Source organism: Eucalyptus grandis, chromosome 10, assembly GCF_016545825.1.
Source record: "Eucalyptus grandis isolate ANBG69807.140 chromosome 10, ASM1654582v1, whole genome shotgun sequence".
Classification (NCBI taxonomy): Eukaryota; Viridiplantae; Streptophyta; class Magnoliopsida; order Myrtales; family Myrtaceae; genus Eucalyptus; species Eucalyptus grandis.
The window spans coordinates 26743045-26867218 of record NC_052621.1 but is presented as its reverse complement, the minus strand read 5'-3'; the positions used below and the strand labels follow the sequence as shown (position 1 = coordinate 26867218).

The 124174-nt window shown below is 40.3% G+C and overlaps 10 protein-coding genes and 2 long non-coding RNA genes across 17 annotated transcripts in view; 7 read left to right on the top strand and 5 right to left on the bottom strand.

Annotated features, from left to right (window-relative positions):
- Positions 1-15949: 15949 nt before the first annotated feature.
- Positions 15950-17881, bottom strand: LOC104422524 (glutelin type-D 1). Its single transcript, XM_010034867.3, has 3 exons — positions 17591-17881; positions 16366-17086; positions 15950-16282 (listed from the first exon to the last, which is right to left on the bottom strand). The coding sequence occupies exons 1-3, from the start codon at positions 17784-17786 to the stop codon at positions 16132-16134; spliced, it is 1068 nt and encodes a 355-aa protein (XP_010033169.2). The 5' UTR covers positions 17787-17881; the 3' UTR covers positions 15950-16131.
- Positions 17882-29885: 12004 nt separating this feature from the next.
- LOC104422522 (UDP-galactose/UDP-glucose transporter 5) lies at positions 29886-35787 on the bottom strand. Its single transcript, XM_010034866.3, has 11 exons — positions 35307-35787; positions 34290-34409; positions 33939-34031; positions 33709-33774; positions 32951-33049; positions 31458-31537; positions 31124-31236; positions 30719-30807; positions 30534-30620; positions 30380-30448; positions 29886-30298 (listed from the first exon to the last, which is right to left on the bottom strand). The coding sequence occupies exons 1-11, from the start codon at positions 35424-35426 to the stop codon at positions 30188-30190; spliced, it is 1047 nt and encodes a 348-aa protein (XP_010033168.1). The 5' UTR covers positions 35427-35787; the 3' UTR covers positions 29886-30187.
- A 9138-nt stretch (positions 35788-44925) lies between these two features.
- Positions 44926-48176, top strand: LOC104422521 (monofunctional riboflavin biosynthesis protein RIBA 3, chloroplastic). The gene is given in 8 exon segments (XM_010034864.3): positions 44926-45112; positions 45193-45508; positions 45824-46045; positions 46176-46501; positions 46872-47001; positions 47085-47136; positions 47139-47380; positions 47669-48176. Coding segments are annotated over 8 exon segments (1599 nt in total). The 5' UTR covers positions 44926-45056; the 3' UTR covers positions 47924-48176.
- Positions 48177-48850: 674 nt separating this feature from the next.
- LOC104422518 (60S ribosomal protein L23a-like) lies at positions 48851-51087 on the top strand. Of its 2 annotated transcripts, none has more exons than XM_010034863.3 (4): positions 48851-48909; positions 49001-49064; positions 49763-50126; positions 50816-51087. In XM_010034863.3, exons 2-4 carry the CDS (start codon positions 49049-49051, stop codon positions 50898-50900), a joined length of 465 nt encoding a protein of 154 aa, XP_010033165.2. In that variant the 5' UTR covers positions 48851-48909; positions 49001-49048; the 3' UTR covers positions 50901-51087. The 2 variants fall into 2 exon arrangements, with proteins under 2 accessions (XP_010033165.2, XP_039159610.1); XM_039303676.1 differs by having other exon boundaries at positions 48866-48905.
- Positions 51088-51113: 26 nt separating this feature from the next.
- Positions 51114-53649, bottom strand: LOC104422517. Its single transcript, XM_010034862.3, has 2 exons — positions 53580-53649; positions 51114-52535 (listed from the first exon to the last, which is right to left on the bottom strand). The coding sequence occupies exons 1-2, from the start codon at positions 53613-53615 to the stop codon at positions 51657-51659; spliced, it is 915 nt and encodes a 304-aa protein (XP_010033164.2). The 5' UTR covers positions 53616-53649; the 3' UTR covers positions 51114-51656.
- An 8489-nt stretch (positions 53650-62138) lies between these two features.
- LOC104422516 (probable aquaporin TIP1-2) lies at positions 62139-63747 on the top strand. Its single transcript, XM_010034861.3, has 3 exons — positions 62139-62382; positions 62695-62945; positions 63183-63747. Exons 1-3 carry the CDS (start codon positions 62250-62252, stop codon positions 63552-63554), a joined length of 756 nt encoding a protein of 251 aa, XP_010033163.2. The 5' UTR covers positions 62139-62249; the 3' UTR covers positions 63555-63747.
- Positions 63748-76412: 12665 nt separating this feature from the next.
- Positions 76413-83409, top strand: LOC104422515. The gene is made up of 2 exons (XR_721213.3): positions 76413-76783; positions 82994-83409. It is a non-coding gene; the product is annotated as an uncharacterized LOC104422515 (long non-coding RNA).
- On the bottom strand, positions 79276-80661 carry LOC104422514 (transcription factor MYB48). Of its 2 annotated transcripts, none has more exons than XM_010034860.3 (3): positions 80447-80661; positions 80222-80351; positions 79276-80082 (listed from the first exon to the last, which is right to left on the bottom strand). In XM_010034860.3, the coding sequence occupies exons 1-3, from the start codon at positions 80559-80561 to the stop codon at positions 79578-79580; spliced, it is 750 nt and encodes a 249-aa protein (XP_010033162.2). In that variant the 5' UTR covers positions 80562-80661; the 3' UTR covers positions 79276-79577. The 2 variants fall into 2 exon arrangements, with proteins under 2 accessions (XP_010033162.2, XP_010033161.2); XM_010034859.3 differs by having other exon boundaries at positions 80418-80655.
- Positions 83410-95742: 12333 nt separating the features above from the next.
- On the top strand, positions 95743-100317 carry LOC104422513 (protein ALP1-like). Its single transcript, XM_010034858.3, has 3 exons — positions 95743-96030; positions 96178-96322; positions 99086-100317. Exons 2-3 carry the CDS (start codon positions 96181-96183, stop codon positions 100132-100134), a joined length of 1191 nt encoding a protein of 396 aa, XP_010033160.2. The 5' UTR covers positions 95743-96030; positions 96178-96180; the 3' UTR covers positions 100135-100317.
- Positions 100318-102220: 1903 nt separating this feature from the next.
- On the top strand, positions 102221-106363 carry LOC104422511. 3 transcript variants are annotated; one of them, XM_010034856.3, is made up of 6 exons: positions 102221-102384; positions 102713-102870; positions 103597-104637; positions 104722-104784; positions 104870-105068; positions 105989-106363. In XM_010034856.3, the coding sequence occupies exons 2-6, from the start codon at positions 102868-102870 to the stop codon at positions 106069-106071; spliced, it is 1389 nt and encodes a 462-aa protein (XP_010033158.2). In that variant the 5' UTR covers positions 102221-102384; positions 102713-102867; the 3' UTR covers positions 106072-106363. The 3 variants fall into 3 exon arrangements, with proteins under 3 accessions (XP_010033158.2, XP_039159873.1, XP_018720015.2); XM_039303939.1 differs by having other exon boundaries at positions 102222-102384; positions 104719-104784; XM_018864470.2 differs by lacking the exon at positions 102221-102384 and adding an exon at positions 102397-102544 and having other exon boundaries at positions 104719-104784.
- A 15673-nt stretch (positions 106364-122036) lies between these two features.
- On the top strand, positions 122037-123359 carry LOC120289190. The gene is made up of 3 exons (XR_005547104.1): positions 122037-122272; positions 122386-122513; positions 122607-123359. It is a non-coding gene; the product is annotated as an uncharacterized LOC120289190 (long non-coding RNA).
- Positions 123338-124174, bottom strand: part of LOC104422510 (ras-related protein RABE1c) — a 3934-nt gene continuing 3097 nt past the window's right edge. For both annotated transcript variants that reach the window (XM_039303800.1, XM_010034853.3), the window contains exons 7-9: positions 123903-123965; positions 123737-123829; positions 123338-123642 (exon numbers count right to left, since the gene is read on the bottom strand). In XM_039303800.1, coding sequence (XP_039159734.1) covers positions 123556-123642; positions 123737-123829; positions 123903-123965 — 243 coding nt within the window. In that variant the 3' untranslated portion in view covers positions 123338-123555. The remainder of the gene's footprint in view (positions 123643-123736; positions 123830-123902; positions 123966-124174) is intronic.

Genomic DNA, 124174 nt, shown 5'->3' with positions numbered 1-124174 from the left:
ATGTGGACTCTCCAAGGATTGGAATCACATAAAGACTTCGATAAGAGACGCAGAGAATTATGCCACTATCTCGTTGATGAGCCGATTGGAACTCTTCAGTCCTATGAAGTGAAAAGGATCAATGAAGATGAAGATCCAAGAGGTAAGAAATCCATTGCATTAAAATCAAATGATGATTCGATGTTACGTATTCTCAAGAAGATATGGACGATGAGGAGCTTGCTCTCATGATAAGAAGATTCAGAAAACTAAACGAAAAGGAAGAAGGTTCAACTCAAAGAAACAAGGCTTTCAAAGACAGCGCACCAAGTCCGTTGATGATGAGGAGCCAAACAAAGATGTAGTCTGCTTTGAATGCAAGAAAATGGACACATCGACCCAACTGTCCTCTTTTGAAGAAAAAGAAAGGAAAAGCTGAAAAATTTCGAAAAGCTCTCAAAGCTGAAACCCGGAGTGATACCGAGTGTGAAGAAAGTGATAATGAATATGCCAATCTATGTCCGATGGCACACCGACTCGACTGGGATCGACTCAGGGATCGACTCGCACGGTGAATTTGAGGCAAGTAATTTTAAAATTCCTGTCAAAGTTTCTAAATATATTGAGGAACTATGCTTTAGTCTTAAGACTTCTCTCAAAAGTATTTCCAAACTAAAAAGGAAAACTCAGCTCTAAAACAAAAGGAAAATGTTTTAGCAGAAAAAGTTAAAAGTCTAGACTTGTCTGTTTCCAATCTTAAAGAAAATGAAGAAAATCTTTTAAAAGAAAATGTTTTTTTAAAAACAGACTTATCTAATATATCAAAGAAATTTTCTATGGGATCTGAAAAACTTGAGAAAATTCTTTCAAAGACAAAGACCTTACTTCAATAAGTCTGGTCTAGGTATGACAGAAGAAACAATTCCCTTGATTGATTTTCCTAAAGTAAAAGAAAGAATTAAGAAAAGGCTTTCGAGTGAGGTTTACAAAAATCACTTCAAGAAAGTCTTTGTAAAACCCGTAGGTAGAAATGCTCTCGGATGTTCTAAGTGCAACAACCGGATCACTTTGAAAAGAGTGTCCTATGGTATGGAAACCTATTAAGAAAGTATGGGCTAATACTTGTTTATCTTACTAACACCAAAGGACCCAAGAAAATTTGGGTACCAAAGAAAGCTTGAGACTCTTTGTTAAATGCGAGTCTCCATCAAGAAACAGTAAAGTGGTATCTTGACAATGGGATGCTCAAGACACATGACAGAGACTCAAATTGCTTTATAAAGCTTGCTCAAGTAAATGGTGGAAAAGTTTCATTTGGAGGAAACAACAAAGGAAGTATTGTGGGATTTGGAACCGTGAAAATTGGAACTCTCACAATAAGTAATGTTTCCTTAGTTGAAGGACTCAATTACAATCTTCTCAGCATTAGTCAATTGTGTGATACTGGTTTCAAGATCTCCTTTCAAGAAGGAACATGTTCCGAATCAAAAGACTCTACTCAATCTTTTCTCGGGTCGAAGACATGGAAACATCTATCTTCCGGATGTGAAACCAAATGAATCGCAATGTCGATCTCAATTCAAGACGAAGCAAGCTTATGGCACAAAAAGCTTGGTCATGTCAACATGAAGCAATTAGCCAAAATCTCATCAAAGCAGCTTGTTCGAGGTCTACCAAAATTACCATACCAAAAGACTGATTCATGCACTCCATGTATTCTGGGAAAGTAGATCGAGTTGGTAAGTTTGAAGAAAGATCAGATGAAGGTATCTTCCTTGGATATTCTACATCAAGCAAAGCTTACGAGTCTATAACAAGAAGAGCCGTACCAGAGGAGTCAATGAATGTCAAATTTCAAGACTCAATGCAAGATGAATCAAGTCGACTCATCAAGAAGAATCCGAACCTACCTCGCACCTCCAAAGTCTACAACTCAAGAAGCATCTCAGACTCTTGAAAACCAGCATCAGGTTGTTAGTGAAGATCCAAATAAAGAAAGAGATCATCAACCAAACAAATCAACAAGTAACTGGAAGCATAAGTCCAAATCATCCCAAAGATCTTATAATCGGCGAAATGAATGAAGGAATTCGCACTGATCCAAAAGGCGAGAAGAGTCTAGTGCTTTGTGGCACTCAAGCTTCGAAATTGAACCAAAGAGTATAGAAGAAGCTTTATCGATGAAAGCTAGATTGAAGCTATGTAAGAAGAGCTTAGACAGTTCAGCATAAATGATGTCTGGGAATTAACATCCCATCCAAAAGGTAAAACTGTTATTGGAGCGAAATGGGTGTTCAGAAACAAGATGAACGAGAAAGGGAAAGTTCTACGAAATAAAGCAAGACTCGTGGCCAAGGGATATACGCAAGAAGAAGGAATAGACTATGATGAGACTTACGCTCCAAAGGGCAAGGTTAGAAGCTATTCGACTATTACTTGCGTTTGCTTGTTATAAGAATTTCGAGTTATTCCAAATGGACGTCAAAAGCGCCTTCCTAAATGGATTTATCCATGAGGAAGTTTATGTGGAACAACCGCCGGGTTTGAAGACCCAAAGAAGCAAGACTCGGTCTTGGACCGAAAAGGCTTTGTATGGTTTAAAGCAAGCACCTCGGGCTTGGTACGACAGTTAAGTAATTTCCTATTACAAAATGGTTTTGTCAAAGGTAAAGTAGATACGACTTTATTTATCAAGAAGGAAAATAAAAGTTTCTTACTTGTTCAAATATATGTGGATGATATTATTTTTGGATCCTCCAATGAAAGTCTCAGGCAAGAAATTTTCAAAGTCTATGCGATGAGTTTGAAATGAGTATGATGGGAGAATTAACATTCTTTCTTGGTCTTCAAATAAAACAATTGAAGGAAGGAACTTTCATTTTTCAAGAAAAATATGTTAATGATCTTGTCAAAAGGTTTGGACTGGAGAATTGCAAAAAGACCGACATACCAATGTCAAGTTCTTTAAAGATAGACAAAGATAAAGAAGGGAAGAAAGTTGATCAAAAGCCGTACAGAGCATTATTGGATCACTTCTTTATCTTACCGCCTCTAGACCTGATATTTTGTTGAGTGTTTGCATCTGTGCTAGGTTTCAATCGGATCCTAGAGAATCCCATCTCAAAGTCTGCAAAACGCATCAAAAATACGTTGCTTCATCATCAAGCATCGGTCTTTGGTATCCTAAGAAGGGAGACTTTAACTTCGGGATATTCGGACGCGAATCTAGCCGGTTGCGCAGTTGATAGAAAGAGCACTTCAGAACTTGCCGCTGCTTGGAAGCGAAACAGTGTCTTGGTTTTCAAGGAAACAAAGTACATCGTGTCTCTTTCAACAACGTATGTAAGCAGTATGTAGCTCTTGGAAGCTGTTGTTCACAAATTCTATGGATAAAACAACAGCTAAGAGATTTTGAAATCGAAGACTCATGCACAGAGATTAATTGCGACAACACCAGCGCTATCAACCTCACCAAAAATCCAATTCTCCACTCAAGAGCGAAGCATATAGAAATTCGACATCACTTTATTAGAGATCATGTTCAAAATGGAGATGTTTCAATTCAATTTGTTGACTCAAAGAATCAGCCTGGCTGATATACTCACAAAGCCTTTGGAGAAAAATCAAATTGAGTCTATACGGACTGACTCAATATTTTGAGGTATGAGGATATCAAAGTCTAAAGACTTTCAGACTCAGGCTTACAAGACTTTATCAATAGTCTTGTCTCGACCTTCAGACTGTAAGTCTTTCTCTATCCAATCTTATCTTGAAAAGGTACGATCATCAGTCTGTGTTTAAATTGTTGCCGTAAAGATTACATCGATTCATTTTCAAAAGGGAAGTTATTTTTGAAATAGCTATTTTTACGGATAAAATCAATTATTTTGAAAAGGCATATTTTTATTTCCTTTGTGACGATTCGTTTACTCTTCTTTTTAACCGAACGAGCACTATCGATTACTCTTCACTTTTCTATTTACTCTCTCTCACAAAAACCCTAGAAAGCATCGATCTTCCATTCCCGTTTGTCTACTTCTCTAAATCTTCAAAAAGTTATCATCTTTTCTGGGAAAGTCAAGCTAGGAAACTTCCAAACACTGTTAAAGATGTCTTCTTCACGAAAGTCGTCAAGAATCGCAAGCAGGGGACCACAGAGAATGAGTGAGGGGCCTACGCACTTCGATCTTACCAAGATGAAGTTACTCCGATCAGAACCGAGCCCACAACATTCTCAGCGCGTCATTCTCCATCATCTAGTCCTCAAGGCGATGTTCATCAGAAGAAATCATCGAGGAAGCGCACCGTAAGAGTTCAAAAGCCTCGCTTTTTATCTACAAGCTATATCGTGCTTTAAAAGGAATTCGTACTCCTTTGAACTATGTTGATAGTTTTGTTAAAGAAAAAGGATATAGGAACGAATATATCTTTCTGAAAAGAATGGAAAGTTTGGGAATCGCTCGTAAAGGGGTGGTTGAGGAAACCCTTGCGAATATCCCAAGTGATCCTCGTGATCGGGGCCAAATCCTGTAGATGGGAATGATGATGACAACTGCTCAGTCTATTTCAACCGAAAATGGGTATTGCGGCTGAAATTCAAGGAAAAAGGGGAGATTTGTTCGATCAAAGGAACAAAAGGATTCAGTACTCGAAATTGCAAGCGTGGAGTAATAAACCCTAGGAGTGTGGACTTTGATTTTCTGGATGCTTTGTGAAAGTGAACTTGAGGGAAAAGTTCAGCTTATCTTCAACTTGAAAAGTTCTGCTTACGACTCAACCGAGGCTTATGCTTTGAATTGATTTGCTTACTTCTATTCAAATCTTAGCTTTTTAGATGCGAATAGATTTTCCTTCAAAGTGTCAAAGAACAAGACTATGTTGTGGATATGGATATGCTGGCAGATGTGTTAGAAGTTGAGAGAGGCAGATATCAACCGATTAAAGTTTCCATTGCTCGGGCCACACTTGAATTGGTGAAGGACAAGAGAACAGAAGAGAAGATCACCTACTCAAGGATGAATGCATTCAACATCTTGCTTCACAAGACTGTGATTAATTGCCTTCGGCCGAAATCAACTTCCAAAACTGATGTTTCAAGCTCTGAGGCAAAGTTGATGTATGCCATCCTCTGTGGAAAGAAGTTTTCTCCCTCTCATACCGTCATGTTTCATGTATAGAGCAGTGATGAAGGACAGAGGTCAACTCCTTACCCAAGCCTTGTTACGAAGTTATTCGGACATCCGAATATTCAGCCTCCGCAAATCTTTTGTGTTCGATCATGCGATCATATGGTGGTAGGACTGAAAATGGTGACCAAAATGCGTCTGAAGGAACCGAGCAAGGAATTGGAGAAATTCAAAGAGAAGACGCCGCCAAGTCTCATCAACTCTCTTCTCGCCGCTAAGAGAAAAGGGAAGGAGCCCATGGCTGCTCCATCAAAGAAAAGAAGAGCTCTCCTCGTTGAGGATTAAGATGATGACGATGACATCACCATCTCGCAATGGCTTTGAAGAACTTAAGTCGTCCCTGTCCACGAAAGAATCGGAACAAAAGACGAAAGAAGCAGAGGAGAAGGAAGAAGAAGAAAGAGAAGCAAAGGAGAAGGATGAAGAAGAAAGAGAAACAGAGCAAGAAGCAAGAGCAAGAAAGACTCAAGAAGAAAGAAGAGAAGGAGAACCCGAGGAAATCTCTTCTCCACCGTAGGCATGAAAATAGGGGAGTTCGGAGAAAGGAGTGACATCTTCATTTCCGATGAAAGTGAAGGAGCCGCCGCTCGCCCGCGCACCCGAAGATGTTTATGCATCTCAAATTCCGAGGAAGGTCATGAAGCTTCATCGCCCAACCTGCGAGATTATGCCGATCCACCATCGTCGCTTTTACTCCATCGAACGAGCGAAAGCAAGTACTCGGGGCGATAATGGAGCAGATTTTCGCGAATCATGGATATTCTTTTGGAGATGAAAGGTCAGATTTATGCCTTGGGATGCGAAGTTCAAAGCTTGAAGAATGAAGGTCAAGCTTCTTCATGTTCATTAAATGAAAAGATGCAAGCCCTCTCTATTCGAATCAGGCCAATGCCAAGAGTGAGGAGGTTGTACATGGAAAGGAAGACTTTAAGAGGCCGGAAGGCATTGTTCGATCTATGGAAGATTTCCAGCTTGTCCGCGTTCCCAAGCAATCTTGATTTCATCTCATCCTTTTTAAATGATGACAAAAAGGGGGAGAGATGCATGATTTGAAAACTTTCAATCTTTTTAACTGTTTGTTGGTTTGTGTTTAACCTGCCTGTTTGTTTTTGACAGACTTTGACTTTGTTTTGTGTCTGGATAAGAACTCCTAGACTTGGATTGGATTTGACTTCTATTTATCAATATTGATATCTTATGAATGGCTTAATCATATATTGGACTAACCTATTTTCTGTGGTTGCAGATTCTAGTGTTATTCTATTAGCCATTTATTTCCATAAGATATGCATATGTGTTTGAGAAATGTTTGCGGTCAAAGTTATCCAAATCTGCAGGGGAAGGTTTTGTCACCATCAAAAAGGGGGAAATTGTTGGAGAAATCCTCGTGAAGAGTTTTGAAAGTGACAAAATGTTTCCGTCGCCTCTAGTCCGAAGGTCTGCGGACTCGTTAGTTAAAGTCTCAAGACTTCCTGACAGCCGGACTCAAGACTCAAAGTCTATCCTCATTGACAAGCCTCTCGATCCGTTGAAGAAAGGTTATCCCGAACCGGATGTTTTGTTCGGATTTAACCTTATCATCTCGGAGAAGATCTCGTGGCTGGAGAAGACGTATCGTAATCCTTTGATTGATCAAGATTGATTCAATGACTGAAGATTCGATGATTGTCTAAATATTATTGGAATGTTCTCGCTTATGGAAACCGAGATCCTGATTGTATGGGCGAAGAGGATTGATGGGCTATCAACATGTTCCTTTAATAGCTCGAACGATCTTCCTAATTGATTCCGTCCAACGGGTAGATTGGAGGAATTCCTTTGGAAAGTGCCAACGGGTATGATGGCATAAAGGAGTATATAAGGAAGACGTTCTTAGTTGTTTAAGAGAGAGTGCGCGATAGAAAAATTCCAAAGTCTCGAAGCTCCTATTTGTTTAGATAAATCTCTTGAGCGAATACTTGTATACAAAAGAGAGTCTATATTTGTGAGAGACCTTGAGGAGGTGTGATAGAACATCTACACTGTGGAATCAAGGCAAAGCCGTGTCTTTGTAACTTCTTTTTGATCATAGTGAAATCCAGCCGGTGGGGCTGTCGGTGCGGAAGAGTGGACGTAGGCTTGGAATAAGCCGAACCACTATAAATCCCGTGTTTGATTTTCTCTTCCTTACTCTCTCTACATCGATCGTATTTCAATCTTGCTTCCGTATTTGAGAAAAATTGTTTGTGCGCCTATTCACCCCCCCTCTAGGTGTTTATACTAGCAATATCACAAACTACCCAACAAATTGAGACGTCAATAAGATCTCATCCATAAAATCACATCAGATTGACGGAGAAGTGAACACGAGAGGTCTTGGCTAGCAAGCAAGCGACAATCCTACTAGTGCTAGACGTGATTTTTCAGGTGGTTTTCCATTCTAAAGCTCGTGCCAAGAGGTGTTCATCCATAATCAAGACATTACTTCAATAATCTCATCACATCCTATCCATTACATGTTTCCAGAAAGAAAGACGAGAATTTAATTGGAGGATCAATCCTTCGCTATGGCAACTATTTCACGTCAAAATGATTACAAGGCCCCAGTTTCAGGTGTCAAGTACAATACAAGTTACCTAGCCTTTTACAGGAAATCCTCGACTATCTTGGCAACAGAATTTAAGAATCCACAATTTCCCAATGCAGACCTAAGTGTCCGTTTGTATGTTTCACGAAAAATGTGGCGATTCTAGAAAATAATTTTTAGAAAGTTATTTTTTCAAGAAAATATAATTATTTTTCGATATTCAACTAAAACATAAAAACAAAATGGAAAATATTTTCCATTATTCCTTTAGAAAAAAATCTTTTCTCCGTACCCTCTTTTTCAATAATTTTTTTATTATTTTAATTTTTAAAATTAATTTTTAATTATTCTTTTCTTTCTTTTTATCTTGTTCTTCCCGAGATGGCTAGAGCCTCCCAACCTTTGGCCACCTCGGATCGGAGCTCGAGCTTTGGCCAATTCGCCAGATTTGGCAAGACCTAAGCTCGCATGACAGCCTTGAGCGAGGCAGCGCAGGCCGCCGGCCGTCGCTAGCTTTTTTTTTCCCTTGGGTAGAAAATGTTTCCCCAACCACTAAAAATGGACAACGGGAAAAAATTTCTGCGAAACGCCTGAGACAGAAGAATCGGCAAAAATAATCTCAACAAACACTCAAGAATCGAAACTCCACAAAAGATCACGAGGGCGAAATTCAGAGACCAAATGACAACACGCACCTCGTCATAGTATTCCTTGGGAAGCTCATTAATAATAGTCTCCTCTTTGCTGAGAAGCCCATCATTACGAGTTTCCTCTTTGCTCCTCGAGCACTTCTTTGAAACTGCGCATGAAAATTCAGAATGAGCGAAAGTTTTCTTAGCACTGAACCGAAGAACGGGACATGACTGACCTAAGTATGACCGGAAAATACTCCATCGTCCGATATCCAATCGATCAAAGTTTTGTTGTGTCGGGATGCGTGCGACCCCTTGTTCCAAGATGGGGCGATCGAAATCGGTACATCGCAGGCCTCACAACACCGTGAAATGACGCCCGCCCATCCCGAAGGAAGGTCTGCTCGCAGAAGGTCGAGAACGAGTGAAGCGACAGGAGATGAGGCGTTAATTTCGTCATTCTCGAACTTGCCTAAGGAAGAGAGAGAGGCTTTACTATGGTTAAGACGGTAACAGGCAATATCTCGAATACGAGGGTGCGGACAGACGAGAGTGGCTTAACTTTGGTTAAGAGGGTGGGCTATATATAGGCCGAATGGTCTGGTGTCAATAAGAGTGCGCATGATAAAATTTTTGGAATAGAAATTGTGAAGTTAAAAATTTTAGCTTCTAATTTATTATTTAAATCTATTTATGGAATAGAAATCTGTTTCAGAAATAGAAAAATTAAATTACGTTACCAAATAGATTTATGTTCCAAACCTGTTTCAAAAACAGAAAAATAAAGAAATAGAGAAGTAAAATTTTATCACGCGCGTCCTAGAAGTCATTTGCTCTAACTTCTGTCCATTGGCGCACTGGAGGATGGGGAAGGAGTAAGTGATGCTCATCGAAGACCAAAAAAGTGTTCAGTCGTAAGACCTCAACCCTGTCCCTACCGACCAAAAAAACAAAACCCTGTCCCTATCCTATCAAATTCATCATACCGATTTTCCTGATTTTCCTGGTAGTTTCTTGACTGTACCTTCTTTATCCTAGTAAAGTCTCTCCGTTACTTACACACCCTTGCATTCGAGAAATGATGATGAGGAAAATTGTGTTTCATGCGAAGGAAAATTTGAAGAATGGATTAAACGGGTTAGTAACAGGGAGCTGAGCCTTTATGAAAATGATTTAAATGGGTTGCAAATGAGTTCATAATCTAACCCGTTTGCGAAATTTTAAGAAGCCCATTTATAAACAAGTTTAGGACCGTTTAGGCACTTCTTGGTTCTACGTGACCTAATCGATTCCTGATCAAAAGAAAGCTACTCTTAGTTTTCGAAATTGGGGGCCGAGCCATTTCCCAAGCAGTCTTGTGGAATTGATCCTGAAGCATCGCCACTGATATTTGAAGCCATTGATGAGCAACAAAGACGTAAAGAGACGAGGGGCTGAGGGAGATCAGGGGCAGCGTAGCGACATTGGAGGTGAGACAACAGTTGGGAGAAGGCATTGAAGAGGAGGGCGAGGAAGATGAAGAAGATGAGGAAGAGGTGGTGCAGCACTGGAGCTCCTTCTTCTGCTGGTCAATGGCGTGCTTTCTTCTCGGCCGCCTTCTCAAAGTGGAGCTGGATTTTGTGTTCAAGGGGTGAGGAAGGGCTCACATCTCTAGGTAATGAAGAGGAGTGAAATCAGATGAGAAAAAAAGTAAAAAAAATGAGGTGAAGGGACTGGACGATGACCTTTGAGGACAATACAATTACTTTCCGCTGACAATCTCAGGGAATGAGGTTTATTGCTAGCTTGGCTTAGATTAGAATTATTAGATTTAATTTAAAAAAATTAAAAAGTGAAAAGTAATGAGCCCGATTTTTCCTTTAAAATTGAGAATCGAACCATCTAGACAATTTCATTTTTAGGAATTAGGTCTCTTGGGAACTGGATGAACCGGCAGGTTTCATCCGTCCGAGTGATCTCGGTTCCAGTGATTCCCATTGCACTTAGTTTAGGGTCAATTTTGATGGCATTTCGCAATTTAAGAGAATAATTTGAACAAGAAAGCCTTAACGTCAATTGTAATGAAAGAGAATTGTTTATTCGAGTAGGGTTTGCAGATTGGGCTGCGTCATTGTCTTGTTCCTTTCATCTTCGAGGATTGGGTTTTCTTTTCCACTCTTTTCCAGTTGTTTTCTTGCTGTTTATCTTATCATGTCCTCGTTCAATGGAAGTAAGTAACCATGCTATTTATAATTTGCTTACTTGGTTGATTTGGACACAAGTTTCAAAACATAATAAATACATTTCATTAATAACTCTCCCTTACTAACTCGACTCCCGAGCTCTCTTACTAACTTGATGAGTTGGTTCATAGAGCCATCTGTTCTTCAAAGACAACATTATAAAGAGAAAAACGTTCAAAATAAATCTCAAGACAGATTGGATATGGATCGATTCAAATGTGGGTCAAGATATTTGCATTTCAATAAATCAATCATAAACAAATTAAATTGGTCAAGTTAGGTCAAACTATTTATAATCCACTCAAATCAAAACTGACCCAACTTATCTGTTTAACAAGCCTAAGTGTAGGTGTTAAAATGGGTTGTGGATCCATTTTTTGACTCATATAGTTGAGATGGAGTTATAAATAAGCTGTTAGACATTCGAAGGGTTGGGTGAAAATGAGTTTAAAATATTGAAATTCAACTATAGTGGTTCAAATTGGCAAAAACTAAAATGGGCCATAAATGGGGTTTCTAGGAGCCGATTTCGAGCGTGCTCTAGTTTATGTGTGGGGATCGTGAAGTGGCTAGAAGAAGAGAGAGACTCTTCTGTTATGGGGCGTCCGCATCCTTGTGATCTCAGTCGTCGTCGATTCTGCTTCGCTACCCTTCCATCCTCGCTTGCGCGCGTTGAAGCTAAGACTTGTGACTGGGCCCTCTTTCTACAACAATTTTATAGGCTATTTAAAAAAAGGGGATTGGCCTCATGAAGTTCTATTGGTGTGCTCTCTCTCCTTCGGCCCCTCTTCAGATTTTCTTTAAATGGGCTCCTTAAGCTTTATGGATTACATTCCCTCATCCGATCCGAGCGTGGACTGACATCACGAATTTGGGCTGCGGGCTCCCATCTTGAAGAAGGAGCCCAAGACTTTATTATTCTCATTTTCTATTTTTTAAAATACGAAAAGAAAAATTACATATCAACAAAAACCCAATTGCAAAAACCTCACGACTCGACAAATGGGCGAGTCTGGGGAAAATTTGATTACCGGAATTCGTTGACCCAAAGATATGTATATTACACCACTCAAGCGTGTCTTCTCAAAACCTGAAATCCATGAGAAAATATTAGGTATGACTTGGATTCCAGCATGGCAAAATCCTATCCCATTCACTAAGTGACACATGTTGCTCGAGCCCTATCATGGTCAGAAGCCTTATCCCTCTCTTAATTTCCCTTGAAAAATCATGACACTCTCTCCTCCCCTCTCCCTCCCTCCCACTCGAGAAAACTTCCGATCCTCTTCGTTTCCTCAAAATTTTCAAAGAAGGAAGGCTTCTTGCTCTTCCCTTCCATTACTACGAGGGCTTTTCTCTATTTGGGGATGGACCATGCTGCTGCCATCGACCCTCAGAGCCCCATCAATGGCTCCAACGAGCTCGAGTTGAACCTTCCATGTGCTTTGCTCCTTTCTCTAACCTAAGTTTTGGGAAATCAAGCGCCGAAGAAGAAGCTTTTCCATTTTTTCTACTATTTCTTGACAACATTTCTTCTTGTTTTCACCCAACCCGTATCCCTATTTTGACCCCGCGATTTGAAAAGCTCCTTTACTATTGGTAAGCTCAAAAGGCTCTTATTCTTTTATTACCACATTCTTTGTTAAAGAAGTTCGTTTCTTTTGAAATTATATAGAAGCACTCTTGAAAGACATTATTTTGAAAACTACACTAGTTGAATTGCACAGAACTTTGGCACTGAAAGAGTATGTCCTGTGGATGCCAGCATGAAGTGGCTTGGAGCTTGAGCTATCCTACACTCTCCATCATAATCTAGTTGGATACATTGTACCCATACATCTTCCCGTGATCAATCAAGTGTTTAGCAGCAATTGTGCGGTGAAGATATCACCAAATTCACCTGTTGCAAGAATATGTCCTATTGCTTGAAAAAATCCATTCCCGGTGAGGTTATTGTTGGAGTTTACAGAACATGCATAGGTAAATAAACATAAACACAGTATAAAAAGATGAAATTTTACTGTACATGTATCTCCAAAGGCATTGTTCGTGCTATTTAATCAAAAATCAGAATGTCAAAGGAGGTTAAATGGATTACCTCTTGTAGCATGCCTTAAATGACTTAATTCGGATGTTCTTTAGTTCGAGCCCCACAAACATTAGACCTCTAGTTCCAATCGCACGTTGAATGTAAGAAAGAACTCTCGGGTAATAACCACTAAAATTGTGCTAACAATCTCGTGGAGATTACTCGCCGTACTCTTGATATTTAAGTCACGGCACATTAAAATATGTCTACTTTGGGCGTGCATGTGCACCATATGCATGTACGCTCATGACCAAAATAAAAATTAAATAAAATCTCATTTAATTTAATTTCAGCTCTACTCAATTCAATTGCTATGATTGCAAATATATTTGCAATATTATCCCTTTCATTCAACATTATCTTGAATTGGTTTTGGTGTGTGACATCCCTAGATTCATCATTGAACGAATAGTAAGACTTGCACTGACACATTAGTATTCCCAAGAGACTTGATTGTCATGGTTAATTTCCAAGTTCTACAAGTCATGATTGACATCTAGCAATATGTAGTAGCTACCTAAACAGTGTGAATATTTTAAGAACATAATAAACATGTCAGCTTTAACTACAATGTAATTCAATCATTCTGTCTTACTATGTCTCGTTCAAATAAAGATCATAGAATATTTGTCAAGACATCAATTCGATCATATGCACAAACTTAATTGACATGCATTTTATATGAAACAAAAATAATTCATTCTCTATTACAACCTCGGTTGAGGATTTTAATGCAGTGTCACAATTAGATCGCATAGGACATCATTATTGTAATTTACATGTAATAAGGAGATAGATTCTATATTGCGCACTCATGTAACTTTGTATGTGAATGAACTATGACCCAAACTATGAACCTCAAGCATATAGATGGATCAATGACCCGGCAATATGCATGCCCGTAAACCATAGCCGTCCTACATACAAGTCAATACTGTGCCTTAGGTCTAAGGATTATTTACATAAGACCAAGGCATGAACAATTAGATATTGACCACATTTAAAGCTTCCATGTCATTGATCATTTTATAAATGTTATGTTTAGTGAACTTGTCTATTACAAGGACTTGTGTTTTAACTCATGTATCATAATACCCAATGACTAATGACTCGTCATTCCCTTAAGCATCCAATACCTAATGGTGAAGCTAAGAACACACCAACCTCAACAAGATTATTAATATCTATTTAATGATCTATCGACTCGGAACAGTTTAAAGATTCAGTCTAACTGTGAACTTATTACACATGTTCTTAACGTCTCAAGAATAGATTAGTCACAATTGATCTTATGGAATCATTCATATATATATATATGGGTAAATGAATGAATACATCTTTTTCATTAAATAATAAAATTGATAGAACTATTGAAATCCCTAACATATAACAACTACATGGTAACTTTAGAGCATACATCCAACGGTTGTCACTGTGCAAGTTCCTCTATTGCATCTCTATAATTAGGCTATTAATGTAGAGGCAGTCACTTAGCCAGGTCGAGTCAAAATGCAATTTTAAGAGCTAAACTATCTAAAGTTCTATGGGATAGAGTACTTACGGAGTTAAAGTTCCGTGTAAAAACTACAGGCAAGATTACTCATTTATTTTTTCACCTACATAATATGGTGATGTCTCGCTGTTTGATGATAACAACTTGTCCTTGCCATTTGACTCACTCGATCTCTTTCTTCAAATCCATGCAGTTGGACGGGTCTATCCAGTGATGTTGTAGCGTGAAAGTACTTATTCATGCCATGCTTACTGTTGTCCATTTATTTATTTATTATATGATGCTCCGGTGCTAGTGGGGCAGTGACCAAGGGACTTCTCCTACATCTAGGATGTGATGTGACAACCGTAAGCTCAGGAGATGAGTTGTTGCATGCTGTCTCTCAGGAACACAAGGTAGTTCTTATGGATATTTGCACGCCTGGTATAGACAGTTACGAAGTTACCGTCCGGATACATTGGCTGTATTCAAAACATCATGAGAGGCCCCTCTTGGTGGCACTTAGCGGAAGCACTGACAAGGTAACCAAAGAGAATTGCATGAGGGTTGGGATGGATGGTGTTATCCAGAAACCTGTGTCGCTTGATAAAATGAGAAACGTACTGTCTGAGCTACTGGAACGTGGACACTAAATGTCTTGTTTGGCCCGTCTTTGAGAAGAATAGATAAAATAAGACCGTACGATAAAGCTTCTTGCGGCAAATGATGTGTAAATGCCGCATGCAGTGGAACATTGGAGGGTTATCGAGCAATACTACAGATACCCCACGTAATGCGAGACTCATACCGATCATTTTTATCCAAGAATGACCAAGGTCATCAAATGATTGGACAACCCGCAGCACCATAGTGAAGCTGCTATTAACTTCACGGGATGATGACAAGTCTCACGCGTGGTCGACAAAGTTGTGATGACGTTGCAATTGTAAGATACTATGGTCCCACCAATGATTTCTCTTTGTTTGAATCATCTGCTTTTGGATTGGTAGCAGCCTCTGTAGGCTATAGGCAACGTAGTTTGACCAGCGTGTTAAGTTTTATACTGTGTAGTGTATTGGGGCGTGGATGTGGGACTTAGCCTGTCCATTGGAAACACAAGTCATCATTCATAAGAAGCATACCTGGTACATGTGTTGCTTGATATCAAGGCAAACAACTAATGGTTATCTCAAGAAGTATACTCATGTAGCAGCAATTTGGTTTGAATGTAAATGCAGGAGACACGAAGATAATCCTTAGTTCAGAGAATCTTAGGTAATAAATTGGCCCGTTCGTACCATACAATGTAGTTGGCAGTAGTGTCGACGCTTCAAGTTCTTGGTTTGATCTTTTGCAATAGGTTCTTCCCACGAATTAAAGCTTTGCCCTGCTGTTGTTTTCTCACGCACGATTTTGGGAAGTGAAATTTCAAACCTATGTTGTGCCGTGAGGTTGATCTTGCTTGGCGTATTTGTATCCCTTGGAAATGAATCTAACAATCACGTTTTCCTCGGATTAGCACGCTAATCATCTCCGATGGCGATGAGGTACAGTTTCTAATTCTAAAGGGACAGCAATTGATTGCAGTGAGTTTTTATTTCGTCTTTCCTATTTTTCCGTCCGGCAGGTAGAAAAGCCTTATTCGCACGGTGCGACTGGTTCCATGTAGTTAACATGTTTTAGGAAACAATATCTCAACTTCTTCTTGCGGGAGAGTCCGACTTCATTGGATGGTCCATCCTCCTTTCACTATCATCAAGCAAGTCGACAAAACCCGAGAACGAAATATTCAAACCATGGTGATATATTAAAAACAGAGAGGCCATTGGCAAATTAGCAATACATCAGTAGTTACCGCATGAAGACCTTAACGAAAGGAGACATCCTCGAACCGGGCGGGGGTGTGGGTTTTTATTATTAGACCTTTAAAAACCAAAACAAACGTTTATGTATTCTTCGCCTGACTCAGTTGGGAGGGAAGAAGATCTCCGAATCCATCCTTTTGGAGCTGAAGGCCTCCTCCACGTCCGGGGGAACGTTGAAAGATGCTTGGAGCACTTCAGGCGATAAGGCCTTATAAACCGAGGTTCTCCCGGCAAGTTGAGTGAATATAGGACTACAATACACAACCACATAGAAAGCATTTTAGAGTTTGTTGTGTATACAGAGGTGACGAGATTTATCAGGACAAACGCTTACTTGGGAGTTGTAATGATAGAGAACCAGGACATCCCATCTGGATCGGCAATCTTCGAGACAACAAAGAACCTCGGCACGATGAACAGGTTCCCAGCTTTCACGGTGGTCTCCAGGACCCTCTTGCCGTCGACGCCAATGACCTGGGCGCGGCCACTGCCACTGACAATGTAGGTCACCTGCAGCGCGGAATCGCAAGAAAAGCCCGGCGAGCACATAGCGCTTCCATCCAGCCTGACAAGATCGGCCCCAAGACCAACCTTACTGATCAGAGGGAGGTTTTTGGTGTTCAGAACGACGACTCGCCCGCCATGCTTAATGTCGACGTTCAACGGAGCCTCCTCGCAGTTCAGGACCATGCCATCCCGGTCCCCCTCATTCGGCTCCGGCATCTCGAACCCGTCATCGAGCTTCACAATGCCGCTGTCCGGTTGACTGCCGATGAGCATCTTGACGAAGTTTTTGCTCAAGTCCCACGCTCGGCTCACGAACTCGGTGGTGAAGCCGGTGAAGATGCCGTTGGAACCGGCCAGGAAGAAATCGGTGAACTGCCCGGCCTTGTGCGCCTTCGACGTGTCGCCCAGGAAGAGGACGACTAAACCCGTGTCCTCCTTGTTGTACCACCAGGTGACGACGCCAAAAGGGAGGGCGATGGCGTCGCCCTTCTTGATCGCTATGACCTTCTCCTCGGATTCAGGGAGGACGATTCCAGCAACTCCGGACCCTAAGGGATCACACCACCAAAAAAAAACAAAGAAAGAAAGGAAAAAAAGCAACTTTCACCATAGACTCAAATCACGATGACAAAAGAGAGTAATCAAGCGCGTCATATTAACATTTCCATGATAAAAAAAGGATCGCTGCGAAATAGAGTCCGATTTCGATTACTGTTAGAACCCCAGCCCAGCGAGCGATCCCTCTACGCACAGTACCATCAACCTCGCGTGAAAAAGCGGACAACGAGAACACGACAAGCAGTACAAAGCATCGCAAAACGGTGATCAAAGTAAAAAAACATCATCCGAAATGGAATTTTAAGCACGTCGTAACGACTTCGAGGAATCGACAGGGGGCAGAGGACCTCGGTCACACGATCAAGTCTAAGAAAAACGGAATCGAACCTCGCGTGCGAAAGCAGGCGAACGGAGTAACCGCGTCGAACGAAAGCGGGATAAAAGCACGGACGAGAGAAACGAGAGGAGGAGGGGAACCGATCGATGGGGCGCACCTTGGAGGACGTAGGCGACCTTGGCGGAGTCGGAGTAGCAGGGGAGGGCGAGGCCGTCCTTCTCGAGGGCGAGCTTGGCGGCGCCGATGTTGCCCTTGCGGAGCATCGGGAGCTCGGACGGGCACCACGCGAGGTACGACCCGCCGTCCCCGCCGTACATCTTCTTCGCGAGCTTCGGGGAGAGGTCGAGATTCATGGCGGCTGGCCGGACGGAAGAGGAGGAGGAGGAGCCAAGCGCGACGGAGAGAGAGAGAGAGAGTGAGAGAAGGAAGAAGGAAAGCGGAAGGAGAGCGGAAGCGAGTTGACTCAGCGAATTGTGGTGGACGATGTGAATTTATAGGGTTGGGGGAGGCTTCACTTAGAGTGCGGGAGAGAGATGGAGGGAATCTTTTTGCATGAGAGAGAGACGTCAGTGTCGGCGTGCGTGGGACCCACCCATCTTTTGCATGAGAGACAGGTTGGCATGTGTGGGACCAACTACGTCCTTCTTTCCCTCCCCTAGAGTTAATCAGATTCGATTATTTCGAATGTAATTGGTTTTGTCTTTACTTAATTTGCGTGGAGAAAGTGGGGAATTGGGCACTCTATTTTCAAAATCTAATCTATGAAATTAATGGATTTCATCCGTGCCTCGAAAAGCAGATGATTACTAATTCAGCTTAAAGAAATCACTAACGAGAAAATGAATTTTGTTGCCTTTAAAAATAGCCTTTATATATCCAGAGTATATTTCTTATTTGTAACGACTCATAGAGATATCATTTGATTAAATAAGGGTCGAACTCCTCTTAGAGATGAAGAGATGAGAGACGGGTCAGCATGTGTGGGACCCAGCTACATCCTTCTTTCCCTCCCCTAGAGTTACTCAGATTCGATTGTTTCGAATGTAGTTTATTTTATCTTTACTTAATTTGCATGGAAAAAGTGGGGAATTTTGCATTCTATTTTCAAAATCTGTCTATAAAATTAATGGATCTCATCCATGCCTCGAAAAGTAGATAATTACTAATTCGGTTTAAAGAAATCGTTAACGAGAAAATGAATTTTGTCGCCTTTAAAAATAGTCTTTGATATATCTTGAATAGTTTCCAAATCATTTGATTATGAAAGGTTTCTTATTTGTAACGATTCATGGAGATATCATTTAACTAAATAAGGGTTGAACTCCACTAAGAGATGAAGACAAGCATCTTTTGCATGAGATAGGTCGGCATGTGTGGGACCTAGCTACGTCCTTCTTTCCCTCCCCTAGAGTTAACCAGATTCGATTGTTTCGGATAGAATCGGTTTTATCTTTACTTAACTTGCATGGAAAAAGTAGAAAACTCTCCATCCTATTTTCAAAATTGTCCATCAAATTAATGGATCTGATCCACACCTTAGAAAGCAAATAATTGCTAATCCGGCTTAAATAATTCTTTGGCGAGAAAATGAATTTTGTCGCCTTTGATATATCCTAAGTAGTTTTTCAAGAAAGGAACAAGTTATGGCCATATCATTTGACTAAATAAGAGTCAAACTCCACTAAACAAAAATTCACAGAGCAATGAGTTGATTGACTTGATAATTTACAAATTAAGCGCCCCTTTCCTATCCAACTTGCCGCAATAATCACATCCAATCTCGATAGCATTTGAATGTAGTTCGAGTTCTAACTACGAGTCATCACACACAAATCATCGATCGATCGATTGTGCTCAGTTTATCTCATGTATCGAGAATATGAAGCATATCAACTCGCTAACTTCTCTATTTTCACCTAATTTGTCCAGTTAAGTTTCAGTGCCTAAGTCTAACCAAATGATCTTGAAATGGAATATTTCTCACATGAATTTAAAGCTTATGAAGCACACTTTAAGTGCTCAATTAACCATAAGAAATCCAATCTACTTATTTGCCCAAACCGGTTTAAAGTTTGATCAAATCGGTTTTTTTAGAATGTTCGAGATGCCTTCTTTAATTTTCTATTTATGACTATTCCAAATTTCGACATTAAGATTTTTTATTCTTCAGATTACGAAATAAGTTTGTTTAGGGATTTACAAATAGATTTTAGTTTTTCAGATTCTCACCGAAGTTTTGAGGTGGATTTTGATCCAAAAAACGATACTCAAATTTTTACCACGACCTATCGAATTGAAGCTGAGAATGTTAGGATCATTTCATTAGTTGACCATTTTTCGAAATTTTGATATTTATTAGGTTTAATCACCTGATTATTAAGACTACCTCGATGAACTCAAAATATAAACCTTACACAAACATACAGTCAACTATCCCTCAAATGTTGTATGTAGGATGCACAATTGCGCAATCCAAGATCTTCATAACCAGAACAAGAACCGTAGAATGATTATCACACCTGTTTTAGGATCTATTGTTTTTGAAGCGGAAGCAAAAAACTAATATTCCACGCGTAAGTTCTTCTCCTCTATTGCCCTTTGTATTACTGACTCAATGAGATGGCCCCTCACCCTTTAGCGTTAGGTTAACGTTCCTTATGTGATGAAATATGTGAGAATTAGGGTTAAAAAAGAGACTTTAGCACTATTTACAGAGTTTCCAACCAAGTCTTCACATTACGGGTTAGGCTCAACTCAACCCAAGCTAGTCAACCACATATTAGACTAATTAAGAAACCTTATATCTCACCTTAGACCAACCCCGTTTTACAATAACCGTAAAATGGTAAATTATAATATCAATTAATGTAGCCTACATCAAGAAAATTCTTACATTCTACCACTTGGGCTATATTAATTGAAATTGTATTGTATGTCCGTACCTTGGTCTAAAGATAATTCTTAATAATCAATCATATCTCATAAAGTCTCAAACACCGGATCATGGCAGTAACTACATATATACACACAGAGCATTCCATAATCACGAATGTTCTCAACTTTATTGATATGGATTCAATATGATAGTGTGTCAAATAGATAACTTCTTTCATAGAGAGATCCCATTTTTTTAGTCACCATTTTCTCACCTTAAGCGTTACAAAAAACTTGTGCCACTAGAAAATGTCTTTATGGTTCCAATTACGCACATATGCATTGTCCTTACGGTTAACATTTCTTTATATATAACAAGGCATATGCACAAAGCTAATAACCGGATGCCCTTAGCCTTCATTCAAGATTTATACAATACCTTGAGACTTTATCAATATATATTCAACATAATAACAACACATTCAAAAATATTTTATTGAATGCAAGAGTTAATACATATCAAACCGTTACTAAATGTAACGAACACAGATTTGAACTTTATTAGAGTAAAACCAAAATAACTTTCATTAAACAACAGTATCCCAAGATATTCTTAGGCCCATACTAATGACATATTGTTCATATACACATAGGTGTAAGCTTTTAAATTAGTGAATCTGCAACCATATTATTTGTGAAAATATGTTATATTATTACGTCACATTTCTGTATCGTTTTCTTTTGGTCAAAAATTTTGACCGTCATATTTAGACATTTTGAGACCTTTATAGTTAATAAATAATACTACAAATTTGTTATCTCAATACAACTGTATGAGTCTATCCATAAAATTAAAATGGTCAACTCATTCATGAGGTTATGAAGCCTAATCGCCCAAGTAACAACCTAAAAGAATGTTACTAACACTGCTTATATAGTATAAGATAACAGAACTTTATTTACTGCACTTCCTGCTAACATAAATATATTTCGTTATTAATCTTATGTCATTCTAACAGTTAGCAAATTTTACATATAAATACCTTACTAGTTATAAGAATTGAACATGTTTATAAAACATCATATAATCTCTTGTTTTGTTTTAGTACCTTAAAACCTTTTTGACAGCAACCTAGTGATTACGTTCTAAATTTGACTAATATTTGCCTAAAAGTCCCGTCGTAAAGATGATATTTAGTCTAGTGCAAATTTGAGCATACATTATAATTTTAAGTGTACTGACACAAGATACACCATTTAACTAGATTATCTCAATATCTAATTAATGACAATGTAATGGATTTGATCCATCACCCTTAATGACAGGAGCAATTCCTGACTTGAATATTTCTAGTAAATGTCTTCTGAATAAATTAGAACAATTTTTATAAACCTCAATGCAAAAGACAAAAGATATCTCAAGAGCACTATATAGATTTTGTATCTATTTGACGTAACTCCATATCAAAAAAAGTTATTAATGCCACGTTTACTTTGAAAGAATTTTTAAAAATACTAGAAAAAAATAATTATTTCTTTACTTTAAACCATCCACCCATCTTTCGAGTGAAAATTTTCATTATCAATTTGGCTTTAAATTCCACAATTTTTATAAAAAAATCATTTTAGTTTTGTACGCCAATTTGTAACCAATGAACTTGTGATCTTTAGAGAAGACAGTAAGTTTCAAAACACTATGATGTTTCATAGATTTGATATTGTCTTTTATGGTATCTAATCACATACCTAATAAGAATAAGAAACAACATTCATATATATCGCTAAATCAACAATGTAGTAGATATTGTAATCATGCTCTCACAAATAGATTATGTAGTCTGATAATATAACTAATCGTCTTTTCCTAACAAATCTTATGATTAAAGTTACAACTACTTCATTTTGCACTTGAGAGGCTTGCGAAATTTCATCATAACTATATCAAGAATAATATGTTGAACCTTAACAAGTATAGTCTATGGTACATGAGATTCCAAAATTGTCAATATAAGTAAAGACAAAGACACAAAAACCTCTATCATACTATTATCCTTAATAGTCTGAGAGCAGCTATCTTCTACAACTATGTTGAACTCTAGAAATTTTATTGTATTTGATTTCATAATTCTTGTACTTATTTTAGGGTCATAAAATCAATACCCCTTTGAACAATCTATGTAAGATACAAAATAATTTCGAATGGATCTGAATTGCAACGCACTTAAAATTGGATTAGATAATCTCACTTCTACATGACACTTCTATATTTTAATATGATTCAAGTTAAAATTATGTCCAATCCATAATTCAAAAGAAATTTAGGGAACAACTTTTGTAGGAAATACCTTTTGTATATGAAAATGTTACTTTCAAAATATCAACCTACAGTAGACCGATAAATTAGTCTTACTCATCACCATGTTAATTAAGGATGCAATTATGCCCTTTTTTTTTTTTTGGTAAGGGTAATTATGCCTTTTAGCAAAATCATTTTGTCAGGATTTTCAAGTATAGTAAATTAAGTTAATATTCCTGAATTTACCAAGTATTTGACAAATGACCCTTTAAGTTATTCCTTATTGCCATACTTGCCAAAATACTCACTACCACTATTAAGCTCAACAACTTTTAAGACTAATTCTAATCGATTTATTTTTTATCTCGGTCATTTTACTTAATTATTCCTTAAACAAAAAATTTGTGGAAACAACATTTTCAATCTTATATGAGACATATATATCATTAGGAATTAACCACAATTCTTGCAGATGTATTAAATAAAACATAATTTCAAGCCACTAAAGCTTCCATTATCTTCCTACTGCAGCCCGCAAACAAATAACTTTTTAAGTGTTTTTGAATGAAACGCTTCATGGACAGTAAGCAAATTTTATTGCTATTATCCCAAATAGCCAAATCATATGTTCACTACTTAAAATTTGAAGCAGTAAAAACCTCAATAAAAATGGGGTTATTAATTATAGAAAATGTGACTGAAAAAACAAGTAATGTATATAATTAGCATCATGTAAGCACTGTAGAACTTGACGTACAAGTACACATCTAGAGAGTTACACGCATAATCATATAATCACCTTTGGAAAATACATGACATGCAGTTATACACTCCCCACATGATAATAGTTATGATAATATATTCCAATCTTTGTGAATACATCACCTTTGGGCATATGAACCACTAGGATCAGTCACTCCTTCACAACACCATCATGTATCCCTCCATGAACTAATACGCAATCACCTCATTTGAGAGTATGACCATGCATTAGACTAGGAGACATCTCAATCATTATACGAGACTAGTATTTCTCAAATCCAATCAAGCGTGCCACTTTGGCGGTCACTACTTAATTGAATCCTTGAAACTCTCTCATACCAAGGATATAAACTTTACTTCTCAATACACCATATACATGTGATTTTAACTTTAATGATATGGGTAATAAATCACTAAAATCACATATCATGCTAATTACATTGTTTTATTCATTAATAAAAATCAATCATCTGTATATATATATATAACCTGAAAGACAGATTCTAATGAGATCACCAATAATAGTAACACAAAAAAAATTTCATAACAAAGAAAATAGCATCTCTTATGCACCCCGATTAATGAACACCCGTCACCAACCATGATATGAATGACGTATTGTACAACTTTGTTACAAGATTCACACGGGAAGCCCAAACACCGGTGGCAATCCTTTCGTAACAAGACCGGCTTCATTTCTGATGTCACCCACTTTCAGCCATGCTATCATACTCATTTATATCATGTCTTCGTGGGAAAACCCTTGGATCTCATAGAGATAAAAAGAGAGAATTTTTTCGAAGGCGATCTCTTTTGCTCCCTCCAGAGGAAACATCTTGATAAGCATTTTAAGGTAATGCTTCAAACCTTTTACCCGGTAGGAGCGGGACCAAATCAAGCATGTTTTCCTTACTTCCATCCCAAAAGAACTATCCCGGATGGTTGAAAGATCATTACCGAAAACAAGCGGATCTGAGAATATTTAATGTTCCCTTGGGAGAAATACAACAAGAGATCCACATATGTCTAGAAGAATTATGCTTGAAGCGCGAATGGTGCAAACATACATCACGGACTGACAAACATCTAAAAGAAGCCTGCTCCCGACAAGAGTTGAAGATCAAATGCTCCAAAAAAGACCGTGATGGAACATGTGGCAAGTCCTCCGCAAAAAGAAACACTACAAGAAGTTTTGGATAAAGAAATCAAACACGGCTCCAAGCACTTCCGAAAGAAGAAGAAATGGCGATACCTACGCAAAAGAAAGGATCGCACAAGCCACAAAAATCGAATCGTTGCTACATTTGCAACTGAAAGGACATTTTGCCAAAAGTTGTCCTCAAGCGAGAAAAGGTCAATCATCTTATCCATCATATTGAAAACGAAATAGGTATTTCTCTTGAGAATGATGATATTGAATCCTTATTCTCTGCTGATGAAGAACCATTCGAACAAACTCTTTGTGCCATTCCTCTTACCAAAACTTCCAGTGGCAAGTGGACTCGAGTCCGAAGATATTTTCATATATCACCATCATCCTCGAACCAAACTTTGACATATTTTCAAGCCAAACTCATTGTCCACACTTCCCGGTCAAAAATCCTCACCTCAAAGTTTGCCCGAACCTATCACCGGTCATTGCTCTCATTGACACAGGGAGCAAGTTGTTCAATTCTTGACACCAAAATTCTGCCCGAATTTTGGACTCCCGTCACGTCCGATACTTCAATTTCCGCATCGTAGAGACACTTCTCCACAAATGTCGGAACTACTCCTCGCATGTATCAGGTTCTTCAGCGATTAACCATAACTGCAAAAGTTTTTGGATCTAACCTTCCCCGATAAAGACCTAATAATTGGGTGGGACATTATGACCAAATCTCCCGGCTTCGTATTATTCCCGAAAAGGTCTTAGGCATAAAGATCAATTCTCTGAATTTGTCAATATCGAGAGACTCTTTTCTATCCAAATGAGTCTACTAGATCCGATTATGCAGAAGTTATTGGGAATCTTGCTCGAATCCCATGCAGAATTTGCTCAAAAGTGCCCTCATCCTTTATGGCAAAAACCCGGAGTTCTTTGTTCGTCTTCCTTTTAGAAGAATGAAGACATAAACCCGACCAAGGCAAGCCATATGGGAATGAAGCCGGAACATTTAGTTCTAGCTCAAGGGAATGCTCGGAACTCTTTGCAACAAGGCCTTATTGAAGTTTCCGACTCCAATGGCTTGTGAAGCCTTTTATGTCAATAAACGTGCCGAGCAAAACGGAGAGGAAAATGAGACGTAATTAATTACCAACCTCTCAATCTTTTTCCTCCAAGATGATAAATTCCTTTACCATCTAGAGACTCTCTTCAGTGGTTTAACCAAGGCCCACATCTATTCCAAATTGACCTCAAAGCCGGATTTTGGCAAGTTGGGCATCCATCCTCGAAGACAAGATCCAAAACGATTCTGTATCCCGAACCAAACATTTCCATGGAAAGTTCTTCCTTTTGGCTAAAAGTAGCACCATCCCTTTTCCAAAAGGCCATGTGTCTCATTTTCCAACCAATTCCTAGCAAGCGCGCCGTATACATCGATGATATCCTCGTTTCTGATCCACGATGAGCTTGATCCACATTGTCAACTCCTGAGCCGGTTGCGAAATATAAAAAGCATGGTATTATGCTTTCCCAAAGGAAAGATGAATATTGCCCCGGACAGAGATTGAATTTCTTGGTATGCACCTTAGCAAAGGTACATACTACCCGAGTCGCATATAGCTCAAGAACTATTGAAGTTTCCTCGGACAATTTCACAACAAAGCAAGTTCAGCAATTTCTTGGGATAATCAATTATCTCAGTATTCGATCCCTTTACACCATGCTGAATTATCTCGGCAAGTCTTTGTCCCCGAATTCTTCAAATGACGCCAAAGGATGAATACCGGCAAATTCCTCTTTGGAAGAACTCGATGGTAAGAGACTCTAAAAGTGGAAAGTTTTCCCAAGCCGAAATGCATTACCATTATACTTTCAAAGAAATCTTAGCAACCAAAAATGGAATCAAAAAATTCCGAGTTCCACCTCATTGGCCACCATTTTCTCGGTAGAATTAGACATAATGAACCAAGAAACAAAAACATTCCAAACTCCCAACCGATGGGCTGAATGGTTTTCCCTTCGAAACTAAGCATATTCCTCGGGAAGAAGAATGTGCTTGCCGATTTCTTATCAAGACCAAAAGGCACCACCCGAGAACTTAAGGAATTGAAAATCTCTGAAACTCTTTGAAGAAAACTTTCCCACTATGGTTCTTCAAAGAGGACGCTAATCAGACTCTCACATATCATGTAATTTGATTATCATTGTTTTATTGTCATTAAGGATATAAACAAATAGATGTGGGCAAAGAAAATTCTCATATGGCCACCATTTGTTGCAAGAGTTCCGAGCATTCCCTTGAGCTAGAACAATACATGACCATATCCGGGGTTTTGCCACATGTGGTTTTTTCCATTCCTAATCGGAACTTTAATGATATCTTTTATGGACCTTTCCAGAATAATACGAAGCGAGATTTGAGTCATAATATTAAACATTAATAGCAATACAAGGTATCACAGATCAACAAGCTTAACGGTTGATCCACTATAGCTCATGAGTTTCATAAGGTAAAACAATGCTCCAAGGCCAACAGCTGATTTTTTAGCCAATTTTAAGTAACAAATATCATTGCATCAACCAGTGGCCTATAAATTGAGTCAAACCACAGAACCAAATATCTAAATTATAACAATAGATATTATTGTTTTGCGTAAATGTTGTCATACTCTTTAACCATAAAAAATGTTCAACTTGATGAACATTAACAAGTGACCAAATGACTTTAAGTACAATATGCAATAACTTAACTGACATGCATTACTCACATTCAGCAGATGTGTTAATCAGTACAATCAGTTTGGTCATGAGTTTTTAAGACATCCATTATTCAAAAGTTACCAGTGTATAAAGGAGTATGCTTGAGCAACAAAAGTTTCATAACATTTACCGTTTCTTATCACGTCAATACATAGCTCAAATATTATCCCATACTGGTTGTATCTCATTAAGCTAGCTTTAATTTATAATAAAGTTTAATTTTACTAATGAATCATACATTTATAATGTTTACGTAATAATATACCAGTAACTCAATACATGTATTTCATAAATCATAGAAAAATACAAAAAAATACGTGAAAGTATACTAAAAATACACGTATTTAGGATTCCGTATGTATTTTCACATCCATAAAATCATTAAACATGTAAAATAAATACACCACAAGATAGAGGATCGGCATACAAATCCAACGCTGCCAACCACATGCCGATTTGATGCTCCACACGCCCACACGCGCAAACGAATATGACTAGTCAAAACCGGTTCGACTGGGACCGGTTCCTAGCTCGACTGTCTGGTCTAGCCGTCCGGTTGAACGAGTCAAGTCGGATCCTTGGTTGGTCGGGTCGTGTAGGTCAATGGTCACGGGTCAGTCAATGATGTCATCATGACGCCAGCTTCGTCCGTGCAACGCATGTGCGAGCTGCACCCCGCGCGTGGGGGTGCGTGCGATGTTCCTCAGCGACGTGCCACCCATGGTTCTGCTCGTCTCAACGAGCCCGGTCCGAATATATAATTTTATTTTATTTTTATTATACGAAAAATCACGAAAATCTCAAATTATGACAAAATCCTATGCGTTCGAGTTCTAGGGTTATGGAAGCTCTGATACCACATGTAGGATGCACAATGGCACAATCCCAAGATCTCCATAACTATAATAAAAACATGTATAATTGAATAGAAAGATTAATGTATCTGTTTTAAGATCCATCGTTTTTTAAGTAGAAACGAAAACTAATGTTCAATGCGTAAATCATTTTCCTCTATTACCTTCCGTATCACTGGTTCAATGAGACGGCCCCCTCACCCTTTAGCGTTAGGTTAACGCTCCTCATGTGAGAATACATGAGAGAATTAGGGTTAGAGGACAAACTTGAGCACTATTCATAGAGTTTCCAACCAAACCCCCTCATTACGGGCTAAGCTCAACTCGGCCCACACTAACCAGCCCCATATTAGATTAATTAAGAAATTTTATATCTCACCTTAGACCAACCCCGTTTTACAATAATCATAAAACGGTAAATTATAATATAAATTAATGTAACCCATATTAGGAAAACTCTTACATTATAATCATCAAAATAAGTTCATACAAGCTCAAAACACTCTTAGTTAGCATTCTATAACATCATGAACAAGCTTGATCAAACATGAACCAATTTTCTTCGAATATGCATTGGAATTGAATAAATTCAAACTACTCAACAAATTGAGACGTCAATAAGATCTCATCCATAAAATCACATCAGATTGATGGAGAAGTGAACACGAGAGGTCTCGGCCAGCCAGCCACAATCCTACGAGTGCTAGACGTGATTTTTCAGGAGGTTTTCCATTCTAAAGCTCATGCCAAGAGGTGTTCATCCATAATCAAGACATTACTTCAATAATCTCATCACATCCTATCCATTACATGTTTCCATAGGTCTAAGGTTAATCTTCAAATTTATACTATAAATCAAATAGGAATCCTCGAATCATCCTATGAGATTCAATCAATCGAATCCCTTGGCGAATGAAAGGAAGCGAAATCGGCAGTCAAAATGAAAAGAACCATCCTTACTAGAACCCTTTTGAGCCTCAAGTGTGTTCTCAAAACCTAAAAATCCATAGCAAGACGTGTTATATCATAAATCGTATCTAACTTTCGCTAAAATGTCTTTTGAGGGGGGCTTGTGGCTCATTTTATGAGTTCCAGTGAGGGGGATTAGATCTAGCAAAGAGAGATTACTTGGTGCGTGGGTGGGACTTGTCTTCTCTTCTCTCTCTCTCTCTCTCTCTCTCTCTCTGTTGAGCTTATGATAACGAGATTTCCAAGTGACAGATCGATCATTCATCAAGCTAGAAACTGATGGCAGCAGATGCAAAGTCAGTCAAACAGGGACGAGACTTCACAACTGAATCCGCAGGAATTTTTAAGGAGAAAACCCAACTGGAACATGATCCCACGCAGCCACGAATTCTCTTGGGAAATGAGGGAAAAGAAAATCTGAAACACGAGGGTACTTTCGTCTGTACCTTCGTCTTTCAAATTAAATCGCCGTGAATCTGGCCATTTTGGCTGTGGAACTAGAGACACCAGAAGTATTATCATAGGTAGTCAGGGTGTTACAAAATAAACTTGTCAGGCCCATCTTATTCTCCACGGCGTGCACGAAGTGCCGATGAACATCGCATTAGTTATGTCAGGAAACTCCATAGCAACGATCATTTGATTACGATGGTCAACATGAGTGCCTCATGCACCGTTTGGACCCCGCGTATATCGGTCAGGATACGGTAGCTTCTAGGACAACAGCGCAATACCCAAAGTGATTCACTTGCCCGCCTTTTAAGACGAAGCTGAGCTCAAGGAGATAAGATTCGGCTCTAAAATGACTATCTATAAAACGAAGAAGTATTTGATGACTGAGTTATACAAAATTCCAGACAAGCAAATGCTCTCAAAACTGAAAATTAGTTCGTAAGATCAGAAAAATGGGATACATATCTACTTGCTTTGGTTAATGTGTAACTCATTGTCCTGTAAATTTATGCTTCTTGTAGTGTTGATTAGGCAGACTAAACTCAAACAGAATTAGACTTACAGCAGCTCTAGACTAACAGCTGCTGCTCCATACCTCGTTAACCGAAGACTAATCCCTGATAGCAGTGACCGATATTCTCAAGACTTCCCAGCACCAGCAGCTCCATTTGGCATTTGCTCGGGGAGCGATGCCTCTTGAGGTGCTTTTCGCAGGAAGGTTTTTGTATAAAGGGAGCCAAAGACAATAACCTGTTCAACGCAACAGAAGTGAGTCAGCTAGGTCAAAGGCGATTTAGTGAAATGCTTGGAAAGAATCAGGTAGACGCTTACCGCTCCAATACACTGTTCCCAGCTAAGAGGATGGGTAAACCATACACATGACAGCAAAATGCTGACCAACTACAACCAAAAAAAAAAAAAAAAAAAAATGAAGTCAAAAGAATCCTTTATGAACCTATGACTTCAGGGGTCAGAGATATAATACCTGTCTTGTGGTCATTATTGTCGCAAATGTAAGAGCTCCAAAGTTCCGAATAGTGTAGGAAATAAAAAATTGACTGGTTGTTGCTACCTGATAAGTAAAGCAGGATGTTGCACAAAGTATAAGATAAGAGGAAAACACTGAAGTCAACTAGACAAGTTACAGCAGGAATGGAAAAAATCACTTACAGTAGAAAGCAAGGCAATGTCTAAGAAACAATCATTATGCCGATAAACAAAATCCACGGCTGGAAGAAGGTGTCCTTGTAATATAATACCTGATTGAATTAGAAAAGTTCAACGACTGCATGCAATCAATAAATATTAAGGGTAGAGAATTTGCAGTTTGTCATGACACATCATTCTAAAGACCATCTCTTTCAAAAATGTTTGGAAGACCTAGATTAAAACCGTCAAGGAACTTTTTTTCAGTATGAGATCATATGATTTTGTTATTCATACTTGAACATCACTAATCATTAATCAATGTCACGGAAAGCACATATATGAATCGAATAAACATCAACACTAGAGATACAGAATGCAAAACACCACCAGAAGAAGATGTTAAACTCAATAAAAATAGGAACTTGCCTGTCAAACTGAGAATACAGGAACATATTGTTGTATAGAAAATTTGGTTGTGTATCTCCATATTGTAGCCCTTAAATAACTTGTCCTGGAATGTGCTAGTAAAGCCATCAAACCTAGTAAACGACAGATAATTGTCCAAGTCACAAACACAAAAAATCGAGAATAAAGAAAGAGCTACTTCTCCAAGCTAGTATGTGCCCAATAAGCATAAAATCTCACTTAGTAGGCATGAAATATAATACACACCTCTCAGAAAAAAGTGTATGAGGAAAAAAAACCATAAATGAAATTGTTAAAGTTATGTGAGAAATGCTGGAAGGGAATGGTTAAATACCCAAGATAACCAACCATGAGGGAAACACCCCAAACAGTATTTTCCCTTCCTCTGCTGTATGGGCTAATGTCAGGACCTGCCTACAAAGAGAAGGAAAAAGCAACTGGATCAGAAGACATCTAAGTAAACAATATATTCAAACAAGGCACCGAGGGGGGTATCCAGCACTTATCCAAATCATTCTCTCAATCAACTGAAAAAATGCATATATATTCATGAATATTTCATCCAGTATTTTATAGAAATTGAGAGTTTGGAGCCATCTATCCTCTATGAAATAGAAATCTAATCTAAACTTGGAATTATTCTATTTCTCCTCCACACCAACTAAAGAATGTTCAGAACAATGCATATTAGTACTTCACCTTCTATCTGCTTCTTCCTTTCCAAATCTAAAGCTAATGGTACATCTACTTCAATCCGGCAAAGAAAGTATAAGATTTGAAAAAATTTGCATAATTGAACTACCAAATAACCATACAAGAACAGCGCTGAGTATCTTTCGACATTAGTGACTAGCAAAAAGAAAAACCATCAGCCGAAGTAGAGAAATAGTTCTTTGAAGTTATCCCATCACAGGCAACATGGATTTAAGTTCTTAAGCTTAACATTCATAGGTTTATATCACTCCCTCAGATGTTATGAGCTTTCAGATGCCAAATAACAAGTATTTCCCATAATATGAAGCAAGAATTTCAAAAAGGTTAGTAAAAAGGAGAAATTGAGGGGTTACTACAATGGTCACAGAATTGTAGAACAATGGACACGATAAACCTAACTTGGAAAACTGTTATTAGAATGTTTTGCTAAATTGAGGTGGATGCTGGTGCCCTATGGAGCAACACCTTAGAAAATGAGCTTAGATTGGATGAGAACACTGCGGCATGTCCAAGAAGATCTGAAATAAATACTGAGAGAGGAATTACTAACAACATGAAATTTTATTTATTTATTTTTTTTGCTAGGCAAGTGATAACAATAGTCATTTAAGCCTGAGGTACTTTGTGTATTTTAGTGATCTTTTTATGGCTAAGCCACCTAACACAACGCATAAAAATGAGTACCAATAGAAGGAGAAAAGATGATATCTTGGATGTGATAACATATACGCATAGAAACTAATTTAACGCTTAACTAATGTATAGCAGAAGTTCAATAGGTAAAGTAGACACTACCTATTAAAACTTCTAGAACACATTAGCAACTATAAGCAGGTTGATAAAGAAGTTGAAAAGTACAAATCTAGAGCTCAAATCAATTAATGCAGAGAATACTACTTTTCTTTTCAAAAAAAGATGCTTCTAAACTATGCTGCAATACTTAGTGTAGATGGTATGAAAACTCCCAGCAAACTAGTTATATCTTAAGTCAAAATGGAAGCTCACATATTCCATCCGTTTAAATTGTACAGAAATTCAAAGGAACATAGAGGTAGTGAGTTCAAAACACAACTGAGAAAGGTCAAAAAAATAGGTTGGGACCATGTTGCTCACTGGATATAAAATAAATATCGAGCACCCCAGTGTCACAAGAAAAGCTATCGAATAGTCCGGACCCTTGTATCTCTTTTGCATGATTACAGTCCCCCAAACCTGCAGAGAATCAACAGAAATGCACAGTTTACAAATAACCACTCAAGATAAAGCATGTATCATGCATATATAACACTAAGGTTTCTAGCTCTAGAAGAAATGTGGACAAAGCTTGTAATAATTCACAAATTAAGTAAAAATCATTATATTTTCCACCCCAAAACAACTTGTTGATTATTAACTTTAGTGGACCTACCGGATTAACTGGAAACAGCATAGGAAAATAGCCAATGTTTCATTTGGTGATGAATAAAAACAGCTCATATTGATCATCAATGATAGAGGTCATGGACAATCTGCATTCATGACTAATTCTTGATCGTATCTTCTCCAAAGACAAAGCTTTGTGTCTTTAAAATGCGGCAATAAACTGTCCAATTAGCAAAGTTTCAAAATCCTCCATTCCCCTAAGTAAAAATAGGAGTAAGGTGCTAATTATACTGTTAGGTGGATGCACTTAAGCACCATGCACCTAGGCAGATCTATACAACTGAAGTCATAAGGACATTGCACTTTAAAACCATATTAATCAGACATATTTTGTCTCCCGCCTATTACATAAATGATTTACAGAAACGCAAACTTCCACAGCAAATGCTTGTTGTGAAAAGCAAAATTTATAACCAATTTTCTTAAGGTGTTGATAACATTAAGCTCACCATGACGGGTATCATCTTTGCACATTTTGCCAGAGTCTGAACAGGAAAACTGACATACTTCAGTGCCTACAGAAAGCATGTGCCGTCAGATATGTCCACATATATGTATATCTCTTTATGTATGTGATCTAATGCATTCATATTGCATAGAAAATTTGGGATAAAGCTAATACGCTAATTGTTATAAGTTATGGGATCTTAACATAATTAAGCAAAAAGGCACATCTTACCTCATACTGACATGTCGTTGTCAGGATATTTGATATTGATACGAGGCCGTATTTATAAATCGGAGCAACAGGATCCAAGGCCTTCTTACTTGCCTAAAAATAATGAAAAATATATCGTAAATGGCAGCAAAGATGAAAAATTGATCAAATTTGATTTGTTAAATGCCTAAGGAACAATTTTGACCAACCAGCCTAGACATCCGGCTGCTTACTCTTGTATTATCACGTGTTAAGTAACATCCATCTTGATAAAGGTTTATGCACCAACTACTATCCGTATCCTCTCAACAGGAATTTATTCCCCATAGACAGATTATATAAGGTAGCAGCATGCAGATAATATCAACTTACAAGCAAAACACCCGCAGAAACAGCAGATGTAGTGATACGGTTGCAGAACACGAGAAACAGAGAATACTTAAAGTATTCCTTGTCTGGCCCATCACCATAAGGCACTCTCATGATCTTTTCCTGCATGAAAGGACTTTAAACAAATCAAAAGACAATAAGCAACTACAGATGACAAAGGAAAAGGATAAAGGGGTACAGAAGCAGTGAGGATAACATTAATAAAACAGAGAAAATAGTTTGGAACTTCCGGAAAGGAAGGCAGCCTTTCAATTCCAAAAGGTGCAAATTTCAGCATAATCACTTGCAGATTGCATTTATTATCAGTGGCTAGATAAGTATAGCCATTAAAAAATAACAGATTAAACAAAATAATTTAAGGACCCCTGAAGCAAACTGTGCTAGTTCTGGAATATGCAAAAAAGCCAGTTTACGAGTATCACCCATGTAGAATTGGTTAGATATATATATGCATTCCATACACTTGCAACTGCTCTCAGAGCTCTCTGAGCAGAATCCCTGCATAAAATTGCTCTACATAAGCAGTTATATGCAAATTTATTCGAGCTAGATAATGCCATATCATGGCCATTCGCCATCAAAGGATGCTACCGCAAACCCACCTTCCAGAGCAAAACCCACATTAGCCAGTTCAAAGTGGTCGGCTCAAAGACCCAACAAAAAAGGAGAAAAAAAAGAAATTTTCAACACTTGCAATAAAATATCAGACACTCAGCATTTCCTAACACAACTAGGTCAGAGTACTGAGTATCGACACAATCCACATAGCGAGTCTCCAACAATCGAGCCAGCGAATCTCCAGCTCCACTTCTAATCTAAAATCGCTAGCCAACTAGCTAAAATTTCATTGATAAAACCAAAAGAACCGCCAAAAGAATTTCGTTCACGAGAAATGCCCGATCTGTTCTCCCTACCGACGCCGAAAATCCAGCTCCACCCATGAAAAAAGGAGTGAACAAGTCAAGATGCATGCATTGAGAAGACGCGATGTTAAGAGACCTGCAGAACTCCGTAGATGACGAGAGTCGTCATGATGCCGGCGACGGCGAAAACGCCCTTCCATAGCTTGCTCTTGCCCTCGCTCGCCCTCTCCGCCGGTGCAGCCGATTCTTCGGCCATAAACCATCCAAAAAATCCTCTCCCTCCCCGACGATTCAGCAGCTCTCAATGCCGCATCCGGCCGGCGAACGAAAACCTCGAAGCCCGACGCCTCTCGCGGCTGCCCGGCAGCCGAGAAGTCGAAGCCTCGACGAACGACCGATCGATGGATCTCCGATTGGGGCGCGCGCGCGCGCGCGTGGAGGGAGGGAGAGGAGCTCGAGCGAAGTCCGATTCGATTCGAAGGAGGAGGTAACCTGCGACGACGGCGATGATCGTCTTCTTCGCTGTCGCTCTGCTTTTGTATTTATTTATTTATTTTTGACCTTTTTTTCTGGTTCTGGGAGTCGCTCTGCTTCGTACGCCTGTTATATTTCTCTTCCGTTCGGTTTCGCCTTCCAACTCCTTTTTCTCATTTTTGTGTGTGTTTTTCCGTTTCTCGGGAACAAATTCAAACGGGTGGTGGCGGGTCCCGTACGCGAACGAGCGGCCTGAGATTGGTCAAACCCTAGACCTCGAACGGTGCGATCCTCTAGGGCGGGGGTTAAAGTCAAACTCTTTTTTTGTGTACGAACCCCGTTATCACGTGATGACGATACGATAACGGTATGCATGGTAACATTGTTTCATGTTTCTCTTTTTATTTCTCAAAGTAGAAAAAAATAAAAATCTATTTAGTAACGTCAATAAATTTTTCTATTTCTCGAAATATAAAAGTGACCATAAAATAAATTTTGAACATAAATAAGAAATAGAAAAAAATAATTTATTGTTCCGCGGAAGAATTCCTAAAAATAAATCTATTCTTTCTTCTTCTTTTTATCGGCTAGTGGAAACTCGCTACCCACCATCAGTCATCAGCCCTCGCTCCCCCCCCCCAACTTGCCCCCAAGCCACTAGTCGCCATTGCCGCCTAGAGAGGAAAAAAAGAAGAAAATAGAAAAGAAATAAGAAAATTCTAAAAAATTAAAAGAAATTCTACGGCACAAAAAAATTTGCAAGTCGTATCAAATGCATTCTTGTTCATTTTCTATTTATAAAATGAAAATTTTGTGTAATTACCATACGTAATGTTTTACTGAGAAATTGGTCCAAGAAATGTTATGAAAAGAAATTGTTCATTAGAATAGAAATATTATCAAATGTACCATAAACGACATAGAGTGTCATTAATTCCTTAAGGCTATGTTTGCTGGTCTAAATTTCTAACTAAGATAGGATTAAATAAGATTTGATTTAAAATTGAGGGATTTTGTTATATCCTATCAACTATTTGGTAATTGCAGTAATAAAGTCGAATATATTTATATCATGTACATTGTTTGATATAAATGATATATTAATATAAATGAACTAAAAACTTTTCACATAGAAATAGTAAAAAACTTACGATACTCTTGCATACTTTATTTTTATTTATTTTTTATTTTATTTTCCTCTCTTTTTATTTAATTTCTTTTTTTATTTATTTCTTTCCCTTCTATCATGTCAGAAAAGGAAGAAGAAGAAGGTATTCGGAAGACAGAGCAAAGGCGAAGAAGCAATTATCTTCTTTTCATTGAATGATTCTGTACATGTAACTCTGTATTTAATTACAATGAAGGAAAGTAATAAAGGTAATTCTATATTTGCCTATCTTCTTCTATCCTAAAGTATATTTGAGTATATTTGATTTCCTATTACAAGAGATTACAAAATCATATCTTCATATCTTCCAACACTCCCCTCAAGCTTGTGGTCTGTATATGTCCAAGACTCCTAGCTTGTGTAGAAGATATGTATGTTGTCTTTGACAAAGAGGTTTAGTGAATATATCAGCAGAACATTTCAAGTCCTTATTCCTCTTGTCTCGACAATTCCTTCTTGAATATTTTCCCGAGTAAAATGACAATCAACTTTTATATGCTTTGTCCTCTCATGTAGTACATGATTTGCTGCAAGCTTGAGTGCCGAATCATTATCACAAAAGAGTAAAGTTGGCCCATTTAACAGGAGCTCCGAGATCCAGAAGTAGACCCCTTAACCGGACTATTTCACATACGCTTGGCCATAGACCGGTATTTAGCTTCAGTCGATGATAAAGATACATAGATTGTTTCTTTGTCTTCCATGAGAGTAATGATTCCCCAAATTTAATGCAGAAACCAGTAATAGACCTTCTACTCATGGGGCATGTGGCATAATCTGCATCGCAATAAGCTATCATTTCCATGTTACACTTTCGGGATAGAAGTATTCCCAAACCTGGACAAGTCTTCAAGTATCTCACAATCTTCAGGGTTGCATTCATGTGAGACTATTTCGGATTGTGCATAAACTGACTAAGAGTCTGTACTGCATAACAAATATCCGGCCTAGTCATGGTGAGATATATCAATTTCCCTACTAGTCTCTGATATCCTGAGGGATCTTGCAACAAAGGATCATCAGAAGAAGAGGATATGCCAGTGTCATAGCTGACAGAGGTCAATTTAGCATTTTGCTCAATAGGAATGATTGATGGTCTACAACCTGATAAACCTGCTTCTGATATAATTTCCATCACAAATTTCCGCTGACTTAATGAGATGCCTTGATCTGAGCGAGCTATTTCAATTCCAAGAAAATACTTAGGCGACCCTAAGTCTTTGATATGAAAGGTCGAATGCAGATACTCTTTAAGTTTTTTAACAGCAGAATCATCATTCCCCATGATAAGAATATCATCAATATAGATCATCAAGTAAATGGATGACATACCTTTTGTCCAGGTGAATAAGGCATAGTCATACTTGGATTGCTTGAACCCAGCAGCCAAGAGTGCACTTGTGAATTTAGCATACCACTGTCGGGAGGCTTGTTTCAAGCCATAAAGAGATTTACGGAGACGACATACCTTCGACTCCCCCTGTCTCCGTAATCCGGGCGAAAGCTCCATATATATTTCTTCATCCAGATCACCATGTAAGAAAGCATTATGGACATCCATTTGGTGTAATGGCCAATCACGAAGAGCAGCAATAGACAAAAAAGTACGAACCGTGACATCCTTTGCTACAGGAGAAAAGGTTTCGTGATAATCAAAACCTTCTCGCTAGGTGAAGCCTTTTGCCACCAACCGTGCTTTGTATCTTTCCACAGAACCATTTGCTCTATATTTTATTTTATATACCCATTTACATCCAATAGGTTTGCGATGAGCAAGAATGGAGACAACATCCCAAGTGTGATTTTCCATCAATGCATGCAATTCAGATTCCATGGCCTTTTGCCAACGAGGATCATCTTTGGCTTCATTATAACTAGAAGGTTCTTGACCTTCGGAAATACGACTTATGCAACATAGATGGTCTGCCAACAATCTATCAAAGGAGACATAAGAAGAGATGGGGTATCGAGTACCTGATGAATGTGAAGAACCGCATATATAATCCTTCGTCCAAGTTAGTGGTCGAGTGATTCGATGAGAATGCCTCTGCGGCTCCTCTGGTGTGGTGGATACTGCTTCAGTAGTGGTTGTTTCTGAAGTATCCTCCAACTGTGCTGGTTCTTCATGCATCGATTCTTCTATATATGGCTGCTCAATGAAATTTTCAGCAAGACTTACAAGAGGTGTTATAAGCAAGACATCAACTTCTCTTGGAGCATGAGGAATAATAAATGTTCCTCCAGTTGAGGAATCTTCCTCTGATAGGAATTGGCAATTTGTCTTTTCTTCTTCTGGTAAAGATGTGAATGAAAAGGGAAAAACATCTTCATGAAAAACAACATCCTTGCTGATAAAGAAATTTCCTGTAGATGGTGCATAAAGCCTATATCCCTTTTGCAAAGTTGGATAGCCCATGAAAATGCATTGAGTAGCTCGTGGCGCCATTTTATCTCTATGGCCCACTGTAGTGACATAGCACAGACACCCAAAAACTCTGAGATGAGATAAATCCGGCTTTCTCCCATATAATAATTCAAAAGGTGTCTTTCCCTTTAAGATGCGTGATGGCATACGATTGATCAGGTATGCTACAGTAATTACACAATCTCCCCAAAACTTTCCGGGAATAGATGCTTGAAATTTAAGTGCACATGCCACTTCTAAAAGATGGCGATGTTTTCTCTCAACAACTCCATTCTGCTGGGGTGTGTAAACACAAGAGCTCTCATGCAATATCCCATGTAAAGTGAATAAGGAAGTACATTCAGCATTAAAAAATTCTTTTCCATTATCAGTAAGTATCCTACGGATTGGTTTTTGAAATTGAGTTTTGGATAAGGAAATGAATGTCTTTAAATGAGAAAAGACCTGGTTTTTTGATTGCATAAGGAAAATCCATGTGGCACGAGAATAGTCATCCACAATAGTGAGGAAGAACCTAGAGCCATCATGATTTAAAGTATGATAAGGCCCCCAAACATTAGCGTGAATAAGAGAAAAAATATCTGCTGCTCGAGAATTGCTATTCTAAAAAGAAGCACGTGTTTGCTTTGCCATGAGACAAATGGGACATTTGGGATAGGGAAATAATGCACTATGGCCCAAACGTTTATGATTAAGGAAATTAATGCCATTGGAAGTAGCATTACATAGAGATTTATTGAATTCAATAGGAGATGACTTAAAAGAGTGTGGAAAATCCAACCAAAAATATAATCTATGGCTGACTCTACCCAAACCCATCAGTGTGCCAATCGAACGGGCCTAAAGAAAACATTTATCATAATGGAAAAGAATATGGCATGAATTTTCTTCACAAGCTCGGGCAACTGAGATCATATTGAAATGGAAATCGGGTATGTAAAGCACGTTTTTAATAGTAACAAGAGAGCTAAGCTTTACAGTCCCAGTCATTGTGACTTTGGTGGTATTTCCATTTGGGAGTTGTACTAATATAGGAAAAGATAATTTTGTAATATCTGAAAGTAAATTCCTATCACAGACTATGTGATCACTAGTACCTGAATCGATAATCCATGCATCCTTTGAAATCGAATTCATCAAACAATAGGATGTACCTGTGAAGCTGCCTCCTTTATCCGAGGGATCCAATTTCTTCAAAGTTTCCATTAGCTCGTGATATTGTTCATGGGTAATTGATTTTCCCATGTGCTGGCTTATCACCTAAAAAACTGAGGAAAATTTCCCTTTTTCTTTTTCCCTTGGCTTTCCATGCAATTTCCAGCAATTCTCAATTGTATGGTGCGGACGCTTACAATAATCACAGTACATCTTACCTCTTCCTTTCGGCCCATTATTTTTTGCATTTGGATTGTGCCTAAAAGTTTGGGCCGAAATAGGCCCATATGGGCCGTCAGATCCTCCAAGAAGTGGGCCGGGCGTGCCATCTAGCCCATTGGTGCCAGTTGATCGGTAGCCGTCCGATCCGATTAGATAAGCGCTACGGGGAGCCATCGGATGAAGCGGAACGTGAGCCGTCGGATGAAGCGGAGATGATCCCACGCGGATCGTCCGATCCTGTCGCCCCCTGGATCGAGCGCGAACCGTCCGATTGGTAGTGGAATTGATCTCCACCGTCCGCGCTTCTATTTATAAGGGCCCTAGGGTTTTTGCTTTCGAAAACGAACCCTAGATCCGTCTCTCTCCTCCCCGAACCTCTCTGTGTCGAACAAAAATGGGTCTTCGAGGCCAGAGTAATTCCATCTCCTCCTTTGCCGTGGTCCGCCGATCTCTGTTGGCTCTCCTCCTGTATGGCGAGTTAATAGATCCGGCCGAGACTTGGTAGAGGCTCCATGGTGAGTATATGAGATCGAAAAGACATGTAAGTTTCGTTGAGGATGAGAAGAAATCTCGTTGCTTTCTCCCTTTCTCACATCTGCTTGTATTGTTGTTGGATGTTATCGGGCCAGTCGAATTTTTCCTCGGCTGCCTCCAACTCATTCCACAGACTTGAGAGCTTGTTGTATACTGTTGCGATGCTCATGTTCCCCTGTTTCAGATATGAAATTTGCTGTGTTAGGTAAAAAAATTTCACTTGATCGAGTTTTCCATACATCTCCCTAATGTTTTCCCACATTTTTTTCGGATCCTCCGTCGGGGGAAGCCTGGCCGCGATCTCGGTTGCGATGCAGTTCCCAATCCAGGTTCTTACCAGTTGACTGCATCGCCTCCCGGATCCGTGCCATTCTCTCGTCGGACGGAATCGGAAACGATCCGTCAATGAAAACCTCCTTGTCTTTTGTCATGAGTGCCCGCCGGAACTCGCACGACCAACTTGAATAATTATCCGCACTTTGTCAATTGTTGACTTATAATCTTCGCCCGGGCCATCGCCGTTTGTTGTGTATAATGGATCGCCAGGTTCCGGCCGGCCACTAGTAGTGAGGAACTGATACGGGGAGAAACCCGGTGCAAGAGTCGGGTAGGGATTCGTTCCCTGACCCGAACCCCTGAGGCCAAATCCATAGTCCGCATTCTGAAATCCCTGACCTGGTATAGGTGATCCACCCGTCTGCTCCGGGCTGATGCTAGGGTTTGCCCCGTCACTGGTTGGTGGACTTGCTTCAGCCGGCGCGCTGCTGTGGTAGCCAGGCAATGATGCGTTGGGGATAGGCCTAGGATACCATGGATATGGCATCCATTGGTAAGGGTGACTTGCGAATGGTTGCCCTGTAATTGCCTGAGCCTATTGTTGCCATGGCACTTGCGGAGGTTGGCCCTGAATTTGTTGTTGCCGTTCTGATGCAGGGACTATAGCGGCTGGATCTTGGTCTCCCAAGGCTCGCATTGAAGCTTCTTATGAAGATTCATCAACGGGAGTAAAGGTGCGATCTAGTGGTATAGACATGTTGAAAAAGAATTTTGATTCCTCTATTATCTCCTCTTTGCAAATGCAGTTCCTTCAGGCAATCAAGGACTTTGATTCCTTGGCAACGCTTTTTTTGAAAATTCGAGATTGGAGTATGAGGCAATCGGAATCGGAAGCAAATCAATTCAGAACCAGAGAGGCTCTGATACCATGTCAGAAAAGGAAGAAGAAGAAGGTATTCGGAAGACAGAGCAAAGGCGAAGAAGCAATTATCTTCTTTTCATTGAATGATTCTGTACATGTAACTCTGTATTTAATTACAATGAAGGAAAGTAATAAAGGTAATTCTATATTTGCCTATCTTCTTCTATCCTAAAGTATATTTGAGTATATTTGATTTCCTATTACAAGAGATTACAAAATCATATCTTCATATCTTCCAACATATCATCCTATAATAAAATTTTATTAAATAGTAAACCTGTACCAATATACCTAGAAACTGAAATATTTAAAATATGTAAAAATATAAATATATTTTTATATTTATATATTGACTTTATATTATAAAATATAATTAAATTTGAGTATATAAATAAAAATAAGACTAAATTAAAATAACTAAATCGATATTTTTGTTATTTTGAATTTATTGTATTAGAATTCAAATATCATCTATATTGAAATATAATTTTAATTTTGTTAATAAAAAAATAACTTTCCTATTATGAATATTAAAAATGCTATACATCTTTATCTCACCTCACCTATGAAATAATTTTATCCGGTCTATATTTCTTTTATATCAAACTTTATTTTATCTTAAGTAGGTAACAAGAGAAGGATATGATATTTGAATTTTATTCTGAATGCCAAACGTAACTATTTATATCAGAACGAGCACTTAGAGATTGTGGGTAGCCTTGAATGGCTATTGCAGGCGCTTTTGGATTCTCCCAACCAGATTATTTCGTGGTGACTGGTGAGTATGATTCGGACAGAGTAGGGACTGTGTTTGTTTTTTTTTGGGTGATTCACCTCGATTCTGGAAAGAATCAGATTCACCTCCATCTCCGATGCAATAAGGGCATTGCCGAGCGTGCGTTGGACCTCTATGTTGTGGCCCGTAACCCGTACCTTGTTCGAGTCATTATTATGAAAAGGAAAACATACTATTGAGAAGCCTAAATGTAACGGCCTAACTTGTTGACGCATGGATTAAGGTCTTCAAAAGTACTCAAGATGATGGTACTTAGTAGTACGTCTTACTTATAAACCACCTTATAAGACGATCGATATGGGACTCAAAGCATTACAGAACTCCATGATATTACGAGGTTGGGATGATAATTTTGAGATTGTCATGATGTAATCGAAAATCAATTTTGATAACAAATATATTTACGTTCGTGGCATTAAATTTGTTTTTTAAAATAGCAAATGACGTCAAATGCACATGCACGGCACGATCTTATTAGTGCTTGGAAATGTTGGGGCTTACTTTTCTTGGATAGGATGGCGCGAGGGTCTGGAGCTACCCTGGCTAAGTCGCAGCAGCAATGCCTTGTGACGCCAGAGGTTTTTATAATTTAAATTTATATTTTATTCGTAGTTTGGATTTGAATCCATGAATATCTACTATATATATATATTCTCTTTTCTCTTATAAATTGAGAAATATAATATAGAGTTTTTTTTTTGGTAATAAAAAATATAATATAGAGTTTCAAGATACTAATTCTAATGGAATCTTTAGTTGCATATAATCCTAATTTAAGAGTGAATAATGATTAAATCTTGCATCTCAAATTTTTGCTTTTTATTTTCTTTGTGATTATATGACGAATCCTAATAAGAAATTAACCCACAACAACATGGACCGGGCCACTTAGGGGTGTGCATGATCCGGGTGGGCGGTTCCCGACCTAGAACCGAGAACCACCCGCTAAGGACCGGTTCGAAAATTGGAACCGGGCTCCACCCGTTTGCTGCATGGATCCACCCGAGAACCGGACCGTCGGTCTGATCCGGTTCCTGGGTGGATCCATGAAACCGATCTTGATGCGAAACAATTTTGGTTTTCAACATAGAACGATTACATGACATCAAAGCAAGCCAAAGAAAGAAAAACCAAATTTAAGTACATGGAGATGCGGACGGCGGGAGAAGTAAACGCAACGAAATGGTGATAGGATTAGGAGCCGAAGACGAAGGGAGTGAGATGAGATATATGATTTCTTTTAGTAATTTTTTTTTTAATATTAAAAAGGTTCCGGTCCGGTCTAGGTGGGCGGGCGGGCGGATCCGCCCATGGAACCGGAACCGGACCGGTACCCACCGGTTCCCATAAATGGAACCGAACGGACCGGTTCCCTCAAGAACCGCCAGTTCCGGCGGTTCCGGTCCGGTTCCGACCGGTCCGGGCGGTTCCCGGGTATTTTGCACACCCCTAGGGCCACTTGAGCATACATGGCAATGATGTCAAGAAAAACCGCACGAAATTGGAAATGCATTTGACGAAAGGACTACGTTGAATTAATTTGGAAGATTTAAGAGGCTAGATCAAATTAAAATTAATGTTTAGGAGTACATTCAACATTGAAAAAAAAATTCAGCGCCGTCATCATCCTTTAGGAAAAAAACACGAAGCATCGGAAAAGAGAAAAGAAGTACAACTTGAGAAGCTAGTTAAACCTTGTACTGCATTGGTGATTCTATCCGTACAGTTCTAGTTAAAACTTCCGGATAACGGTCTCGGCGACGTCCACGAGCATATATCCACAACCAAAGGCCGTACTTTTCTGCGTTAAATGCACGCAACACGCGAAATTATGAAGGCAAGTTCATCGAGAGACCGGACAGAACAGCAAGATCCAATCTTCAAGGCACGTCTTCTGAGCTTCTGTTGCGGCTCATGGAATGCATTCTGTTCCCGCCTCCTTTCTCCCCTCACGTCGCGGTCAAGTCGAGGTCGAACTTGCTCAAACAACGGCTTGTTTCGCTCACCCTTTTGTGACGATAATGTCGGGGTTCTTGTTCTGTTGTTGCAGTGTTCGTGTGCTTCTCGCAGCTCATCAGAGCACGAGGATCCGAGGGTACCAGCGGCAGGGGTTGAGCTCCGCTTGTTGGGCTGTCCGAAGCGATTCGGGAGACCTATTAGGCAAGAGCTCGCTGAAGGGAAGTGAAAATGGTTCTTTGTTGAGCGCCCTCGACGGCTCGGCCTCAGTGCCATTCGGGACTGTGGAGGCCGAGATCACACAGGAGACCATTGATTTCTTCGTCAGTGATGCCGAGGGTGACCCCGATAGCCCGTCAGAAGGGTATTCTTCGATCGAGCAGGCGATTAATTCTTTGCGCGAAGGAAAGGTCAGTAAACACGCTAGTTGCTTCGCTTTGCTTCCACAGATTCCGTTTCAGTACTCTACCACTAGAGAGTTTATGCAGAAGAAAGTTAACTATTCGTATCCCTGAGCCTGCAACTGATGCATGATGCTTGTTGTCAATGAAGAAGACAGACATTAGATGAACAATATTAGTAAATCTTACAAAATTTTGTAATGGATTCCACAATTATGAAGAGATATCTGTTAAATTCCAAACTCGATGCACCTTTTCTTCTTCCTTTTTGTACTTGGCCTGAGCAAGATGAACATACTGTTGACCATCATTGCCCGTTCTTAGATTGTGATGGTGGTAGATGATGAAAGTGGGAATATTGAAGGAAACCTTGTCATGGCAGCCACTCTTACGAGTCCTCGCGATGTAGCCTTCATGGTGAGGCACGGTTCTGGAATAATCTCTGTCGGCATGAAAGAGGAGGATCTGCAGAGACTGAAGCTTCCTCTTATGTCGCCTGAGACCGAGGAAGAGGACTCGTCTGCTCCCACCTTCACGATCACTGTGGTATCGCCTTAAAGCATGCAGCATTCTTGAGTTTCTATGCATGCATTGACTGTATCTGCCACTTTAGAAAGCTGTTGAAGGTAGTTAACGACGATAAAGACAATGCCAGTTACGTCTTGTGCCTGTGCAGGATGCGAAATCGGGCTCGTCAACAGGGGTTTCTGCTTTCGATAGGGCGAGGACAGTTCTCGCTCTTTCATCTCCCGAGTCCAAGCCAGAAGACTTCAGAAAGCCGGGCCATGTGTTTCCCCTCAAGTACCGGAACGGGGGTGTCCTGAGAAGGGCCGGTCATACCGAGGCTTCAGTGGACTTAGTTATGCTTGCCGGCCTGCGACCAGTTTCTCTTCTTACGGCCGTAATGGATGCAGAAGATGGTTCCATGGCTTCGCTTCCCAGCTTGAGAAAGCTGGCATTGCAGTACAGCCTTCCAGTTGTTTCGATAACAGATTTGATCAGGTGACAGCATCATTCCTTACAATAGTCTGTCCCTTCAATTTACCCAAAGTTCTCTTTTCTACCATATCCACAATCTTCCTTTGCTGAGACAAAATTGCCCGAAAGAGATTGAACGGCGGAATTCGCCATATAGAAAGGTTAACATTTTACACAAAAACATTGACTCGGCCTGAAAATTTTTATTTAGGAGCTCATCTTACTTACCGGATGATGCTTGGAATTCGCTATCATTCAAACTGTCAAAATTTCATGACATTAATCTACTGCATATGCAGTAACTTGGAGACAACGTAATTTGATCTGTTTTCCGGTAATGAGAGATCATCCTTTTCCTTAATACTCGTGATTGGTGGTGGGGTTCTTCTCTCAGGTACCGAAGAAAGAGGGAAAAACTGGTCGAAAGAACTGCCATATCGCGTTTGCCCACTAAGTGGGGATTATTCCAAGCTTACTGCTACCGCTCCAAGCTCGACGGGACAGAACACATTGCTGTCGTAAAGGTAGCATGCGAGTTATAAGTTCGCTTCCTCTGTTTTCCCTAGTCCGTTGATTGGTTTAATGCTTTTGCTCGATGGATAATCAGGGGAACATTGGTAATGGGGAAGACGTCCTAGTGAGGGTTCACTCTGAGTGTTTAACGGGGATATATTCGGGTCGGCCCGGTGTGACTGTGGGAACCAGCTGGAGTTGGCAATGCAGCTGATAGAGAAGGCCGGGAGGGGAGCCGTAGTCTATCTCCGAGGTCACGAAGGAAGGGGGATCGGCCTGGGACATAAGCTGCAGGCATACAACTTGCAGGACCAAGGCCATGATACGGTTCAGGCCAATCTAGAACTCGGGTTAGCCATCGATGCTAGAGAATACGGCATCGGTGCCCAGGTCCGTATATTTTACCTCCTCCTCTTAGCTCAGTCACATCATTAGCAAGGTTAGATTGATGCATGTGATACGAAATGATATAACCTGAGAAGGAAGATGATACTGAAGCATCTGCAATTTCTGCTGATCTTCTAACTAAGAACCATACTGCGAAAGATAACTTTCTACAGATCACCTACGAAAGGAATAGCTTTGATTTGCAAGTCAATTGATTATATACTTTTGCCATGCCATGTACTGTCTGTTCACCGTGCTTCTCTAAATTCTGCAACGTTGAAAATGGATCAGATCCTGAGAGATGTTGGAGTCCGGACCATGCGGCTGATGACCAACAACCCGGCCAAGTTCACCGGCCTGAAGGGCTATGGATTAGCTGTCATCGGCCGGGTTCCGGTGCTGACATCCATCACGGCGGAAAACAAGAGATACCTGGAGACGAAGCGCATGAAAATGGGCCATATCTACGGGTCCGACATTCAGGAACCGCTTTCCGGATTCGTCGATCCGAATATGGGCGACGACAACTCGACGGGGTCTTCATGAATGGTACACGGCCTGGATAATGCCGACAGGTGCTCGTCCATATCTTAAAGAGCTGGAACTTTTGAGTCGGCGACGAAATTCATCGACCGCTTGTTCCTGCTTAGGCATTCAATGAAACTACGGACGATGGAGGATGGATAGGGGTGATCAATCAAAGCACACTTTGATGTATGAACATAGAAAACGCAAGTTTCTATATTTACGTACATATCTGTAATTATACTCTCATTTATCAAAATCCCATTTTTCCTTCCGTCTTTTCTTTTATGTTTCGTGTCTCTGATCAGCAAATGCCAACATTTGAACATGTTCTAACTTCAAAGATATCTTTGAAACGTATGCCTTGGTCAATATCCAATGCTCAATGTTGCTCATTTGATGTGAATTTCACATCAAGATCTCCCTTGAAGGCCTCAATCAGAGAACATACCAGTTTGCATAAGTTTCTGAGCCACGACATACTAACAAGAAGTCATAGATCTTAGATGCCATTTCTCTTCTAGCTTCACTCTAGATTGGTCGACAAATTTTTGTGATGCAATTCCTGAATGTTTCAATTCAAATCATGAAGTTTTATAGCGAATTTGAGTACAAGAAAATTCATGTTCACATAGAAATAGTAAGGAAAACCAAAATGTCTGATGGATTTCCTATCTTTTTCAAATCATATGAGTGCTGAACATATCTACGATACACAGATTGTTTGGAGGCGGTAATCAATTTTTTTTTTTTTTTTTTATTTTTGTTATTTTATGACTATATTTTTACCGCGGAATTCAATTTCATGTTTTTCCCAACTGTCAAGGGAGAGCAGCATGGATCTCTAACGTGCACGAACCGAAGCTCCCAATATGTGGGCCGAATAGAATGGGCCGAAAAGCTCAAGCGGCCCAATAAGTGGGTGGCCCCTTCTTATATAATCCCCATCTTCTTCTCCCTCCAAGAAAAACCCTAGGCGACCTCTCTGAACAGTCCACCGGCCGTAGGTCTCTCTCTCTCTTTCTTTCTCTCGCAAGCAATGTCTTTAACGCCGATGGAAGTTGTACTGATGGTTTCTTGTCTTGCATTTGTCGTTAGGGTTTTCGCAGGATCCAGAGGGTTTCAGAAGGACCTTATCCAGCCGCCATGGCCCCTCCTAAAGGTACCTCGAATTCCCCCATTCGTACTCCCCGTCTATCCGCGTGTATGCGCGCGGCGTCGCTCGATATCTAGTGAACGAGCTTCGTTACTGTCGTGACCGGCGACGATGGTTTAGCGGCACGGATCGACATTTCGCCTCGTGCCGCGTTTTAGCTCGGCTCCGTAGTAGTGCCGATTTAGCTCGGCAGAGGGCGTTGGGTTTGGGAACATTCGCCGGCGTCGCAGCTTAGAAATACTGCCACGATGGTTTGTGGTTCCTTCGCTGCCTCGGCCAATCGCAAGATGCCGTCGCCCGGTGTCTGTGAAGTGCACCTGACCCGGTCGCTTTACCCTATGGTCACGCTCGTTTTGGTTTTTGCCTTTTACCATGATTGTGGATTTCTGGGCTTCTGTCGTTTGGTAGATATTGGCGGTTCTTGGTATTTGAAATTATCGGGTAGATTGATTTGGATATGTGGCGGATGTGGGAGCTATAATTCCTGCTGTTCTTGAGGCTAAAAGCTCCCCTCTGCAACTTGTGACTGTGTCATTGCTACATGAACTGAAAGTGACCATGTCTGTCATGTAATTTTGTCTGGGGATAGTTGGTTTGTTGTTGGAGGGTTTCGCTGCCAAACATGCTCTCTATCAGACTATTTGAGGGTTTCTGATTGTGATTTCAACCTTGGGAACCCATCTTATGTGTCTTGTCACCTGCAGGTGACAATGTGAAGAAGTCCGATCCGAAGGCTCAGGCCTTGAAGGCTGCAAAGGCAGTCAAGTCGGGACCAACCTTTAAGAAGAAGGCAAAGAAGATCCGGACTTCAGTTACCTTTCACAGGCCAAGGACCCTGAAGAAGGACAGAAACCCCAAGTATCCTCGCATCAGCGCTCCACCAAGGAACAAGCTTGACCATTATCAGATCCTCAAGTATCCCCTCACTACGGAGTCTGCGATGAAGAAGATTGAGGATAACAATACTTTGGTATTCATTGTAGACATCCGAGCTGATAAGAAGAAGATCAAGGATGCAGTCAAGAAAATGTATGATATTCAGGCCAAGAAAGTCAACACCTTGATCAGGTAATTCCTCCGTAGTTGCTTATGTATGTACGACCATTTCAGCATGGCAACCTACCTAGTATCGTGAAGTTTATCTAGATAATTGATAGGTGCATAAATTGGTTTATGTTAGTTTGTTGCCAATGAATAAAAGCATTCCTCCTTGGGTAGTTGTTAATGTGAATAAGAGCTGGCTACATGGGTTCACATAAACACATATTCATGTTGTCTATCTCTTTGTTAATTTTAAGTTCTTGCTATATGGTTTTGTGTGAACTTTAATGCGGCATGGTTGTTGTGATTGTTTATATTTCTGTTAACTTTGATTTTATGGATAAATATCTCTGAATCTTATAGAATGTGGACATGCATTTCACTGAAGGGGGTAAAAATACCCACTAGACTAGCAGTAGACCATTTTGGTTCACCTATGGATTTTATGTGCTTGTGTCAAAGCCTATTGTTTTGTGTCCGTCTTTGATGTGTTGAACTGTGTTCATATGCCATTCTATGAGTGTTCGTTTTGCCTTGAGGCAGTTTTCTTGTATGAACTGCTTTAATCCATCAAAGTAAGAATCTGTTTACCTCTTCTATCTTCCAAACCAGTTTTTGGTTGTCTTTCAATTTGCTTTTTGGTAGTGCAACTTGTTCTCTGTTCCTTTTTAATTTTGAAAATAACGGGACTAATGTGAATCATTATTGTGATGCAGGCCTGATGGTACGAAGAAGGCATATGTTAGGCTTACTCCGGACTTTGATGCTCTGGATGTGGCAAACAAAATCGGCATTATCTAAGTTGGAATTGTTTTTTCAGTCTGATCACCATTCTTCTCTTAGTGTTAAGACAATTTTGTTGAGGAGTTGAGAATGGACTCATTTGTAATTTGATGCTACTGTCAGTTAAAATATTTTTGGCGCTCTGAAAATTCAGATTTGAAGTGGAGTGATTAGATTTGCATTGAGCAAATCAGTCGTAAGTGCATATGTTTCTTCTACACTCTACGAATGCCGCTTTCTGATGGTGTCCAGCCATCCTTCCTCCTGTCAAGTGTTTAGTGTTTGATTGCTTTGAAGTGAACCGATTAATTTTGTCATGCCTGGAGCATTTCAACCTAGTCATAGTTAAGCAAACTATACTCAGACAAAAGCTGTTCCATCACTAACCAAGGGGTAATGTTTGTTCTCCTAGTTGGCCCCTTTAGAAAGGTTACTCATTTTATCATTTCATTAATGTGCCTAGGCCTTTCTAGTTTGTGTGTCAGGATCCTGCTATCGCTATTCCTGATTTACTTACTACCACATAATTGGGGAATTAACATATGGTTTGAAACAAAAGAAACGAAACAGCCGGTGCTAAACATGTTTGCTTTTTGTATGAAGCAGGAAGCACAACGAATCCAGCACTATCTTTAAAACTGGCTATAACAATTGATTAGTGCATTTACAGTTCTAAACCTCAAGGCACGAAGGGGGGCCTTTTTAGGTTTATCTAATGAAAAATAACTACCAAATTTCGGTAATATTTCCTATCAAGAAAAAAGTTCAGCGACTTCATTGAAGTTTCCGACGTTTATGGCTAGTGCGTAAGTGGCTGTTGGTCGTAATGCTAACACCCGCTGACAACTGGCTGTTCCCTTGGGGCGAACCAGAATAACTACCAATAAAATTAAGCATTGACCCCGAGCGCGTCACAGGAGCCACTTCTGGTGCTTCAAAATTTGGCGACGGGCTCGTGAATCTCTGAATCGCGCGACTAGAGTCCGAAATGTGAGCCTGCACGCTCGAAAAAGGGTCATAACCAGTGATGTTAACTGGTGGAATGCTGAAGGGTTTCAGGGGAGGAGGATTCCTCCACCTAGGCAGAGTCCCGGACCAAATAAGCGTCTGCAGGAGTGGACCTGCTTCCATCACGGCCTGCAAGAGCTTGCCTTTCTCAGGAAGTGCTTTTCCCACAACAAGATCATCAATCACATCCGAAGCTCGATTGACAGTATTGGCTTTTCCTGAATTTAAAAAACCCGGAGGGCAAGAGACGCTGCACGGATCATTACTGGAACTGGCCATGTCGGCATTCAAGAAATCCGACAGAGGAGTCGCCTCGAGTGGAAAATGAGAGGCAGAAGAGTGGTGTCGTAGATAGTAACCATTTGATTCAGGGGTGTGATGGGTTCGGCTTGTCACTGCGTTCGCTTTTAGTGGTGCTAGGAAGCTCCATTGGAGTCCTGAAGGACAAGGACTAGGAGTGACGTTTCTGAGGAGTTTCTGCAACTGATTTCTTGCTTCATCTCTTTCCTGGTAAGCTGTTTTCAGGAGTCGAAGCAGATGCATCAGATTCTCCTTGTTCTTTCTCATTTCCTCAAAAGCTTTCGTTTTCTCAGACTCGAGTTCAGTGGTGTTATACAAGATCATCTGCTTCAGTTCATCCATGCTCTGTCAAATTGAAAAATATGAAAGACGGAAACAATGCGTTAGCTTCTGTGCGTAATTGAATAAAGGATCATAAGAAGATTGATTCATCACGAAGAATCTGCCTCCTGATTTACTCTATTCACTGCATTATCGGAAACAGGATTTCGACAGATAAAGAACAATAAAAGATAGACATGCAGAGAAATAGAAAGAAAAAAAACTACTTAATTATTGCAACAAAAAAGAAATATCAAACTAAAAGTCAATGCTTTCAACCAATGAAAGAAAAAAACATGCAGACAAGATAGGGACCCCGACCGACCCCTTTGAAATGCTTAAGATTCTGCAACGAGGATCGAGAGTTCCCTAAATATCTACTCTTGCGACTACAATTTCAAACTCGGATTGAGTAGTATGTTGCAACGGCCAATCGATGCATTCAGATCCTCACTTTTGTGGTCAATTGAGACTCCATTTCGGAGAAACTGGTTGACTCGACAGGCAGATCGAGTCGCGATGAGCAGACTACATTGCATTTGGCAATTTTCTTTCATACTTAATGTAGGTTTCAGTACAGACTCGACTGTCTAAATCCAACTCTCTTATGGCTAATTTTGCAGTGGTTGCTCACCTCAATAAACGGAGACAAAAATGAACGCGTCCTACCTTGCCAACTAATGCCACAGAAAAATATGAAGCAAAAACTGATGCCACAGGACGACGACGCCATAAGAAACTGAGGTATGCATGAGAAATTGTATGAATGAGATGCTTCGGCTGAAGCTAGAAGAAGCAAATTCACTCTAAATATCCTCTTCCTCTTCCCTTTTGTTGAAATCCTAGTCCTATGTAACTACTGTCGAAAGTCCGCCATTTTTCCTTAACATTCTTCCTTAACATTCGAGTTTCCAACAAAACAAGGCATTGCGTCCTAATAGTCGGCCGGAAAACAGAAGCATGTAAACAAGAGACGAACAGTTCTAGCAGAAGTTAATGGTATTCGCACATCGAAAGACACATCGAAGCAAGGAAGATCGGCGATGATGAGAATGCAACGGGACTTACATGTGGGTGACTCCAAAGAGAGCCCAGCTCCTCCATGGGAGAGAAATGACGATGAAACTAGGAAGAGGAGAGAGCGCTCAGGAAATGTGAGCGCTTGACTTTTTTATAGACGACGAGGCAAAACAAAGACAACAGTAGAGCGCGATGGCTTTGGAGCCCGCGATAAGGTCCATATCTAAAAGGAAAGTCCGCGTCAAGTGATATAAAAATCCATTTATTCAAGACATTCCAATTGCAGAAATTCCAGATATTCCATATTCTACCTTGCTTATTACCATCCAAGGTATATGTGGGGTTGCACTGGCGACAAGTTTTTGCTCATCCGCCCTGGTTCCGGTTAGATTTTACCTTGTACATGCCAAATCTAGGTTGCTGTAGGTTTGGAAAAATAGCAACCATTAAAGGTCAGAGAATCTAGCCATTATCTGCACGGCCTTTCCCACCCATTTTCTCTTTCTTTTGGATTCCATTTCAACAGGCACGCGGCTAGCAGGTCGTAAAATTTGGTGGGGAGATATGATAATCTCGGGTTCATTATGATTTCTCCAGGAAAGAAGAATGAACTGAATATGCCCTTACCGGAAGAAATTCAAAGATTAGAGTATTTGGGTCGACTCGCCATTAACTACAGACCTCTTCTATGCTCATAAAGAGCATAGTGTATAATGACATTATATATCGCATCATAGTGTTTTTCCATGTGATGTAGGGTTTGCACGTTTTACAACTCGTTACTTTGTCGTCATAATTTTCGCTGCAACATATACTTGTTTTCTATAGCAGAAAGCCATCAACCCTCTTTGGCTTTCGATACCGTCCCTGAATCAAGAGAAGTCATTCGAGACCACAACGACACCATCCAATCCAGGGAGGGAAAGAAACCTAAGGAACAAATCTTTATTCGCCAGCGGATCGAAGATGGTGGCAAAAGCAGAAGGCTAAGATGGAAGATCCATTGGATTCTCTTTGGCCACAAAGCGAGCTTTCCCTTTGCAATAAAGGGGTAAATGGACAGTTGACAAAGCTTCCATCTCAATGAGCTTTCTCCCCTCTTTCTCTCTCTCTCTCTCTTCTGTGTCTAGTTTTGACTGAGTCGACGGAAAGAGGAGCTTTTTGGCTTTTGGGTCCATTCGGAAACAGGTAAGCTAGAGTTTGAACGAAGACTTGGCGATATCCGTCTCCTTCCGCCTTTCAAGATCACAACTGCCGACGCCGATCTCCCCCACGCGGAAGAGAGAGAGAATCTAGTCAAGGGCAAAAGTCAATACCGAGTTCCTTTCAACGACATAATCGCCATCATCATGATTAGTGCAGGTGCCTAACCAGAGACCCCTCGACCGATGATGGCGATTGTAGGAGATTGTCGCGGCTAGGCGGACCGGCAAGGGCTGAACCTATCTTGGGGGACCCATGGGAATGGGTTAATCAGCTGGGTTAAGGAACCTGATTGAGACTGGAATTTAAGAATTGCTAAACTAAATTGAAATTTGGTTTTCCTTTTCGTTCCATAAATTTTTACATATATCTTTTTGCATTAAAGATCATATGTTTACACAAGTTAATCAGTTGGAACTCGAATTACCCTTGACGATCACGAGGACGTCCGTGTTATGTTGCACAACTCAAGGCCTTCCCGTCATGAAAATTTTATGGTGTTTAGATTAAGACTAATATCGGGGATGTTAAAACTTGCAAACCAAATCAGTTCAAATAGTTTATAAGTGATTATTGAAGTTAGTGAACGCATTGAAGTCTCTGAGTTTTGCCACATTATTTATTAAATAAATTATTTAAAGACGGGTCACACCATTACTCTAAAATTATTATGTTGCCAAATAATGGATGCTTTTTTTTTTGTTGGGTAGATGTTAAGGGTGCATATACATGTATGTTGGCTGTGTCTCGTGGATTTTTTTTCAACGTTCAATTTATTTTAAAAAATGAATTATTTAAAATAATATTTTCCTAAAAACAATCATTTATATAATTTAAAATAATCACTCAAATGAAAAATATTTTTATTATCAACGATAATTTACATCTAAACATTTTCATAAACAATAAAAATGAAAGTATTTTTTGTTCATTCATTTTTGTAAGTGATATAAATAATCTTTTTAAAAATATTAAAAATTATTCGGTTTTCATGAAATAAACGGAATCTAAAACCAAAAAAAAAAAGTACACCATTACCATGCACGGGGATCACGCGAGCCTTCAGTGCACTCTTAAGATTTTTTCTGTCTGGATGACGTGGCGCCACATGATTCGTCCATAGCGTCGCACTGGTTATTGGGCACAGGGAGCGACGAGAGGCGTCGGTGGGAGGGACTTGATTGTGAAATTCGGATCGACCATGGACTTAACGGAACTTTTTCAAGAGTAGCAATGGCTAAGCTAGGCCTGCCCCACGTAACCCTTCAACATTCAGGTCCTAGCAAGCCCAATAGGCCAAATTTGGCCCACACACTTCCTGAGAGGATAAGTGAGCCTAATCGATTTTATTGGGCTGGAGCTCGACATTCGGGTGTGGTTCCTGTAAATTTATGTTTCATTAGATTGGATTGAGTTTGAATCTTACCGGATGATTGATATAATAGAAGCATTCGGTTGGCAGATATGTCACCCGAAAATGATATACATTTATGCTGCGGGTGGGTTCTAATTGGTACATACCCTCCATCGACACCAGAGCAAGTTTAAAACTAATCCTAGTAAAGAAATAACATTAGTGAAATGATGTTCTGAATTGTGAAAGTTTGATAATACTAGTATGGAAGTCGATGAAAAGATCATAGATACTACTGATTCAGGGTTACCTCGGTTCGGTACAATTCTTCAATTCTATATTTCTCTGCCTAGTTCAGTTTGGTTCAACCCAAGAAGCAAGAATTAGACCGCATGACATCGATTCCAAATTCTTTAGAATCGAGAACCAAACCAATTTTTAAGGTCAGTCTAGTATGATTCCTGATTCTACCCAAGACCCATGCTCATTCTTCTTATCAAATACTGGGTGCTCCGATAAGAGAATATCTCTAAGTACCACAAATCTAGCGCTCAAGTTAGACACATGCGTGATAATGATGAGATCATAATAAAGGTGCTTAATGTAAACAAGCATAACAACGATAAAGTGACAGGGTTTAGGCATGCCTTGACCTCAGGTTGAGATTCCCTTTATCCGAGGGAGCCGACTCCTTTAGTCCTTATACGATGTAAGGGACTCGCGCAGTTTCCGGACCTGCTTCCCATTTCATCACTGACATTTACAAATATTCACTATTTCTTTCCTATCAAAAGAAATCTCCATTCATTATCAAAATGATACGTCATAGAAAATTTCAAAACTCACAACAACAAAATGAGACCATAGACTTCCAAAACAAACTAAAAACCAGATATCAAGGCGTAACCATCAGAGTATGGTTGGCCGAAAGAATTAGAGGCCCGTCCTTCAATGACAAATATGCGACTACATCTAAGCGAAAGAATCAATGGCCTCACACAGCATCATTAGCGATACGCACGCATTGGGATCTCCATTTGTAGTTACGTCTTTGCTTTTTGACAATGTGCACCTAGATTCAATGTCCCCAACATCATCAATTGTACAGAGACACATGAATATTTTGAAAAATTTCAGATCTAACATTTGTAAGAGCAAGCCATGTAGCCAATGCGAAGCACCAAAACTTATGACTAAAACACATTGAATGAGTATAGATTTGACATCGAAACTACCGTGAACACCATTGAAACTAGCGAAGTATTTATTCATTAAAACTCCAAAATCAAAAATTAGTTCAAAAAGAAAATGCAAAGCTTACAAATCTAAAACTAGATCGAAAGAGTAAGAAGAAAATAAAAGGAAAAGCAACTAGGAGGGGAGGGAGAGAGCTAAGTCAAATGACTCAAAGCCTTCCCCCAGAAGTGGAAGCGATGAAGAAAGGTTAAGAGAAGAAGAGAGAGGAAGGGAGAGCCACTATTGAGAAGCTGAGTATTTGCAAACTTTTTGAAATATTTCGTGATGATCTAAGGCCAAGTGTAATCAAAACTCACCCATCAAAATTTGTTTGCCCAACCAGTGCATACGATAACAGATTATCATTGGATCGCCTTACCCTTGACTCGAGATTGTCAAATGAACACGATTGTTCTCTCCTCGGAATATCATGAGATGCTTCTTTCGTGAGGAAAAATAAGATTTGGTGATACATCTACTTCGTAACGCGTTGAATTGCGGCATTGTGTTAAGTAGGATAGACAGTATATAAAATAATGACATGAGAGACACTCATTAAATATTTGAATATGGCCCATCGTTTATAGTTTACCGCGCTGCTTATCAAAATTATTCATAAGTTACGCACCCTATCATTACTCTTTTGACTTATGCTGATTTAAAGTTAAAATAACATGCTTCCATAAATTTAGCTTGTCGGTCGAAAAACTTTAAATTAGTGTCGTTGATGTCAGCAAACCCCAATGCCTTGTTTTTTAGACATGAGATGCCCATCACCTGTTCGACCATATGTCAAAAAGTTAATGGGAAAAGGAGATGAAAATGACATGATGGTTTCGTGGTGGAGGGGGCAAAATCGAGGAATAAATAGTCTCTTTTTGAGCCCCCCGAAAAGCATTGATAGCTTGACATAGCAATTTATTGACTCGCAAACAAGAGAGATGAAGTCGACTGTCGATAAATATTTTTTTTAACCTCATACTTTTGACGGACTCATGGCGAATGCTTGGCCACTTTCGGTAACGCCATCAATATTTAGCGCATGCTAGTGTAGTTTTGTGCCAAATATGCACCTACAAATAATGATGCCTCTAGTATTTAGGCTTGAGTAAAAGATGTATGTAAATAGCAATCCAATATCTTTTGCAGTGGTTATTTACATTCCTCAACTTTCAAAAATACCGGATATAAACTTGAGTTTTATCTTTTAGAAGCCACTTTACATCTTTGCCTCAATTAGTTATGTCTACTATTTACAAAAGCACCTTTTTTTTCAACAAAAAAAATTCACATCCCCAAACCTTAAATTCTTACACTTACTCAAAACATTCAAAGACAAACCACCCAAATCTTAATCAAGATAACGAGGAGTTTGTGAAGAGAAGGAATTTGATATTTTCAATGTGAGTTTTGTATAGAGGTGTGCCAATGGTATTTATAAAAATAAATGTGCTAAAGTGGTTTGTTGGGGGAGATGTGAATAATGTTTTTGGTATCTTCCCTTGTTTGATCTTACGTCAAGATCTAATCAAATATTTAATATATTTTGACTATGTATCTAAACCCTTGAAAATGACAATTATCTAAGATAATATCATAACATAAATTTATTATTCATCATTTTCATTTTGCTTGTCGTTTTCCATGATTATGTTTACTTTGGGTCCTCATATTAAATTGGTCCAATCGCATGTGTGATCATATATTACTCTTACAGGTGAAAACGATTTATGTCACCGAAGGTGAATAGGATGTGAATGAAAATACAAATGAAAATAACATCCGTCTAATCTAGACTCTAATCTATATGGATCGGATTCATTACAGTCATCCACCATATGGGTCTTGCTTGGGACCCCATGGGGGCCTACATGCACGGTCAACGACTATGATGGGCCCGTCGACTAACAAACCGGGTCCATACTAAGCATTTTCCATTAAATAAAAAAAAAATTGTTTTCCTTGCTGGTTACTAGATCGCACAGCTCTTACGATGTAGAGCTACAAGAGGGTATATTATCTTGGCATCATTATTAGATCCGTTTAACATGCAATACGCGAAAAAAGCTATTATTGTAAGACCTCAAAGAACGTCATTAACTACTAATTAAACAGGAAGCGGATAGGCATCCCATAATCTTTTCATTTCTTTTTCAAATTCCATCTATTTTGCCAGAAAACCACTGAGCCGTCCATAATAAACAAATGCAACGCGAGATAAGCTAAAAAATTTGCCAAAACATTAAGATTTAGGGAAGAGATGTGCCGGGAAATGTTAATTTAATTAAAGAAGACGGCACCCGCTCGTTCAATATTCCCTAGACAAGACGAATACAAATGATGGCTACTGTTAATTAAAAGCGCAACTTGAGATCAGATCCCGTTTTGTCAATTTTTTATTTTTTATTTTTGGGTCTGGACATTATGTTATATGTTCGATTGTGGGAAAAAAATTGGTATGTTTTTTCTGGTCGGTGAGATGGCCACGTAAGCCAAATTATTCAATTTCCAGATGCACCCAAAAGTCCACCGTGACCGGGACTGTCCTTAATCAACTACTCCCTCAGTTTTTAATCCGTATTAGCACAGCTCACTTTGCTTTTCTGGCACCACGTAATTTTGATTAATTAAACTAAGTTAGAGGCCACTAAAACTAAAATGTCATGTGGCCAAGTCTCGTTAACTATCCAATGGATAATGACACAAATTATCTCTGAAGTTTGACTCGACATGCAATGTGGTTTTTGAACTTTAACTCGATGTGCAATATCACTCTAAAGTTTTAATTTATTCAATGTAATCCATATACTTTTGATCCATGTTTAATTTAGTCTATAGATTATATGAAATATTCAATGTTTTCTTTTCATTATTTCAAGTTTATGAGCATATAGTTCATGGACTAAATTGAACATATATCTAAAGTTTAGAAACTACATTGAATAAATTAAAAATTTATGAATAACAACACATATCACATTTTGAACAAATTTAAAGTTTAGAAACAACAATTGCATTGCACATCTAATCAAGATGAAGAGACCATTTGAATCATTTACCTATCATCAAACCCTGGTTGTTTTTCCTTATGTCATTAGCTAGTCACTCTAGTAGGGTCCTAGCATAATTTTGGCATCATCATTTATTTTATTGCTTGCGAATTTCGCATTATATGGACGTGACGAGGCGAAGGTGGGGTTTTGTTGACTTGACCCCCCTCGTGAATGATTGGATGGTTATATCTGAATTTGGTCCTTTAGTATTACAGTCATTTGCATCATACGATGATGTATGTCCTGGGAATGTGACAGTGAAGAGGGTGACGTTTAAGGAGGTGCAATTTTTTTGAACTTGATCTTACTTAATCGAACGTTGATTAGCATCGAAGGGATTTGATCATGCGACAAGCGCTTCTTAACGAACTTTCAGTTCTTATTCTACTCGATTCCCGGTGTAACATACTTAGGGTTAAAAGTGATCGTAATGTTTATACCCAGCATTATACGATGAGGAAAAGAAGAAGAAGAAAATATCCGATTAGCATATGATCTGTTAACTGGCGTTGCACGCAGAGGAATTAGCAGATCTTGCCTTATTTAGATTATCCCGAAGAAGTGATGATCTTGCATGTTGCTCTAGAAAGGTGCAGAAGCTCCCTAGAACATGCGGTTACCGAGAGCGCAATTTATTACTTAAAGAAGAAAAAGAGCATGTGCATTGGATCCAAATGGAGCCAGGAACGCACATGCCCAACAGTGCTGCTGGCTAGAAAAGACAGAGTAGGCTACTGCCACGTCAAAAGCCTACATCTCACCCTACAAAAGTGGTGCTATGTACTTGGGTCTAATTCCCTTTTGATCCCCCTTACTAATTGCACATGAAACCCATTTTAATCAAGTGGGCATATTAACCTTCTTGTTTTGCAATAAGGCTCTCCTCGAGAGACGGGTTAAGTTTTCCAAAGAAAAAGTCACATCAAGGCACTCTCATCTTTAATTTCGAAAGGGGCAATTCGAGAGTTTCTTCAAGTGGGTATGAATCCCCACATGCATAAATGTGAAAAGCTTTATATCTATAGAAAAAAACGTGCTGTGCCGACCTTATTTCAACAGCACCCTCCATCCGGACTTCACAAAATCGACTCGTCTATCGCATGAATTCATTCCACAATGAATATTGCAAGCAAATCCCCATCCATATATCTTAAGAGATTTTCATTCTGCGGACGTGAACAGCATTCAGTCGTACCCCATCGGACTCCGAAACGACGGGCGAGAGAGTTCATGCAGCTCCACATACCAAATCACGGGTTCAAGATCTCGAACCCCGCGCCCGTGTCCTTGGCGCGGTCCACGACCGCGCACGATGTCCCGTTGCAGGACTTAAACAATGGCCGAAATTGCAGCTGATTTTGATTTTTCGCATCAATTGATTTGATTATATTAGATTAGAGCGGCCGAGGGATAAGGAGAGACCAACGCCAGCTAACCACCCCGCGCCGTGGTCCACGTCAGCCCGCCATAAACAAATCCCGTGGTCGGTCTGAGGTAAATGAAAACAACGCCATCATTGGCGCAGGGCCCCACCCCCCACCGCAAAGCCCATTGTCACTGGGCGGTGATGCTCCCTACTAGTCGGTCAGCGTCACATCATCGCCCTACACGTGTCGCGAGGGGAACGAACTGGAGGCCCGTCGCTGAGAAGAGAGGAGGGGCCCATCCCGGTCCCCACGTTTGAACATTCGTTGTGACCGGATGGAGACCGGCTATTCCGGTTGCGATGGGGGGGCGTTTGGGCGCGCTATATATGGGAAAGGCTTCGCTCGCTTTTGAGGCAAGCAGTGAGTGAGCGAGCAAGTGAACGAGCAGATTTGGTTTTTCTAAGCACTCTAGCGAAGCGCTAAGCGAAAACCGAATCTTCCGAGAATGCCGATTTCCAGGATCGCCGTCGGGTCTCCGGCCGAGGTTGGCCAGGCCGATACCCTCAAAGCAGCTCTGGCTGAGTTCATTTCGATGCTCATTTTCGTCTTCGCCGGCGAAGGCGCGGGCATGGCCTTCAGTGAGTCTGCTCCGTCCCTCTAAACATTGTTGTCACGATAGCCTTGCTCATGCTAGCATCTTTGCCATTTCATTAGCTTTAAATCCAAGATTTCTCTCTTAATAAATTTCAATGAAACGAATTCTGAATTGTGTGTTAGTTTTAGACTCATTGTTCCATCAATTTAATCGTGATATATTAGAGAGACCATAAAATGTCGACTATTTTTTTTACGAGGAGTCGTTCAATAATACATGAGCATTGCCAAAAGAGCAACCATGTGTTCCACTAGTATATCCTTAAGAACCTAACGTGTGACTCATTTTTGTACAGACAAGGTCACTGATGATGGGTCGACGACCCCCGCCGGCCTTGTGCAAGCATCGCTGGCTCACGCCTTTGCGCTGTTCGTGGCCGTTTCAGTCGGTGCAAACATCTCCGGTGGCCACGTGAACCCGGCCGTCACCTTCGGCGCCTTCGTGGGCGGCCACATCACCTTGGCCAGGAGTGTCATGTACTGGATCGCCCAATGTGCCGGATCGGTGGTTGCTTGCTTGCTCCTCAAGTTCGCCACCGGTGGACTGGTAAGATGATTTCGCCAATGAATGGTCCTAATTCAAATCAAAATATCAAGAAAGGGGGAAAATGAAATATCATAAGGTCAAATCGCCAAAGGAAATAGTAAAGTTTGAGGAAAAATGGAAAGATGCGGTCTGGTCCAATGCGGGAAAAGTCAACTGTCGACTTATCAATATTGTTGCTTTAAAAAAATAAACAAGAAAAGCAAATTAACAATTTTGCATTCATGTAAATTATTACAGGAAACCTCCGCATTCTCCCTGTCCTCCGGCGTGACCGTGTGGAACGCGCTGGTGTTCGAGATCGTGATGACCTTCGGCCTGGTCTACACCGTCTACGCCACCGCCGTCGACCCGAAGAAGGGCAACATCGGGATCATCGCCCCCCTCGCCATCGGCTTCATCGTCGGCGCCAACATCTTGGCCGGCGGGGCCTTCGACGGCGCTTCCATGAACCCGGCCGTCTCCTTCGGCCCCGCCGTCGTGAGCTGGTCGTGGAGCAGCCACTGGGTGTACTGGCTCGGCCCGTTCCTCGGCGCCGGGATCGCCGCCGTCATCTACGAGCTGTTCTTCATCAACCAGACCCACGAGCAGCTCCCCACCACTGAATTCTAAGGTCGCGAGCCGTTGACGTGGAAGTTGTGTTTTTTTGGGTTTCTGAATTGGGGTGGGTTTCACGACCCAAAAAAAAAAAAAAAAAAAAAAAAAATTGGGGTGGGTTTGTCGTGAGTCTTGTTTCTGTACCTCTGGCTGTTTTTGTCAATTCCCGTTGCAAGTGAATCGATTTATTTTGCTTTCTCGTTGAAAATTTTTGGAATCTTGATCGCATGTTTCGATTTCGAGAATAAGAGCAAAGCCTGTCTAAAACCTCTGCGTCGAATATAACAATTTAAACCCCTGAAAATGAAAAGAAGTAGGTGAGTATGTAATAACAAAGAGAGTATTGTCTAGCTCAGAAATAATTGGATATGAATAAGAAGTAAAATTGATAGTCAGTTCTAAACTTATTGGACAAATGTCGAATAACAATTTAATCATAAATTTTTTAACTTTTTGCGAAAGTTAAATATAAAAATTTTCGGTAAATTTCATTGAAAATCACTGACCATTCCAATCATTACCTGTTGTTTTACGTGGCATATTGCCACATTAGCGATTTTCGACGAAACTTGACCAAAAATGATTAGATGGAAATTTATGTAAAGGGTTAGGATTAAATTAAAAATATTGAAAATTTTAAAACTCAATTGTCACTTATATAATAGATTTAGGACTAATTGGACAAGTTCCTCTTTGTTATACAGATATCGATGTCAATTCAATTATAAATTTAACTCATAAAACTTTTCACCAAATTTAAATATAATTTTTTTGGTCAACTTATATTTACAAAGAATGCTTGGGATTTACAAAGGACAAATTGCATAAACCGAGGGGTAATGTTCACCTCTATATTTCTTAATAGTAACTTCTTCTCAATAAATTCAAGTTGCTCTTAGTAAATACAAGTTGACCTTGATGGACTCAAGTTTTCGTTAACGCAAGCTATTCTTTGTAAATATAAGTTGTTTGTGGTAAAAATAACTTGTTCCTCACAAGTCTAAATCCTCTTCTATTTTCTTCTTTTTTTTAATCGGAAGATAGTGATTTTCATTATTAACCCACAAAAGGGACACCAATAGTTTCAAAGTCCAGATAAAAAATTAAACATAGAGAACGAGAAGGATTAGAAATCCAATTCAATGGGAGGGAGTTGGCTCGGTGGGACTTGACGACCCAATCCGTGGTCTGGTTTGATTCTCTCAACTCATAGCTCATGAAAACTCCACTAAGTTGGGCCAAAACTTTTTACAATCTTTGACAATGGACTAGGCTGCCCATGGAAGATCCGCTTGGCTTAATAAGCACTCGGTCACTAATAAGTTGTCTGATAATAATTGCACTCGTAGATTAGTTCCACACTTTAGTTTTTGTTCCAAATCAGTTCATGACTCTCTTTTATTCTTCAACCACAGCAATGCTTCTCGCACGGCTAAGGTTTCGACCACCAAAACTGAAGGAGCGTGGATCTGCTTGGTAAAGCCGTTGATGATGAGCCCTTCATTGTTTCTACACAACCAAGCAATTGATCCGGCCAGGTAACATGTGATTTATTGTTTGTGCTACTTCCCAATATAGTCAGCATGTTGGATCAAGTAATTGTGACGCCCAAATTTTTCATTTCTCGTTAGTTAGATTAAGCATATTAGAGACTAAGGTCGTTTCTTAGGTGTAAAAAAAAAAAAAGAGTTGGGGGAGAAATAAAATTAAGAGAAACATTCTGCCCTTCCCCCACGTGGTCACCAGGTGGAGTGCAGAAGAGGGGGGTGGCTGCAGCCCTTCCTTTTGGACGACACCCACCGCTTTCTCCTTCTATTTCTCTTATTACGCCCAAATTCCAAACCAATCCCTACCCTCGTAGCCCAGTGCCTCTGACTAGCAGCGAGATCGCCGTCATTTAGTTCCATTCGGAGCTCCCGTCGCCGGCCGCAATGCCCAACTCGCCCGATGCTTCCTCTTCCTTCTGCCGGTGAAAAAATCTAGGCAAGTAGGGTTGCAATTAAGGTCTTGAGTTCATGGATTAGCTTTGTCTAGCTGTGCATGTCGATTTTGGACTTGGTATTGCGATTTAGGTGCAGAAGTTGGGCACTAAAGCTCTGTCCAGAGCTGGGTTAGGAACGTATGGGTTTGCTACTGTCCGGATGCTGAGTGTAGAGCTGTCCTTGGGGTCTAAGGTGTTCAAATGAACTCTTCGTAGCTCGGCATGTGCGATTTATGGACTGTGGTTGCTGTTTAAGTCCAAGATTGGGTACCAGAATGCAAGTTTTTGCATTGGGTAGGCCTTTGATGTAACCACTTAACTTCAGCGAGTCGCGGGTGTCGAGAATCGTTTAGTTGACCGCTCAAAGGCTCCCGTTTGGTTAGTTGGTTCCGTTAGATTCAATCTAGGTTTGTAGATTGTGAAGTTTTAGGTACTAGAACATACTCTTAATTGTGCATGCTGATGCTGGAAAACAGTTCAGCTTGTGAGTCTTACTTGTGCGATTTGCTGCTCCCTGTACAGAAATAATTAGGTTCAGCATCCTCCGTGAAAAATGTTTGTTAATGTCTTATTTATAATATACTAAAATTTTAGGATCTTTCAAGCCCATTTCATATGGTTTTCAAATTAATTCCCGAAACTATGCATTCTAGTTGAGGTGGCCCTTATTCCGAGTTTGTTAGAATTCATGAGGAAGGTGATCGAATCCCAAGTTATGGTCTTCTGATGGTTTTGCATATGACATATTGTCTGATGTTATGATTTTGATCTCAATAAGACATTGTTTACTTAAGAATTTAATGAGATGACTTGTGATACTCAAGTTTGTTTAAGTCTAGGACTCATACTCGACTTTAGGAAAGTGAGAGCTGTTTTGTGCATTGGAGTTGTTGGTGCTGCAACAAGGCGGAACTATGAATGTGTGATTGGCTAATGAGTCAATGTGAGACTTCGGGTGTCAGGATGCCTAGAGAGGGATGAAAAGAAGTAATGTTGTTCTCTTCAGAGGTCTAAGAAGGGTTGAACAGCTTCTCAGGGGACCTCGTGATGCCGGGTTGGGTGCGAGGGGGGCGGAGTGTCGTCTCCCTTGGGTGATTGTTGCAGCTAGACTCCTATAGATTTTGCAAATTAATAGTTTGTTTACCTATTTGTCTTGCTATTGGCTAACTCCAAGTTAGGATTAACCGCCCACTTGCTGAATATTTAATTTAAAAAACTCACAATTGTTCATTGTGTCTTTTCTTCATATTAGAAAGTGACCGAGGAGCGCTCGACGTGTGGGAGAGTTTTGTTTCTTTTTTGTTTTGACAGATTGTACATACTCGACAGGAGGTGGGATATTTAGTGTTTGTAGAAATCTCCCTCCTTAGCCTCATCTCCCGATGTGTATGAAAACAAAGTTTTTTTTTTTTTTTTTTTTGTAAATATAGTCAAGTGCGCTCGCCCGCTTTCTTATGACTCAGCTTAGAATGAAATTTACTTTTATGATCTGAAATTAATATCTCCCATAAATTATAAAGAAAGTCATATAATATGGTTTGAGATCCAAGTGTCACGGTAATATTCTCCTATTATGAACATTTTCCTTAGTAGGAAGTGCATTGATGCATATACTCCATAATAGGAATTGGATTTTGGGAACGTGAGCTTCCATGTCTCGTTCCATAGTGACTTAGGAGTCTAGTAGAATATTGATGGATTATTTTCTATTGGGAAGTCTCCCATCTTATGGATTATGTTATAGCCGCTCTTCACTTTAGAGGAATCCGAACTGTTTACTATCCACAAAAGCATATCTAGATAAGGATTTAGGTTGAGAGGAGTAGCTAATATCTCTTTCATTACACTTTCCCCAAACAAGTCATTTAGTTGTCAAGTATCGCATTCCTTAGATCCTTGATCAATTAATTTGGCAACAAAGTATGAATCGACTCGATTTGTTGGGCCAATTATCTCACCTGAGGGTGGCTACTTATCTTCTATGATTCTCATCCTTTTTTCATCTCCAACTTCCTATCTAGTTTCAGGTTCAATTACATCTCTTCCCATCAACAAACTTTGCCACCCCCACGAAGGTCGGGAGCTTTTGTTTGCATTCCAAAAATAACCTCTAGGGAAGTAAATACTTTTAGGACTCTATTGCATAAGGCATCTGGTATTTGGACAAGTCTCCAGGCTCGCTTGCTTAGAATTGTTTTATTAAGATCTTAAGATCCACTAAGCTTTTCAAACCTATCCCCCCCCCCCCCAATATTTTATAGTTTTCAGATCTTCCCATTCTTCCAATGAATGCCCCTCCTTACTAATTTTGTTTTGGGATATGTTCAGTAGAAGTCCTAAAACTTGTGCGAAAAGTGCAATGAGTCCTAAAACTTACAAAGAGTTCAATCAAGTCCTAAAACTTGTCCGTAAAGTGCAATTGAGTCCTAAAACTTACAAAGAGTTCAATCAAGTCCTAAAACTTGTCCAGAAAGTGCAATTAAGTCCTAAAGTTAACACCGTTAAGAAAGTTAACGGAAATTGCTGACGTGGCGCTGACGTCATATTTGAAATGATTTTTTTTATTTTTCAAATGGCTTTTTAAAATCATTTTTATTCAAAATCTTTAAAAATTAGATTAAAAACTAAAAAGGAAAATCTAAATTTATTTAGAAAAACAAAATTGTTCAAAAAAAAAAAAAGGGGCGGTGGACTTCCGCCGCCGCCCATCGCCGGAGGGGCCGGCGACCGTCGCCGCCCCGGGCGGGGTGGCCACCACCGGGGCCGGCGACCGTCGGCCCCCGGCGAGGCCTCGTCGGCCCTCGCCGGCCCCGAGCGAGGGCCGACGAGGCCCGCCTGTGGCGGGCGACGGTCGCCGTCCTCGCCGGGGCCGAGCGACCGTCGCCCGCCCCGGGCGAGGCCTCGTCGGCCCTCGCTCGGGCCGGCGAGGCTCGCAAGATCTGGGGGAGCCTCGCCGAGATCTGGCGAGGGACGGCGATCGTCGCCCGCCCCGGGCGAGGCCTCGTCGGCCCTCGCTCGGGCCGGCGAGGCTCGCCATCCGGGGAGCCTCGCCGAGATCCGGCGAGCCTCGCCGCCCCCGAGCGAGGGCCGACGAGGCCTCGCCTGTGGCGGGCGACGGCCGCCGTCCTCGCCCGGGGCCGAGCGACCGTCGCCCGCCCCGGGCGAGGCTCGTCGCCCTCGCTCGGGCCTCCAGCGAGGCTCGCGATCCGGGCGAGGTTCGCCGCCCCGAGCGAGGGCCGACGAGGCCTCGCCTGTGGGGGCCGACGGCCGCCGCCCCCGGTGAGGGCTGGCCACCCCGCCTGGGCCGGCGACGGTCCGCCGGCCCTCCGGGCGATGGGCGGCGGCGGAAGTCTACCGCCCTTTTTTTTTTTTTTTTTTTTGAACAATTTTGTTTTTCTAAATAAATTTAGATTTTCCTTTTTAGTTTTTAATCTAATTTTTAAAGATTTTGAATAAAAATGATTTTAAAAAGCCATTTGAAAAATAAAAAAATCATTTCAAATATGACGTCGCGCGACGTCGCAATTTCCGTTAATTTTCTTAACGGTGTTAATTTTAGGACTTAATTGCATTTTCCTCGGACAAGTTTTAGGACTTGATTGAACTCTTTGTAAGTTTTAGGACTCAATTGCACTTTATGGACAAGTTTTAGGACTTGATTGAACTCTTTGTAAGTTTTAGGACTCAATTGCACTTTCGTACAAGTTTTAGGACTTCTACTAAACATATCCCTTTTGTTTTCATCGAAACAAAGCTATTCTCTTCTCAATGGTACGGCAAATGGATATCAGAATTTTGAAAATAGACATAACATATTGAGGTAAAACTTGAATAACTATCCTAATTAGGACTTCATTTTCCGCCTTTGAAATCAACTTCTTCTTCCATCCTTCGAGTTTCCTTTCAACTTTAGCAAGAGTCCAAGCAAATATTTGCTTTTTTCTTTGACCTCAGTCAAAGGGTATTCCAAGATAATTCCCTATTTTCTCTATAATTGAAACTCTTAATTCAGCAGTTGAATTCGGTTTGAGACCCTAAGGGCAGTCTCCCCCTATGAAGAGGCTTAACACGTTATGATTTGTAACTTGTCCCGACACATAACAGTATTGATTCAATATATTAGCTAGGTTCTAAGCATCTCTTATTGTACTGTCTAGGAAAAAGATTGCATCATTAGTAAATAGAAGGTGTGAGAGTGTTGGACAAGTAGGATTTAGCCAAATACCCTTAATGCTTCTCTCCTCTACTACTTGGTCATGAGGGAAGAGAGGACATTAGCTATAATGATAAATAGATAAGGGAAAGAGAATCACCTTGCTTGATTCCTTTAGTTGGCTGAAACACAGCCGAAGGTTCTCCATTTACTTGGATACTGAAGGAAACCGATGAGATGCATTATTTGATCCATTTGACTTATTTCCCATTAAAGTTCAATCTCGACATATCTAATTTCAAAATGACTTAGAATTTATGTTCTGCTTCATACTCTTAATTGATGAAGCACCTCCTAAACTAAAAAGATATTATCCTGTATCTAGCGGTCACTTATGAAAGCACTTTGCTCCATAGAGATAATCTTCAGAAGCCATGGTTTCAGCCTATTTGCTATCACCTTCGTAATAATCTTGTAATTAAAATTGCATAAACTAGTAGGTCTGAATTGGGTGGTATTCTCATCATTTGTTACTTTAGGAATGAGAGTAATATACATTTTGTTAGTCTCTGGATTGAACGTACCTTGGCTAAACAAAGACTCGACCATGCTAAAGATGTCTTCATATATTATCGGCTAATGACTTTGGTAGAATAGTCCATTAAATCCATTTGGACCTAGCGCTTTTGTAGCCCTTACTAGAAAATAGCAGTTTTATCTTCCTCTTTAGAGACTTGTTTAGTCAAAGTTTCATTCATCTCTTCATTGACCACTAGTTAATACTGGCCTAATACAATTTGATAGTTTCTACTCCCCACTGAGGTAAATTGAGATTAGTACAAGTTTTGGATATGTTGCTTGATGGTTGAAGGGTCCTGGCTCCAAGTCTGGTCGTTGATTTATAGCATAGATATTTTGTTCCATTGTCTTATTTAAACTGTTGCAGCATGAAAGTACTCAATATTTTTGTCTCCTCATTTCATTTAGTTAATTGTAGACCACATACACCAATACATTTATTCTTGTCTCCATAATTCTTCTATTATTGTTACAATGTTGCTAAATTTCTCCTTATTTTCCTCCCCTTCAGCACCATTAGTCAACTCTATGAGCCTTAATTTGAGCGGAATGATCTATTTTTGGGCATTCTAAAATTTTTCCCTGCTCTATTTACTTAATTCAGTAGCTACTTTCCTTGCTTTTCTTGCAAAGTTGGTCTAGTTGGCTTTATTCTCATTCCAAGCTCACTTGACCACCTTTTCATACTCAGGATCCTCCAGCTAATATGCTTCAAATCAGAATGTCTTCTTGCTTCATTTGGATCCAGAGAAAGTAGAATCGAGTTATGATGCAATCCTATTGTCAGTAGTGTAAAGGCCTCCGCATTTGGAAAAAAAACTTGCCATTCTAGATTGTAAATTGCCCTATCCAATCTCTTATTAACTAATATATTTCATTCCCTATTGTTTGACCATGTATAAGCACAACCTTTGTTTTCAATGTCCATCACTAAACAAGCATTCAGAAACTCTTGGAAAGCTACAATATTATAACGGTTCACCTCTCGACACCCAATCTCTTTCAAATGATATAACAATTAATTAAAGTCTCTTATGCATAACCAAGGAAATGAATCGGCTAAATTGCTAAGTTTCAAGGACTGCAGCTACATTTGTTTCAGCATTTGCAAAGGGCTTTGAGTCTAATGCAAATGCTGAAACCCAAAGCTATTTGGGGAAATGCAATTGTATTTGGTAAATTTTTTTTGTAAACGGACTTTGAGTTGAATGTGCATTTGGTAAAAAAAACTTTCATAATGGGTTTTGATGGGTATAATATATATATATCTTATTTTTCTTTTTTTGAAAATTGAACTAAACCCTTCGTTGGACTGGCAAACGACTATGGCCGCTGGTTGAGGTTGCCCGAGGTCAGGCAACCTCTGACGAGGGTCACGCGACCTAGCCGAGGGTCACCCGACCCAAAGGCCGCATGACCCAGGCGACAATTGCCTGGGTTAGGTGACCACAAGCGAGCGTCACGCAACCCGCCCGAGGGCCGCCGGAGGTCGCCCGAGGGTTGCTCGACCCAAGGGCCGCGCCACTTCAGCCGCCATCGCGCAACCCTCGCGAGACCTAGGTGAGGGCCGCATGCGACCGCGAGACCCAGGTGGCGGTCGCCTGGGTCGTGAGGCCCCTAGGTCAAACGACCCTCACTAAGGGTCGCTCGAGGTCAAGCGACCTCCGACGACCCTCGGCTGGGTCGCGCAACCCTCGTCGGAGGTTGCCCAACCTCGGGCAACCTCAGTCGACAGCCACCGGCGCCAAATCTGGCTCGCCGATGGTCGTAGCCCTCCGCCAGTTCGGCAAAGGGTTGCCTACTTTTTCAATTAAAAAATAATAATAATCAGGGCAAAGTCGGAAATATGAAGAATTAATGAGGATAGTTTTGGAATGGAAAAAATAATTTCAGCATTCGGCGAAATGCTGAAAGCGGAAAGCCGGCTACAAGGTTGAACCAAACGGTCTAGCATTTCCCCAAAGGGCTTTCAGGCCTAAATATCCATTGGAAATGCTGAACCAAACGCAGTTTGCCATAGCCTTAATCTATCAGGAAAATTGGTTGATTCATTTAGGAAAGATACATGCATTAAGTTGCCACTCTTTAGGTCATTGCATTAAATATCAATAAGCTTCCTGGAACTAAACTCCACTTCCACTTTAACCTCCCCATTCCACATAAGTGCTATGCCTCCCGCGATACCGACTAGACTGATGATAAAAAAATAATCAAGTTAAGGATGTCTCCTTACTCTCTCAACTACATTAGTTTTATTCTTGGTTTCCAAAAGAAAAACCAAATTGAGCCTTTCATGAGCCACTAAGGCTTTAAGGTGCTAGACTGTCATGAATGTGCCTAACCCCTAATAGTTCTAGTTCAATTTTTCTTTCTTTTGGTGGCTTATTACGGCTAGCCCCAAAGCTTGTGTTTGGACCCCTTCCCATGATTGAATAGGGGCATTAAAAAGTTATTCCTCATCCATTAAGAAGATCAATGAGGTCTTTTTCTCATAGAGACTGACAAGTTTTTGTTTCTTTGTCACTGAACTTTTGTACACTACCTTTTCTTTCTTGGATTTGCCTGTATACATATCATTGCTTTTTGAATAAGGTAGTAATACTGGATTTTGTTGTGTTTTTTAACCACTGCTCATAGGTGCATATTATGCCTTTCTTGAGTCTTCCATAAACTCATTTTCAATGGAATTTGCAATAACAATTGCCATTTCATTATGTTCAGCTTCTTCTGTTCTCAAGGGCTCTTTGATAACAATTGTGGGAGTTTCCAGCACAATCTCTTCATTCGTAGCAAAAAGTTCAATTTTCCCATGAAAGGTCCTCCATATGGACTAAATTCTCTAACTTGTGTCTTTGACCACGAGCCATATCGACCTGGTTTATCTTAGGCTAGTCTTGTTTCTTCACAAGGTATTTCTAAATAGAAGTTTGTATAATGTCCTATACAACCACATAAATAGCAAAAGCGTGGAAGCCTTTCATATTTAAAGTCTTACCATTTTTTTCACCCACGTTGATAATTGTTCATGTTTTAAGGGGACAAGACATGTTCAGCCGCACCTTTTCCTTTTCACTTTTGAGCAAATTATTGTTCCTTACCTCAAGTTTTACCTCCTTAACCTTCCCGACTTTAGAGGCAATGAGATGCACTGAATCTTTAGTTACTCTAGCATGAGGGAGGTCCAAAATGTGCATCCAAAACACATAATGCATGAACTCATAGCAATGTTCAGGTATGTTTAGATCTCCTTCTTGTAGGACTAGTAGGTTACTCGCAAAAGATCATGGTCCAGAATCTAATACTCTTATTTTCTCTTCAATCGAACTAAATAAAAAGGAAAAGAAACCATATTCTATCAACTTATATTTGACTGAATCTGTCTTCCATGCTTCCTCATTGTGCTAAGAAATGCTTGGAAATTGACATTTGGCTTTGAATACAACTTCCCATAGAGAGTTAGCTCATTCTTTTGTTTTTCTTCCTCTGGAATTTTAGCTCCTAGTTCGCTTATATCCTCTTCGGACCACAGAACTCCCATGCACCTACGTAGGGCGATCAGTCTAAGTTGGTTATCATCCACTCCTTTCATCTCTTGCGAGCTATGTTAGGTTGCCTGAAAGTGAGAAGGTTTTGGGTAATGGTGAAGGGAGCTCTGGGATGGGTGAGCACCCACATTCAATGAAAATTTGGGTTCAATGGTTGATGGGTTTGAGAATGGGTATATGTTTGTAACTAGGTTTTGCTAGGTAATGTGATTTGGACAGGGGGTAGCTATCTATATAATGGTTGTATTGGGATCAATAGTGTGGGAATCTCCCTTTGATGATTAGATCCAGCTTCAATTAGTTGTGAGGGGACTTCATTGCATCTAGCTATGCCACGAGGGAAGATACAGAAAAAGATGCGGTGATTTTTTCATTCCAAATGGATCACATAGAAGAATAAGGATATGGATGGCTAATCCGGTGGAGGAGGCACCGATTCTTCCATGAAGATGGAGATTTAGGGTATAGGAAATTAGAGTTTTGGGTAGAGGGCATATTATCGCCAAAGGGATAAGGAGAGAGCTCAAACAAGTTGAGAGTTGTTTGCAAGGGATTCAAGCCTTGGCCTTCAAAACAATAGACTAATGGTAAATACTTCACAGAAGAAAATAGTCAAAGCTATATTTATTTGAAAAAGAAGAAATTACTGTCAATTTATGCACTTTTTCATTAACATTCGAAATTATCTTTTGAAAGTAGGAAGATTGATCACAACGCGATAAGGGTTGTCACTAGTAAACTAGTTTACCCCAAATACGCTAACTAATGATAGTGCTATACCACAAAATATATGAGGATACTAAAATAATCATACATTGTCACGCAATAAATTCTAAATTTCATTCTAAAAAATATAGATTTACGAGAAAGAAATCCACTTAACTTAATGAACGTGGTTTACTATAGATAATTTGGTAACCTAGTGTTGTGAAAATTTACCTTCACCTGATGGTAAGATAACCTTGCCATGGTAGACTAGCCAAAATCGGTTTGAGCAGGAAAAATCGTAAAAAGAAATTTGCACCAAATAGAAAAATTTAGGAAAATATCACAAATAGTCCCTATATTTTTACTCAATGTCCAATTTCGCCCTGAACTTTGATTGGCTCAATTTGGTCCCTGAACTATTGATAAATGTCCGATTTAGTCCCCGAACTTTCAAATGACTCAATTTGGTCCCCGAACTATTAATAAAATGTCTGATCCGGTCCAGGTCCGAACTTTCGATCGGCTCAAGTTGGTCCTCCGAACTATGATGAAATGTCAAATCTAATCCTTCGTTACTTTTTTTCTTTTTTTCTTTTCCTTTTTTTCCTTTTTTTTTTTTCCTTTTTTTTCCTTTTTTTTTTCGCTTTCCCGGCGGGAGGGCCGGGCGTCCGGCGAGGGCCCTTCGCCGGCGTCCTCGCAAGCACCGGCGAGGGGCTCTCCTCGCACGCCGGCGAGGGGCCGTCCTCGCCGGCGCTCGCGCGCGGGGCTCTCCTCGCCGCATCTGCGAGGGAGAGCCCTCGCCCGGCTTGCGGGGACGCCGCGAGGGGCCCGCCCGACGCCGCCGAGGGCTCTCCCTCGCAGACGCCGGCGAGGACGGCCCTCGCCGCATCCGCGAGGGAGAGCCCTCGCCCGCTTGCGAGGGACACCGACGAGGAGCCCCCTCGCCCTCGCCCGACGCCGGCGAGGGGCTCTCCCTCGCAGACGCCGGCAGGGACGGCCCTCGCCGCATCTACGAGGAGAGCCCTCGCCGGTGCTTGCGAGGGATGCCGGCGAGGGGCCCTTGCCGTACGCCGGGGAAAGCGAAAAAAAAAAGGATAAAAAGGGAAAAAGAAAAAAAGAAAAAAAAGAATAAAGGATTAGATTTGACATTTCATCATAGTTCAAGGACCAACTTGAGCCGATCGAAAGTTCAGGGACCGGATCTGACATTTTATTAATAGTTCAGGACCAAATTGAGTCATTCAAAGTTCGTGGACTAAATCGACATTTTATCAATAGTTCGTGGACCAAATTGAGCCAATCGAAAGTTCAGGGACGAAATTGGACATTGAGTAAAAATATAGGGACTGTTTATGACATTTTCCCAAAATTTACATATTTTTGGGGTTGCTCTTATTGGATATCTGATTATATGTATACATACAACGGCAATATCATATGCGCATCAAAATTGATGACAAAAATATCGAGATGTCAAGAGGGAAACGCATTCCAATTTCACATTTAAATGGTAGCCCTCGATTTTGGGTACATTTTCTATGGATGTCATCATTGCCTCTTTTGTCTTAAATTTCCAAAAAGAAAAGAAAAAGATGAGACATAATAACTATTTTCAAGTCAACATTGGGCGAGAAAAATGACATGGAGTTGACATAATTCCTTAGAGAAACTAAATAACATTTAGGATCGTTGAGATGCAATTTGCATCATTGAAAGTTGCAAGCAAGTCAAAGTCATTATCATATCCGACTATCACGTCCTCGCTATCATATCTTTCTACTGTAGTTATGGCCAGTCAGTAGTCACTCCACAATCAACACTAATTGCAAAATAACGACCGGCGCAAGATTTCTATGTTTTAAGAATGGTCATATTTGCATGCCATAGGATTAGGAGCGGCGGATCAAAGTCGGCACCAGTCCGAATATCCTCTTTTTCCCGTCAGCGAAGGGTTGCTCGGGTCGGGTCGGGTCGGGTCCGATTTTGACCGCTTATCATTGGATTTGGGCCGGTCCACGGCGATCTGGGCCGAGCGCGAAGGCCTCGAACCGAGATCGGAACGCCCGCCAAAACGAGCGACGAAAGCCGAACTGTCGAGAGCTCAACGGCCATCGCCTACTCCCGTCCGTCACAGCGTTCCTCCGTTCTCTCCCTCCGCTCCGCCGTTCCGATCGTCGGAGTAGCAAGCAGCGAGCGTAGCTCCGGCGAAAATGGCGTCGCCTCTTGTTCCCTTCGGACCGCCCTGGCCTAGGGCTCTCGATCCGGACACCGCGCGGAGGTAATCTCCATTCGATCTCTCCTTGCTTTCTCGTTCGGTTACGGCTCGGCCGTCGGTACGGCGGTCGTTCGCTGCGCGCGTTTGCGCCTGACGGCTCGTTTCTTTGAACGGGCGCGCGTCGCGATCGATGGATTCGTCGCCGGTTTCAGTTCTATCTCCCGTGTCCTCCGTTGGGCCTTTGCCTTTTCTGGGGAACCGCGGGTCTATTTCTGACCTAAGCGACCGTCTTCCCGGACGTATGTCCATGTCATTCCGTGTCGCGTATGAACTCGATTGAGTTACTCGGTTCGTGGCGCGATCGCATTAGGACACGATCGGTAGGGGTGAGCGAGTGTTCCGTGCTATTTGGTACAAATTGTATGGAGGAGTTGGTTGTTAACAGCGGAGATCGTATGCCAGATAGGGGTCGAAGGAGGGCCCCTTCCTGAATAAGGTCTCTGTGATCGGTAGACTTATTTTAGAGTGACTGGTGACGTGTTTGGATTATCATTGCTGGCTTGATTGTGCTGAATATGAATCAACTTTCCAGAGGATAAAGTTTTTTATCCGTGCCAGTTTGCGTGGATGTATGTCTGACCTTTTCTTGGCCAAAGAATGTGTCCAGAAGTCAGATATTGTGGAGAGGATTCTGCCCGATTGAGTGGTGGAGGAAGAATGTGCTCCCAATTAGAGTCTGATGAATGATGAATATCTAATGACCAAGGTTTTAATGCATAAATTTTGTGCTGGCAATTGAGAAGACAGGATGGAGTCTTAATAAATGCAGATTCGAGTTACACTGAATTTTGATCTTACTAGATACGGCTATATGGGCATGAGACTGCCTCAGTTCTTGCTAGAAATCCATTAGGCTGGGAAAAGATAAAATTATGGCTTGGGATTAGCATTTGATCGACTAGACGTTCTGCCAAAATAAAGCAATAGCATTCTTGTATTTCCAGTCTGGCTGTCCCTATCTACATGTGCAAATACTTGATCAATAGCAGAAGAATTATTTCTCTAATTTGGGTGCAAAGATTCCTCAAATGAGTGAATCATTGAAGTAGACCTCTAATTTCTGTGCTCCATAAGATGAAACTGAAGTCAGAGATCATCGCAGTAAAATTCCAATTGGAAATTGAGGTTTTTGCAAAGAATCATTAGGTGAATTCATGACTGATCTAATGAAGTAACGGATTAAAATGTTAATCTCTTAGTGGGTATTATCATCCTGCTTCCCTGGTAATATGTGGATTTCCATGGATGATAAAACTGCTGTCACACAGGATTAAAGGGGAAGTCCAGATCCAAATGGGGGAACATGTAATATGAAGGAGTCTAAGTTGTCTTTCTAGAGATGCCTAATGTTTCTTCTTAAATTCACGTTATTATAATTGGGTAATTTTGGATCAATGTTGACAGTTAAGTTGTGTACCTTGGTAAAGCACTGTGGGTCCTTTCTGAAGGAAACAATTGGTTGCAGCACCAGATGCTTCATTCTATACATCAAGGGTGAAATAGTTCTTGGTCCACCACCACTTATGAATGGCAATGCAAGATTTTAAACACAGTTAGCGTTATATGAACATATGAGACCAGCATAATTCATTTCTTGATGATAAGTGGCATATTCGTCTGAAAATAAACTTTACCTCTAATAGATTTAAACATGTCTTGGTTTTACACGGGAAAAACTTGAATAGGTACTTTGCACTTTTACTCTCCTTGAAGACATGAAAGGCCATAATATGGTTTATTATCTATATTCTGCGATCTTTTCCCGTTTTAGATGCCTTTTTATTTATTTATTTATTTGTTCGAAATGGCTACTGGTATAAATCATAGAGACATTAAATAGTGTCAAGGTGGTGTTACTGAATGTAGCAGATATCTTTTCCTTTACATTTGGCTTTGTTCTTCTCAAATTTCCCTTTCCTTATTTTGTCTATTGAGTAGTAATCGTTGTCTTCACATAGCCTGTCATAGACCAGGCTGGGTAAAAGGGGAGATTTTTCCTGAGCATCTTCACAAGTGATAATGTTTTATTGAGTTGAATATATACTTTAACGATATCTCAGTGAAACGTACAAAATCCACTCAAAATGGTTAATATTGGTGGGATGCTTTGTTTAAATGGTTTTACACTTACTCTACATAAGAAACACCAAATAAAGTATGTCTGTCAGCGGATGTGCCTGCTAAAATAAAGGGTCTTGAGATATCTTGTCTAGTCATGTATTTCTTTATTCATGGTAGGATATTCTACTTTATCCCGCCATATTCATTTTGCTCTAGCTTCTTTAGTTGGAATTACTTAGTGGTTTTACCTTGCAACTATTGCCAGCATTATCTGGACCATGGATTTGGTTATAGTGGTAATGATGCCCGAGCTACTAGCACTGGAAAATCAATTAGATGTGATTATTTCAGGCATATTTGACAGGATTTGGTCATGTTAAAAGCGTGTCGACTTTTTGTTAAGCATTGGCTAAAATAGGAAGGCTACCATTCCCTTAAGGAACATAAGAGGAGTTGCAAATCTATATTACAAGAAACCCATCAATGGGATTACTACCTCATTGAAGATCAATGAGGTTATTTTTCCTGCTTTATAACAAAACATTATCTAGGGATGAAGGACTCCAGCATGCATGAAATGACAGGCATTTCTGTGGACTGAGACCTATCTTCACATCTTATACTAAACCATGCTATACGGGTTAGTGCTGCCTTATAAAGATACTGCTTAACTGGAGAAATATTAATTAATGAAATTCTTATCAACCAACAAAGGACCCTCTCTTGACTCCTGTATTTACCAGGAAGAGTAATGATTGCTCATGGAGAGAAGCATCTCGCCTTCTTCTTCATCCATTTTCCAGAGTGAGTCAGAGTATAATTCCCATGCTGGTGAAGCCATTTGAGGACAGGTGAAACTGTAACTCTCATCACTAAAGCAGTTGTAAGACTGTGTGATATCATTAGTCTCCTCTGAAGCAGTAATATCTTTCCATATATCATCCATGGAGTCCCCCTTTTCATGGTCTTCTTTTTCTTCACTCTTCTTTCTTGTTGGAGTTGATACATTTGGACCACCTGTGTCATAGTAGCTTACTTCTCCAGTTGCTTGGAAGGGTAACAAATCAGCAGGAGGATTGTTTGATGTGGATGAATAGCAATTAGAAGATGATGATGATGATGATGATGATGGCGGAATGGGATGTTTCCTCTCCTGAGCTTTTTTCCTCATATAAGTTCTCCAGTAGTTCTTGATTTCGTTATCTGTGCGTCCCGGTAATTTACGAGCAATTCTGGACCATCTGCATCACATAAGTGCTGTACTTTAGAAGAAGTAGATAAGCAACATTTTGAATTTGTTCAATGCATTAAGAACTGTAGAGCGGTATAATATACTGGCTGATAAATTGAAGCTAAGAATAGATAACAAAGTCTTAGGACCTGTTTCCCCATTTGGCATGAAGTTCAACCACAAGTTTCTCCTCTTGAGGTGTCATCTTCCCTCGCTTGAGACCTGGGTGGAGGTAGTTAACCCAACGTAACCTGCAACTCTTCCCTGTTCTGTTCAAACCTACATCAAAACCATGCTATCAGTGGTAGCCCCTTCCAAGAACCTTTATCTTCAAGATAAGCCTACCTATTATTTGTCTCCCGCCACCTTCAAACCTGAAACCTTGGCTATAAAATCCCATCGTCGATCTCCAAACAAGCCCACAAAGCAGACCAGCTTGAAGTCCTCCTGTTCTGTCCATGGACCCTTCCGGATTTCTTCTTGCGCCATCTTCTCTTGTATCTCGTCTCTTTCACTTATGTCTGATAAGGAAACCTGCTTTAGGTATTCTTTTGTATGCAGATATCTAGGTATCCTCTAGCTATATATATTAGCAAGTTCCAGTGTTGAATCTCTATGCGATAGCCCCTATTCTTTACATTATCATATTTCCATCTTCATACACTGGTGCAAGCACTTTATTTTCTGATAGGCACCTTATGCATGTGACGTCAGATTTATGCCTATATAACCCGGGCTTGCAAGTGATACGTTGATGTAGCTTTCATAGTGGAAATCCTCAGGTTCAGAGAGGATGTATTTTTGCTTTTCTAACTGACTATACAGTTGGCTACTTTTTGAGTCTGATCAATGTTGTTTGAGCCAAAGATGCCGTTGAGATGAATGTTGACATTTTACAAGCACCCTGTAAGAAGATGTGATGTTCTGGAATGAAGTTATTTTTCTAAATTTGTGGTTCTTGAGTGAAAGTTTAGACAGAGGACATGTAACAATTTAGGTGAACAGACTGTGAATTAAAACTAGTGTTTAGCATGACCTGAGAACTAGCAGCCAATATTCTAATTGAAAGGGACTAGGTCTTCTTTGCTTTCAAATCAAAATGGGAAAATGATTGTCGTCCCTTGACTTCTGTGAAGGCCACTAGTTAGCAGCCAAGTGAAGTAAATGATAAATGGCAAGATAGAAAGCAAGATTTCGCTGCTTAGGTGTCTCTTAGGTGACTGTTCATGTAACAAGAGTGCATCATTTTTTTGGACTCCGTCCTCATACGATAAGTGAACTTCCTACTTGAAAGAGCCATCGACCAAGAAATGTTTATTGCCTTTTGCTGCTCTCTAATGATGCTTAATGTGAAATAACTAAAGCTGCACAAAGCTAGTAAAATATGTCATATGAATGACTAAATTATTTAGAGTTTAATTGCTACTTTGCTACTGAGGCATTCAGTCAGTCGAAGACAATTTAAAACCCTGAAAGCTGCAATTAGTTTATTTAATTGGAGGGTAATCTAATTGCGTTGTATATCCCAGAAGATTCACTGAAAAGGTGGATTCTTTTGCGCTGGTGGACTCATTTGCATTATACTACTATCCATAGTGGTACTAATCAAAATTCCCATTTAATATGTAAAGTTTGTGCAAAAACTGCCTCCATAATCTCCACCTCCACTCAGAAAAATAAAAAAGCGGATAGTGATGAACTTCCATTTATGTTAACTTGACAACAGAAAAGGTAATTGCATGCTAATTGTGGATGGTTGGCTTTTTCGTATGTCCATTTGTCAAGCTCTCCTTCTCTTCCTCAATCTTGATCGTTGCATTACATTTGGATTTCAAGACCAAATGGATTTACGTACAAAAACATATGAGACATACTTTATCTAATGCCAGCATCTTTTTGAGGCAAGAGGTGCTTATGGACTCTTAACATTGAATTAAATAAATATTCTAGTTTATACTGTCTGAAGCTTTAGAAAGCTTATGATAAGCTTTATCTGAGCTTTAGAGTCACTATAGACTTGTTAGAGTGAAGACATGCATGTGTTTTAAATTCAATTGTAGTTGTAGATGTTTAGAGCAGAATTTGAAAAACGACGTTTCTAAACTACTTTGAGTAAAGTACTTTTTGTTTTTGAACGGTCCGGTGGTACTAGGGCCGGCTTTCCTGCACCTCAACTGGTCCACTTCCCCAGGTGAACTATGAGTGCATTCCTCTGCATCGGCCCGGTGCATTAAGATTTAACTATTGAAGTGGCCCCAACAAAACTTGAGGCTAAAATCACGAGGAAAGAATCAAACTCCCTCGCTATCTAAGTTAATACCTCGTCGGTGAGGGAAGTACTCTTTTTAACTCAGTAATGAGATAAATATGCTTATAATGCCTGAAAATTGGTTTTGATTACACGTTTGCCTTTCGTGATTAAGATCTAGTCTTTACTTCAACGGACATCTGTTGTGCTCTCTTAATATCCATGAAGTACTTTCGACTTGTACAGTAGTGAAATATAGCTCCGATAGAGTAGAAAGAACTACTTGTGTTGATTTTTAAGTTAAAATTAAACTTCCTTTGCACTTGCTTTGCTCATATTACAAATTTATTTTGGTCTTGGCGGTTGTCTCGGTTCATTCTTCTGGAGTTGTCCTCAAAATGACTTGACAACGTGTACCGGGTTTTAGATTTATTTAGGAATGTGCACAGCTGTCATTGTCTCGCGATACTGTGGTGATGCGATTACAGTGCGCCGTGTCCATTCCGTGTTCTCCTTTTCTTCTGTGTTATTTTAATATTTAATTGACGATGTGCATTGAAAGCTGGAGATAGGGTGAGCTTTGTATATTATATGGCAATGGAAAATGTAAAGTGAAATATGCCACCATATGCCTCTCTTATACTAACGACAATTTGTGTGGTGGTAATGCTAGGACTGTATCCAGCATTGGACGATGAGCGATGGAAAAGAAAAGGTTATGGGAAAGGCAAAGAAAGGGGGATGGTGGCTCCTCGCTTCAGGGCTCTCGAAAGTGGAGTGGAAGGCTTTGAAGGAATTGCCAAAAGAGGAACCCGCGTGACGTGGATTCCACTGGTTTATTGGCCACTCCACTTATTTTTATCTCTGCTTAATATATGTAAGCCTCTCTCTCTCTCTCTCTCTCTCTCTCTCTCTCTCTCTCCTTCCGTCTGTGTGGCTCTTTTGATTATGTGAAATCAAATTGTACAAACAGGTATATTTGCGGGATAGATCAGATGCAAGTGATGGGTGAACTTATAAAAAATTGCCGCATGGGGTCGTGAACCAAATACCATTCGTAGATGTATACATCTTTGTACGTGTTATGCATTTTGTGTGCACACCTGTGCGTAGGAAACTACGTGGCAGAACATTCGCAAGCAGTAGGACCTCACTACTTAGTGTTGAGTCGGTGATCGCGTGGCCTTGAGGATCGAGCAGATATGCGTACATCACATGCGATGGCGATGCAGAATCCATGCGTATTATATCTTTACACTTGTGCCCCGCGTGTCGATGCTGGTTATAAGTGTGTTATGGTCTTTATCATAAAGTATGGAAGTGTCAATACATTACTTTGTCATGAAGTGGTGAAGAAAAGGAAGAGCGGCCCAAAATGTTGTGCCAGCGTACTTGTGAGACGGTCGCAGAGGCATGCTTTTAGGGTTTGAAGAAATATTCTGATCCTCCTGGCTTGGAGTGATTCGTGCGGTTTGAGGCTTGGAATGATTCGAGGGGAAAGGGAGGGACCAGACATTGATTTTTAGTAGGTCTACTAGGGAATAATGATGGTGGAAGTCCTTTCTGTACGAGCATCATTCATCACATGGACATGCTCAACTGTTCAGTTATCCTAACTCTTAACTTTTACTTTTGACATCGTAAAAATCGCCGATGTTGGCGGAGAACCTTTGCCGTTACCTTTTATAAAATCTGTGAAAGAACTGGATATGTTACTTCATCTCTCCTCTCTCTCTCTTTTTTCTTTTTCCCAATGTTCGTGGGAATTTTCATGTTCCCATCTAGAGTTGTCCATACCGCACTTGGTTCAAGATAAGCTAGTATTAGATTGAGGAGGGTAGATTGAGGGCCCATTGGTTTTATGGGAAATATTTTCCTCATTTTTGAGTGTTTGGATCGTTTTAAAAGAAAAAAAAAAAATTAGTTGAAAGGCAATTACTCAAATTCAAGAAGATGATTTTCTGTTTTTATAAAAGGCAGAAGTCCGTTTTTAAAGGGAAAAAACTACCAAAAATCCTAAACTTTGCCCAAAGTGACAAATTTACCTTAATTTTTTTTTTTTGACATGAAAAACTCCAAACTTTGCAAATGTGACACATTTACTCCATTAAAGGCATTTTTGTCTTATTCTTTATGTTTTTCCTTTTTATTCTTCTTCTCTCTTCCCTCTGCCGGCTATAGCAGAGCCAACGGAGGGAAGCTGACGTCAGGCGAGGGTCGCCCTCGCCGAGGCTGGCTAGGGCCGCCCGACACCGGCTTCCCTCCGCCATGGCCGGTGGAGGGAAGAAAGAAGAAGAAGAAGAAAGAAAAAAAGAGAGTAAAAAGGCCAAAATGCCCCAATGATTTAGGGTAAATGTGTCATACAAATGAAAGTTCAGGGTTTTTGTATCACAAAAAAAAGTTTTGGGTAAATGTGTCACGATTAGCAAATTTTAGGGTTTTTCATGTCACAAAAAAAAAGTTTGGGGTAAATTTATCACTTTGGGCAAAATTTGAGATTTTTGGTGGTTTTTTCCCTTTTTTAAACATACATATCAATGCTCGAACTCAAAACTCTGCACTTGGGCACGAGATCCCCAACACTTGTTCCTAGCCCTTCATAGCAAGCTTGGATTTATAGGCCAGGGTCGGGTTTGGGTTCACTAAGGTCCATCAAGGCTAAGCTTCAATCCAAAGAGGTCAAGCTTGAAACCCCAGTGCCCAGCCCAAGTCAACAAAGGTGGGGGCTCATGACACTCGCCTCATGTCCACAAAGGTCGAGCCTAGGACTCTAGTACCGTTGGTTGGGTTCCCGATGCTCAGACCTCGATCCATTGAGGCGAGCCTAAATCCACAAAAATAAGGCATGGCCCCCAAATCCCATGCCCAGATCCCTAGCATGTTACCTTATATTCATTGAGGCTAAGCCCCGGATGCTTGTGCCCGTGCCTAAGCTTGGATCCATTGAGGCCAAGGCTTGAGTCTCATGCACTTGGCCTAGATCCATTGAGATTGGGCTTGAAACCTCGGTGCCCGTGCCCAGGTGCTTGACACTCAAGCTCGAAACCATAATGCCCGTGCTTAAATTCTATGCACTTGAGCTTGGGTCCATAGAGACTAAGCTCGAGACCCCAGCCCTTGCCTAGGTCCGTGACACCCAAGCTCAAGAAGCCAATCGGTGCTCAAATCCCTTGTGGTCAAGCTTGAGTCCATGAAGGCCCAAGTAGGATCAAGTCTTGACACTCAAGCTCGGATCCATTGAGGCTAGGCTCGAGGCCTAGTACCAACCCGAACTTAAGATCTCACTTCATGTGCTTGGTTCATTGACTACTTGTGCACAAGTCATTAGTGCCCAAATAATGTATGTCTATTTAAAAAAATCAAATCAGATTTTCCTTTTTAAATAATAGCAAACATTTTTAAGTCGTTTCTCAAATTTTAGCCATATATCAAAGAATATTGTCATTTTTATTGAAAAAATGACTTCCCGAAAGCTAATTTCTAGAAATGTAACATTTTTGGCGAAACATATGGATCCTTATCAGCTAACTTTCTTTTTAGGGCCAATGCAGATCTTCGTTTTGCTTGCTTCCCAATTGAAAACTCTTACTCTCGTCTTCTTCTTCCTTCTTTTTCTCCTTTCTCCTTAATGGAGGAAGCGTGGATGATTCCACTTTTGACTTATTCCATCCAACGAAACGCAAAAGAGTAATCTAGCAAACTGCTAGAGGGCAACGTGCGCGTGGAAGCAAGTCTTCACAGAGGAGCCAAAATCGCCCAATAGTTCACACCCATCTTATCACCATATCTTATCTCATGCTCCACCAAGCTCCCTCATCATTTACTTTATAATATAGTCGTGGTAGTGATCCCGTCCCCTTTTGCTAAAGTTAAAGTTAGTGGCTCTAGAGAATGGTCTTCGATAAGTCGCGATCATCATCTCATGCCCGACTCCTCTGATAAGTGCTCCCAAAGAAAAGACTAGCGGTCGGGATGTCGACGCTGCGAGGGGGCTCCCCTTTCGAGGGGGGACGAATTTTAGTGGGGGAGGAATCCCGAGTGCTTTGCTAACGTGCGGCTTGGCGAGGGCGAGAGGGCCAAGAACGAAGCTTCTACCAGCTAATCTGATAATACTAAACAATGGCCGTCGAAAAGGACGTACGGATCGTAGGCTGTTGCACGGTCCACGCCCTGGTGGGTGCTTGCTAGTCTATCGCGGAAGGACATCATCGGTGATGAAACGCGCATTAGCTTATGCAATCTGGTGACACTTCCCGAGTTACTTCTTTGAGCGAGGATCGTGAAAGGACCATTGAGATTTGAGGCAGGGTTCCATTTTGAGTCCTTGAATCATAAAATGGTACGAAATCGACTTAGTGATCTACTTGATATCAAGAATTTATCTCTTCATTTCATCATGACTCTCGAATTACATGTTAAAAGTACTGAAATTTGAGAGCATTCGATTGATCGTTTGTAACGAACGAGAAGCTTAAGTGAATAAATCGAAGTGCAAGCAAGCGACTCATGAGCTGAAATTTGAAGTTATGAAAAGCCTCGAGTGATTAACCTTCAATGCCAAATTCCATTGGAGGTGAAAGAAATCTCATCAGGGGGTCCTAAAAATCTCCTCTAGAAACTTTAGTGTTATGCTGCAAGGAGATGCCGTCATACCTTGACGAGATAATGTCATAAAACAAAATTTGAATGTTTGAGCTACCTTAAATAAATGAGATTTCATTGTAAAAGAAATTAGGTTTCCCATCTTCAAGCTAATAAAAAATCTAGTCTATGAACATATTCCAAGCACAAGTTTGGAGAAAATATTATAGGACAGAACCCAAATTAAGAGAGGGAAGCGAGGAGATTCCCAACTCAGGAACTAGAGGTGACTTGCTTGAATTTCATGAATTGCATGCAAATTATTTTATGTTTAAGCAAACTGCAAAGGCCAAATGTCCAAGTTTAACTGTTTCATGAGCTTATAGGGTACTCATGGATTTTCAAATAGTCGAGTCTCCACACCTATACTTAATTTTTTGGTCGAAAACACCTATACTTAATTAAAAAAACAAAAAAATTAGTAGAGGGGCTAAACTTGAAGTTGAAGATTTCTTTTCCAGTGTTTGAAAATCAAGAATCCAATTTTGTTCCAAAAATCGAGATCACTGATATAAGTTTTTAAGGTTCAGTCTTGTCTTTCTAATTCGATTAAAATAAGACTTACTACTTTCAGGATTCAAAGAACTCGCCAGGACGTAACTCACAATGATGAGATCATTGAAAGGAGCATCCGACAAATTTGCAGAGATTCTTTTTTTTATATTCTTCTTCTCAAAACCCTTAGTGGAGCGACATTATCTAGAGGCCTACGTAAGCTTATCCCATGCACTAAGATGGTGCGCAAGAGTGCGAGACCTTATCTCCCGTAGGTCAATTCACGGCAAAATCTTTCGTAATGCTGCTTGGCCCCTTCCCCTATTTTTTAATCCCACCCCCTCCCCCCACTCTTAATGCCCAATTTGCTGTTAAATCCCTAATTGGTCCCCCTTTCGCCGCCGTCAAGATTGAGCTTAGTGCGTGGAAATCTTGGGGTCGTAGGATGAACGCCATGTGACGACTGAATTATGCCAAGCTTCTTGTTAAGGGGGGAAATGACTCGACCGATCCGAAATATATTATATAAATGCCAGTTAAGTTTTAAATTTTTTAAATTTTTGTCAATTTAATTTTAAATCTTCACATGAAATTTCGATATGATCTGATCAACTTTCGTCGAAAAGCGTCGGCCTAGCAAGGTGTCACATAGAAAAACCAACAATGACTAGATCGTCTTGTCAAATCGATTGCAAGGGGTTGCATTAAAATTTCGCAGGGAAAAATACCAAAATAGTCTTAAACATTTTCTATTAGTACCAACTCAGCCCTAAACTTTTTAATTAGACCAATTTAGTCCTAAATATTTTCACATCATTACCAATTTAGTCCTTCCGGCAAATTTAAGCCGAAAATTGCTGACTTGGCTATCGGTAGTCTTATGTGGCACCACTTGGACAAATTTTATAATTTTTCATATTTTTTCAGATTTTTTAAATTATTTTTTTCCTTTTTTCTCTTTTTTTTTAATAACTTTTTCCTGTCTCCTTACCCCTTGGCCAATGAGGTCGCCGATTGACCATCACTGACCACAAGCTAGTCGAGGCAAGGGCCCCCAGGCCCTTGCCAACCACTGGCAAGGGGGGCTGCCACACCCTCACGAGCACAGGTGAGGGCGTCAGCCCCCACCCAAATCCAAGCGAAACCCAAACCCTCGCCGACCAAGGGCAAGGGCCTCCATGCCCTCCTCGCCCACGAGGCGAGGACACGAAGGTCGCCGACCAAGGGGTAAGGAGAAAAGAAAAAAAGTAAAAAATAATTTAAAAACTTGAAAAAAATATTTAAAAAATTATAAAATTTGTCCACATGGCATCACATAAGACCGCCGGTGGCCATGTCAGCAATTTCCGGCTTATATCAGCCGGGTGGACTGAATTAGTATCAATGTAAAAAGGTTTAGGACTAAATTGGTCCAATTAAAAAGTTTACGACTGAATTAGTACCAATACAAAAAGTTTATGACTTTATTTGTACTTTTCCCAATTTCGCACAAAGATTCCTAATCAACAAAACTCAAAAGTTTAAGATTGAATTTACATGTACAATAAATCTAGAATTGGTTGGATAATTTTCTAAGTTGTTATCATGGAGACACTATTAAGCATATATAATGGGGAAAGTTTCGAAATTCCAAGTGTCGATCATGTAAGCGTGAGAAAAGCGGTATATTGGAAAACCGCGGCCATTCTTTATATGCGTCGAGTAGTCAAGTAGGGATTGCCAAACGCATTTATGGTTTATATACGAAGCACCGATTACTCTTGATCTTATCCGGCCTTAATAAGATCTTTTCTGACGAGGGGGTTTCAGGGTCGAGACAACAATAGTGAAATCGATGGAGGATCATTGTCTTTGCTGCGATCCTAGTAAAGATGGGTTAAGAAAAAGCAGGATGAGAAAGTAAGGGTGAAAAGAGCGGAATCAACGGTCCAATTTGTCATTATGCTTTTTGGGTAAGTCAAAGTTTGTTTATTTTCTCCTCCACCAGATAAGATCAGGAAGATCTTGATGGACGAAATTGGGTTAGACCCGTTGAGAGAGCCTTGCTTGGGATGGAGGATGCATGGCGCTAAGACAAAGGAGTTTAGTTACCTTGAGGCCTATGGAACGTTGTGCAAGCCCTGTGAATAAGGTTAAATTCATCGTGTCTTTGGCTAGTGTAGGTGGCCTTATTCCAGTGCAATTTGCAAGCATTCGTAGGATTTGAGTGTGTGACATTCATTTCTTGAGCTGGAACTCCGCCGATGCTCTAATCAACCGTGCCAACCTTGGAGTAATAAGTTACCATATGTAGTTCTAATTTTTACTTCTAGAACGTTAGAGTTGCAAGGATCATGCGCAAGAGGACCATTTTATGCTTATTAGGATTGCACTGAACCGTGGGTTCATAGATCAAGCGAGACCTCTCAATGTTGCGAGTCTATCACAACTCCCCTCACAAGAAAGGAGATTAGAGGGGAGAAGTGCGCGAAGAGTTGAATTCCTCGAATCTGGATATTCATGGTCGATTTTCCGTCACTGCGCAATAATTGTCTAGCGAAATGGAGAGGGAGAAATTATTGTATGGACCAGGATTCACGAGTTTCGTGGGACTCCCATGGGAATAGTGTGATTGATGTTTATGATTAATCCACTCTACTGAATCTAAGAAAAGGTGTCCAATAGGTGAAGAAGAATTCCAAATTGTGAGAGGCTTGGAAGTGTCTCGATCATGCATAGGATGAGCTTAAATTTGAAGTCTCCAAGAGAGGAAAAAAGACCAATGGAAACACGCTCAAATCTCGTGATATAGTGAAATTACCTATCCTTGACCAACCAAATTAGTATAATTCATTGCCTTCCGACATTTCCAAAGGATGTTAAAACATATTTCCTATCCAAATTACAGATCACTCTGTGCTCAATTCCTGATTCTAACTTGACATGCTAAGGCTGGTGGATTGAGAGGATGTCCACAAGAAGGCACTAGTTTGAAACACCAACTTCCGAATCCATATCAACATTCGTGTGAAACAATCGTGGTAAATCGGCCTTACAATTATGTATTTAGTGTTTATAGCCCTCGGATCGGCACAATTGGTTTGGACTTCCAAAAATTTTCAGCTCAAAAATCAAAGATTATGGATTCGAAAGTCCTTGATTGCGTGCAAACTATTATGGGTTAAATCAATCTGCGCAGGCTAAAAGCTTGATTTTACCGCTTCATTGTTTGACAAAGGGTCCCAGAAACAGGACAACAATAGGGAAATCCATGAGTGACGGACATCATTTCGTATTCCTAGCAAAAAGGGGTGAAAAGGCAGGATGAGAAAGTAGGGTGAAAAGCAGTCTAGTTTGTCATTATGCTTTTGGCATTAGCCAAGTTTGTTTCTTGTACGCCACCGAAGAGGAAGATCCGGTAGATTTTGATGGACGAAATTTTGACTTGACTCGTTAGGAGAGAGCCTTTTGCTTGGGCAGGAGAGGAGGATGCATGGCGACGATTGGCGGGCGCGAGGAAAGAGCGCTTTACTGGTTTCAAAAGAGCGGGTAAAAAGGTTCGTTCCGGCCCGGTTGGCACGAAGCTTCGAGCTCGACTTTTTCGCTTTATCCAGATCATGTGGCATTGTTATCGACATTTGTCAAGCGTGTGAAGACCTGTCACTATAATTTCGCTTTTATAATTCGGGGAAATGGGCACGGAGATCAGCCTGTTCAGAGATTCGTGAAGCATGATATCAACCTCAAGAATCGGTTAAGTTCAATTATTTTGGCCTAAGCAGGTCGCTCGATGCGTAGCAGTTTGCACGCAGTTTGTGGAATCCAAACATGTAACCTCCCTTTCTTAAGGTGGAAAGCATTCGATGCCTGACCAACTATGCCAACCTTAAAGTTTCTAGGTAATAATTTACCATTTATAATTCGAGATCATATTGCTAGAAACTTAAAGAAGTAGGAGACATGCGGGAGATAACCATTCTTTGTTTACTAGAACTGAACCGAAACGTCGGTCCATAGATCAAAGAAGAACCTCTTTATGACGCAAGTTATCTCGATTGGTCGCAAGATGAGACAAAAGGGGATGCATTTTTAAGGAGTTGCGCCCCAACGCAATAATTATTGATTACCATGTCGAACAGCATGGAAACAATATTATTTAAATTGAGATCCGTGAATTAGATATAATTACAGCAGTCGGTTTTTGTGACACCCATGAGAGGGGCCCACATGAAAATAATGTAATCATTGGTTGTGATTAATTCAATCCACTAAACCCAAATTTAGCGAAAAAAATATTCCCAGTTGTGATAAGCTTGACAATATATCTACTATATATGAATAGAGTATAAAATTTGAGGTTTCCAAGATGGAGGAGAAAAGAGTTGAGGTCCCCCACACCTTTTTATTCCTATATGGACAATAATTTCACATCCAAATATATAATTCGTATTTGGAGTGCGAGATATTCACATGTTGACCTCTTGTCAGGCCCTACGTACCAATTGCGCAAATGGCATGGGATGAGGAAATCAATGCCATTCGTTGAAATTCCACAAATTGAGTGCAAATTGCTTCGTGTCAGACCTAGTTGCCCAAACCAAAGTCCCGAACCTAATCAGTTAATGGGGTTTGCAAGACATTTCATGAGCCTTTGGATGGTCAGTTCCCCACCCCGATGTCCTTACTTTTAAGAAAGGAAAGGATGTTTGAGTGTTGATTTATTATATCCCCGTATTATTACCACTCAGAAGCTGCACCATGAAGCACCAGTTGCGATTACTAGGCCCATGGGCCGAATCAATTGCTCGTACATGAAGGCCATTTTTGGGCCCATCTTTATACATGCTGAATGTATTTATTCAGCTTAAAATAGCCGATCGTTTGAAAACCAAGCTACTTCAAAGTTAAAAAAATTACAAAGCTAACTAAAAGCACGCGCGTGCGCGCACGCACACACACAAAATCGAAAATTTTAATTTCTTATTTATTGAGTCTCAACGTATTAATATATATGTTAACTTAATGTGGGATTTTTCATTACAAATTTAGGAAATATCGATAAACGGTCTTAGTGCACTTATCAAGCCACATTATATTATAATCTTGGAAATATGATCTATCTTGTAATCTACATCTTCCATTTTTAAAATATCGCCATGAGTAAAGTGTAATCTCCTCGCGTTCTAACCGGCGCCCAAAGCACTTCTTAATAGAGATGATATCAAGCTGGGCGAACCGTTCAGCTCACCCAAGCTCGCTCGGCCCACGGTGGCAGGGTCAAGATTCTTACATTGAAGCTCAGCCCACTCATTTTTGACACGGGCCCAACCCAGCCGACGAACTCTACGTTGTTGTTTTCAATTTTTGAATTTTTTTATGTGGACGAGTTTGGATACTCAAGTTAGGCTCGATTAGCTATCCGAGTTGAGTCGGGTTCAATAACCGCCTCTAGTTTCTAACTACATGCTCATATTAAAATGAGAAATGTACATTTTCTTGGAAAACTGTCGAAATTTTGGCCAAGTTGTCAATCCTCTTTGAAAATGGGGGAATCATCGACTATTAAGTGAATAACTTCATAGAGGAGCATCGAGAATCGATGTGGTCGGCTTCTTCTTCTTCTTCTGTCGCCAAATTGCGCTCTCACAGTCGTCTTCGCCACGTGCTCGATCGGGAAAGCGTACAATGCATACAAGTTTGTCAATGAAGCCGTAACGATCTGGCCGAGCCAAGCTCACGCATACAAATCGAGTCTTCCATGATTCAAGCACTAGACTTCCCAGCCATGCATCACGGGGCCTCGTCGAATGTCGGTTTGGATGGTAATAGATTTGCGCGAGTTGGCCAGGACAGCACCTAACCGTGCTGCACAAAAGAACAAAGGAAAGAGAGAACGGCTTCTTTCCATTTAAGCCTAAAGGCAACACGTTAACTTTTTTTTTTTTTTGTCTGAAGCAACACGTTAACTTTGTCTCCAAACATTAGCTAAAATCCTTGCTTAACCTGATTTGATTCGCGTGAACGGAGTCTATCGATCCATGACGCGTTTTTCAATTTGTTCATCTAGCGCGCTGCGAGATCAGTGGCATATTGGACCTAATAATGGCCTTGACGGATCGGCCCAAGCCTAAGCCCAAGCCCAAGCCCAAACACGTTCCCAATACTGACCTAGAGCTGGAGTCTCCAAGAAAAAGGCTTGAGAGCGTACGGGCCTGCTCTATTTATTTACTTACATTGGCGCTCATCAGTTCAACAGAAAGAACATGGAGGTTAAGAACCGATCTCATTACCAAATGCTGCTTTTGTTGACCACTTTAAGCCTAACATAATTACATTACTGTTATTGTCCTAGAGTGAAATGTCACGACCAGATTCGTGAACATTAGAAAGCAAGGTCCATGTGAATTATTTCAAAGATTCAAGATGAATCGCCATTCAAAAAATTTCGTATTGACGAAATTATTTGAAAACTCTTCTAGAAAGAACAATCGTACCGAGGGAACTACATTAAAAAAGATGCCTTTATTCTTTTGTCTCGTGCGATTCGGTTTTCTCATTTATGAAAATAAGAAAAAGATAGTCATTTTCAATTATGGCATAGGTATTGTCGAAAAAATCTGAAAAATTAAATAGATCCAATCATATATACTCTACAATCCAATCTGAAAATGAGCTTTGGAGTTGACATGCCCATTAATGGCAAACAACAAGCCAGTAATATAATTAATGCCTGGAAAGACAAAATTCAAGCTGCACACACATTCTCGATTATAAATGGCCTATTCCCCAAACACAAAGTCATCATATATTAAGAACCGAGACTCGAGGTATTCTTACCATTGTATATCTTTGTGGGTATAGCTTCTCTTGTTCTTCTGGTATCAAAAGTCCTTCAGGATCTCATCATCTACTCCAAGGTGAAATCTGAATTATTTCATCACATTTTCTTTAGGAAAATCGCCCATATCTTGACAAATTTGATTGGAGAACATGCCTCGTCTTTCATTCAAGGATCACTTGCGTATCTCTATTTTTAAAAACGAGAATTTCATACCCCAGTTTTAACTTTGAAGACCGATTTGCACATTCATATCAATTATTTTTGTGCTCCTATTTACGAAAACACAATTTTCTTGCCAAAATCGGCAATTATGAAATCTTAAACAATCACACCAATCCAAAACACTCAAAATCAACTTAAAACCCAATTGCCCAAACCCTGAAGAGGGGCGAGCAATTTAGTCTTTTCAGTCGAGGGTAGGGGTGTGCAAAATACCCAGGAACCGCCCGGACCGCCTGCAACCGGACCGAAACCGCCGGAGCCAGCGGTTCTTGAGGGAACCGGTTTGGTTCTCGGTCCATGGGCGGATCCACCCACCCGCCCACTCGAACCCGACCGGAACCTTTTTAATATTAAAAAAAAAAATTACTAAAAGAAATCTTAGATTTTATCTCACTCCCTTCTAGAGGTGTGCAAAGTACCTGGGAACCGCCCGGACCGTATTTGTAAATTCGTTGCGTTTACTCCTCCCGCTGTCCACATCTTCACGTACTTAAATTTGGTTTTTCTTTCTTTGACTTGCTTTGATGTCACGTAATCGTTCTATGTTGAAAACCAAAATTGTTTCACGTCAAGATTGATTCCATGGATCCACCCGGGAACCAGACCGGATCGGCGGTCCGATTCCCAGGTGGATCCCGATTCCAATTTTTCGGAACCGGTCCTTAGCGGGCGGTTCCCGATACCGCCCGTCCGGACCATGCACACCCCTAGTCGAGGGTTCCTTCAACAGGTATGCGAATGGTATTTCTAAAAGGATTTTGTTAGAAAGTGGATAGAAGCCCTTGGTAAACAGCCAAATAAGAAAATGTTGCAATTTTCAGTGCTGCTCTCATGATATACAAAATCAATATTTTCAAAATTAAATAATCCCTCATTAACTATGCTTAACCGGTGCTGAAGAGGCACTCGTGTTGTTAACACGGTCATTTGCAAGAAATAAAGATATGTAAGTAGCGAAGTATGCTTTTCACAAAAAGAGAAAAAAAAAAAAAAAAGAGTATGCTTTTTAATACTTTTTTCAATTAATTAACTGAAGCGAGCTTGGAATTTGCTTTCCTCAGATTTGTCTTGTTGAGTATTTCACTTTTTTTTTCTCCCATCTCCCCTTCCATACGCAGTAGAAAAAAGTTTATAAGGCAAACAAAAAGCGATTCTTTTTCTGAAAGTCACCGTTAAAGATCGCTTTTTTAATTTTCAGGAAAGAAGCTCCTGCCGCATTGTCCTAAACAAATGCGAACCAACCTGTGCGTGCTTTGCTTAGATTGCTCCCGGTTGCCCCGATATATAAGAAAGCTCTCTCTCTCTCTCTCTCTATCTATCCCAGTCCTTGTTTCTTTTCTCCTCTCTGCAGTTCCGTTTTTTGGTTTTTCTTTTCCTTGTTGCCTCCCTCCCTCTACTCTTGCATGCTCGAAACACACGGGGCACGAAGCACTCGCGCCTCATTGATTACCATAGAAAAAAGTTCCCTCCCCTTGCATGATGCGCCTCGCTGTTAGTGCCCCCGTCGCCCCATGAAGTTTGTGCATTGAAAGGTAATGGATTCTGAGTCCCACCCGGTGTCGTGTGTGATGGGTATTCGTCGTGGCGTGACATGAGTCTCTCTTTTGTTTCGTCAATGATTATGATTTATCGGGAAGTCATTAAATTTCGAGTCTTGGGCTGAATTGGGTGTCTGTCAGATCATGGGTCCTGGCAGAAACCTGAGGAAGAAGAGGAAGAGAGAGAGTATGAAGAAGAGGAGTGAAGCGGATGTTTCTGCTTCTGGGTCTTCTCAGAAGGAGGAGTCTGCAGATTGGTTTGGCGAGTTCTGCAGAAGAAGCAATGGTATTCTCTATCTACTGTTATTGCTCCATCGCATGTGTCTTCTGGCTGTTTCTTTCTTTCTGATTTTTATTTTCTTTATTTTTGGTTATTGTTTGCTAAGACGATGCCTTTGGCTGTTTTAGTTTTCTTTGTCACGTTCGCTGTACATGATGATATCTTCATTCTGCTCTCGCAGAGATTTTGTAATGGGATTGACATGCTCCTTTTATGTGGAAATCAATTTAACGAATCGACTGTCATTGTATCCAACTCGGTCAATGCCACATTTCTTGATCTTGAAAAAATAAAACATAAAAAGATTTTTTTTTTTATTTAAAAAAAAAAAAAAACCTTTTTCTTCAGCAGACGTTTCTGCTTGACTATCTATCTATCTCTCTTTTGAACATTCACACGTGACTGAAAGTGAGATGCTTGATCTTTCAAATGCAAGGAAAAACCACTGATCAGGCTCTGCATTGAATTATATTGCAATCTGAGCCGTCCTTTTCTGCAATGCCATTGATTAAGTCTGAATTAACTTCTTTAAACAAGGGAAAAAGCCTGAAAAAATGTCAGATAATAAGATGACTCTGGAGAAATTTACATCATATTCATTCATACGGATGTCACTCTGCAAAAGAGAGGGAACGTAGGAGGTCTGTAGAAATGTGACAGTTCTGAGTTCATAAATTCAGTAGCAGCTTATTTAAGCATAATAAAGTCATATTACTATCTCGGTACCCTTTTCAGGTGAACTCTGGGGGAGTGTAAGGTAAAGTGAATAAGAGTATGATGTAAAGAGAAATTCTGCATTTCATTTGTAAAATCATTGGATTTTGTTGTGTTCTGGAGTCAACTGCAAGTCAAATAGTCGCTCAAGAAGAAGATCTCGGTTGTTATATCATATCTGTTGCTTAGAACTCCTTTCTTTTCCTGTTATAAACAAAGTAACTGTGTGAACTTCACAGAGCTGAACAAGTGCTCTACAATGGTCTTTAATGATACCTCCATCCGAGAATAATCTAATAGAAAATTTTCTGTTTTGGTCAGTAGTTTTTTGAGCACTAGTTCACTGTCAAATGAATAAAAGGTCTATAATTTCATGACAAAAAACAGAAAGAGAAACAGTGCACAGACTGTCCTATGGTTCTCGCCAATTAATGAATGTTGCACTCTCTGGGACATGCTGCTTCTTACTCTTTTTAGGATATCTGCTTTTAGATCCCTATGTTTGATGCCCAAATATATCAATTGAATTAGAATGTAGGGCTCTTCATCATCATGATTATTGCTCTTAAATCTGTCCTTTTTCATCCCATGCAAGTTCTCAAAATTTAATATAACTGGCCATTGGCCGGTTCAAGCAGAAATGTCATCCATCTATTTGTCTTTGATAACCAATACTTGTGGAAGCTATTTTTGCCATTGATCTAGAAAAAGAGCTGGCCAAACTCAACTTTTGTTCGAGTATGCATCAAGACATCCTGGAGATATCTTGCTTGAAGTTGTCAAAATGAATCATGGATTTGGTTTTGGGTGCTTTGCTTCGGCTCCACTTTCCGATTTCTATATATTAAGAATGGTGTTGCACATGTAGCCATCCTTGCATATGATGTAGATGTTTTTTAAACTTTCACCAAGATGCTACTATATCTTTTCCTAACTTACGATTCTGCATCCTCCATTGTGCTTGGTTCAGTAGTCAATTATTAGCTCTTCAATTTCAATATGCTGTGTACTATTTCTTAGCTCAAGTCTTGGTCTAGGCACTTAATATTTCCCAAGAACGCTCCCCATTCATTTTTGAAATCATTATTGATTAGGAAGTAACTCAGCAGGATGTTTTTCTTTAGCTTATTTGAATCACCTTCCTACTACAGTTAGGCTTACAGTTGTGCTAATTTCTGTCTTTAATATGCCTAAATGTTTCTCAGCAGAAAAAGAAGAAAACATAGCTTGAAGGTTCACAAACATTTCCTATTCTTTGTAAATTGATTGGGTAAAGGTTAAGGATAACCTAGGTTATATATGAATCCAGATGATGAAAAAGGATTTGATACCAGTTTTTCTTAAAAGATTTTGGCAGCAGCTCATGTTTTATTCTGGGATAAAGCATTCAAAAAGACATGATGATTTAGTCAAATGGTAGCATGGAGAGAAAATCGTAGTTCCGACAATTAAAAATTCATCAAAATCTCCATATTTTCTTGAATAGCGCCTGCTCCATTCCCTAAAGTATGTCGGGGGATGATAAAACAAGGGTTGTCATTGTTGTAATGAGATATGTGACCGTCTGATGTGTGAAGTATACAGAGTGGCATCATCAGCTTGAGGTGGTAATTTATAAATCAGGTTCCATCAAAAATGTCGATACTGTTATTTGGTCAGATCAAATCGATTAGAGCTTCTGGGGTGATACATACATCTCAAAACCACCCTCTTGAGTTCAGTGAGATTGATAGTCAATGAAAGCATTTCTTAGTTTCTGTCAGCATGTTTTGTAGCAAACAAAAGTATGCTGCTTGATCTCTGAATTTGGTGCACATATGTCTGGATTTGGTCTCATCTTCCTGACAGAAAATAAGGACCTCCCGTTTCCTTCTTTTCAGATACTTTTTTTCCATTGTATATATATAAAGAAACTTTCCTCTCGCTTCACGATCTTATCCTTGTATTTTGATGATGTTTGCTGCAGCAACAGTGAAACTAATGCTATTAGCAGAATAAAAGCCTGATGTGGTTTGACAGTTTCAACTTTATCTTTTTTAACCCAATTCTTTGCAGGTCATCTTCCTTCAAAGAATGGACTGGATGAGTTCAAATCCGTTTTTGGAATTTCCAAGAGAACCTTTGATTACATATGTTCACTTGTAAAGGAAGATATTACAGCCAAGCCGGCGAACTTAGTATTCAGAAATGGCAGGCCTTTATCTTTACATGACCAAGTAGCCATAGCTTTGAGAAGGCTGAGCTCTGGAGAGTCACTCATAACCGTAGGAGATTCATTTGGCCTGAACCACTCAACTGTGTCCCAAGCTACTTGGCGTTTTATTGAAGCCATGGAAGAGAGGGCAAGTCATCACCTACGTTGGCCCTCCACTACAACGGAAACAGCAAACACAAAAGCCAAGTTCGAGAAGATGTGCGGCTTGCCTAATTGCTGCGGTGCCATTGCTTTTACTCACATCTTGATGAACTTGTCCACATCGGACCCCAATAGTACCTTGTGGCTCGACCACGAGAAGCATTACAGTATGGTCTTGCAAGCAATAGTGGACCCAGATATGAGATTTCAAGACATAGTCACTGGATGGCCAGGGGGTAAAATGAACAGATGGTCAGTCTTTCAGAATTCAGGCTTCTATCAACTGTGCAACCAGGGACAGAGATTGAATGGGAACACATTCGAGCTTTTGGATGGATCAAAGGTGAGGGAATATGTTGTCGGGGGCTCAGGCTATCAGTTACTTCCTTATCTCATCACGCCATATGAAGGGAAAGAATTTTCTGAACCAAGATCCGAGTTCAACAGGCGGCTCATTGCAGCTGCAGGGGTGGCAGAGAGCGCACTCGCAAGGTTGAAGGACTCTTGGAGGATCATCCGTGGAGTCATGTGGAGACCCGACAGACACAGGTTGCCGAGGATTATTCTGGTTTGTTGCCTTCTTCACAATATCGTCATCGACAAGGAAGATGAAGTTCAGGACATGACGACAGTGTCTCACCATCGTGAGTCAGGATGGCCCCAGCAAACATGTGGAGTAGGCGACATTAAAGATGCATCTCTGAGAGATAGACTCTGTTTTCACCTGACTGGAGGCCCTCCACCTTAAATATTTTAGCTCAATCCATGAGGCCGATTCCCCCTAGTTCCAAGTTGCTGGTTGCCGGTTTTGATATTGTAAGTTCGAAGGATTGAAGCAGGATCACTTTTAAACTGACATTATGGAGATAAAATCAGATATATGCTTGATTGATCGCTGTTTTCATCTCTGGGAATGATTGTTTTTTTGTCAGTCCAAGAACTTGTACTGAAGTAAACCCAGTTGAACTACCGTACATTGTCCGAGAGGTGATGAGCTCACCGAGCACGAAGGGAGCATCCAGGGTCAAGAGGAGTCCTTCAAAGAAAAACGAAGGGAAGAATGTTGCTGCATATTTCATTAGAGCGCACCAGGTAAATGAGCTAACTAAATGTGCTTTGAGAGTGCCGGTTGGTACTCCAGCAAGAAATGTCATCCCAAGAGGTAGCTCTTGCCGTCGATTCTTTCTTCAATGCTGTTTGCTCTCTCGACTAGGACCATGATTTTTCACTGCTAGCAAAGTAAAACGGCTCCACATTCTTCGACAGTACATGCGAACGTGAAGCAAACGATGGTATTTGGAACTTGCCTTGTTGAATCCATAGCACCGACTTTTAACCATATCAAGCTGATATGCACGAAGAGAACTTTCAACCCACTTGCAACATGTCTGGATAAGCAATGCGTCCAAACACACTGCCTTGCATCTTCTTTCTCAGACCAACCAATATTACTACAAGGGATTGAACTTCATACAAGTTTCTGGACATATTCGCGCTATCAAATGGACATGTTTCGGTTCTTCGCTTTCCTTCCTCTTGAACTCTTCTGAGCACAAGCATCTTGCCCTTTATTTCTGCTGCTAAACGTCCCAAGTCCCGACCGGACCGACCAAGCTGTCCGAAGACTCGGGCCTCGGTTTGTTGGTGAAGAAACTTTGCGAGTATCTCGTTCGCTGGAATCGCATATAGAAGCATCGGAAACAACTACATCGCATCTGCATAACCTCATCAGTCATCACTGGTTGTCACGTTACTATCCAAAACTGGAACTTTCTTTTTGAGTTAAGTCGAACGACCGCTTGCGCGCGCAAACTCAGCAGCAAGTTAGCCTGTCTTTGAACACTTTGCCGGAGAATGAACCTCGACAAAAGGTAGGACTCGAGGCATTGCGAAACCCGGGCAACAACCATACGCCAATCCCGGGGGAAGGTCGAAGGAAGCATGAGGTGCGTCACACCATAATTGTAAGATCTTGGAGACTCAGTATCAGCACAATATAGTACCTAACTTGATTGTTATATTACAAGGGATGGACTCATGTTGCGATATGAAAATGGCCATAACGATACGACATGGCACGTCACATGTCATAAATGATACTAAACGGACCTGATCTCAATGTAGATATTTTATTTGTGCCTCAGGGCACTAATACAAGATGTTAAGATAACACCCTATAATGTTCATTTTTGAAATTTAATTTTTATTTGAGTTTCATTTATTTCACCAAAAATGAGTGACTTGAAGAATATTTTTTTAAAAAGTATTCACTTATATCACTTGAAATGATAGGTCAATAAACAATGTTTTTATTATCAACAATAATTTATGTTTACGCTTTTTTGTGAAGTATAAAAATATTTTCTATTCATTCATTTTTTGTAAGCAATTTAATTTTTTATTTAAAAATATATATTTTTCCAAATCTTTCATTTTCAGCTAAATAAATGCACCATCGGTGTTAAATGTCTCGACTTTTCCAAAATACATTACATCAATATTAACGTTTTTAAGCCATGGAAATTATTTCGGTAATTTGGTAAAAGTAGAATAATTTGAAATATTTTAGGGAACTTTTTAAAGAGTTGGAAGGAAGGGAAAGATGTAGGAAAATGCATCACGTAAGAACCAAAAACGGTCCGGCCAAAAAAAGAAAAGAAAAACCAAAAATGGAAAAAAAAAATGGAAACTACATAAATATATCGAGTATTTGCAGCGGACGGCGTGAATTCATTTCCACAGCTTGACACGAGACGTGTACGGTAGAGATGCGCGTCGCCCGCCACCGTGGCCATGCGGACGCACCCTGCTTACGATGCTCCTCCGCGCGAGCTACCATCCGGTGTGACTCGCCCACTCCAACGTCAACCGCTTCTCTCTCCGACGCAGCCCCATGTCCTCCGAGCAGGCGCCGGCTGTTCCGTCGCCGGCGACGAGCGAGTCGACTCCGTGACCGGCGATCGTGTTTCCGGTCGTCTCCGTTTCGTCGACGATCACCGTAAGCTACGGCTCTCGTCGATTTTCGCGTTCCGTGATTCGCCACGTGTCTGGAGGCCTAGGGCATAGTTCGGCTTGGCTTTCGATTTCCCGAAAACCTCGAGGAATGACTTTGAGAATGTATTGCGTCGTCTTGAGAAGTGCTATTGGCCGCGAACGAGGTGCTTGCGTCGGATTTCTTTCGCTGTTTTGGCGGAATGTGGGATCAATTTCGTGCGTGGCGCTTGTGCAGAAGTGGAGTAGTTTATTGATTGTTTGCAGGTCAATGCGCGTCGGTTGTTGTTTGTGTTTACTGTGCGCTGAACGAGCTTCTTTTTGGGCCGTTGCAGAGGTTTTGACGTGGATTCGGACGTCGCCGGTTCGCGCGCATACTCGTGGATAGAAGGAAGGAAGGAAGCAAGGAACGAAGGCTTTGCAGCAGCGGGGACGACAGCTGGAGTGGTATCGCATGATGCTGTTTCCTCATTAGACTTGGAGAAGCGAAATGGTAACATTGGCTTGGTTTCTCATTTCTATTTGCTGTTTGGCATTGAATATCAACTGGTAAGAAAGATAGTTAGGTGCTAATGTTTCTGTAAAGATCAAGGAAGATCTCAAGTATTGTGTACAAATTGAACTATGGCTATTTAGCTAGAAACATGAGAGCTTCGTACTCATAGCAATATTGGTAACGATTGGGATACTGGATATTAGAAAGAAACAAAGCATAAGCAATCTTTTGAGTTTTATCGAGCCATGGTGAGTGGAATGTAGACATGATGAGTGATAACCAATGCATGAGAGTTTCTATGGAAAGCTTTTTCTTTTTTGTTCTTTTCCTTCTCTTTTTTCTGTTCTTTTTAACTTCTTCTTTTTCTGTGTGTGGGGGAGAGTGGGGGAGTGTTGATTAGTTCCCCCCAGAGGGAGGGAGGCGCATTTCTAGTGTTTATATACTTTCTTTTTAGTGTCATTTAGATTAAAGAGGGAGCTAGCACATGATTGTATTTCCTGTTAGAGGCTATAGGCATCGGTTGGTATAACTTATTAGAAATTGTGCTGGCTTTAGCTTTTAGATTCGTGCCGTGTGCCTATGTGTGCACTCAGTCATGAAAGCTGAAGATTGCCATCCTTTCTCGTCTCTCGCCACCCATACTTGCAAGGGAATGTGAGGGCATATTAAAAATTTAAGATTAAACCATCATTGGTGATTGTGTTGTTTGGCTGGTCATTTCAGGATAACAGTTTATGGATGGCCAAAGGTGCTGAAAGAGGTCCAACATTTGATAACCCCTCCAGAATTGAAACAAAACGGACTCATCGATGGTTAGCAGATTCTGGCGAGGCGGATTTTTTCTCTAGCAAGAAGCATGCAGGACAATCTCCAAGTGCCCAGTCAATTTCCAGAATTTCACATTCCAACATTCCTGCATGGGAGAGTCTAGCCAGTTTTCAGCCGACATCCAACCAATTTGTTGACAGGTTGTTTGGATCCGAAACTACAAGGCCTGTTGACTTCACTGAAAGGAGTATTTCTCTTGTAGAAGCAGGTGGGGCAAATTTGAGTGAAAAGGATTCAGAGGATCAGTATGAGGATGACATATCTGTAGGTTTGTCCATATCTCAATCCACGGAGGACCCAGAGATGTGTCTCAGCTACAATGGAATTGGAAAAGTTAAGGCCAATCGGTTTAAGGATTCTGAAACTGGAATCTACAGTCTGAAGATGAATAGCTTTGACAGGGAAAATCATATTGATATGCATAGTGCTCTGGCTTATGACAGACAAAACGACATGGTCATTATACCAGTGGGACAGGACTACAATAAGGACATCGAGAATGTCAATTTAATGAGGCACACATATGAGGAATGTGGTCAAATCAAATCAAGGGACTTTGCATATTACAAGGAAGATCCTACTGCTGTCTCCGTAGCTGATGCATATAAGGAGGAAGGCAACATTATCTCCTTTGATGGTTTTAATGATGAACGGGACATTATCCCTGTAGGAAGATCAGTTGGTGGCTTAGATGAGCCAGACAGTCAATCTTCACTTCAAATATCAAAAGAAGATGGTAGGAAGCAGGTGGCCACTTCAAATGCGAATGTCATGAGGGTGGTCAAGTCTAGAAGTGATTTTGTTTCCAAGAATAAGCCAGAGTCAAAACCATCTAGAAAAGAAGCCCCTAATAGCTTCCCTTCAAATGTCAGAAGCCTGATATCTACTGGCATGCTTGACGGCATCCCAGTAAAGTATGTTTCTGTGTCATGTGAGGTAACCTGCCTTAGATTATTTCCATTCATTCCTTTCCATTCATTGCTGCTGAGTGACTTATAGTCATAATACTCCAATAAGGAGCTTCGGGGAATCATAAAGGATTCTGGCTATCTTTGTGGCTGTCAATCATGCAATTATTCGAAGGTAAGACCTTTTACTGCTGCTTAAGGAGATCGTGGTGGAGTCATGCTCTATAGAGAGCTTATACTTTGTCAATTTTTGCTGTAAGGTGCTTAATGCATATGAATTCGAGCGACATGCCGGTTGCAAGACAAAGCATCCAAACAATCATATATACTTTGAGAATGGGAAGACCATCTATCAAATAGTTCAAGAACTACGGAGCACTCCTGAGAGCTTGCTGTTTGATACAATTCAGACTGTGTTTGGTGCACCAATTAATCAGAAATCTTTTCGCATCTGGAAAGGTAAAATAGATATCTTTCTCGGTATTATATGCAGTTTATTGGAGAAAGATCATTCATCTCTCTCTCTCTCTCTCTCTCCCACCACACATGCATGCACATGCACACACATACACACAAACATGAATCCAAGAATTTGTGTGCACATTGATAATGTGGATGTGCAAATAAATCCATGCATCTCGAACTCAGACTAAAAGGTGATTGTGCATCTGCTAGATATCTCTAATCGTTAATCATTCAAGAAATCAGGAGTTTTACTTATATGTGGAGAGCATTTACCAACAAGGTCAAGAAATAATAAAATCACCTCCTGACACATGTTCAAGGAATCCTTTGATTCTGACCCAAAAAAAAGGGAATCCTTTGATCTATATTTATTACTGCAAAATGTCCTTCAACACTACGTATTATATATGAGGATTTGCATGTTATTTTCATGTCAGAAATTATGGAACAACTCCTTTCTTCCTTACGTCTCCTATCCTATAAATATGTTATGTAACACTCCGTTTTTTGCCTAGCGGAACGATAATTTTTTGTGACTGGTCAGGTGTAAAGTCGAAAAAATTATTGCTTCCGTTCAGGTCATAGAGATATGTTGTAGAAATTCTGGAATAGGTAATGTGGATAAGCAGATGAATTTTATAGATTAACGTCCGACCTTTTACCTGGATGATAGAGTATACCCCCTCGCTTGTATAATATTCTCCTTATCTTTCCTGACAATCTCAGGATGGAGGCACTCTATTCAATAACTACAAGTTTGCTTTTTCTTAAATTTTTTGAAAATTGGATAGTTTTGCCATACTTTACCATGGAAACTTCCTATTAAGACACCACAAGTTTTTGTGTCAAGTTGAAGAACTTTTGTTGTTTTGGCAAATTGTACCTTCCGATAAGTTCATTATTCTGTTTTCCAGAATCTTACCAAGCCGCAACTCGTGAGCTTCAACGAATTTATGGGAAGGAAGAGTTGAAACTGCGAAAGGAGACTCCTATGTGAGTCTCGAGGAAGTCTACTTGTAATATAGTGCAATCTGGATGCGGCCCTTGTGCATAAAGTATGTCAAACTCCAGTAATTCTGTGCCTTTTTGTTATTTTTCTCCATTAGTTTCCCCTTTTCTTTTCAATTTGTAGATTGTATAAATATTAGCTTCTTCTGTTGTGAAACGACATTAAGCTACTTGCAAGTGAAGGTATGTAAATTGTTTTGATAACGAAAACCTTTGGACAAGTCTTTATGGTGTAACCTTTCATTTCTGCAAATTAATGATGACATCAGCCTGTGCGGAAACTGTCGAGCAGCGCTATGTTCACTACTTGATGGGTCTCTGCCCAATTTGAACGAGGCTGGGGCTTGTCGCACTACAGGTGATCCGTTGCCAACATTTGAAGGTTCATAAGGCATCTTTCGGGATGGTACTTGGTCGATCAGCACGGAATTTACTTTATTTGTTTCTGTCAATCTTATCACACGCTACTGTTCTTTTTGTAGTACAAAAATCTCGTTAACTACAATGATCTTGTCAAAATCCTGACTAATGGAAACGCAGGAAAATCTGTGAACGTGTTCTACGCGTTGTGGAATATACTTTGGAAGGCGCCGTTGACTTTCTGGAAGGGCATCACCCTCCATTGTCGACTGAATTACTTTGAATAATTCATTCAAATTCGGCATGACATGCTGAAAATTCAATGAAAGCTGTAACTGGACGCCTTTGTAGTTAATTTTGTTAGAATCATCGTCTTGTGACTTGTGCATGAATTTGATAACGCCTGATCTAAAATCGCAATGTCTTAAAAGTAATACAATGAGACATTACAATATCGAGAGAGGTCTTATTAAATGAGAAATAGCCTTTGCCTCATCGACATTTTCATGTTTTTGTCCATAACTTGATGCCTGAGCATCCCATTGACTCAATAAGTTGGTCCACGGAGTCATTCATTCTTCATAATAGGATTGGTAAAATGAGTGTAAAATCCACTTTCCAACTCATATTTTGTGTTAATAGATTGTACGTGGATTATAAAAATATAGAGGCCCAGTAAAAAGGGTAGTTAAAATGGGTCCAATAAGTTTTAAGCTGAATTTATATTGGTGGAAAATGGGTCGGAACGTTTGACTCATTTTAGATGCATTTTCGATGTTAAGTTGCCCAATAGGTAACCTAAAAGGCTAAAACGCAAAGTTTCCTGATACTTGCCTGCCTCGACTGCTTGCAACTACCCACATGAAATTGGGCTCATTAAATCCAAGTTGCAAAATGGATTTATCCGCCCTACGTTTTTTATAAATATTTTTATTTTCTTTTTTTATTTTTATTTGAAGCTTTTATCTAATTAGCATAGAGTTTAAAGTGGGTGTGTGTGTTTTTCTAAAATATCAATGGGTTTTAGCAATACTAGTCGATTTGGGTACAGGTTGGGTCTAATATGGATCACTAAATTTACACTACATGAATATAGGTCATATGAATTAGATCATTTTCGACTTGATCCGACCCACACATTTGATGGGTCTATTTTAAAGTAACAATTTAATGAGAAAAATTGCTAAGAATGGAGCCTAAGTTGGGTCAAGTTTAAGTTGAGTCGATTCCAAGTCTCTGCAATTGTATTACTAATACATAGGTCAATTTGGATTGGATTATTTTCAACCAAACCCACCCATTTGATGGGTTTATTATTTAATCACGTTTCATGTAAATGTCATTTATGAAAAGGGTTGCACCATGGATTTTCGGCTTTGAATTATACTAGGCGATCTAGAAGCTATACAAAAGGTCCCATTGAAATTTGCATTGACTATATACTTCATTCTTACTATCTTAATGTACACAAAAAATCCCATCATGAATAAAATCATAGATTCTATATATATTTATAAAAAATCATGTTGAACAAAGAAGCTAGATTTACAAAGGCAATTTAAATATAAAATTCGAGTCATGCAACTTAAAGAAGATTCTGAGAATAAGTCCAAAAAGCCGAAAAAGAAAAAGGTGGTGGTCCAGTAGGACTCGGCCCGTTGAACCACAGCGGGTGCTGATCGGCACCGGCCCGTTATCCTTCCACTGCCGGGAGCGGGAGGTTTTCGCTGCTCTGTGAAACCAGCCTCACGTGGTGCCCTCCGCTCTAGGACACACGTGGCCCGGGCCTTCGCCCGAACCACATGAATCAGCTCTCGGCTTGGAACGGGCGGGCCAGAAAGAAGCCTCTGCAGACCCAGCCCAAAGGATTCGAGCTTACGTCCCACCACCTCAGTGCCCCCGCTCGGGTTACAAGCTCTCGCTACTGAGCTCGGCGATCTCCTCTCACGTGCGCGAGGATTATTAACTCTTTTTAATCCGCGGCTGTTTGCGATGTGGGACAAGCTGAGCTTCTTCCTTCGACGAAGCGCAGAACATCACGAGAGATTGACCGTGTCGCCAGCTCAAGGAGATGCACGACGATGAGGGCCATCGCATACGGGTTTTCCTCTACGCGAGCGTGATGATGGATGTGAAAACAAGGTGGTGCCGGGGTGAGAATTTGTCTAGTGAAAAAGCTTTGAGCAAAGAAGCTCTGTGGTATAAATTGGAGGAGAGCAGCAGCAGCAGCTATTCAAGGTCTAATTCTGGACTGGAGACGCCACCCATCCTGTGGACTTTTACGCTCTCATTTTGATTTTGGTCTTATATCTATAACTCGGTTCCGTTCTCGTGTTCCAACTCGTTATGCGCAGGAAACGGATGAGTGCGTTTCATGATGAACTGGGGGGGCGGGGAGAGTTTTCAGGTATTTGATTGCTTTCAATGTTGCCTGCACAATCAGATCGTAGCCAACGGCGTGGGTTCCCGTTTGGTTCAGGTAAAGGCCCGAAAAAGATTCTATTCACATGACATGCCTGAGCACCCCATTGACTCAATAAGTTGGTCCACGGAGTCATTCATTTTTCAGAGTAGGATTAATAAAATGAGTGTAAAATCGACTTTCCGACTCATATTTTATGTCAATAGATTGTACGTGGATTATAAAAATATAGAGGCCCAGTAAAAAGGGTAATTAAGATGGGTCCAATAAATTTTAAGCTGAATTTATATTGGTAGAAAATGGGTCGGAACGTTTGACTCATTTTAAACGCATTTTCGACATTAAGTTGCCCAAATAGGTAACCTAAAAGGCTAAAATGCAAAGTTTCCTCATATACTTGCCTGCCTCGACTGCTTGCCTCCTTCACTCGCCTTTGCCGCTTGCCTCCGCCACTTGCCTCCAAACTGCCTCCGCGACTAGCCTCCGAGCCGCCTCTGCTGCTCCCCGAAAGGTCGATGAGCTTTGGCCTCACTCCGTGAAAGTCTAGCTCCTGGGCATCGATGTTTGCCTCAACAGCTTAGTCAAAGCTGACTCTACGAGCGTGTGATCGACCCTTATCCATCATCCCGTTGTCGTCGTCATCTCCCTGAATTTCGTTAGTTCGCGGTTCTTGTAGAGTCTTGTTGATCCAATGTCGAGCTCTAGTGCGATTCCGGGCCTTCCAGCTCTTGCTTACGAACCCTAATATTCTCTCCCCGCGTGTCATTCACTCTTTGAAGCTTAGGTAATCCATCGGTTTCTTGTTCAGTGGACTTTTGTGCTGTTTTGCACCCAATGTGGGTTTCGATTTTTTGTGTTTTACTTGATTTGATGCACATAAGTGAAACCTGTCTTGATTGATTTCCTATTTTGCTGCCGAACGCCTACGATGTTAAAGCTTTGTAATTGTTGGTGTTCTGCTTTTCGCATAGCAGAGCAAGTAGCTTCTCCCCAATCTAGATTTCTTCTGCTTTGTATTGTGCTTAGTTTTAGAAGTTCAAGATTTCATTAAAATGGAATATAAAGATATGACATCAAATATAGGAGATCCATTTTTACTGTTATACTTTCTAGTCGCATCGTATATCATGTATTATTCTAATTCCACATGTATTCTGTTTGAATTCAAGGTCTTTTTCTTTGCGCTTGCCCCTAATCTCATGCACTTGCATACAATAGCTTTCATAGGATCTTATGAACATCAACTTTTTTTTTTTTTGGTAAAGAATGAACATCAATTTGATCCCTGAAGACCTCCAAAATGTTCGTAGAATTAGACCACATCGTGAGTGGGCGTTGGTTTCTAAAAATGGGTTAAATTATTGGTTACTAATAATCTATTTTTTTGAGTTTTTTTTTTCTTAACTCATTTGTGAACCATTTAAAAATAAAATAACTACCCACATGAAATTGGGCTCATTAAATCCAAGTTTCAAATTGGATTTATCCACCCTAAGGTTTTTATAAATATATATATTTTGTTGGTCAGGTTCTTTATAAATATTTCAATTTATAGGTTTTTTATTTTTTTTTTATTTTTTTATTTTTTTGCTATTATTTTTTTTTTTGAAGTTTTTATCTAATTAACATAGAGCTTAAAGTTGGTGTGTGTTTTTCTAGAATATTAATGAATTTTAGCAATATGAGTCGGTTTAGTACGGTCGGATCGAGTATGGATCACTAAATCTACGCTACATGAATATGCGCCAATATAAGTCGGATCATTTTCAACCCGACTTGACCCACACATTTGAGCTTAACATTTATTTCAATTTATAGGTTTTTATATATTTTTTATTTGTTTGCTATTATTTATTTATTTATTTATTTATTTATTTTTATTTTTATTTGAAGTTTTTATCTACTTAGCATAGAGCTTAAAGTGGGTGTGTGTTTTTCTAGAATATTAATGGATTTTAGCAATACAAGTCAGTTTGGATATTGATCGGGTCGAATATGGATCACTAAATCTACACTACATGAAATTGGATCAATAGGAGTTGGATCATTTTCAACCCGACCCATACATTTGATGTGTCTACTTCAAAGTAACAATTTAATGAAAAAAATTGCTAAGAATGGAGCTTGGGTTGGTTCAAGTTTAAGTTGGGTTGATTTCAAGTCTCTGCAATTGTATTACTAATAAATAGGTCAATTTGAATCGAATTATTTTCAACCAAACCCACCCATTTGATAAGTTTATTATTTAATCACGTTTCATGAAAACGTCATTTATGAAAAGGGTTGCACCATGGATTTTCGGCTTTGAATTATAATGAGCAATCTATAAGCTATACAAAAGGTCCCATTGAAATTTGCATTGACTATATACTTCATTCTCATTGTGTAATGTACACAACAAATCCCATCATGAATAAAATCACGGATTCAATTCTATCAACAATAGTTCAGTTGAGTCTTCATTAGCTATACTAGTAGATGGCATCATGGAAAAGAACCGATCGTCGCCACGTGTTCATGTAAAGGTAAGGTCATTTTTTTAAAATTTAGCTTACACCTCTCTATATAATACGCCGATGTCATACAAATCGAATCAGTTTTGATTTAAATAATTTTTTTTCATAAAAAATCATGTTGAACGAAGAACCTAGATTTACAAAGGCAATTTAAATATAAAATTCGAGTTATGCAACTTAAAGAAGAAGATTCAGAGAATAAGTCCAAAAAGGCCGAAAAAAAGAAAAAGGTGGTGGTCCAGTAGGACTCGGCCCATTGGGCCATGGTGGGTTCTGATCGGCACCGGCCCGTTATCCTTCCACTGCCGGGAGCGGGAGGTTTCCGCTGCTCTGTGAAACCAGCCTCACGTGGTGCCCTCCACTTTAGGACACGCGTGGCCTGAGCCTTCGCCCGAACCACATGAATCAGCTTTCGGCTTGGAACGGGCGGGCCAGAAAGAAGCCTCTGCAGACCCGGCCCAAAGGATTCGAGCCCATGTCCCACCACCTTGATGCCCCCGCTCGGGTCACAAGCTCTCGCTACTGAGCTCGGCGATCTTCTCTCACGTGCGCGGGGCTTATTAACTCTTTCTAATCTGCGAGTGTTTGCGATGTGGGACAAGCTGAGCTTCTTCGACCGCTTCCTTCGACGAATCGCAGAACATCACGAGAGCGTGACCGTGTCGCCAGCTCAAGGAGATGCACGACGATGAGGGCCATCGCATACCGGTTTTCCTCTACGCGAGCGTGACGATGGATGTGAAGAAAAGGTGGTACCCAAGGTGCTTAATGCATATGAATTCGAGCGACATGCCGGTTGAAAGACAAAGCATCCAAACAATCATTATATACTTTGAGAATGGGAAGACCATCTATCAAATAGTTCAAGAACTACGGAGCACTCCTAAGAGCTTGCTGTTTGATACAATTCAGACTGTGTTTGGTGCACCAATTAATCAGAAATCTTTTCGCATTTGGAAAGGTAAAATAGATATCTTTCTCAGTATTATATGCAATCTATTGGAGAAAGATCATTCATCTCTCTCTCTCCAACCCACCACACACGCATGCACACGCACACGCATGCACACTCACACATGAATCCAAGAATTTGTGTGCGTATTGATAATGTGGATGTGCAAATAAATCCGTGCATCTCGAACTCAGACTAAAAGGTGATTGTGCATCTGCTAGATATCTCTAATCGTTAATCATTCAAGAAATCAGGAGTTTTACTTATATATGGAGAGCATTTACGAACAAGGTCAAGAAATAATAAAATCACCTCCTGACACATGTTCAAGGAATCCTTTGATTCTGACCCAAAAAAAAAAAAGGAATCCTTTGATCTATATTTATTACTGCAAAATGTCCTTCAACCCTACGTATTATATATGAGGATTTGCATGTTATTTTCATGTCAGAAATTGTGGAACAACTCCTTTCTTCCTTACGTCTCCTATACTATGTGTTATGTAACGATCCGTTTTTTGCCTAGCAGAACGATAATTTTTTGGGACTGATCAGGTGTAAAGTCGAGAAAATTATTGCTTCCGTTCAGGTCATAGAGATATGTTGTAGAAATTCTGGAATTGGTAATGTGGATAAGCAGATGAATTTTATAGATTAACGTTCGACCTTTTACCTGGATGAGATGAGTATCCCCCCTCGCTTGTATAATATTCTCCTTATCTTTCCTGACAATCTCAGGATGGAGGCACTCTATTCAGTAACTACAAGTTTGCTTTTTCTTAACTTTTTTTGAGAATTGGGTAGTTTTGCCATACTTTACCATGGAAACTTCTCATTAAGACATCACAAGTTTTTATGTCAAGTTGAAGAATTTTTGTTGTTTTGGCGAATTGTACCTTCCGATAAGTTCATTGTTCTGTTTTCCAGAATCTTACCGAGCTGCAACTCGTGAGCTTCAGAGAATTTATGGGAAGGAAGAGTTGAAACTGCGAAAGGAGACTCCTATGTGAGTCTCGAGGAAGTCTACTTGTAATATAGTGCAATCTGGATGCGGCCCTTGTGCATAAAGTATGTCAATCCTCAGTAATTCTGTGCCTTTTTGGTTATTTTTCTCCATTAGTTTCCCCTTTTCTTTTCAATTTGTAGATTGTATGAATATTAGCTTCTTCTGTGGACAAGTAGCTACAATTGAAAAAGAGGTAGTGCATCCATTTTTTAGATGAATCGCATGATGGCCCTCCTAGCGGACTTCTTTTTGGTTGTGAAACGACATTAAGCTACTTGCAAGTGAAGGTATGTAAATTGTTTCGATAGCGAAAACCTTTGGACAAGTCTTTATGGTGTAAGCTTTCATTTCTGCAAATTAATGATGACATCAGCCTGTGCGGAAACCGTCGCGCAGCGCTATGTTCACTACTTGATGGGTTTGCCCAATTTGAATGACAGTCGTCGGCTGGGGCTTACCGCACCTCGGGTGATCCATTGCCAACATTTGAAGGTTCGTAAGGCATCTTTCGAGATGGTACTTGATCGATCAGCACAGAATTTGCTTTATTTGTTTCTGTCAATCTTATCACACGCTACTGTTCTTTTTGCAGTACAAAAATCTCGTTAACTACAATGGTCTTGTCAAAATCCTGACTAATGGAAACACAGGAAAATCTGTGAACGTGTTCTACGGGCGTTGTGGAATATACTTTGGAAGGTACTATCGATTTTCTGGAAGGGCATCACCCTCCATTGTCGAACTGCTACGGTCGGTAGTTGGTACGGTACAGGCGACATGCTGAAAATTCAATGAAAACTGTAACTGGACACCTTTGTAGTTAATTTTGTTAGAAAACTATAATGTCCTAAAGTAATACAATGAGACATTACAGTATCGAGAGATGCCTTATTAAATGATAAATAGCCCCTTTGCCTTATCGACATTTTCATGCTTTCGTCCATAACTTGATGCTTGAGCACCCCATTGACTCATATGTTTGGTCCACGAAGTCATTCATTCTTCAAAGCAGGAGTGGTAAAATGGTCTAAAATTCACTTTCCGACTCATAGTTTGTGTTAATGGACTGTATGTGGATTATATAAATATAGAGAGCCAGTTAAAATGGGTCCATTAAATTTTAAGCTGAATTTATATTGGTGAAAAATGGGTCGGAACGTCTGACTCATTTTTGACGCATTTTCGACATTAAGTTACCCGAATAGGTAACATAAAAAGCTAAAACATAAAGTTTCCTCATATACTTGCCCGCCACCTTCGCTTGCAGTACAAAAATCTCGTTAACTACAATGGTCTTGTCAAAATCCTGACTAATGGAAACGCAGGAAAATTTGTGAACGTGTTCTACGAGCCTTGTGGAATATACTTTGGAAGGTACCGTCGATTTTCTGGAAGGGCATCACCCTCCATTGTCGAACTGCTACGGTCGGTAGTTGGTATGGTACGGGCTTAAGTTGAAAGCAGCGAGAGAGGTTTTCATTAGATCTACGACTAAATTACTTTGCATAATTCATTCAAATTCAGCATGACATGCTGAAAATTTAATGAAAGCTGTAACTGGACGCCTTTGTAGTTAATTTTGTTAGAATCATCGTCTTGTGGTCTTGTGCATGAATTTGATAACACCCGATCTAAAACCACAATGTCTTAAAAGTAATACAATGAGACATTACAGTATCAAGAGAGGTCTTATTAAATGTGAAATAGCCTTTGTCTCATTGACATTTTCATGCTTTCATCCATAACTTGATGCTTGAGCACCCCCATTGACTCGATAAGTTGGTCCACGGAGTCATTCATTCTTCAAAGCAGGAGTGATAAAATGGTCTAAAATTCACTTTCCAACTCATAGTTTGTGTTAATGGATTGTATTTGGATTATAGAAATATAGATGCCCACTTAAAATGGGTCCATTAAATTTTAAGCTGAATTTATATCAGTGGAAAATGGGTCGGAACGTCTTACTCATTTTTGACGCATTTTCGACATTAAGTTATTCAAATAGGTAACCTAAAAGGCTAAAACACAAAGTTTCCTCATATACTTGCCTGCCTCAACTACTTGCCTCCTTCGCTCACCTCTGCCGCTCGCCTCCGCCACTTGCCTCCAAGCCGCCTCCGTGACTAGCCTCCGAGCCGCCTCTGCTGCTCCCCAAAAGGTCGATGAGCTTTGGCCTCACTCCATGAAAATCTAGCTCGTGGGCATCGATATTTGCCTCAACAGCGTAGTCAAAGCTGACTCTACGAGCGTGTGATCGACCCTCATCCATCATCCTGCTGTTGTCGTCATCTCCCTGAATTTCGTTAGTTCGCGGTTCTTGTAGTCTTGTTGATCCAATGTCGAGCTCTAGTGCGGTTCCGGGCCTTCCAGCTCTTGCTTACGAACCCTAATATTCTCTCCCCGCGTGTCATTCACTATTTGAAGCTTAGGTAATTTCTCGAGGTAATCCATTGGTTTCTTGTTCAGTGGACTTTTGTGCTGTTTTGCACCCAATGTGGGTTTTGAGTTTTTGTGTTTTACTTGATTTGATGCACATAACCGAAACGTGTCTTGATTGATTTCCTATTTTGCTGCCGAACGCCTACGATGTTAAAGCTTTGTAATTGTCGGTGTTCTGCTTTTCGCATAGCAGAGCAAGTAGCTTCTCCCCAATCTAGATTTCTTCTGCTTTGTATTGTGCTTTAGTTTTAGAAGTTCAAGATTTCATTAAAATGGAATATACAGATATGACATCAAATATTGGAGATCCATTTTTACTGTTATACTTTCTAGTTGCATCGTATATCATGAATTGTAGGGGTGATCGGGTCCAGGGTGGATAGGATCTAGATCCGGACCCTATGCCCGACCCTATTTATATTGGACCGTATACCTGACCTACCCTGTTTTTTAGATCCAATTCCAGGGTCAACACTGTTTCCACTGGAACCTGTTTTGCAATCTCTCGATATCCTATACAACTTTGAATTTTATATTAATACGCGAGAAAATAACGTAATCCTCCTAATTTGTATTGAAACATTAAGCACTTATAATAAATAAATACATTAACTTTTTGACTAAATGAAAAATTAAGAATCCGCAATGCTAATCATAATAAATAAAATCATAAGGCAAAGAATTAACAACAAACATGGATCTAATATTAGTCTTATTCCCACAACTACTACATGAAACTACTCATTTATGCAAGTATAACCCCTCCTACAAAAGAGAAATTATGTGAGTCAATCCATGTGATACAAAAAAATTGGCGGCGGCAAACACCATCCGTCCATTGGACGGTGCAAGAGGGAGCCGGTGAGGGAGGGAAGCAAGTGAGGAAGAGGAATGACAAAGGAAGAGTGATGTGCGTGTTTGAAAGAGTCAAGAAAAAAATGTCGTGTGATTGCGAGAGTAAGAATAGAAATCGGGAAAAAAAAAGGGGTTTTAGACTTCTACTTACAAAACCGATCCAGAAACTGGTTCTAAAACTAGTCCAAGAACCGGCTTTCGGAACCTGTTCCCGGACCAGTTTAAACCAGTTCCGAATTTTGGGAACCGGTTCCTGACCCTATTTTCCGTGTGGGCCGGTCCGGGAACCCGATATACCCAGTCCAGTTGCACACCCCTAATGTATTGTGTTTGAATTCAAGGTCTTTTTCTTTATGCTTGCCCCTAATCTCATGCACTCGCATACAATAGCTTTCATAGGATCTTATGAACATCAATTTGATCCCTGAAGACCTCCAAAATGTTCTTAGAATTAGACCACATCGTGAGTGGGTGTTTTTTTTTTTTTTTGTAACCCAAGAAACCCCGTAAGTTGGCAGCCGGTGAGCAAACCCTGGGGGAGCGACTGCAGGATCCACCACCACAATACTCCAAGTAAAAATCCCTAACAACGCTTCTAGGATTCGAACTCTTCCCCTTCGTGAGAGGGAGAGAGTTCAAGCCAGCTGCACCACTAAGAGCGGTGGTATCGTGAGTGAGTGTTGGTTTCTAAAAATTGGTTAAATTATTGGTTACTAATAATCTATTTTTTTGAGTATTTTTTCTTAAATCATTTGTAAACCATTTAAAAATAAAATAATTACCCACATGAAATTGGGCTCATTAAATCCAAGTTGCAAAATGGATTTATCCACCCTAAGATTTTTATAAATATTTCAATTTATAGGTTTTTATATTTTTATTTTATTTAATTTTTTTATTTGAATTTTGTATCTAATTAGCATAGAGCTTAAAGTGGGTGTGTGTTTTTCTAGAATATTAATGGGTTTTAGCAATACAAGTCAATTTAGATATGGGTCGATCGGATATGATCTACACTACATAAATATGGATCAATATGAGTCGGATCATTTTCAACCCAACCCGACCCACACATTTGATGTGTCTACTTGAAATTAACAATTTAATGAGAAAAATTGCTAAGAATGGAGCCTGGGTTGGGTCAAAGTTTAAGTTAGGTCTGTTGACACCTAAATTTTGACGATTTAGTTTATTTATTTATTACATAGGAAATTAGGGGTTAATTTTATTAATTGCATAGCATATAGATTTATATTTGCATTTATTTTGTTATTGGCATTTTATTTATTGGACCAGTGCGAACGGGTTCAAATTAGTTGGACTAAGCCCACAAAGTGGGGTTGGCTCAAGCCCATGTTTTTTAATTATCTCGTGAAAAATAAAAATTTTGAAATTTTTCCGGGATATGAATATTTTGGATAAAAGCACGTGTGAAAAATATTGCGATTTATCTTTGCGAGATTTGGATTTCGAAAAATATTCATCGTAATCTTAAATTTTTATCAATAGTGATCAGTTGGTGAAAATGTATCGCGGATGTAGATTTGAAAGGGAAATTGAAAGCTTATCTCTTACCCTCCTATAAAAGCAACCGTGTACGATGACCAAAGGTGGCTTCTCTTCGTAAAAAAAAATCAAGTAAAAAGAGAGAGAAAGGTTTTCTTCCTCGAAAAGAAGGCTTTTTCTCTTTTCTTTTTTCCTGACAAACTGCAGGGAAAAGGAAAAGTCAGAGAGAGCATTGTCGTGAGAGAGAGAGTGACAGGTGAAATCAGAGAAAAGACCTACTGTTTATCTTCTCCAGAAGTTCTGTGCATCCGACTCCTGTACCGTCGGTTCCTGCGCCGACGGTCTCCGAGCAGCAACGCTGCCGCCTCGCCCCACCGACGCCGCACCAGATCCGCCTCGCTCCGAAGCCCACCGCACCTCCGCACGAGCACCACCGTGATCTGCGGACCCGACGCCAGCAGTCCGACAACCGGGTCTCAGACTGCCCGGCACTCGCCGCGCCTCAGCCAGCGCGACTCCGTCCCTGCAGCAACTGACGCCGCTGCGTCTCTGCACCCGCGAGTTCACCGCCGACGCCCGCGACATCGCCAGCCACTGTCTCCTGCAGCTCTGCCCGAACGACGACACCGGAGCCCCGCTGTTCCCGATCCGCGCAACCCGACGCCACCGAACCGCACCCGTTCAGAGCCCGACTTGCTGCGGACCCATGACGCCAAGATCAGGTCCGAGCTCCCACACGCCCGAGTGACGACCAACCGCGCTCGCATCACCGTCCCAGGGCCTGCTCCTCTGCCCAGCTCCAGCTGTGACGCCTCTACCCGCCAGTCTGCTTGCCGCCGATTCCCCTCGCCAGCCCGGAGCTCCGATTGTGACGCCCTCCAACGATCAGAATCCACTGCTCAGAGATAAGCCGCACGAGCAAGCCGTGAGCGAAGAAAGCAGAAAAAAAAAAGATTAGGTAGTCCTTTTATTTATTTATTTATTTTTGTTTATTTATCTTATTTATTTTCTCCTATATCTTGTTTTTAGTGGAATTGTTCCTTAAATATGTGACTGATATTCCAATATGAAATAGTCCCTCAAGCTAGGGATTGACAGTCCGATTTTCGCGCCCGAAATCCGACTCGCAATACCTTATAAAAATCGACAATCCAATCTCAAGCCCGAGATTTGATTTGCGATTTAATTTAAAATTACCAATCCGATCTCACGCGCGAAATATGGTTCGTCATTTTAGATATCAATCTTATCTTGTTTGATTTCTTTGTTGGTTGAGTCAATTTTATTTTCGTAAAAGAAAAATCCAAAAAAATATTTGAGTTAGGATTAGATTTGTTGTTTTAGGGTTAAAATTGCAATCTTATTTCGAGTTTTAAACAAGAAAATCCAAAAATGTTGAATTAAGATTAGGTTTGGCTATTATCTTTTATATTTAAAATAAGAATTTTATTTTTAAATAAAAAAAATCCAAAAGAAAAAGCACATTCATTTAGGATGTTAGTTTTTATAATTATTTGAATTGCATGTGAAAACTTTAATTTCGAAATTAATTAAAAAAAACACAAAAAAAGTCATGTTCACGTCATATAGAATACAATGCACGTCATTTAGTGATTTTTGTTAGATGCATTCAATTAGAAATTGCCCGTCATTAGAATTAGGTCATTAGATTAATTTAGATTGCATATTTAAGTGTTGCATTTTTTTAATTTCGAATCTCATAGAAAATACAAAAAAATTATTTAGAATAAATCATCTCATGCTTATGATAGATCACATGCTTAGTTATGTCATATTGCTTAGGTCATATAGCTAAGTTATGTTGCTATGTCATATCATTTCATGTTAAATTAGTGGCATGCATTGCATATTGCATGATTTTCATTAATTAAGTGAAAACAAAACAAAAATTGCGTGTTAATTAGAAATCATATTTAGGACTGCTAATGTGAATTCTAAACTAACAACGCAATGCTTTCGTTACTATGAGGTAAGTCCTGCAACTTATTCATTTGCTTTCTTGAGTGTTAAATTAATGGTTTGCGCACCTGCATGGTCACCTCACATGTTAATGAATTAAAATCAATTCAAGTCGCTTGCCAAACAATTTTTTCAAAATAAAAGATAAAGGTACCGAAAGGGCATTAGAGAAATCTAGTGTAACCAAGTCCCCTGCCCCATAATCTACGGTTCGTAGGAGTAAAGTAAATCTCCCATTACTTTACTTGGGTTTCTAATCGACCCACCAAAAATAGATTAGTGGCGACTCCTAATTAAAAATCAATTGCATGTTAAGAACTTGAACCGAAAGTTGCGAATTGGTATGGACTTGGGAGAGCCCAAGTTAAGTCTAGGCTTAACAATCCATTAACAAAACCCTAGGTGGTTCATACCCCGAAAAAATTGGTCGCGACAAAGTCGATTCCAAGTCTCTGCAATTGTATCACTGATAAATAGGTCAATTTAGATCAGATTATTTTCAACCAAACCCACCCATTTTGATGGGTCTATTATTTAATCATGTTTCATGTAAACATCATTTATGAAAAATGTTGCACCATGGATTTTTTATTAAATATTTCAATTTATAGGTTTTTTATATTTTTTATTTTATTTAATTGTTTTATTTGAATTTTTTATCTAATTAGCATAGAGCTTAAAGTGGGTGTGTGTTTTTTTAGAATATTAATGGGTTTTAATAATACAAGTCAATTTAGATACGGGTCGATCGGGTATGAATCACTAAATCTACACTACATAAATATGAATCAATATGAGTTGGATCATTTTCAACCCAACCCGACCCACACATTTGATGTGTCTACTTCAAATTAACAATTTAATTAGAAAAATTGCTAAGAATGGAGCCTGGGTTGGGTCAAAGTTTAAGTTAGGTCGATTCCAAGTCTCTGCAATTGTATCACTGATAAATAGGTCAATTTGGATCAGATTATTTTCAACCAAACCCACCCATTTGATGGGTCTATTATTTAATCACGTTTCATGTAAACATCATTTATGAAAAATGTTGCACCATGGATTTTCGGCTTTGAATTATAATGAGCGATCTAGAAGCTATACAAAAGGTCCCATTGAAATTTGCATTGACTATATACTTCATTCTCACTGTGTAATGTACACAACAAATCCCATCATGAATAAAATCACGAATTCAATTCTTATCAGCAATAGTTCAGTTGATTCTTCCTTAGCTGTACTAGTAGATGGCATCATGGAAAAGAACCAATCTTCGCCATGTGTTCATGTAAAGGTAAGGTCATTTTTTTAAAATTTAGCTTACACCTCTCTATATAATACGCCAATGTCATAAATCAGTTTTAATTTTTAAAAAAAAAAATCATGTTGAACAAAGAACCGAGATTTACGAAGGCAATTTAAATATAAAATTCGAGTCATGCAACTTGAAGAAGATTCACAAAGTCGGTCCAAGAAAAACGAAAAAGAAAAAAGGTGATGGTCCAGTAGGACTCAGCCCATTGGGCCATGGTGGGTACTGATCAGCACCGGCCCGTTATCCTTCCACTGCCGGGAGCGGGAGGTTTTCGCTGCTCTGTGAAACCAGCCTCACGTGGTGCCCTCCACTTTAGGACACACGTGGCCCGAGCCTTCGCCCGAACCACATGAATCAGCTCTCGGCTTGGAACGGGCGGGCCAGAAAGAAGCCTCTGCAGACCCGGCCCAAAGGATTCGAGCCCACGTCCCACCACCTCCACCTGATGCCCCCGCTCGGGTCACAAGCTCGCTACTGAGCTCGGCGATCTTCTCCCACGTGCGCGAAGCTTATTAACTCTTTCTAATCCGCAGCTGAGCTTTTCGACCATTTCCTTCGACGAAGTGGGATTAACAATCGCAGCTGTTTACGATGTGGGACAAGCTGAGCTTCTTCGACCATTTCCTTCGACGAAGTGCAGAACATCACGAGAGCATGACCATGTCGCCAGCTCGAGGAGATGCACGAAGATGAGGGCCATCGCATACGGGTTTTCCTCTACGCGAGCGTGATGATTGATGGATGTGAGGAAAAGGTGGTACCGGTGTGAGAATTTGTCTCGTGAAAAAGCTTTGAGCAAAGAAAGCTCTGGTAGAAATTGGAGGAGAGCAGCAGCTATTCGAGGTCTAATTCTGGACTGGAGATGCCACCCATCGTGTGGACCTTGTACGCTCTCTTTTGATTTTGGTCTTATATCTATAACTCGGTTCCGTTCTCGTGTCCTAACTCGTGCGCAGGAAACTGATGAGTACGTTTCATGATGAACTGAGAGGTGGGGGGGAAGAGTTTTCAGGCATTCGATTGCTTTCAATGTTGCCTGCACAATCAGATTGTAGCCAACGGCATGGGTTCCCGTTTGTTTCAGGTAAAGCCCCGGATAAATTTATCTTCACATGACATGCTTATGTAACAACAAATCTTTCGGCACTCATCAGCCATGAAACCATCTTTGTTGTAGATTTAGCGCTCTTAATGGCCGAGTCTGAATTCAACTGCACAGTTTCACCATTTTCGGTTGGATTGATGGCAAGCTCTCTGGAAGAAGCCATGGCCTGAGCAGAAATTTGAACACCCATCGACAAAACCTTGGACGCAGCTCTGTCGAATGGGAAGTCCGTGGATGAATTGAGATCTGGATTGCTTGAAGAGTTGAACGACCATGGGCGATGGATCCAGCAGAGGTCAATCGTGAGGACGGACCGCCGAACATTGGAAGTCAAGGTTCAATTTCCGCATTTGACACCCCTTTTTGGGTGGTGCTCCCATTTTGTCGAGCTGGAACTGGCGACGGTTAAAAGCTCACACCTTCATTCTGGTTCACAGGCGACCGCTAGAAACTCACTCTCCTTCATTCTGGTTCACGGCTTCGTTTCTCAAGAATCCCTTATCCGATGACGATGTCGGACAGAGACTCCTCTAGAACACGATTTCACTGGCTTTTATTTGGGGAAATCACAAGCCATCGGCTTGTTGTTAGATACTTCGTTTCCCTCCGAAGCGAAAAAAGTGACTACATCAAATTTCATCTGTCGATTATACATCAGCGTTTGTTCAACGTGGGAGGGTTATGAGCAAAACCCTCTGAAACCCTCGTATTTTGTATCAGCATCAGCCTCATATTTCATATTTGACACGCACAAAAAACCCTGTTTCGTTCCGAGACGGGACCAAAGCAGAGAGAGCAAGAGAGGAGGGAACGTCGGCTATATAGTCTGTCTGCCGCCACAAAGTAAAAAATGTTTAGAATTCGAGAACCTACTTTCCACACACTATAAATCCATCTGGAAAGAATCACAATTAGGAAATTACAAACACTGTGATCGTCATCACAATTAGTTTCTCCCCTTGCCCTTTTCTCGCTTTTCAAGCCAGCGTCGAGGCCATCACAAGCTCCCACATCTTGCATCTTACGAGCCACAGCAAGCAGATCTCGATGCAGCCTGACCAGCTCCAGATGCTTGGTCCGGTTGGTTAATTTTAATAGTTGAAGGATGCTGTAATTACAGAACCAGAGGAAGGAATTAAAAAACATAGATGCCGGATTTAGTTTGGAATAAGTTTCCTGAGTAGAGTGGTGAATGAAGATACCTCAGCCTTAGAATCTGTGTCTGAGAGCCTCTGCTTTATATCCCTCGCTATTGAAAAGAACACTTGTTCCACATTAAGATTTGTTTTAGCACTCTGCAGGAAAATATGTTTCAGTGTACAAATGGGACTTCCAATTAGATCAAGCCATCGGCAAGCTGCTACTTACGGTCTCGAAGAACTTAATTCCATACTCATCAGCAAGTGCTTGGCCCTTGGCGGTAGGCACAGCCTAAACATGAACAGAAATATCACGAAGATGATGAGCAAGTGGGTGGATTTAAAAAATTCCTATCCTTCTTTTCCTATTCCTTTCCTTTTTCTGAAGAAATATCAGAGAGCTTGTTATCAAGCATGATAGCTAAACATAGATGATAGATTTATCAGAGAAGCATCGCCAGCGCAAAGGCAGTTGTGTTTTCTCTTGAACTTGCGGCAAAA

Excerpts from the sequence above, each read along its gene's own strand:
- LOC104422517 (XM_010034862.3), bottom strand. The coding sequence starts at position 53,615 with ATGGAGGAGCTGGGCTCTCTTTGGAGTCACCCACAT. Across the intron at positions 52,536-53,579 it reads CTCTTTGGAGTCACCCACAT|AGCATGGATGAACTGAAGCA; the intron begins GTAAGTCCCGTT and ends TCAATTTGACAG.
- LOC104422513 (XM_010034858.3), top strand. The coding sequence starts at position 96,181 with ATGGGTCCTGGCAGAAACCTGAGGAAGAAGAGGAAGAGAGAGAGTATG. Across the intron at positions 96,323-99,085 it reads GTTCTGCAGAAGAAGCAATG|GTCATCTTCCTTCAAAGAAT; the intron begins GTATTCTCTATC and ends AATTCTTTGCAG.
- LOC104422514 (XM_010034860.3), bottom strand. The coding sequence starts at position 80,561 with ATGGCGCAAGAAGAAATCCGGAAGGGTCCATGGACAGAACAGGAGGAC. Across the intron at positions 80,352-80,446 it reads TTTTATAGCCAAGGTTTCAG|GTTTGAACAGAACAGGGAAG; the intron begins GTTTGAAGGTGG and ends GTTTTGATGTAG. Across the intron at positions 80,083-80,221 it reads CATGCCAAATGGGGAAACAG|ATGGTCCAGAATTGCTCGTA; the intron begins GTCCTAAGACTT and ends TATGTGATGCAG.
- LOC104422522 (XM_010034866.3), bottom strand. The coding sequence starts at position 35,426 with ATGGCCGAAGAATCGGCTGCACCGGCGGAGAGGGCGAGCGAGGGCAAG. Across the intron at positions 31,237-31,457 it reads CTCATGGTTGGTTATCTTGG|GTTTGATGGCTTTACTAGCA; the intron begins GTATTTAACCAT and ends GTCGTTTACTAG. Across the intron at positions 30,449-30,533 it reads CAATAATGACCACAAGACAG|TTGGTCAGCATTTTGCTGTC; the intron begins GTATTATATCTC and ends TTTTGGTTGTAG.
- LOC104422518 (XM_010034863.3), top strand. Across the intron at positions 50,127-50,815 it reads AAAGTCAACACCTTGATCAG|GCCTGATGGTACGAAGAAGG; the intron begins GTAATTCCTCCG and ends ATTGTGATGCAG.
- LOC104422524 (XM_010034867.3), bottom strand. The coding sequence starts at position 17,786 with ATGAATCTCGACCTCTCCCCGAAGCTCGCGAAGAAGATGTACGGCGGG. Across the intron at positions 17,087-17,590 it reads GGTCGCCTACGTCCTCCAAG|GGTCCGGAGTTGCTGGAATC; the intron begins GTGCGCCCCATC and ends GTGATCCCTTAG. Across the intron at positions 16,283-16,365 it reads TCTATCATTACAACTCCCAA|TCCTATATTCACTCAACTTG; the intron begins GTAAGCGTTTGT and ends TGTGTATTGTAG.
- LOC104422511 (XM_039303939.1), top strand. Across the intron at positions 104,638-104,718 it reads ATGTTTCTGTGTCATGTGAG|GAGCTTCGGGGAATCATAAA; the intron begins GTAACCTGCCTT and ends TACTCCAATAAG. Across the intron at positions 104,785-104,869 it reads AATCATGCAATTATTCGAAG|GTGCTTAATGCATATGAATT; the intron begins GTAAGACCTTTT and ends TTTTGCTGTAAG.
- LOC104422516 (XM_010034861.3), top strand. The coding sequence starts at position 62,250 with ATGCCGATTTCCAGGATCGCCGTCGGGTCTCCGGCCGAGGTTGGCCAG. Across the intron at positions 62,383-62,694 it reads AGGCGCGGGCATGGCCTTCA|ACAAGGTCACTGATGATGGG; the intron begins GTGAGTCTGCTC and ends ATTTTTGTACAG. Across the intron at positions 62,946-63,182 it reads AGTTCGCCACCGGTGGACTG|GAAACCTCCGCATTCTCCCT; the intron begins GTAAGATGATTT and ends AAATTATTACAG.